General features: G+C 32.5%; 5 protein-coding genes across 6 annotated transcripts; 1 reads left to right on the top strand and 4 right to left on the bottom strand.

Moving 5' to 3' along the window:
* Positions 1-27,787: 27,787 nt before the first annotated feature.
* LOC134694029 (carnosine synthase 1-like) lies at positions 27,788-38,731 on the bottom strand. Its single transcript, XM_063555030.1, has 6 exons — positions 38,588-38,731; positions 34,748-35,557; positions 33,749-33,929; positions 32,675-32,971; positions 31,688-31,950; positions 27,788-29,698 (listed from the first exon to the last, which is right to left on the bottom strand). The coding sequence occupies exons 1-6, from the start codon at positions 38,714-38,716 to the stop codon at positions 28,448-28,450; spliced, it is 2,931 nt and encodes a 976-aa protein (XP_063411100.1). The 5' UTR covers positions 38,717-38,731; the 3' UTR covers positions 27,788-28,447.
* A 6,901-nt stretch (positions 38,732-45,632) lies between these two features.
* On the bottom strand, positions 45,633-99,013 carry LOC134695193 (carnosine synthase 1-like). Of its 2 annotated transcripts, none has more exons than XM_063556405.1 (6): positions 97,452-97,580; positions 50,854-51,663; positions 50,266-50,446; positions 49,209-49,505; positions 48,309-48,571; positions 45,633-47,804 (listed from the first exon to the last, which is right to left on the bottom strand). In XM_063556405.1, the coding sequence occupies exons 1-6, from the start codon at positions 97,482-97,484 to the stop codon at positions 46,566-46,568; spliced, it is 2,823 nt and encodes a 940-aa protein (XP_063412475.1). In that variant the 5' UTR covers positions 97,485-97,580; the 3' UTR covers positions 45,633-46,565. The 2 variants fall into 2 exon arrangements, with proteins under 2 accessions (XP_063412475.1, XP_063412473.1); XM_063556403.1 differs by lacking the exon at positions 97,452-97,580 and adding an exon at positions 98,855-99,013 and having other exon boundaries at positions 45,642-47,804.
* Positions 97,751-105,583, top strand: LOC134695194 (uncharacterized). Its single transcript, XM_063556406.1, has 5 exons — positions 97,751-97,881; positions 101,184-101,258; positions 102,645-102,719; positions 103,304-103,381; positions 104,128-105,583. The coding sequence occupies exon 5, from the start codon at positions 104,413-104,415 to the stop codon at positions 105,571-105,573; it is 1,161 nt and encodes a 386-aa protein (XP_063412476.1). The 5' UTR covers positions 97,751-97,881; positions 101,184-101,258; positions 102,645-102,719; positions 103,304-103,381; positions 104,128-104,412; the 3' UTR covers positions 105,574-105,583.
* An 8,339-nt stretch (positions 105,584-113,922) lies between these two features.
* LOC134695195 (uncharacterized) lies at positions 113,923-115,249 on the bottom strand. Its single transcript, XM_063556407.1, has 2 exons — positions 114,928-115,249; positions 113,923-114,130 (listed from the first exon to the last, which is right to left on the bottom strand). The coding sequence occupies exons 1-2, from the start codon at positions 115,082-115,084 to the stop codon at positions 113,964-113,966; spliced, it is 324 nt and encodes a 107-aa protein (XP_063412477.1). The 5' UTR covers positions 115,085-115,249; the 3' UTR covers positions 113,923-113,963.
* Positions 115,250-115,827: 578 nt separating this feature from the next.
* On the bottom strand, positions 115,828-119,941 carry LOC134694321 (carnosine synthase 1-like). Its single transcript, XM_063555326.1, has 3 exons — positions 119,750-119,941; positions 116,416-116,817; positions 115,828-116,372 (listed from the first exon to the last, which is right to left on the bottom strand). Exons 1-3 carry the CDS (start codon positions 119,939-119,941, stop codon positions 116,316-116,318), a joined length of 651 nt encoding a protein of 216 aa, XP_063411396.1. The 3' UTR covers positions 115,828-116,315.
* Between the last annotated feature and the right edge of the window lie 2,516 nt (positions 119,942-122,457).

Genomic DNA, 122,457 nt, shown 5'->3' with positions numbered 1-122,457 from the left:
GTAAACAAGTTATCATATCTTGTTGTAAACAAGTAATCATATTTTGCTGTAAACAAGTTTTCATTTTTTGTTGTAAACAAGTAATCATATTTTGCTGTAAACAAGTTATCATATTTTGTTGAAAACCAGTTATCAAATTTTGCTGTAAACAAGTACAAATGTTATGCTATCATTTGCACATCAATTCATTTAAAAGTGGCCGTTAAAGCAGAAGTGCACAACATCTTTATCTGATCATGAGTGAGAAGATACAGACGTGTAACAGTATTGTGCCAAACAAAACAACCATTATGATTTTAAAGCAAATAATGAACAAAATTACTTGAAAATGTTAATGAATTAAAAAAATGGTAAAATAATTAGATCTTATTTCGTGTTGCTACATCTTAAATTTTCTATGTTGTGTCTTGTGTACTAGTATTCGTCTGTTTGTCTTTTTTTTTTTTATCCATGGCGTTATCAGTTTATTTACGATTCAAATGTTTAAATGTCCCTCTGTTACCATTCATCTCTCTTTTGTAGAATTTGATGTTTTTTAACAGTAATTCATGTAAACAATGCACTTTAACATAACATTAAAGCTTGTTACAGATAGCAATATAAAAGTAATAGCTCCTGATTTATAAACCGCGTCACGTGGTGTCTCCTCAATCTGGTGCTGGAACTGAAATAAAATAAAAACTTTCCAAACTAATCATGAAACTTCTCCGGTAACACAATACTATAGATCCCTTACAGAAACAAACAAACAAACAAACAAACAAAAAAACAACATCTCCCCAACATTTTCTAATACTACTATTTCGTTGCTTTTTACTATATTCCTTAACTTCTATCATAGAAAATAAAAGTATGTTTATTTTTGCAATAAAACATATAAAAACAGAGGAATTACATATAGTCTGGATTATAAAATAATCTTTTTTTTAAACATATTTCGTGCTTTTGGTGGACCTTTTGATACGGTTGACATTTTTAACATTTCAACTCTTTATACCACACATCCTCACAATGTTATCACACATTGTTTTTCATATCTAATTGAATAGTCGTTTGGTAAATCTGGTTTCAAAGTAACTTGCTACATCTTATAATTATATATTTGTTTTATTTTATCTAATATTTATCATGTTACCCCTTGTATGCCCTTTAATTTGGAATCAAGTATATTCTATTTTATTCTATTACACTAAACCTTTTTCTTTTATTAAAACGAGAGATATGCTAGATAAACTAACTAGAGGTGTTATGAGATGATTAAATCACTACATTTTTCCTGCCAACAGTTATAAAAAAAAAGGATTTGTTTGCATTTTATTGAAAGGTTGTAGGTATTCCTATGTGCAAGAACTCTATGACCATTACGTAGACAGCCTGTTGTAATACACAACTAATAACTTATCCAACGAACCCTAATTTTCTGATGGCAATCAAAATGTTAACACCTTCTCCTTCTCAATGGCAATCATACCACATCTTCCTTTTTATATTTAAACAACCAACATTATATCAATTAGATCGTCTATCTAAAACTATTTCTATTTAAAAGATTCCTGACAAATTCATATATTGTTAATCAATGTTTCAGTTTTAAACCTGCCTAATTAATATTTGAAATTTTCATTTTCAGTAATTTGATTCAGTCACAAATATGATTCATTTGTATTAAAAACATTACGTTTTTTTCAAATGTTGGTTCTCTATGTATTTTAAGGAAACAATTCAATGAAGAATTGGATGTAAACAAATAAACATAAATTGCTAACACTGCTAATTAGTTGACACTTCATTAAACACAAATTACCAAATATCTAAATAAACTCATCATAGATACCAGGACTAAATTTAGTATATACGCCAGACGCACGTTTCGTCTACAAAAGACTCATCAGTGACGCTCGAGTCCAAAAAAGTCAAAAAGGCCAAATAAAGTACGAAGTTATAGAGCATACATTTATTTTTCTGTAAAAAGAAGAAACTTCTTTATGCCCGCGTCACACTGTCCCGATTTTTATATAAGATGGACATCCGAATGCGAAAATTGTAAGTTCGTACGAAGTTGCTTCCGATCTCGTTAAAATACCAAAAAGTGACCGAAGCAAATACGATGAATAACGAAGTCGATACGATGGTGCCGAAATTATATACGATAGTAAAAGATGGACATACGAAGGTTAAACGAAGACGGGTATTTAAGCTTCATATATCAGCCGAAGCCTACATAATGGATCACGAAGGCTACACGATGGATTACGAAGGCTACACGATGGATTACGATGACGGCGCGATGGCCATACGATTTCTAAAAGACGTCGTGTATATACAGCTTACGATGCTATTTCAAGCTTCTCCTTGAAATAGTATGATACACCGGAAATTGGTTGCTCATTTTTTAACCTACTGGTTCTAAAGACAATATTAAAGGTATTTCCAGTTACTGAATGTTTTGGTTGATTTCTAAAAAAATAGTTTATGTACCAAATATGCATATTCAATTTACCATTTTCTGCATGTGTCATATTATAGGATTTAACACATTTTGACTAGACGTTATTGATGTGTAAACCGGGGCAATTAACTCACAAGCTGAATAAAAGTCCGCACGTGTTTAATCCTTATAATTCTTAAGCCAAATAAAAGCGATTTTTGATTAACATTTGTTTTGTAAATGCTAATATAATAACTATCAAATGCACAATTGTCACTCGTAACTAAGGACGTGGCCGCCATATTGACTTTCTTAAATCCATAAATGTTCGAAAAATGCACGGAATCTTAAATAGAAAAGCACCTACCTCCAAAACTTCAAATTAATGAGATATAATATTCGAATTTGAAGCGTACAAGTAACAAAGTAATCTTTCCAATGAAAGTTTTCATTCGTTTGACGTCGTATTTTGCCATGACGTAAATTCGCCAAATCATTCATGAAAGTTCGCGGAATTTTATTTGAATTTTAAATTTATACATTTTCGTAGCTTTAGTGTATTTATTTTATTCCTTTTTTGTCAAATATGCACTAAAATAGACACAACTGTTATGCATTTGCTTTTTTATCTCTGTTTTCCGAAAATCCCGGGATCACTGCAAGCTTGTCTATCGCGCATGAATAGATAACGAAAGTAGTTTCGGAAACATGGTTTATCGAAGTGTAAACTTAGAGAAAAATTCTAATTGACCAATCCAATTCAAGTATTTATCGATATGCAAATGATATAAGAATTATACAAATATAGTGTCCATATTTGTCCCCAATATGTTACATGTATACGAGGGGATGCCACGCTCGGCATTGCCTTGTTTGAACTGTAAAATGTTTGGACTAGTCTGAATAATCACCCATAATTATGACCATGTTTACTGATTTATCTTAAAGGTAAGGTAATGGGTTCGTTGATCCCTTTTATTCAAAAAGAGCTCTTTCCAGGAGAATATCATAAAAATATAGACAATTTAAAAGGAAGGACGTGGGGAAAGCAACAAATGCTGCAAAATATGACATATAGAAAACAAAATGGTTATGGAGTAAACATTCGTGTGACAACAACTCAGACGATACAGAAAAAAATCAGAAAAAATCAGAATAATGAAGAAAAGGTTGGTTTCCCTATATACGTGTACCTACAGTGTTGGTGTACGAGGCGCGTTTATGATTTTCATTATGTTACTTGATATGAGAAATTGACAAAAAATAATATTTTACTTGTAAAAGTAAATCCTCAGCCTGTAATAGCTGCTCTTCTTGTTCCATTTGAATTAATAGAAGCAACGCTGTCGCCTTTCTTGTTCTCATATAATCATATGATATGTCATCACTTTAAATGTATTTTAGCGCGAAAATAAACTTACATTTAGCTGGATTTATTGCCATCGTAGTTTCATCTTGTGGCCTTCGTACTTTTATTCGATGGCAACACGACGGGATTACGAGGTCACGAAGTCGTGTTGCCATCATAAGACCTTCGGGTAGCTTCGTGATTAATTCGTGTAGACATCGTAATGTCAAAACTGCCCGATGGAAACGATGGAAACACGAATGCAATACGATGTTCAAAGATGCATTCCCGGTGACATTACGATGGTGACCCAGGATGTTGATACGATCTCTATACGAACCCTCAACATCGGACGCACCTTCTGGGATGTTTTGACATGTTAAAAAATTTAGAAGCCTTCCCAAAATTGTCCATGAAGGCTAGAAAAAGTGGCCGATGGTTCTCCGATGGTTGAAGATGGCACTACGAATAGACCTATCTGGATACGATCAGTCCCGATTAAGAAAATTTCCATAATCGTGTTGCCATCGGCGTAAAAATCGGGACAATGTGACGCGGACATTACAAGTAACAATCTCAAATATTGCTTATTGAAAATATGAATATTAAGTTTAAAGTGACTTATAATACATGTAATATTGTTTCTGTCTATTCGAAATAACATGAAAAAATGTGGTGCACACTGTTAAATAACCTGCTACGCGCGTTATTCAGTGTGCACCAAATTTTTTATGTTATTTCTTCATGAAAAAATATTACAGTTATTCTTCAAATATTATATTATGCTACACATGTCACTATAACAAATGATCAACTTACTTACTTAACTTACTTATTTACTAGTAAAACAGATTCTCCTCTGGATAATTTATGATCCTTGCAAGGTAAAATTGGAATCAATAAATATCTTGTGTTGCAAATTGCCCATGAAATTTGCCATACTGCATTTTGTACTTCAGGAATTTAAGACATTTGTGCTTCCTTAAACGCAATACGCTATAATATTTAAAACTTTATAATGCACACGATAGAATATGCACCGAAACAACTTTGACATAATAGTTCAAGTAAACTGTGTCCGGGACATTAACAAAACTATATACTAACTGGTAATCCTTGGGGGGAAACAAACAAGATACAAAAAATAATTCTGTAATTTATGCAAGAAAGAGAATAGTTTTATCTAATTATGATAAAACAGACTCGTGGAGAAGGACAACTTTTTTTTTTAAAGTAAAATAATGAAATATATTTGTATGATGTTACATAAAAATATAGATTTGACAATCAGGTAACATAGTGCACATTTATATTAACGTTGTGAGAGAAAGACAATAAATCTGTGTATTCCAACTCAAAACGCAGACAAATGTGTTTATATCTTGTTTTTATAGATCTGCTATATATTTCAAGTGTTTTTGTAGAGGATCAAAAAATAAATTATGACTATTGGTTGAAACTTAAACGACGGTATCATCCCCCCAAGAACTTTAATTCAGCATTAACACTATCGTGTTGCTTAAAGTGCATTTAATCATATCGGAATGTAACAAAATACAAAACAGATTTTAAAACTGACGATTAAACATGCACTTGAAACGTCTACGATCGATACAAGATTGTAACAATCTCTCTTTCTGTATTCTTCACGGCGAAAGTAATGCTCAAAATATCATTGATTATACGTGACACACCTTTTCAACAAAAATTCAGTAAACAAATCAGATATAAGATATTATAAGTAGAAATTTCATGCTGTCAGTTAATCATTAAATTAACCTTGGTGTTGAAAGCAGGAGAGCAAACCATCTTTATTTTGAAGAACCAGACCTGTGAAAGATGCAAACAAAACAACCATTTTATTTGAAAGACAAACGAGAATATTTTTACCTCATTTTATATAAATAGAACTACACATGAGAATATATATGCATACAAAAAGGATACGAATAGTTATCATATCTGCATGACGGTTATTTGTAAAAATATATTTATTCTTTAACCAATGCTTCTATAAACGTGTTTTATTTGATTTGTTTACTACAAAACGTTATAATACTCTTGATTGACTTTATCTGAAGCGTTTGGTAAAAGAAATAAATTGCCAAAGAAAGACTGTAGCACTTTCGACTGTTCAAGCATTTTTTAAAGGTGTTTTTGTTAAATTGACTATGGACTACAACAACTTATTTCTAGATTGCTTAGTCAGTTGTGTTTTATGTTTAAACATTATTGGATTTTTCATCCCAATTGTTTTCTATTGACATAATAAGTATGTTTAGGTTGTTCGCCTAATTTTGTCAAAATAACTGAGCCTTAAACGTGGATTCATTAAGAGGTTAGGCTAGTTAAAAAACAGTTTTAACCCGCCGTTCTTCAGATAATGCTTGCATACGAAAGTTGTTTTCCACTCTCACCTTTGGCCAATTAGGATAAGATTTGTCAGTTTGTATTGACTTACTTTATTTGAATTTACTTTTGATTGTGATACTTTTGCTATACATTTGAACCACGACGGAACTCAATCTGCAATGGACTCAGAACGTTGGTATATAAAATCGTTTCTGATGTAAAACGTTTTCTGATATAACGCAATACAATTACTTCGTTAATCAAAATATATTAAGAAAACCAAAGACGATGCTAAAATACCACGAAACCAACCGAAATATTCACTCAGCTGCTCTGAAAGAATCTGAAGGTAATGGGAGTCATAAATGATATCAAGATAATTTGCCTTTACTTTGTTATATATTGTTTATAGTGTAAATTATTTATAATCTGCTGATACAAAACTTCCGATAATCTACATAAAATGTATGATAAATTGTAATTGGAAAATCCCCTTTCGATTTTATCATTTTGCACTCTGGTTATTAAACAATTAAAATATAAATATTGATTTAAATCATCCAGGTCAATTATTTATTGAATTTATAATACTTTTTAATAATTACGTAAGTGTCATATAATATAAAAGTGCTGTAATAAATATCAACATGAACACCATTACCAGTATCAAATACGTTTATTCCATATTAAACTTGTTTCTCTTAGGTAATACTCAAGAACAAACTTTTTGGAAAACCAAGCACCTAAACCAATCTTTTAAAAGCTTGCAAAAACAGCGAGAACAAACGTAAGTAGATTCAAACCTGCAAAAAATACAGAGCCATGCATGGGTTCAGGGAGTACCGCCCCAAAATGAAAGGTGATTTCCAAACTTAATTACATCAACTGAAAATAAATAATACCAATCCGTAACGACAGTAAATACAGAACTTCTGACTTCAAATCACCATGTACGTTTTTCCTGATACATGAAAGATTAGATAAGAAAGGGACAGAACTTTTTGGAATTCAAACGGTTGTTGGAATGTTTCATAAATAAGCCGTGAGGATGGTGATCATGAAGCATGGAAGTTAACGTCCATACTCCGAGCGGACGTTGTCGGCAATGTCACTCCTAGTTCGATATCATTACTGTTTAAAATAGTTATCAAAGGTACCAGGATTATAATTTAATATCCTGAGACGCGCGTTTCGTCTACATAAGACTCATCCTTGACGTTCAATACAAAAACGTTCTTAAGCCACCCAAGTACAAAGTTGAAGAGCATTGAGGACCCAAAATTCCAAAAAGTTTTGCCAAATACGGCTACGGTAATCTATGGATGGGATAAGAAAATCCGTATTTCGAAAAAATCATAATTTTGTTAAAAGGACATTTATAAAATGACCACATAATTGATATTCATGTCAACACCAAAGTGCTGACTACTGGGCATTTTTTTTCGAAAAAATCATAATTTTGTTAATAGGACATTTATAAAATGACCACATAATTGATATTCATGTCAACACCAAAGTGCTGACTACTGGGCTGATGATTCTCTCTAAACACAGAAGATGTGTCAGATGTTACAGCTTCACGCCCTAATCTGTAAAACGAATAGTTTTTTTAAAAGTTTCAATTAAAGTTTGGGACATACAGTTAAAAAATGGGGTATGATGATAAAAACATGAGTCGAAAAAATAGACAATGTCGTTACAAAAAAAAGGCAACAATAGTGTAACAAAAAACTGCAGGAAAGACATCAATTATAAGAGGAAAACATCGAAACAACGAAACAACAGAAACATTAAAGTGTAACAAAAGACCTAACGACAATATTACACACACAGAAACGATCTATAAGATAACGACTGCCATTTTCCTGATTAAGTACAGGACATTAAAAAAAATGGTGGGTTGAACCTTGTTAAGCGGTTAGCCAAACCTCGCGCTTTTATGTAAATATTTAATACAAAATACAACGTAAAGACAAACAGTACACAAAACATTACAACTAAAGCCTGAACCCTCGGAGTAAAGTCAAGTTGTATGAAAACAATTTATCAAAGATACGCTGCGTTTAATTGCGTGAGACGGAGGCGTTTCGTCTAAAGACTAACGCTGCGTTTAATTGCTTGAGACGGAGGCGTTTCGTCTACAAAAGACTAATCAGTGATTCTCTATTTAAAGGGAGAAGGCCAAATCGAGGGCAAATATATATAGTATTGGGGACTGAAAATGTCTAAAAGGTCTGGCCAGATACAGCTAATGTAATCTGCTCCTGACTTGTGAGGGAAAATTCTTTGTAATTCGAACAATTTAAATTAATTTATAAATATGACCAAATCAATGATATTTTATGTCATCACATTAGTGTTGATAAGATTAAATAGTTATCATTGATATCATTTTTCACTATTTGGATTTGATTATGTTGTCCATAATGTAAACAGATTTATGCTAAATGTAGTTGATTTTCCTGGAATCTATGTAAGATGAAATAATACTGTGAAGTCCTTTATCACTTTCATAATTTAATATTCTGGTAATGAACCTATAAGAACAAGAATGTGTCCCTAGTACAAGGATGCCCCACTAGCACTATCATTTTCTATGTTCAGTGGACATGAAATTGGGATCAAAACACTATTTAACAATATAATTAGAAAAATCATATCATAGGGAGCATGTGTACTAAGTTTCAAGTTGATTGGACTTCAACTTCATCAAAAGCTACCTTGACCAAAAAATTTAACATGAAGCGGGACAGACGGACGGACAAACAAAGGAACAGAAATACAGACGAACGGACGCACAGACTAGAAAACATAATGCCCGTAGGTGGGGAATAAAAAGGCAGTTTAAATAAATCGCGTAGTTGAAATATTTAATGGTCCTGATTTTCATCTGTTCAAAACAACTACATGTCAAATAATCAAAATGCAATACCATTATTTTCATAATGCACACTTTGGATTTCATTAATGTGGAAGCAAAATGATTAAGAGATACACACACACGCACAGTTGGTTGTGATTTAGTAATGAAAACCCGGGGAAAATATCCGATCTAAAACAAAATATGAGTAACGCAATGGCATTATAATTCATGTTGAAGATTCTAGAAAGTTCTTTGAATTCAAGTTAGTATTTAACAAAGAGAAGCGAATACACAAAAAGTCATGTGAAATATGAAAACAAATTATCGATTGAATAACAATGCGTGATCATATTTAATAAAACAATGGAGGGTCCGTTTTTGCTATAAACAGAAACAAAACAAACAAAAAACTGTTTTCGCTAATAATTACTCAACAATTTAATCCTTGGAATCGTTCGTTATTTAAGTTGATTTCCTCATATTGAATCGCTCAACTACAGCAGGTACTTAGTAATGGATAACACTTATAATAGTATGTTAAACTTCATTCTGTATAGTTAAATAACTGAATAAATGAACTTTGCGCGTGAGGTCAAGTGTGCGTAATTCTTTTTTTTTAAGTTTCGAAAATTAATAATTATTTAAGTTGATACGTCACTACAACCCGATAATATAAGTATCTGGATTTAACCCAATTATAAAATTGATAATAGTTCATGTCAGTAGTGCAACCCCATGAGATTAGTATCCGGGATATGCAAACTAATATGATTTCAATGATTTGAATCGATATACAAATAAGGATGTGTTTGATAGTAATATCTGGTTCAATCTTGTTAAAATGATCTGTACCATGCATATTAAGCTTAAACACATAGATATTATAATTGCAAAGTTACATTGCACCTGTAGAATAATATGTTGACTTAAAGATCTAATAAACAGATGCACTGCAATGTACTTTATTTGATTTTGAATGCAGACTGTGTTCCAAATGATAAGTAGTAAATCATTTGAATTATCTGCAGAAATAATGTTTCTTAATAAAAAAAAAAATGTCATCAATGTGTTTGATTTCATTGATGATATAAAATGTTGAATCCCTTTTTTCCAGTCGACATCTACCTTGCTTGATAATCCCTCTCGCATAATCATTACACATGTATGCTGGTCCTAAATATTTGTCACTGGGCGTCAAGCAAACAACAATGAATATATCGTCATCAACAGGTATGTATATGCGCCACCAGGCTTTAAACAAACAACAATGAATCAATGTGTTCGTCGATCTAACCTCATTTGTATTTAAATGATTTAGGACAAATCTATATGATGTTAATCAATGTTGCAGGATAAAACAAGCTAGATTAAAATTTGAACTTTTTTAATTAAAATTATTTGATCCAGTCAACAATGATTCATTTGTCGTAAAAACACTACGATTTGTTCAAAATGTTTGATTTCTATAAGTCAACGCTTTGGATGGTAAGCATAAAAATATAGATTGCTAGTATGATTTTTTTTCTCTTTTGGATAATTCATGATCCTTGCAAAGTAAAATTGAAAACAATAAATATCTTCTGTTGCAAATTGTCCATGAAATTTACCATACTGCATTTTGTGCTTCTGTTGACACCGAAGACAATTGTGCTTTCTTTTCTTAAACAAACGAACTACCTGTAATTATAGCTACAAGTTTTTACAACTTTATGAAAACGAAAGATTATGAACTGAAAACATCTTTGACATAAGAGTACAAGTACATAGTAATCAAAGGTACCAGGATTATAATTTAGTACGCCAGACGCTCGTTTCGTCTACACAAGACTCATCAGTGACGCTCATATCAAAATATTTATAAAGCCAAACAAGTACAAAGTTGAATAGCATTGAGGATCCAAAATTCCAAAAAGTTGTGCCAAATACAGCTACGGTAATCTATGCCTGGGATAAGACAGAGACATTAACAGAAGCGTAAACTTAGTTCTTGGAGAAAACAAAAAATTATTCTGTTATTTCTGCTGTTGTGGGTAATTGTACTGTGGTATTAAAAGCAAGAAAGACATCCATGTTATCTTCTTATAATAAAACTCGTGGTAAAATAGGAGAACTATTTTCTATTCAAAAGTAAAATAATGGTAATATAGACATGAAAATCAGGTTTCAAACACATTTATATTTACGTTGTTAAAGAAAGACATAGTTATTCCGACTCACACCGCAGACAACTGTGTTTATATCTGGATTGTTCTGCTATATTTTAAGGTGTTTTTGTAAAGATTCAAAACGTGAGTAATGACTATTAGTTCAAACTTAAACGACTGTCTCATTCACCAAGCACTATTATTCAGCCTTCACAGAATTCTGCTGCTTAAAGTACATTTTATCATGAAGGAATGTAACAAAATACAAAACAGATTTTAAAGCTGACGATTAAACATGCACTTGAAACGTCTACAATATTAGATTGTAATAATCTCTCGTTCTATTCTCTTCACAGCGACACTTGACTCAAAATATCATTAATTATTAGTGACAGACATTTAAACAAAAAATCAGTAAACAAATTGGATATAAGATATTATAAGAAGAAATTTCATGCTATCAGTTAATCATCAAATAAACTTGGTATTGAAATCAGGAGAGCCAACCATCTTTTTCTGATAAGGATTTAGAAGAACCAGACGTGTGAAAGTAAAGATGCAAACAAAACAACCATTTTATTTGAAAAGCAAACGAGAATATTTTTACCTCATTTTATATAAATAGAATTACAATATGTATACATAAAAACTACGAATATTTATCATATCTTATGGTAATTTGTAAAATTATATTTATTCTTTAAACAAATGCTCCAATAAAATTTAATGTGCTTTATTTCAACTGTTTTTACTACAAAACATAATAATATTCTTGATGAACACTACCTCAAGTGTTTGGTAAAAGACATTTTATTGTCAAGGAAACGCTGTTGCACTTTCTACTGTTCAAGCATTTTTCAAGAGTGTTTTTGTTAAATTACTATCAAGTATAACAACTTTTTCTACCGCTTTTGTTCGATTGTTTAGTCAGTTGTGTTGTATGTCTGTAATCTATGTAAATTTTGGGATTCTGGATCCCAATTGTTGTCAAATTACCTTTAAGGTCTGTTTGGAATTATGTTGTCACTATAAAGCCCCGGTCACAACAGATCGTACGATTTTTTGTCGTTGAAGATCTATGAAATAATTGTCGTCTAGAATGTCAAAATAATATTCTGAGTGGTCAAATTAGCTACGACATGCCCACGATGGTTCCACGATTGGTGCAAGACAGAAAAAATATGTAATTGTACTATCGTGTACTTGTCGCAAGTCGGTCGGGCGACAATCGTACGACATTCGTGAGTTGTTTGGGGCTCTTTTTCAGGTTTTCATGTAGTGGGATGCGCGTGTGACTGTCGTGTTACTGTCCTGTTACTGTCGTGCCATTGTCGTACGACTGATGTGAAACTGTGATGCGATTGGCAACTCTCAGCAAAAGCTCTTGAAACATGACAGGCTCCATCCGCATGAATCCAACGAAATCACCAGCAGATGCCTGTTCCAACTCTTGCATCAGTGTACTATACTACCAACACATCAGGCGCCGTTCGATCCATGGCTTCACCCACGAACGTCGGGCGTTCCTATGCTGTTCACGGGCTCGAATCAACGCTAACAGGACTATAGTTTGCTCTTGTTAGCGTCCGGCAAGGCGCCTATTCAACCGGGTCAAACATAATCGTTCTGGTGGAAAAGCTCTCTTTAAACGGTAGACGGTATGTTTTTCCAAACATTCATTCCCGCCGAATTAGATACTTCTAATTAAAACGTAAATATGCTGCACTACGAACGTACCACTGTCGTACGACAAACAATCAATGATGTACGAGCATCGTACACAATTTTGTATTCGTGAGACAATCGTGCAACTGTCTCACGAATGTCTTGCGACAGTCGTGAGATTGTCGTACGACAGTCCTCCGACGATTGTTTTATTCAAATGGTTTATGTTGGTACCCACGAGAATGTGTTTGTCGCACAACAGTCGCACGACTGTGGTTAGACACTCTCACGACAGCCACAAGACAGTGATACGACAAAAAATCGTACAGCAAAATAGGAACATGATCAATTTTTGTCCCACGACACACGACAGCGCCACGATGCTCAAAATATCGTGCAACTGTCTTGCGATTGTCGTACGACGATCACAGATGACCCGCGATTTGACCAAATTTCATGTCGTGGAGCTGCATAGATGTGTCGTGGGTTCGTTGTGACCAGGACTTAACGGAGCTACAAACAACTGGCTTGCATTCTTGAGATGATGACTGTGGGAAGTTAGGAATACGACAGTTGTTTTCCACTCTCAACGTTGATCGATAAGGTTATCTACCATTGACTTATGACGTTCGTACATAAAATCACTTTTAATGATACCTTATTTCTGGTATTACGCAACAAAATAACGCAAAAGAAAACAAAGCTAAATGTAGAACACCACCAACAAAACAAGGTTAACTCACTCAGGTGCTCTGAAATGATTTGAATTTAATGTGTGTCATTTATGACATCACGATAAATTGCATTTACTTAGTTATACATGTATATTGTTAATTGGGTATATGATTTCTAATCTGCTCATACAAAACTTCCGATATTCTACGTAACATGATAAATTGTAATTGGAAAATCCCCTTTCGCTTTTATCATTTTGTATTCTAGTTATCATACAATCTAAATATTAAAAATGATTTAAATCATCCAGGTTAACTATTTATTGAATTGATAATACTTTTTTACAACAATGTATTACGTAAGATCTTCAAAACAACGTGTCATATAATATAAAACTGCTGTAATAAATAACAACATGAACAACATAAACAGTATTAAATGCGTATTTCCACATTAAACTTGTGTGTCTTCGGCAATAATCGAGAACAAACTATTTTTAAAACCAAGCACCTAATACAAACTTTTAGTAGTCAGCACTTTTTGTGCTGACATGAATTGTCATTGATATGGTTATATTTTATATAAATTTACTGTTTACAAATTATTGAATTTTTTGAAATATTAAGGCTTTTATAGCCTAAGGCATAGATCACCTTAGCTGTATTTGGCAAAACTTTTAGGAATTTTGATTCTCAATGCTCTTCAACTTCGGTCTTTATTTGGCCTTTTTAACTTTTTTGGATTCGAGCGTCACTGATGAGTCTTTTGTAGACGAAACGCGCGCCTGGCATATATACTAAATTTAGTCCTGGTATCTATGATGAGTTTATTTTAAGCATGGGGTGATGGAGTACCTCCCGTAATGTAAAAGGTATCAAAATTTTATAACATCAAATGAATATAAAACATTATCATTAGATACAGACGTTCTGGCTAGTTGGGTGGTGATACGCCCGGAAACTAACAATTCAACATGAACGTTTTTTGCAGATACCTTAAAGATTAGAAAAGAAAGGGACATAATATCTTATTACCTCATATGGAAACGTCGAAGAATTGTGGCAATGGTTTCAGAGAGTATGGTGTTCACGAAACACTGGTTTTTGCGCCAGGACTCCGAGTGGACGTTCCCGGCCATTTAATCCTAGTTCGAGAACATACCTGTTAATCTATTCATCATGTGCATGGAAGAGGTGTCGGATAATTCAACTGTACCCAATGATCTGTAAAACGAATTGTATGTTCAATAATCAATTAAAGTTTAAAACAAAGTTTTAAAAAAAAAAGTGAAATAAATACCGATAGGGCAACATATGAACGTAAGGAAAACAAAAACGACGTTCACAATTTACTACAATTCCAGTCTGAACCTTAAGAGAAAGTGCAAGTTCTTCAAATGAAAGCAGTTACTGTAGCTATGACAAAATAGTTTATCAGAGAAATCAGGCTTGTTATTGTGTGCGGCAGAGGTATTTCCTCTACAAATCGCTCATCAGTGATTCTCGAATAAAAAAAAAAGTCAAGATCAAATACAACGTTTACGAGCATTGGGGACTCATAATTTAAAAAGGTTTTGCCAGATACAACTAATGTAATCTATTCCCGGTGTGGAAAAATCCTTCGTACTTCGAACGATTTATAAAAATAACCATATCAATGATATACCATTTCAACATATAGTCAAATCAAATCAAATCAAATCATTTTGCAAATTTGAAAATACAATTACAAAAATTTATAATACAATTTTTAGATAGATAAGACCGATGGTTTTCCCGTTTGAATGGTTTTACACCAGTAACTTTGGGCCCTTTATAGCTTGTTGTTCGGTGTGAGCCAAGGCTCCGTGTTGAAGGCCGTACATTGACCTATAATGGTTTACTTGTATCAATTGAGCTGCGTCGGATAGAAATCGACCTTATGCAAATGAATATCATAGCATATGTTTACTTATTTCGGGTTGAAAAAAATTCTATGCACAGCTTGTTACTATTTCAAAATTGGCAAGATATAACAACCCTAAAAAATAGACCAAAGTTCATCTTTTATTTCGTATCTGAATATTCCAAAATCCATCAAACGCTCTTATACATGTACATGTTGACGTCGATTTCTATCCGTCGCAGCTCAATTGTTATTTGGATGGAGAATTGTCTCATTGGCACTCATACTATATCTTCCTATATCTAATAATTTTGTTACATCACTAGTGTTTCTTATCAGCTCGGCTATTTCTTAAAACATATAAAGCATTAACTCCCTTTACAATAATTTTAATTGCGTCATACTCATTAAATGTAAACATAAAAGCAAATTTTTCCTCATCAGACATTTTGGTGAAATCTGGAAGTATACTCTTTACTTCATGAAAAAGTTTTTGTTTACATTCTTCTTAAATTTGAGATTGTAAAGCAAAATGATATTCATTTTCTACCTCCTTTTTACAGAGAGGACATAATCTATTTTCCAACGGTTATTTACGGTGTCTTCCTTGTTCAATATATAGATAACTATTACTTATTCTTATTTTTATAAAATTTGATATCATGTATCTATCTAAATCTATTAATTTATCAGATTAGAATGTTATTATCAATATCATAATACATTATTTGCATTTGCTTATGTTGTTCTACAGTATATAGTTTTATATGATATTTAGTAAACTTTCTTGGAATCTATCGACATTAACATAATACAGGGAAGTCCACTATTATTTTCCTAATTTCATATTCTGGTAAATTACCCATTAGCAAAGTCTTCATAAATCTCGTATTAAGTTATCTAATGGTCTTGATGTGTGTCTGTTGTTAAAAATATTATTCAAAGAAAAACGAATGTACTGTTTCTGCTGGTAATCACTAGTACTTTAAACTATTCAATGTCATGCTATTGTTTGTAGTTTTTAATTATTTCCTCATATTGAATCGCAAATTTATCAGGTATCTAGCAATGAATAACACTTAACTGCATTCTGATTATTTTAATATTTTTGTTTAAATGAATTTTGAGCATGAGGTTAAGTGTGTTTTTTTATTTTTTTATTTTTTTTTTTTGGTTTTGAAAATTATTAATCTTATAGTTAATATTTCACTACTACAACACGATAAGATGAATTTCTATGAACTACTAATAGAATACTAATAAATGATCCTGTCGGTAGTGCAGATATGTATCCGGGAAATACAAAACAATATAAATTATCTAATTGATTCAAATCGATATACAAATAAGGATGTGTTTGGTTTGTAACATCTGGTTCAATCTAGTTAAAATGATCTGTACCATGCATAAACTTAAGTAAATACATTTTGTAACTGCAAAGCCAAATTGCATTTGTAGAATCATTTGGTGATTTACGGATCTAACATGCAGTTGCACTGCAATTTATTGTTTTTGATTGTGAAAGCATACTGTCTTCTAAATGATGAGAAAAAAATCAGACGATACTAATAAAAGTATATCAACGAAATTGTATAAACTGTTTAAGGAAGGGATGGAGATATAACAAGGATAAACATTGAAGAAAGACAACGGTACAGCTAATGAAAATCGACGAAAGGACAAAAAAAATAAAATAACAAAACTACCGAACACCAAGGACTATCAAACGATTTTACAAAGAAAACTAAGACTAATAACCCGAAATCCACGTAAAACAAGGCTTAACGCACTCGGGTGCTCTGGAAAAGTCAACAGGTTATGTGCTACATCATTGATATCATTTGAAATTGTCTTTATTTTGTTTTATATTTTGCAATGGGTAAATGGTTTATAATCTGCTGAAACAAAACTTCAGACTATCTCCGTATGATAAATAGATATTGGAAAAACCATTTTCGCTTTAAGCATCTTGTAATCTCGTAATGATATTATCAAAATATAACTATTGACATAAATCACCCAGATCAAGTGTTTAATCAATTGATATTATATCTATGTTATAACGTAAGATCTTTTGAACAGCATGTCATACTAAGATGTCATATAATACAAAATACTGTAATAAATAATAAAATGAACAAAAAAGACAAACATAATTAAATGCACATTTCTACATTAAATAAATGTCTATTCAGAACTAATGGACACTACATTTTTTGAAACCCTAGCACCTATTACAAACAACGATGTACTATAAAGAAAAAGAAACACAACAACAGAAAGACCAAAAGTAAAATCAAACAAGTAAAATAATCAAGTCGGAAATTGTACCTCCTTATACTTAAAATGAATACATAAATTAAATTTAATAATTTAACATCAAATGTTAATACAAAAGCCAAATTTCTATACCAGTAAAATTATAAGGACTGAATTCACATGTACAGTCACACGTTAATTTTTTTTCTAAATAGCCTAAAGATAACGGACGAAATAGGCAGAATTTTTGGTTTCAAACAGGCTTCCGTAAGGAAATATAATAGAGTGTTCGCAATAGTTCTTATATTTGCCAAATGTATAGTGTTAAAGGAGCTTCGGAGTTATCAGCCACATTTGAGCGGACGTTTAGCTCAATAGCTTAACTAGTAATAAAATTAACGGTACCAATTTTCATGCATTAGTAACCTACGCTTGCATATGGGAGATGTATCAAAAAGTACAACTTAACGTCCTAATCTGTAAACAAACTGCTTAGTTGCTCAAATGTAATTTAAGTTGGAAACCATATATTTTTAGAACGGTGGTCAAGGTACCAAGAGGAGAACTTAACAGACGAACAAATGTCCAATAGATTTCTACGCAGAAAAACTCACGTCTAAACCATAACAACTACTAGGAGTAAACTCAAGTTCTCCAAGGTTGCTCTATGTGTATAAAATGATTTATCCAAGTAACTTGGCTTACAACTGTGTGATACAGATGCACTACGTCTACCAACGACTCATCAGTGACTATCTTACAGAAAATTTAAAGGCCCAAATCAAGTACAAAGTTTACGAGCTTGAGGACTCGAGACTCCAGGTTTTGCCAGATACAGTTAATAACATCTATTTCTGGTGTGGTGAAAACTTTTGAACTTCGAACACTCGTTCGAACAATTAAAGTTAATTTATAAACATGACCATATCAATGATAACTCATGTCATCACATAAGTGTTGATAAGATAAGAATGATATTATTATAAATTATATGATATTATTTATGATATCATGAATTGTTTATGATATTCATACTGTTAATAGTGCATGCTATATGCCGTAAATATTCCTAAAATCTATGTACAATAAAAAAAAAACAATACTGGGAAATCCTTTATTATTTTCATAATCTTGTATTATGGTTATGAACCAGTTATGAAATATCAGTTTACATAAATCGCGAAGTTAAAATATTTAATGATCCTGATCTGCATCTGTTGTTACGCACGTAAGATCTATAAAACAACAACATCAAAGTATCAAACTACAATAACATATTTTTATAATGCACACTTAAGAGATATTTTTCACAGGAAGCATAATGAATATAAGGTTCTCACACATGCACAGAAGGTTATGATTTAGTAATGGAAACCCTGAAAATAGTTCCGATCTAAAACTAAATAAGAGGTACTCAGTGGCATTATAATTAAAAGATTCTGAGAATGTCCGTTTGAGTTATTGAGTGTTTTACAAGGAGAAGCTGGTACATGTGTTAAGTATGAAAACAAGTGAGGGGTTTAATTAGCTATAAAATCAGGTTTACTCCACCATTTTCTACATGAGAAAATGCCTGTACCAAGCAGGAATATATAACAGTTGTCATCCATTCGTTTGATGTGTTTAAGCTTTTGGTTTTGTCATTTGATTAGGGACTTGCCGTTTTGAATTTTCCTCGGAGTTCAATATGTTTGTGATTTTACTTTTTATCAATTGAATTACAATGCATGATATAGTTAATGTAAAAAATGGGCAGTCCATATCTGCATAACAATAAATAAAGAGAATGTACTGTTTCCGCTGATAATAACAATTCAAGACCATCCGATTGGTTGTATTTCAAATGATTTCCTCTTATTAAATCGCTCTAATAATGCTTCATACATAACATAGTTCAAATGCATTTTATAAAATTATATAGTTGCATCAATGAAATTTCTGCATGAGATCAAGATTGTTTAATTCTTTTTTTTTTTTTTCGAAAATAAATGAAATTAAAGTTAATTTGTCACAACTGCAACACGATAACACAAGTCTGGTAAGGACCAATAAATTGATAATAGTTCCTGTCAGTAGTGCAACCCCATCTTATGAGTATCCGGGAAGAAAAATGATATATCATAATATATTTTAATGATTTAAACTGACATACTAAGGATATGTTTGGTTTGTATCATCTGGTTCATTCTAGTTTTGCATAAGTTTAAATAAATAGATGTAACGAGAGATATTTTTTTAGTTAAATCACACTTGTAGAATAATCTGTTGGCTGATAGATTTTACATACAGATGCAATATACTTTATTTGATTGTGAAAGCACTGTCTTTCAAATTTAAAGTGATACATTATTTGAAATGTCTGCAGAAATGGTGTTTCATGAAAATAATGTCATCAATGTGTCTGATTTCATTAATGATACAAAGGAAACGAACGTGGAATGAACTGCAGAGACTACTATCCAACAAAAGTGTAAATATCAGCCCAAGCCTACTAATGGGTCTTCAAAACAGCAATAAATTCCGCAATCCCTTATATAAAGTCATAAATAATATTTTTATAAGAATACTTTTAATAATTGTTAACTTGGTAAGCAATATGTACCAAGGTATTTATCTCTTATAACTAATACAGGTGTTTTATGGTCACCATATCCTCATTGAAACTTTAGAAATTTTCTGAGTTCGAAGTGCTTCAAAAATGTATTTAATATTATTTCTACAAAAAGAATGCACGTTCTTGTCGCGTGTGAAGTCGTTTAAATGTTACACGTTATTTACATTGAAAAAAACAATGTTTTCTGTTTCAGTTTCAGGTGGAGGCGAAGATGGCGTACCCCTTTTTAGAATGGAAACTATATCATTTCTGTAACATAAAATCGTCAAGGTTTTTTTTACTTTGCAACACTATTTTTGCGAATATAATATCTATTTATCTCAGCTGACGAATGGTACAGAATGCGTTTTTACATGTCTGAACCAAATGTTTAAAATCAAACACATCCTTATTTATGAATACATTTGAATGTCTACAATATATAAATTTGTAATCCTGGATATTTATCTGGTGGGTTTGTATTAGTGACAGTTGTAGTTGTTTGAAAAATACAAATAATAGGACGAAATAAAGGACGATGTTTATACAGCGGTAATCTACTGTTGCCTTTATTTGACAATGATGTCTTACGTGTTATTATGGCTAATAAAAGAGTAAAAGTCCAGAGCAAGTACAAAGTTTAAGAGCATTATATTTGGGACTCATAGTTTGAAAAGGTTTTGCCAGATACAACTAATGTTATCTATTTCTGGCGTTTGAAATCCATTTTAGCTCGACCAATTTAAACCTAATTTAATGCCTCTGCTGGTGGACTATTAGTCCCCAAGGGTATCACCAGCCCAGTAGCCAGTACTTCGGTACTGGCATGAAAATACGGATTTTTTGTGTTATTAAAATTTGCTGTTACAAAATGATAGAAATTATTATAAATTAAGGAATGTATCTCCCTCGTGCAAAGCTCTGATTCCTTTCGCGGATTTGGCTATACTTTTTGGACCTTTTTGGATTATAGCTCTTCATCTTTTATATAAGCTTTGAATTTCAATATTTTGGCAACGAGCATCACTGAAGAGACATGTATTGTCGAAATGCGCATCTGGTGCAAGAAAATTGGTACCGTTAATCTTATTACTACCACTGGGTCGATGCCTCTGCTGGTGGACTATTAGTCCCCGAGGGTATCACCAGCCCAGTAGCCAGTACTTCGGTACTGGCATGAAAATACGGATTTTTTGTGTTATTAAAATTTGCTGTTACAAAATGATAGAAATTATTATAAATTAAGGAATGTATCTCCCTCGTGCAAAGCTCTGATTCCTTTCACGGATTTGGCTATACTTTTTGGACCTTTTTGGATTATAGCTCTTCATCTTTTATATAAGCTTTGGATTTCAATATTTTGGCAACGAGCATCACTGAAGAGACATGTATTGTCGAAATGCGCATCTGGTGCAAGAAAATTGGTACCGTTAATCTTATTAATGCTATTTTTGGTCAACACATAGTTGATAAGATTAGAATGGTGTTATCAGTTTTTGTTGTATAACTTAAATTTTCCTAAAATCTATGCTAATAAAATAAAACTGAGAAGATCCCTTTTATTTTGATAATTTCATATTCTGGTAATTATACAATTTAAATATAGCAGTTTACGTGAATCGCGTAGGTGAAATATGTAATGGTCTTGATCTGCGTCTGTTGTTACGTAGGATCTTTACAACAACAACATGTCAAAATTTCCATCTTTTATAAGACAATTTGAGACAAATCTGTATACAGCATAATTATATAAGATGCAAAGCTCATTAAATGATATCCATCCTTATTTCCTTACACGGTTATTCATTATTTGGTAATGGAAAACCAGAAAATTACTTCGGTTTTAAAGAAAATAAGAGGTGCATTATATGTTGAAGATTCTCATAATGTTTTTTTGAATTCTGATTAGTGTTTAATAAGGAGAGTAGGCACACGTGTGAATAATGCAAACAAATTATCAATCTAATTACAATGCATGATACTTAATGCAAACAATAGGAGGTCTCATTCTCCAAACTACAGAAAAATAAATGTATCATTTCCGCTGATGATAATTTGAAACAAGTCAATACGATGCGATTGTTTGTGTAATTTCAGTTGATTTTCCCCAAACTGGATCTCTCAAAGAAAGCAATACTTAGAAATGGATTACACTTAGAAATGGATTACACTTAAGATCACGGTTAACCTTCATTCTATACTGTGAGATATAACTTACGAATAAACGAACTTTGTGCATGAGATCGAGTGTGTATAATCTTTTCTTATCTTTTTTAAGTTTCGAAAATTAATAATATGTATTTTTAAAATGTCACGACTACAACACGATAAGATGAGTATCTGGGAAGTACCAATACAAATTGATAATAGTTCCTGTCAGTAGTGCAACGCCATCAGATAAGTATCCGGGAAATACAAAATAATATATATTTACTGGTTCAAATTGAAATTCAAATAAGGATGTATTCGTTTTGTCACATCTGGTTCAATCTAGTTAAAATGATCTGTACCATTTACAAGCTTAAATAATTAGATAATATAATTTCAGTTTTAAATTGCACTGAGTCGTGTAGAATAATCTGTTGGTTTATGGATCTAACATGCAGATGCACTCCAATATGATTTCTTTGATCGTGAAAGTAGAGTGTCTTCTAAATGATAAGAAGAGAAATCATTTGATTTATCTGCAGAAATAATGTTTAATGAGACGAATATCGACGTCATCATTGTGTTTTATTTCAAAGACATAAAAGGAATTAGGGAATGTAACAAATAGACCACAACCTAGCCAAAGAGTAGCTTATAGCACCATTGGGTTTTCAATGCAGCACGAATATCCTGCAACCTGAACCACGCTTCAGTTGGCCCATAAACAATATATATACTGCTTCCAAAATCTACCAAATCGTGTCGAAATCTAGCATACCTCTACACTGAAGATCAATTAGTAGTTTAGACGTATCTCGATCATTAAAGGTTTATAATCCGGTGTCTGGATATATAAATACCAGTTTTGAATACAAATTCGTGTTGTTCGATCTTTCGTTTTCCATGTAATTATTTTTCTTAATTTATTTGTGTTTTCGTTGTCTCTTTTTTTATGACAGCATTGTCAGTTTCTCTCGACTTGTGAGTTTTAAATGTACCCTTGTCTTCTGCCTCTTATATACTACTGTGTATTAATTATTGGGTACGAATTTTCTTGGACTTCGTGAGAACAGGTACAGCACCAAATTATGTGTTCAACGAATGACAATTTTTTATAGGCTTGTATGCAGACAACGGCAAAACCACGAAATTAAATATCCATGAGCATACAAGTTTTTCCTTATCTACGAAAATTAGTACCTACGAAAATAAATGAGTCAATGTATAATATTAGAGTGTGGTATATCTAAAATTAATGATGTTTCGTACTTTCTGAGGTGACATAATTGAGGTAAAATTTTAAAAAGAATTTGCATCTATTTGCGTACTTAATTATAATCCTGATACCTTTGATAACTATGTACACCATTGAGTCGATGCCACTGCTGGTGGACGTTTTGTCCCCGAGGGTATCACCAGCCCATTAGTCAACATTTCGGTGTTGACATGAATATCAATAATGTGGTCATTTTTATAAATTTCCTGTTTACAAAACATTGAATTTTACGAAAAACTAAGGATTTTCTTATCCCAGACATAGATTACCTTGGCCGTATTTGGCACAACTTTTTGAAATTTTGGATCCTCAATGCTCTTCAACTTTGTACTTGTTTGGCTTTGTAAATATTTGGATATGAGCGTCACTGATGAGTCTTATGTAGACGAAACGCGCGTCTGGCGTACTAAATTATAATCCTGGTACTTTTGATAACTATTTATAAATTTCAGTGTCAGATCCTTGAACGATAAAATTAGACATCAAGTCAATTATTTTAGATTGTCTAGACCCTTCAGGGTTTCTTAACACAGGCATGTTCCCATATACCGGTTTATGGGGGGATCTGATACAAGTGCCTGTGTTTCTAAATCTGAATTTTGATATTAGGTACTGTAGTACTTAGATTAACTATTATTTAATCGACGTGAAAGCTAAATAACACAGAGTTTTATAGGAACACTTACAGCTCAATACAAGTATAGCATAAATCTTATTTTTTATATAAAGGTCATAAATACTACTTTTATAAGAAAGATTAAGAATTACTGGTAAGTTGGTGAACAACGATGATCATAATTTAAAGCAATAACGAATCTTAGGCGAATATCTCCAATGACTTAAAATCATAATAATCTCAATGCCACTTTATAAATTTCGTGAGTCCGCGATTTAAAAATAGTGTTTGATATCAACTGTCAGGAAGTGTGCACGTTCTTGTCGCATGTGATATCGTTTCAAATTTAAAAATTATTTACATTATAAAGGTTAATTTTCTGTGGTAAATTCAGGGGGAGGCAAAAATGACGTACGTCACCTTTTCAGAATTGGGAAAATATCATTGCTAAGAACAAAATCGTAAAATTGCTCGACACGCTGGGATGTTTTTCCTCCGTTTTATGCCATTATACCCGTTTTCAAAAACAAAAAAATAGGACGATGTTTGAACATGCTGTCTTACGTATTATTATTGCAGTGTAGAAATGTAAAACCTGTTTATTTTTTGACATTCTTTTTTGAGGAAAGTATTAAAAATGACAAAAATGGCACGTCACTGAATAGTTTTCAAGCAAAATCGTAACGAAAAAATACCATATATTTTTCGTTGTCATACAAAAAGAGCGTGATATTTATATCGGAAAATTTCTGTATCAAGTAGGGAATATAACAGATGTTTTCCACACGTTCTGTTATAACGTTTGATTTATGTCAATGTGTATGGACTTTCGTTTGGATTTGACTCTGAGTTCGGTATTCTTGTGATACTTTATATTTTCGTACAGTTTATATCTAATAACCGATTAAAGCGCTTCGGACTCACAAAATATATAAAGTGTCATTTTCATTTAAAATATGGTAAAACAAACATCCTTTTACTTAGAAATTCACCTTAGATTCATTCGAGCACTTATTATTAGTGGTGTTTATTAACCCAAGATGTGATTCGAAAACATTATCAGCATACATAGCTTTAAAGTGATAAAATAAATGTAAAGTTAAATGTTATACTTATATTGTACGTAAAGTGTAATTTTAAGTACTAATTTAGTACCACTCCGTTTAAACTCTGTTGGAGAGTTGTTGCATTGGCAATCAAACCACATCTCCTCAATTCTCTTTTTTATTTTTAATAATTTTCAAGACTTAGCAACAGGAGTTGGTATTCAAAATTGCTATAACAATATCCAGGCTGGTGTTGTATGTTTCCTTGAATACTTGTTTGATATTACATCGATCTATCTTTTTAAAAAACAATCCTAAGATGGTTGACCCGTATATTACATACATTTAAAAATTCATGTAACAAGTCAGGAATATGACAGTTGTCCATTTGTTTGTTGTGTTTTATCATTTGATTTTCCCATTTGATAAGGGACTTTCCGTTTTGAATTTTCCTCGAAGTTTGTGATTTTACTTTTTATATGATGTATTAGCCTTATCCACAATTACTATCTATACGTTCGCTCTGTATACATAAAGTAAAATTTGAAGAATATACAAAGGTATATTTAAATATATTAGTCGAAGACAAACTGGCAGCACTATGCAAAAACAAAACCAAAAAACTACCAAAAGACAAACAACATACTTTAAAATGAAAACATACCGTATAGCGGGTTATTTTCGCGGGGTGTGAATTTTCGCTTATTTTCGCGGATAGAACAAAATCGCCAAAATAAATTCCGCCAATTTAAAAGTGTACATGCAAAGGTAATGTTAAAAATGTTAAATCCGCCAAAATAATAACCGCCAAAATTTTTCGTATACCTTATTCAATGAAAATCGCGAAATTTTACACCCGCGAAAATAACCCGCTATACGGTAGTTCACAGAACCCTACCGTTAAACCTTGTGCAGTTTCAGGTGCTTCAGAAGGGCAAGAATGTGTGTCAAAGTCGTGTTTGTCATGTAAGTACACATTTAGTGATAAAGTTTAATACGGTAATTAGATATAGGAAGATGAGGTATGAGTGCCAATGAGACAACTCTCCATCCAAATAATATTTTTTATAAGTAAACCCTTATAGGTAAAGGTATGGTCTTCAAAACAGAGCCTTGGCTCACACCGAACAGCAAGCTATAATGGGCCCCAAAATATTACTAGTGGCAAACCATTCAAACGGGAAAACCAACGGTATTATCTATATATAAAAAAGTACGTTTCAGACATTGGAGGAAATATTAATAGAAAACAGTCTTGTTTCACTGTCCTGCTGTCTTAAACATATGTGTAATTCGACTGGTGTCGTTTTAATAAGAAGTGCTTCTGAAATCACTGAAGCATCCAATTCCGTTTTCTGCGTCTTCTACAAGTAGCGGTTGTTTTTATTATGTCATATGAAGGACAACACATTTTTCATCTGCATGTAATGACTTATTGGTTTGAAAAAAATAAGATGTTTTATAAATCTTTTTTATAGTTTTTTTTTTCTGTCTTGTTAAATGAGTAGGTTCAGTAAGACCCCTTTTTGGCCCCAAAATATAGCAGTTTTACAATATTGTGAAAATGTAATCTTTTAGTTATTTACTGGAAAGTAGAATGCTTCTGCTACATAAATATGGGCTGTTTTTGACAATACAATGCACATATATCGGGTACTAGCATCAGTAAGTCATGCTAAATTACTGAAATCTTCACAATTTTAGCATTTTAGTTAAATTTGGACGGTTTCCGTCTTAAATGAAAGTCGCATTCGTGATCATTCATGATATTGAATGTAAGTTGTATTTGATGATATTACATAACATATATAAGGGTTGAGCGTTTTTAATGACTAAATCAGTTAAAATCTTTCACTTAAACTAATTGAATCAATTGAAACAGACACTTCTGCTTCTGTTTCTGCTTCTGCTTCTGCCTGATAATGGCCACAATCAACGAGCTAATTATTATGCCATGACTTAAGTGTTTAAAAAATGTCCAAAATCTTTCGTTAGATGAACCTGAAATTTGAGGCCAAAATCGGCCCTTACCGGACCTACTCCTTTCATTTTGTGTTATTGTTATTTTGTTATTTCTTGGTTATTTTTGTGAGGAGGGGAGGGGGTTACCATATACGATTCAACGTTTGCATGTATATACAAATTGAATAATAATTGGAAAAAGCGGTAGTCATACTTAGTCCTATTTTAGATGGTTTTTTTTATCTATCTATTTATAATGCTGAATTAAACAAAAGTATAAAAAAACAAGTCAGTTTCAAAGAATGATTTTTATTGTCATATTTCCCACCTCCATGCAAATACATGTAGTTTCGTTATAATTGTTCAACGATTCAATTTACTGTTGAAATATGATGTTCTAATGAAATGTTCCTGCCTAACCCGTAACAATACCTACACCGGAAGCAACATGTAATTATGTGTTGTCTGGTTATATCAATGATTTAAAAAAAAAATCAGAATCAGTTATGTATAAGTATCATATATATTAATATTTCTTTTGATTCTGTGATTATGATTGGTCGAGGCATTCCAAAAGTTACATTATACTACCGCATAATTTGCAATACCAAAAATAAAACGTTTTACTCGTATTGTCATTATAAAATTTAATGCATCTTTGTAATATCATAGGTTTTAAAATGAAGGCGTTGAACGGGCAACTTTTTGTATGCAGCGCTTTCGCGATTCTTCCAAAATGTGTTGCGATCAACGCTTTTATACCTCTATAAAATTACAAAAAGAAGTTTTAGATAATATTGCTAACAGTCGCTTACAAAATTATATGGAATGCTTGTATGTTGCCATGGAAACAATATTCTAAATCAAATTCATATATATGTATATAAATGTCAATATATACACCTTTTCATTTGTACATAATGCAAAAAGTAAATTTATTTACAAATGAGACGTCAAATCAAAGTTGATTGATAAAGGAGATTACTATTTTCAAAATTGGATTAACCTAAAGTAAAATCTCCTAATGTTGTACGGTCCTTTGATGAAAGTTCTTTGATGAAAGTTATTTGATCAATAGATGTAGTAATGACTAAGATGGTCCCCTTTTCCTATTGTCCCTTGTACCAACTAATTTTAAAATGTCAAAGTGGTAATCAGTCTTAACACAATAGTCATAAGTTGCATCAATCATGATTCCTTAAAATCACCCAGTAAGTAATTTAAGTCATATGCCTTTGTATTCAGGCCAAGTGCATTGCAAATATTGGTCAATTTTCTTTTTGCTCTTTTAATGTTCAAATTTTCGTCAACGACTGCTATGCTGCAAAATGGTTCTTCCTCATCAGCACTTCCACAATCTTCCAAGGAAGCCTCGATCTGGTTATACCGTACAGCTTTCTTTTGAATCAGTGTATTCAACAAATTCAAATTGTTTGGGTTTTTCAATTGCTGTTTGTGTGCGGATGGAACACACATTGTTCCCAGGATAGTACATCGTGGTTCATGCTTTGCAACCACTGGTCTAATGCCCAATGAAATCATGAACGCATAAAGTAAAATGTCATGCCCATAGCAAGCCTGTATCCAGTCACGAAGGTAAAATCCTCCCATTCTAGCATTAATTTCAATCAGTTTTGGCCCTGTGTTTGTCATTTTCATTTCAACGTTGAAAACACCGTCAACGAGTCCTATTTCTGTACAGCACTGATATGCAGCAGTTATCAGCTGACCTTTTCTGTCCAATGGTAGGCATGTTGGCATTAAGGCCGTTGTTTCTGTGTACGACCCATTCCTAGCTGGCCCATTATCCGAGACAAATGCGGTAATAAGCTGCCTCTGGAAGATGACCACATCCACGTCATGTTCTGTACCGTCGATATTCTCCATCAGCATGACGTCATTTCCGTATCCGAGTCCAATTCCAGGGTGATCCGTCTCCGACCGAAGATGATTCTTTATTTGTTGGTATGTATTGGTACACTGAATACGGTCGCGGACTGGTTTAACTCCAACCGCGCTAGACCCATACTCTAATTTTAATACTGCTGGTGTCCCCACGTGGTCTATTGCTTTATCTATGTCCTCTTCACTTTTAACTGGATGGCACTTGCTGGTATAAAGATGCGTTCTTGGGAAGTGTGGAATATCTCCTGTTTTCGTTCTTAATACGTTCTGTGTCCAGCTTTTCATTTTGGCAATTTGAGCTGCTTGCTTCCCTGGTCCATTTAATTTCAGTGTTTCGCAAACTGTTGCTGCTAAAGGACCACAGTCTTCCCAAAAGGTAACACAGCCATCAACCGCCAACCCTCTCTCTTTAAGAAGTTTTATAATGTATGTAGCATGGTCCTCGTCATGTTTGTGGTCGAGAAAATTGTACTGAATAAAATGCGAAGCCTTAGATGCAGCATACGTCGAATCGTCAGGATCAACTAGAACAACCTATAATATAATGAATATAAAGAAAATATCAATCTTTAAGTTTTCAAGGTAAATTCATGCCAGGTTTGGCAATGTGGTATGGTCACACCTTACCGGATAGCACGAACGGACGTCTAACGGATAAAAAAAAAATTGTCCGTTGACAAAATTGTTATCCGTTGGGAGTCCGTTGATGTACTGACCGAATAAAACGGACGCTTAACGGATGCATAACGGACACACAACGGATATGCAAGGTACGAGAAACGGAAACGTACCGGACAGAACGGATGTCGAACGTACATCCAACGGACGAGTACCGTATAAAACGGAAACCTAACGGAAGCGTACCGGATACAACGGATGAACAAGATATACGAAAAAAACAAAGGCGACAATTATAATACATGTAAATCGCATAAATATTCAAATGTTTCTGTGTAACTGGTTTTGGTTTGGTCTTCAAAATTCCACCAAAGGGCAGAGTCTGGCCTGAATAAGAGATGTTGATTGTGAAGACGTGCCTATACTCTAAGATCGATTATGAATAATAAGAATTCATGAACCTTAAGAAATCTGACATACCAATAATTGGCATTTCTGACGCGAAATTTTCAATTGGCATTTATTCGTTTCAGATCTGTTCATCATCCTTTTTATCCGTTATACGTCCGGTATGAGTCCGTTTCTCATCCGTTTTATTCGTTAAACGTCCGGTAGAAGTCCGTTGGTGAATTTATCTTCCAGACCTCCAACAGATGTATAACGGACACGTAACGGATACAAAACGGAAACGAAACGGAAGAGTACCGTACAAAACGGACGCCTAACGGACGTTCAACGGACATTTTATCCGTTGGACGTCCGTTCAAAGTTTTGAACATGCTCAAATTTTTCCACCAGACAGAACGGACGTCGACGGATAAAACGTTAACGGACATGGACGGACGTCTAACGGATAAGAACGGACGTCTAACGGACATGAACGGATTAAAAAAAAGTTATCCGTTAGGCGTCCGTTCGAGCTATCCGGTAAGGTGTGACCGAGGCTTTAGGGTTACAACTTTTGTTCTAGATATCGAAAATAAGAATCTATAATGAATATAAAACGCGGGATTTTCTCGCTGTGTTGAAGATTAGTTGGTAGCCTTCGGTTGTGTTCTGTTCTTTGATCGAGTTGTTGTCTCTTTGATATATTCCCCATCTCCATTCTCAATTGTATACGTGAGCCAAGGCTCCGTGTTGAAGGCAGTACTTTGACCTATAATTGTTTAGTTTTACACACTGTGACTTGAATTGAGATTTTGCTCATTTGCACATATATAATACCTCATCTTCTTATTTCTATATAAAATACACACACCAAGACATTATCAATGCGATAGACATCATAATAAATTATCATACATATTGCGTAAAGCCTTCAAACAGTGTGAGTGTTTTGAAAACTGTGATTTATCTTTTTCTATTTCTTTTTCACCAGTGCATTTTCGACTGATAAGTTTGAATGTCCTCTTAGTTCTTACATCTCTCCCTTAAATATCAAATGACTTGGTCCGAGAACACAATTAATTCGTAGTGCATTTCTTTTAGAACATAAATGAAAATAAAAAAAATCCCACCTGCGCTTTCTCAAAGAAACTTTTACAGTGTGTTGTACTACTTTTGGGACAAATTATATCAAATTTATAGAAAACTTCATCGTCTCTTACTCAAAATATGGACAATTTTATGTTTAGGGCGTCTTGAAATCTTTTGACAGCTTCCGAAGTGCTCATTTTCAACCTTTTTCAGCTGGACCAAATCACTACTTTCCTTTAAAATTCTGGACCCAAATTTTTTTACAGTGTAATTTCATCCCCCTTCTTGCAATTTGAGGCAGTGAACATGGAGAAATAAATTTGGAAGGGGTATGAAAATTAATGGCAAGTAACCCACTGTCAACACTAGGGACTATATTTGTGAACAACGAAAATCAAGGGACGACAATGGTGGTCTCGGACCACTTACATTGATACCAAACGATTTAAAGCTGTCCCAAATAAACATTTTGCTAAAACCTCCAGCTCCGATTACAAGAACAGTTTTGTCTTGCATGGCGAACATCTGAGAACGTCTTATCATGGTCTCCACTAGTGGTTTCACTGCTTCTCCTTGTCTATGGGGGTTCAAGAATTCAAACAACTGACAATTAATGGTACAGTCATGACTGTTCACTTCTATTCCGACTGGTTCCATTTGTCCGTTTACCATTCCAAGAACATAGTCTATACCTATCAAAAACAATTACGAAACATAAAACGTGATATAGTAATTAATAAATTACAAAGTCATAACTTCATAGATATTTTTTTGTTTCTTTATTGATATTTATGTATGAGGAGAAACATGGCGGGTGTCATATGTGATGCAGGAGAAACTGAGATTATTTCGGTTTTTCGTGAGGTTGTGTTTCTTGGGCTTATGTTTTCTATACATTGCTTCTTTTTGGTCTTTTTATACCAATGTATCAGCTACTTATATAATTAACATAGTATACAGAGTATATTTTTAAATTTTCTCAGTTTTACGTGGGTTTTTTCACATTGCAAAGGCCTAAAATAATTGATATGTTTTATTAAGAAAAACAAAGAAGATCTAAACCTTTCAAGGTGGTGAATTAAATGAGTACTCAGTTATATGACGCATCCTACAGTTAAGGTGGTACCCAACACTTTCACTAAAATTAATTTGGCTCGTTTAATTTTCATAAAATTTTGTCAAAGTTCAACAAAAATATCAAAATATCAAAAATTTTGAACCAACCGTTTTGTCAGAAAAAATACACTGGTTATATAGCAGTTTGACAAACACCAACTTTGATCATTGCTTATATTCCTTTTACAACACAACGTAATTAAAACGTTTAGCTGACATTATAGAGTTATCTCCCTGTAGTGTTAGGTACCACCTTAATATCTACGGCACATTAAAAATACAAAATAAAAGACGACATACCGATAAGATCTGTCTGAGCTCCGACACCTCCTCTTAAATCTGTTGAAAGCGTACGTTCAAATGCAATAATACTATCCATGATCTTTTCCGAACCTTGGGATACAGTATTTAGTAGTCGCTTTATTTCCGCTTTATCCATGTTCCACATTTGCATTGTTGTTTCAAATGAATGAGGAATAGTGTTGTCACCGTTGATTGGTTGATTTTTCAGACCTATCCCACAAACCATCTGTGTTGCAATTGGTGTATCGTCTATTCTCCTACATACATTGGTCCTCAATCTGAACGAGTAATCAGCTGAAAAGATTCAATGATATTTGCTTAACACTGAATGTATAGTCAAGTTCAACGTATTACATGGTAGGCAGATATTTCAAGTCTAATATGAAATAAAAAGTTTCATGTGTGTTTCGTGTTAAGTATACAGTACACTCGTAATCAAAAGTATCTGGTAAACTGGAATAAGGCTGGTGACAGATACAAACAGCCCAAAATTGTCAATGTTGATGCCCATTAACTGAGTTTCCTGTTATTATATTAACCTCGCTGAAACGTGTCCGAATTATAGCCTTGCCTAAACACGTTTAAAATGTAAGGAAACGGTAGAAATTGTTGAATTTCATATGATCAAGCTTGCTTTTTTATACTGCAACAAAACACTACTGTGTCTCTGCTATACAGACTTATGAAACTATGAAATCATACCTCGAACGTGCATTCAGTAGAACGATTTGTTGAAACATACATGTATCTGCACGTGGACTCCCACATTTCTACTGAAGGTGATACAATTGTCTATTGCAAATATATCCTATTATCAGTCAGATTAAAGGCTATGTTCTGCTGTGACTCCTGTAGAAAGGAAGTTGTAATTTGGACACATTTGGACGTTTTCAAAAATGTACACGATTGGGCGCTAGTGTAAGGACACGTCACGTAAAGCGCCAAACCCATTGAAACATGTTTCGAAGTACAGTGACGTTGACTTGGCACGTTTTGAGGATTGGACTTTTGAAGGAAAGACCCTTTTCTGAGTGTACCATGTTTTTTAAGATATGACATTGTATTTATTACCTAGTTTTGGATTTGTTGATTCTACAGGGTGATAAAATGCCTCAATCATTACAGCATTTTCTACTTCCAATATGGATAATAAGTCCGTCACAGCTTTACAAATTTCTTCCACATTTGCCACTTCGTGGAACGACACGCATCTACTGCCATGCCACATAATACCAGAGGGTTTAACCACGATCTAGTTAAATAAATTATAATAATCTTGTATCAATACTTTATTAACTGAATTTAGACTTTTCAGTCATTAAAAATGTTTTAAAGAATATAAATTACCAGCTATCAACACTCATATCTGGGTTTTTTCTTTGAGTTCGTGATTTTTCCTTTTTATTTCACGTTCTATCAAAAATGGGAGTGATGACTAGTAAAGAGAGCGCTACGCTACGCTCTCTTTGCGTAAAAGAACTTGTGTAACAACTATTGGACGTTTAGGATCATTGGAAAATCCAGAAAGATCAAGGTTATGGAAAATTCATTACCATATTTAAAGTAAAACCTCTCATTCACGAATAACTTTTTTTCCTATTTTCATTCACTAATTTAACAAAACAGTAAAACCTCACACAGCGTCGGATCTTGCTTGTATAATTTGTTTGACTTAGGTAGTTAACTTTCTTCTGTGGTCTTTATCGATAGAAAATGTTGCAATGTGTGGTAATTCAAGACAAGACCGATATCTTTAAAATTCTAAATATTCAGACAGTTTCTGTATTACAAAAAAAAGAAATATTCCAAAACGTTTATCTGAAAATGAATGATAAGACTACGAGCACCACGTGACCCTTGAAGATCTGAATCATCACGAAGTTTTTATAATGTGAGATTTTGTTATTCAACTTTATGACATAGTTTTTTGTACATCGGTTGTCTGTGTTCAGTATATGAGTAATTGCTTAATAAAAGAGATAAAACATTATTCTGATGAAGGAGAAAGCTGAAAAAAATACACCAGTAGATACCAGAAAAAAGGCATTGCCTCAAATCAAAGTAGTTTACCTTTCCTATTGACTGAATATTTTCTAACTTCAGGAAATGCTTAACTTTGTCTACAATGTTATTGTTTACGTCCTTTTTTCTTTCAACAACTATAACTTCAATATTTGCATCATTTGGGACATTGTACTCATACGCCGGTTTATACACAACTGCTAGTGTTTCTGGGTAATGCACACCCGCTTCCGCCATCCATATACGAGTCAATAGTTTATCGTCCACGTATTTACACAGCTCAACAGAACTGGACATCGGGCAGTCCAAATCCAACTCAACATCAACACCATCACTTCTTTGACCATCAGTGCATGCACGTGTGAAGAAGTTCACAAAGTAGGTACACCGTCTAGGTTTCTCGAACACATCGATAAAGGAGGTTCCGGTACGATCAAAAACAATTGCCTTTTTGACAAAAAGCGAATGTTGACCTTCACCTTTATTAGATTTATCCTTAATTAACCATGAAGGTGACATCACAAGTAACATTTCGCCCGGACATTGTCGTCCACCTTCTAGCAGTATCGCTAGACATTCCACTGGTGATGCCAAAACAACGATTGCAACTTCCGTATCCGGGTGACTTGTTCTCGGTTTCTGCGTTCTGTCAATAGTCTCGGGAAGATTGTTCTCAAACAAGCTATACTGTAAAGCATTGTAGTAATCCTGTATATGTACGTCATCTTTGGTCAGTGAGGCAGTTGAGTCGGGAGGTCCTAGATCTACGTTTGTGTTCCAGGCAGTATAACTACCTACTGTCGTCGTATATTCCTCTGCCTTCTTAGCTAGTTCCTCCTGCTTCCTAGTTATCTCGTCCTAAATGCAAAAGTAAGTGTCTTTAAATAACAATAAATGAAGATGCCAGACTGAATTTCCTTGAGTTAAAAATACACAGAGAATTAATAGAGAGAATTAATAGAACTTATATATATACAATTACTTCGTAAAAAGCTTCCATTTAAAAAAAAAAAGATGATTTTTCATGATTGCCTACGAGCGACCTTCAAACGGAAACGAAAAGATAAATGAAACGTCAAAAAAAGTAGAACAGATTCCCATTTCCGAACGCACATTACAATGCATCTTAAAAATGTTTATCTAAGAAAAGTCAATGCACTTTTTTGTTTACTTAACTTAACAGAAATATGTGAAGATTTTGTATAGTATACTTAATGTTTATTCAAGTAGGTATATTTGGCTTACTGGCATTTTATATATTTAAAATGGATCAAATAACATTGACATACACTTTCTATAAATATAAGTGTTTGCCATGAAAAATGTATAATATTACATTTTAGAAAGTACGTGACATTTAAATTTATTTTTTTCACACAAATTTCTATGAAAATGGATATAACATTTCATTATCATATTTATATGTTATACAATCGTTATCAATATTATATAATTAGTATTATTGATCACCATTGTAATTCAGGAAGTAAATAGGAATGTTTGCATTTGCATCAAGTAATGATTCTCCTCATGGTCTTTTTATTATGATATTTTTGTGATTACTTGATTACTTCACCGTTTTGTCGTGATTATTTGATTACAATAAAATTGAGATTGGAAATGGGGAATGTGTCAAAGAGAAAACAACCCGACCAAATAATAAACAACAGCAGAAGGTCAACAGCAGGTCTTCAATGTAGCGAGAAATTCCCGCAGCCGGAGGCGTCCTTCCGCTGGCCCCTAAACAAATATATACTAGTTTTATTTCATAACTACTTGATTATTTGATATTCCACGATTGTATTTTTGATTATTTGATTAAATTATTTAAAAAAAATATTACGTGATTATTTTGTCAAAAATTGTGATAATGTGATTACTTTGACACCCCATGAGGGGCCTCAGAACTGAAAGATCTGGTATTTTAAACAATAAAAAGTGTGATATCTGTAATTGTACGATTAGCATCTCTGAAATAGTTTAAATATTTATTTTATAGAGCTCAGTATAGAGGCGATAGATACCAATGTGAAATTCACACTCCTATAAACTTGATTATCTTTTAAAAAGAGTCGACCTTTAAAGTCTGGTGTATTGGGGAGAGATATGCTTTGTTTAAAAAATATTGTGATTCTAAATTTCCTGAAAAGCCATTACTTGTTACGTAAAGGAGGTAAATGGTGCAAATTAAGGGAGGGGCACGTATTAATACAGCATTGAGTTTCAAAAATAAGTTGTGTCCTTGTATGCTTTTGAAACACAACAATATACGGTATTTCATTTTGCTTAGTTTCTTTTGTATAACAAAGAAGATGTGGTATGATTGCCATTGCAATGAGACAACTCTCCACAAGAGACCAAAATGACACAGAAATTAACAACTATAGGTCACCGTACGGCCTTCAACAATGAGCAAATCCCATACCGCATAGTCAGCTATAAAAAGTTCCGAAATGACATTGTAAAACAATTCAAACGAGTAACCTATTCTGACATCGGACTCAGACTATGCGTTTTGCTGTGTGTTTCCTTATTCTACATAAGCCTAGAGGTACAAAATGTATAGGGTAGGGTTGAGAGTTCACAAAACATGTTTAACCGGCTGCATCGTTTGCGCCTGTCCCTATAGTCAGGAGCAACTACATGGCCTTTTTTAGTCTTGCATGGGTTTTTTTAATTTTTAAATTAGTTCTTTTATAATGTTTTGTACATTTTTTTTTATTAAGGGGCCAGATGAGGCCCACCTCCGGGTGCGGGGCTTTCTGTTTGCATTGATGTGTAATACCACAGAATCATGGTACGTCACAGCCAGTTGCATACGAAAATAGGTCGAAAACCCAAAATTTTCCCTAGAATTTTACAGTTTTGGATAATTAATCATACATTTCAATGCAGTAACATTTCTGGGTCACTCATAAACATATATATATATTGGTATTTCAAAGAACAATTACACACTTTTTTTATTTGGGGTTTCTATAGAATATTTTGGAAACTTGAGGTTACATGGTTTCTAAAGCTTGCACACAGTTAAAAAAAAAAGGGGGTGATAATTTGATTGGATAACCGCAGTTATTGTCATTGGCGGATCCAGGGGGGCAGGTTCCGGGGGTTGGACCCACCTTTTTTCAGGCCGCTCAATGCAATTGAATGGGGACATATAGTTGGACCCCCCCCCCCCCCCCCCCCCGTTTGTCCTGGGTTGGGATCCCCCTTTGAAAATGGTTGGATCCACCCCTGATGGTTATTTTCTTAAATGCAATGAAATGTTATGTGAAATTTTTTCTTTAGTATTGGACAGGCCATGATAAAACTTTTGCCAAGTATTTCTTTATTTGAAACAAAGATCAATTATGCACAATTTTCTGAAAAGTGCAGACTAATATATATTAGGAATAATCAATGGTGGTATTACACATTGAAGACCCATTGGTGGCCTCCGTCTGTTATCTGCTCTTAGACATATTTCACCATTTCCATACTCAATTTATAGAGGGTTTTTTCTTGGATAAATAGTTTGTTCGCTATAATTTTTCATTATGAAAATTTTACAAATCAGAGTAGTTCGTTTGATGAAAATAAAGTACAAACTGATTCAACTGAATTGAAGTCGACAAACACCCCTACCCCCTACCCCTCCCCCCTTTTCCCCCTCCCACCACCACCACCATCCAAAAATGTATGTTCCATGCCTTAAATAACAATCATATGCCTATAATTACAAATTAACAATTGTGTATAGAAAAAAGTTAGTATATCTGTATACTTTAATATATACATGTAGATGTATTATCTGAGCTTATTATCTATGATGTTTTAACATATTTAATAAATGATAATTATTATTATGCATTATGCATCATAATACTTCCGCATTCGCTTGCTTACCTGCAATTGTAAAGAATTATCCTCATCAGAAATTAATTTCTCCGTTGAAACCGACATCATCAGCTGAGATTTTTGATAAGTTTGATAGAGATTTCTTCTTAAATACGCGTCATACTTTGATGTAAACATTGACGGACGAATGGTAGCGTGTTGTAGGAGGGGAAACTCGACACTTGGCAGCAGACGGTAAAATTTCAGCAGACGAAACATATTGAAGTCGTGTTGTTCAATTATTTTCAAATATTTGTTCAATTTTGATTTATAATTAAGTTTTATCATTATCATTGTTTTAGTTTGATAAAATTATCCAATTGTTTATTTTTTTTGCATCATGATTTTTTTAAATTATATTATCTTTTTATGCACAAATTATATTGGACTCTTATGTCATATATTGTTTATTGCGTTCTGCTTTGTTTGGTTCTTTTACACCTAAACTTATGAATTGGAATAACTTGGACTTTTTTGAGAAATATAGACTAGTATTATTGCTGAAAAAAAACAACAGATCTGATTACTTTTTTAAAAAAAAGCACGGTAACTTTTTCTCGAATATTTGTTTTGTCAAATTTAAATATGCAATATATATCAAAGCTCTGATGTATACCATGTCCAGTTTGGATATAATTATACATTTTTTTATCAGCTCTTCAAAATTTTTAGTTGTTCTAAAATTTTGCATTTTCAAATATATTTGCCTCCAGCATCGCTGTAGATACATTAATTGTAGAAATTAGCACCTGGACACAGTGAAGTTATTATACATATTCACTTTAACGCTTTAAATTTTAGTTTTCAATGAAAAAAAAGTAGTCTGGATTTTATAGAAATCGACTTTGGCTAAAACGCGGACCTCGAAGAGGACCCTAAATGAACTGTGAAATTTTAAACAAGGAAGCGGGATAACCGTGAGAGTATATATATTCATGACATACCTATAGTTTATATAGACTTTGGTAATAAAGATATATACATACATTTGTACAATACAAATATTTGAAATACATATAGTCCTGTTGATAGTATGTAGTAGTTAACTGATTAGATTATAAACATGCAGGTAGATTGACTGCATATCGCCATCTTTGATTGTAAAATCGTATTACATATTCGGTCTAGTTTTTTTACTTAAATCTGCAAATTTTATGGCAGATTGGCAATAAAATTGGGAAACTGTTTATTTAAATAGAGAAAAAAGTGATTTATTGTATTAGTGTAACTGTTCATGTTTAGGTACATTGTACATGCAATTATATAAAATATTTGTTTTCAGTCGGATCAAATTTTCAACTTATAACCTTGAAAAGGAGAAAAGCAGTCCATTTTTTTTATTTTATATAAAGTTATGTTAATTTTTCCTTTGTAGCAAGAAAACAAGATCGTTGACGAACTTGTTTGTTTCTCTTTCCCTTCTAATATCTTCTGCCACATTTTATTTCAAAATTTTATCTCATAGATTTCATTTATGCACGAAAAGGTGTTTTTCATGAATAATCTTCCCCAAATTGAGCACGATTTGTAGCTTACAATAATATGTTGACCACTACTTTTATTATATATAAAGCATGGTTATTTATCAACATTTTGGTGAATTATTTATACAATCTTTCTGAGGAAAATATATACCGACAATCCAAAAGAAACCTGAAATTACCAAAGTCGGAACGCAACTTTGACGAGACGCAGGCCTCTTGTGGTCACAATTGGTCATTATTATTGTGTTTTGTTATCTCATAAGCAATCACACCACATCTCCATACTTTTTTGTACATATACACGGATTAACACTCATTGTTAGTTTGCCGTTTTGTTTCACGCCGGATGCATTCCTTGTTTTATCGTTGTTGCCCAGATTTTCAAACCGTCTCGAAGTAAAGTGATAACTGTTTAAAAAAAAAAGATCCCTAAAACGTTCAATGCACGAACTGCATATGCTTATTTTTTTTTTCTTTTATATAAGTTTGAATTTTTTACTATTAATTTATTATTTTGAATTTAGCTTAATTTTACTTTTCATTATTTTTTTTGAAATCCGTGATAAAAGAATTACGTTTTATGATTTGAAAGTGACGTATAGACCCAATGGGTCGGGTGTATTTTATTGTGTATATAATATATTGTACTTTACTGAAATGTGATTACACATGTCACTATAATAAAAAAAAAAAATACTATTTACTTACTTATTGAAAGCACTCTTCTCGGAAATTCGAAAAAAAAAATACTATTTACTTACTTATTGAAAGCACTCTTCTCGGAAATTCGAAAACATCTTCATGACGATATGTGCATGTTTTCATATTACATACAAGTTTTATCATTTGTCAGCAAAAAGTTCATCTATTGGCAATTAAACCAGAAATGAGAGGAACATTTTATACACTGTATTTATGCAGCAAACTCTCACAAAAAGAAAAAGTAAAGAAAAAGAAAAAAACAACATTACAAAACATTAAGGTCTTAAAGTTTCCTTAAGTAGAGGAAAGACCTTTAAAACAGGTCATCCAGCGATTCGATTCCTATTGTCATACAAAAGCAGTAAAAATGTATCAATTTGATGACAGAACGAGACTCAATGTTTCATTAGATAAATCCATATGCAATAACAATTTCAAAATTTTCCGAAAAACTAAGGATTTTCTTACCCCCAGGAGTAGATTACCTTAGCCGTATTTGGCACAACTTTTTGGAATTTTGGGTCCTCAATGCTCTTCAACTTCGTATTTGTTTGGCTTTTCAACTGTTTTGATCTGAGCGTCACTGATGAGTCTTATGTAGACGAAACGCGCGTCTGGCGTATTAAATTATAATCCTTGTACCTTTGATAACTATCAGCATTGTGTAGTACAAAACATCTGCTGAAATTGTTATTGCATATGAAAAAAAAAGATGATAACACTTTTCCTGTTTTAACAAAAGACATTGCTCTTTTTATAACGAGAGAAAAAGATTTTTTTCATCACTTCTTCATATGTAAATATGATGAAGTCATCTTTCGTCTTTTGGGCTGACGCCCCTCATATACGAAAAGCCTACAGGTAATAAGAACTATTATCGTCCTTCCCTACGCCTATATCACTCTGCTCTGTCGCTCAGTAATTCTCGTATCAAAACTTCAAAACGAGACCAGGCATTATCAGCGACGTCACAATGTTAGAGGAGAAGTTATCAGCGACGTCATAATGCGAGAGGAGACGTTATCAATAGATATAGGAAGATGTGGTGTGAGTGCCAATGAGAAAACTCTCCATCCAAATAACAATTTAAAAATTAAACCATTATAGGTTAAAGTACGGCCTTCAACACGGAGCCTTGGCTCACACCGAACAACAAGCTATAAAGGGCCCCAAAATTACTAGTGTAAAACCATTCAAACGGGAAAACCAACGGTCTAATCAAGCTTGCTTTCGTCAAGAGTAAAACTGTCTTAGGGAGACGAAACAAGACCATTAATAAAACGATAAATAGATAATCGGGTTTTCTACGTATAGATATCGTAAAATATCAGCCGCTCGACACAATATGAAACTTTTTAGCTCGTTCGCTACGCTCACTCGCCAAAAAGGTTCACATTGTGGCTCGCGGCTGATATTTTACGATATCAATGTGTAGAAAACCCGATAATCTATACGTACACGCGTCAAATTTCAAATTGGGTTAAACTTTTGCTGAACCCGTATTTAATTTATCAAATATATAACCCTATACATTTTCCAATCCATATCATAAAGCTAATGATGTGCTGGCTGTTTGGTGTTGCTATCCTGCTATTTCTTTTAGTGTATAATATCTGATATGAATGTAAACATGTTACTCATTTTGCCGTATGTTAACCTTACCTTGACCATTCTCATGCCAGAAGGTGGCTACAGAAATAGTCTTAAAATTAAGAATTGAAATATGAAAATATGTCAAATAGACAACAACCCGACCAAAGAGCAGAAAACAGCCGACGGTCACCAATGGGTCTTAAACGCAGCGAGAAAATCCCGCACCCGGAAAAGTTAAGTTTACTTTTTATTACAAAAAAATGACTTTATATTAATATTACAGTTATTTTCAATCTGATTGAACGCAGATCTCTCATTTTTTCCGTTAGATTTTATTGATTCTGTTTTAACAAACACATCTGACGTGGCAATATGGTAATGATAGTTCCCAGGTAATTCTTATAAGACAGGATTTTATACTTTACAGTTGTTGACGTATAACCTTTCTTTAATAGACATCCCCGCTCGCATGAAAAATTTAACCTTGACAATGAACCATAAAAATGAGGTTAAGTTCAGATGGTACCCGCCAGAATTATATGTATCCCTTATAATCATATCAAAAACCACAAATACTTGACCTTATGGTTAAAATATCTGAAAAACGTAACTGATCACGTAACTGATCACGTAACTTTAACCTTGATCCCAGATCCTTAAATGAGGTCAAGGTCAGGTATCCCCTGCCTTACAGCGAGTCTCATTGGCAATCATATTGCACCTTTTTTTCTAGACTTTACCAGTGACACATATACCAAATATAGTTATCACATTATTCATTATAATTGGGACATTCGCAAAACAAACAAAAAACAAATTATTTTTAAGCAGCGAAAATGAGATCAAGGACAACAGACATATGACAGACGGAAACTTCGTTGAACATGTATAAGATACATTTATCAAACATGTCCATATCATCTTCTCCTCTGGCATGTATTACTTTTTTTCTAATAATTTATGCCACTCGACACAAAATAAAACACACAAAGTCACCAAAATAAGACAACTACAGCTCGTGATCAAACAGAGTTGGGAAAATCTTAAATCGTGCCAAATTCTTAATCAACAGAGTGGAGTCTTATCTCCTATATGTTGTTTCAAGGAAAAGCTGTAGGGTTAACGAAAACGAACGGACAATGCCATTGAAAAAGACCAACATAACAAACTATAGAAAACTAAAGAAAGAGCAACACGAACCCCACCAAAAACCGGGATTGTTCTCAAGTGTCGCAGAAGGGAAAGCAGGTCCTGCTCCATCGTGTATAAGACAGTACAACTGTAAGGGTACAATTGAAGAGTGTAATCAATAAAACTGTAAATGCAATAACCTAAATAAACAACAAATGCAAAACAGAAATTTTAAACAAAATACCGCATAAACCTGTACTACTTTTAACAGATGACCATGAATTTTGTCCCATTGAAACAAAACACTCATCTGATTTTCGCATATTTAAGACAAACAAGTAATCGAGCTCAATCTATTGGAGGCAAACTGTTGTTACTTTTGTGGCGATCATTTGTTGTAAATGTGTTTGTATTAATTTGTTGGTGTCCCATCTCATTTTAGCTTTTTTGGCTTGTAGCTTTTATTTCACTCATCTTTTTTTCTTCCCATGTCAGCACCCAAGTTTATTCTAGATTTCATTGTATCGACCTCAGTTAGCCTGTTCTTGGAAAACAAACCATGATGATAACACCATGACAAATAAGAGAGAAAGAGAACACCATGACAAATAAGAGAGAAAGATAACACCATGACAAATAAGAGAGAAAGATAACGCCATGACAAATAAGAGAGAAAGATAACACCATGACAAATAAGAGAGAAAGATAACACCATGACAAATAAGAGAGAAAGATCAGACAAACAACAGCATACAAAACAAAACATAGAAAACAAATGACAGAGCGACATGAGCCTAACTAATCACAGGTGCCCTGAAATGGTATCCTGCTCCACACTATTCCTGTATGTACATGTTAAAATCAGGAACTTCGTTATGGTCTCTTTTATGTCATTTTAATTTGAGCCGATCATTTTCAGATGAAGCATTTTTTTAATTACTTGCGCAATATATTTGGCTGTAAATATTCTACGAGGAACGTTTTGTTAGCCTTTTAGTGGTACATTTTTCTTAAATCCGTTTTAAGCAGTTGTTGAAAACTTTTTAAAATTTGTAAGTCGGTGTGGTGTATCATGATCTAAAAATATACAGTGTATGTCTCTGGTCTTTGTATCAATTGCTGGCATCGGATATCTATGGGGAGTTTATTAATTTTCAGCAGCGGTGTTCAGTAATTAATACGCAATTTTTTTGTTGTCCATGTAAACAGTTGCCGATCAGGACTGACCAGACTAATGGATTTCAACTTCTGTTGAAAAGTATTTAGAGTTAAGTGCACAATGTTTTAAGTTTGTTTTGGGTTGTATTCTCAGATATCCTCGATCTCAAATTGTGTAGGTGAAGAGTGTATTTGTCTGTCCCAAGTCAGGAAACCGTAATTCAGTGATTGTCGTTTGCTTCTGTATATCAAGATTGTATTTTGGTCATTGTTTTATTTCAATCTAAAGCAGGCCGTTAGTTTTTTCATTTGTCAGGGGTCTTTTTTTTTATCTTACAGTGCGGTTTGTGTTTTGATCATTGTTGAAGGCCGCAAAGTGACCTATTGTTGTTAAATTCTATGTCATTTGTCTCCGATGCAGCACAGGTGCTTGAGGACAGGATCCTGTATGAGCCCCATATAGTCCCTCCCCCCCCCCTTTTTTTTTTTTTTAATCATTTATCTCAGATTTTTCGATATATATCACTTATTTGTACCATATATATACTAATATACCATATTTATACTCTAAATATGCATGTTTACTATCAACGTGAATCTCGACTATTCGCTCTATAGTCGAGATTCACGTTGATAGTAAACATGCATATTTAGAGTATAAATATGGTATATTAGTATATATATGGTACAAATAAGTGATATATATCGAAAAATCTGACATAAATGATTAAAAAAAAAAAAAAAAAAAGGGGGGAGGGACTATATAGGGCTCATACAGGATCCTGTCCTCAAGCACCTGTGCGATGCAGTAGTCTTATTGGCGATCATACTTTAACGTTCTTTACACATACAAATATAGCTAGATGATCAAGGTGAACGACCATTTGATATTCTGGGGGGGGGGGGGGGGTGTAGGAATCTTTTCGGATTGATCATTGATAATTTAATGTCAACTCGGTTGCTACAGTAACACAGGCTTCCTACCAGGACAACTTAATATCTTTTTCAAGTCCTCCTGCGCCCCTCACCTTCAAGAAATCAAATCAGATTCATTCAATCATCGAATCTTAGCTGCAAACAAATTTCTTCATAAAATTAAGATTTATGATAATCCAAATTGTACTTTTTGTAATAGAGAAATTGAAACATTAGAACATTTATTTTGGGAATGTGAACATACACAATTATTATTAGAACAGATTGAAAATTGGTTTCTGACCAATGGAATTAGTGTACTTTTTACACAAGAAGTTTTTTTGTTTGGTAACTCTGCAAAAATATCAAAAGGCAATGCAGAAAATACTATTTTTCTTACCATAAAGCAATATATTTATAATTCGAGATGTTTTAAAAAAATTCTTACATTAAACTCAGTAAAAGAAAAGATGAAATATGTGTATGCAATGGACAAAAATATTGCTATGAAAAACAAATGTGAACATCAGTTTCTCAGAGAATGGAATGTTTTTGATATATTACTTAGTTAAATACAAAAATGTATATACTTTACATTCAATATTATACATGTTATAAATGAAAATGCTGCTCTCTCTCTCTCTCTCTCTCTCTCTCTCTCTCTCTCTCTCTCTCTCTCTCTCTCTGGTGTTCAAACTGCTTTACTCTTTATCTTATTTTTATTTTTATTTTTATTTTTATTTTTATTTTATCTTTATTTTTTTATTTTTTTTTTTTTGTTTTAAACTTAACAAATTAACAAAATACAAAATTGATTTCCAATGCAATGACTAAGTTTGTTAATATATACAAAGTTCCTAGCTCTACAAGTCCGCTATTCTTGAAATGTACAATTGGTGAATGATTTATATGAATGATACAAGCGGTAATCGCTAAGCAATGATAAATGGTTTTTATGAATGATTGTAGCGATAATCGCTGAGCACACCTATCACTAACCGTCATTATTTGAAATGACTCAACAGATAGTTATAGTCATAGTTATTTGTATTCAAACCAAGAGCATTGCCGATATTGATCAGTTTAGCTTTGGCTGTTTCCAAGTTCTTGTCCATGACAGCAATGTTTGCAAATGGTTCCTCATCATTTTCACTACCACATTCGTCTAATGACGGCTCCAGCTGGTTATATCTGACAATATTTTCAGAAACCAACGCATTTAAGAATTTCAAGCTGTTTGGATTTTTTAATTGTTGTTTGTGTACGGACGACAGACACATCATTCCCATCAGAGTGCATTTAGGTTGCACATTTGAGATTACTGGTCTGATACCCAAAGAAACCATGAAAGCGTAGAGTAAAAGATCATGCCCGTAGCAAGTCTTGATCCAGTCCCGGAGATAGAAACCTCCCATTCTAGCATTGATCTCAATTAATTTTGGTCCTGTTTTTGTCATTTTCATTTCAACGTTGAACACTCCAGTTACGAGTCCGATTTCCGTACAACACTGATATGCAGATGTTATAAGCTGCCCTCTCCTATCTAATGGTAGGCATGTTGGCAGCAAGGCTGCTGTTTCTGTGTAAGACCCTTTCCTACATGGTCCATTATCCGAGATAAATGCACCAACAAGCTGCCTCTGGAATATAATGATATCTATGTCGTGTTCTGTACCATCAATTCTCTCCATCAGCATAATGTCGTTACCGTGACCGAGCCCAACACCAGGGTGATCTTCGTCTTTCTGGAGAATTGATGATAATTGTTGCCATATATTAATACACTCAACACGGTCTGCGACAGGTTTGACCCCAACGCCACTTGATCCATATTCCAATTTTAATACAGCAGGTAGTCTAATCTTTTCCAAAGCCTTGTCGACGTCTTCTTCACTTTTGATAGAACAGCAGATACTGGAATACAGATGAGATCTCGGGAAATGAGGTATATCGTCGGTTCTTGACCGTAACACGTTTTGTGTCCAACTTTTCCTTTTAGCAATTTGGGCTGGTTGTTTTCCTGGACCATTCAATTTAAGCATGTCACATATTGTTGCGGCTAAGGGACCACAATCCTCCCAAAAGGTAACGCACCCATCGACATCTATTCCTTTGTCTTTAAGAATTTTAATAATGGCTGTAGCATGTTCTTCGTCTTGTTTATGGTCGAGAAAATCGTACTGAATGAATTTTGTGCACCTCGATGCACCAAAGCATGACTGATTCGGTTCAACAAGAACAACCTAAAAGGTACAGAAAAGCATAAATTATAATATATTTTTCTACACAACAGTTCATTGGCACTAGTCGAAAAGCATCAAATTAAATAGTACAAGTTAAAATTGAAACACTTGGAATTTGAAACTTAAAATGCCAGGAATTTCTTGTACCGACTCGTTTGTTACCTAATTATAGAAAGTCTATGGTCATGTGTGGTTTTTTTTTGTTAATGCGCCAATATGAGTTACGAATCCCATAAAAATATCAACCCACTGCTTTCTGATCAGATGATCATGATGATGATAGTTGTCTCATTGGCAATCATGTGTATATTTACTAGTACATATATAGCAATTTTAAAAAGGGGGGTGGGGGGTTCCAACTTTATGCTCCCATTCAAATGCATTGATCCCCCCCCCCCTTTGGATGCGCCAATGAATATAAAAGAATATCTTTTGAGACAAAGAATTATATCTCATATATCTCAAACAAATAGAAATGTTTCATGACGTCATAAATCGACTTACATTAATACCAAATGATTTATAGCTTTCCCATATAAACTTCTTGCTGAAACCTCCAGCTCCGACTACAACGACAGTTTTGTCTTGCATGGCAAACAGCTGTGAACGTCTTATCATGGTCTCAACTAGTGGTTTCACTGCTTCTCCCTGTCTATGGGGATTTAAGAACTCAAACAACTGACAATTAAAGGTACAGTCATGACTGTTCACTTCTATTCCTACTGCTTCTAACTGTCCATCTACCATTCCCAGAACGTAGTCAATACCTATAAGGAATAATTAAGAAAAATCAATTATTAATTTTTAATGCAAGTATGATTAGTTTATTGTCGTCTCTATTATTAAACATGTCTACCATGTTAGTTGGTAGACAGGATGCTTGGAAACATTTTTGGAACTTGATGCACTAATGATATTTTTTCAAGTTTTGTTCTCATTGGCTGAAATATTTTAAAACGATGCAAACCAAGAAATGCTACATTTGTGAACAGCTCACATGCCCTTTTAGGTCAGATCAGATAGAAAAGATTCAGCATTTGAATAAACCCTGAATATAATATTCAATATATTGTGAAATGAAGCACAGTTTAATTTTATCCATGAACTTATTATTTTTTTGTTCAAAGGGAAATAACTCAAACGGAATAAATCATATTCTATTCCTTTGCTTCTGAAAAGATCCAAACTCAACAACGAAAACAACTAAAATGGTGAAAATTGAACTTGACCTTCATTTAGTCACATGAAACTACAAATTTATTTAAATTTGAAAAGATTTCATCAACGCGTTTTCATGTTTTAAATGAACAGAGACTTTTTGACATCCGTGCGCCCGCCCGCCGCCCGTCGTACACCCCAAATAATTTCATCCGGTTAAAAAATACAGAAAGAAAAAAGACATACCTATAAGGTCAGTTCGTGCTCCAACGCCTCCTTTGATATCTGTAGACAGACCACGCTCATATTCAATAATACGCTCCATGACCTTTTCTGAACCTGTGGAAACTTTATCTAATAAACGATTCATTTCATCTTCTTCCATATTCCACATTTTCATTGTTGTTTCAAAAGTTTGGGGAATAGTGTTGTTGCCATTGATTGGTTGATGTTTCAGACCTATCCCACAAGCCATCTGTGTTGTGATTGGTGTATCGTCTACTCTTCTACATACAGTGGTCCTCCATCTGAACGAGTAATCAGCTGAAAAATAAATAATTGTTTCCACAATTAATATATAATTGGATGTCCGGGGTTAATTATCGATGATTGCTTCATTTAATTTTTTTAGAAAAGGTAACTAAAAATATCTTGTTTTTTATTTAAAAGAAAAACATGTCCCCTATACCTCACCCCATCATACAAGACTGCCTTTAAACATCATTTGCTGTCTTCTCTGATGTAATCAATTCAAGATAAACAAGTTATATTATAACAAGAATGTGTCCCCAGTACATGAATGCCCCACTTGCACTATCAATTTCTTTGTCCAGTGGACCGTGACATTGGGGTAAAAACTCTAATTTGGCATTAAAATTAGAAAGATCATATCATAAGGAACATGACCAGAAAACATAATGCCCCTCTACTATCGTAGGTGGGGCATAAAAAATAAGATGTGGTATGATTGCCAAATAGACAACTGTCTTTAAAAGACCAAATGACCTAGAAACTAACAACTATCGGTCACCTTTATCAAGGAGTAAAACCCATACCGCATAGTCATCTTAATAGGGCCCAAATGTAAATCAATTCAAACGGTATAATACATATATCCAAGAGCAGGGGCGGATCCAGATATTTCTAAAGGGGGTTCCTAACCTGGACAGGAGAAAGGGGCTTCCAACGATGTGTCCCCATTCAAATGCATTGATCGTTAAAAAAAAGATGGGGTCAAACCCGCAACCCTCCCCTGGACACGCCACTGCAAGAGTTACATTGTTAAACACGAATATAATATTACCTAATTCTGGATTTGCAGCTTCTACAGGTTCATAAAACGTTTCAACCAGGACTGTGTTCTCCAATTCCAATATAGCCAGCAAGTCAAGTACAGCTTTACAAATTTCTTCCACATTTTTCACTTTATGGAACGTCACACATCTACTACCGTGCCACATGGTACCAGAGGGTTTTACCACGATCTATTTATAGATAAATATACAAAATAAATACAATAGATACAAATACGTTTTTGGACTTGTGGTGTTGTATAAAAAGATTGTGATATGCAAGTATTTATTCCTTCTTTTTAAACGTTTATCAGTCCCGTTTTTTTTATAACAGAAAAAACCTTTAAAAGAGGCAAAATTTTTCATCAAAAGAACGTACCATTTTTGGTTGGGTTTGTGTGGTAATTTTTTTGTTTTAACTTGTTACTAATAATTTTGTCTTTTTCTATCTAATCTGTCTTTTCGTCAAATTCTAATCCTTCCTTGAAAAAAATATTGTACATGTATTGCCCTTGAGTTTTAAATTTTGTTCTTACTTTAAAAAAAAATTATGTAATATACTACAACGTAACCTTTCAGAAAAAACAATTTTAACATACCTTTTCAAATGATCTGACTCTCTCCATATTCAGGAACTGACGTATGTTTTCTTCTACGTAATTATCTATGCCGTCTTTATTTTCGACGATCAAAACTTTCATGTTTGCGTCTTCTGGAATATTGTATTCATACGATGGTTTGTATGCAATAGCTAGGGTTTCTGGGTAATTTACTCCCGCTTCCGCCATCCATATACGTGACAGTAGTTTATCGTCTACATACTTGCACAGCTCAACAGAACTTGACATTGGACAGTCCAAGTCCTGCTCAAGTTCCACACCATCATTTCTTTGGCCATTGGTGACCGCCTTTGTGAAAAAATTTACAAAATAGGAACACCGTCTAGGGGTCGGAAAGACATCGACATAGGTTGTTCCGGACCGATCAAATACGATTGCTTTCTTGACCAACAGCGAATGCAGACCTTCAACTTTATTAGATTTCTCCTTCACAACCCATGTTGGCGACAACACGAGTAGCATATCGCCCGGACATTGGCGCCCACCTTCTAGCAGTATCGCCAGGCATTCCCTTGGTGATGCTAAAACAACTATTGCGACTTCCGTATCATGCTTTCGTGTCCTCGGCTGTTTCGTTCTGTCGAAAGTCTCGGGAAGGTTGTTTTGAAACAAGCTGTACTGTAAAGCATTGTAGTAATCTTGAATGTTGACGTCATCTTTGTTCAGTGAGACAGACGGGTCTGGTGGTGAAAGGTCGACATCAGTGTCCCAGGCGGTATAGCTACCACAGGTAGTGGTATATTCTACTGCTTTATGGGCTAATTCCTCCTGCTTCTGTAGTATATGGTTCTGAAATATAAAAACAATCTTTGAGCTGATTTTTTATAATATAGGAATTTATTATAAAACGATCGTCATGTATACATATTCAATATGACTCTTTCTCTCTGGAAGTGGTTTGGAAAAGGGGGGGGGTCGAGAAAATTGTTTTGTAAAACTGTAATAATTAGTAGATAATTAAATGAAATGTAATAAATACCAGCAGTAAGTGTATTTTTTTTTTTATAAACTATGGTTTTAACCATTTAAATGGGGAACTTTTCTGTTTCATAAAAATATAAATGAGGATAAAGGTATTCATTGTAGTATGCAATTGTTTTCACTTGACCAACTGCCCATAAATTTGACATATAAATTTGACAATGAACACTATGTTCAAGTTAAGTCGCAGGTGCTATATATCGTATAGTAGCTCATATAACCATAAATAAATTATTTCAATATATCTGTAATTTTTTTTGAAATTACAAAAAGCGGGTAATTCTTTCCCTTTTTGATGATTTTTTGAATTGTGTGTATTTACTTCTTTTGACGTCTACTTTATGTTTTGTATCAAAAACAAAATGATATGTGGTAATGGAGGAAGGACCGAGTTTGTTAGAGTTCATGGGGAGAGGGGGAGGGGGCAAACATTCGGAAAAAGGTCTTTTACAATTTAGGCGTGCGAGAGTCTCGTTATTCGATCATGTCTATTCAGTGCAAAAAAACACAGAGCATGCAGTGGTTTAAAATATATTTATAAGGCGTGGGTTGTTATTTTAGGTATTTCAGCAAAGGCACTAGCCAATCAAAAGCAACTGAATAAATTATGTTTATTAGCAAATATCCAAATATGTGCTCAGAATATTATGTTAGAATACATTGCTGGCAAAAATAAGTTTTACTTTATGTACATGATGTACAATAAAATCAGGGGCGGATCCAGACATTTTTAAAGGGGGGGGGGTCCCAACCCAGAGTAAAAGGGGGGGGTTCAACTATATGCTCTCATTCAAATGCATTGATCGTCCAAAAAAGGGGGGTTCCAACCCCCGGAAACCTCCCCCCCCCCAGGATCCGCCAATGAAAATATCCAATAAACGGAACAAAATATCCTTTTGAATTAAGAGACGAAAAGATAAGAACATTTTTGGGAGGTAGCTATTTATTCCAGAAGCAGTACAACTTTTATGTATAACGCACAATTAACAACCCCCCTTCCGTACATCCTGCAGAATTCATTGGTAGGTAGAAAAGTGACGTTAAGTGAAAGTATTGCTTTAGATAGGGGAAGACAGTGTTCATTGCTGAGAAAAACACGGTGACTCATGGCATAAGCATTCTATCAACGCATGTCTATCTTAAGAATGTATGCAAAAAAAGGGGGGGGGGGGGGGGGGGTAAAGGGAAAAAGCTTTATAACTTAATTTTTCTATTTATCGATACATGCGGTCTTTTAAACATTTTTACGTTTATAATTACATATTTAACCCTCTTACTGCGGGAAGGACATATGTGTCCTCCCCTGGCTTACTGCGGGAAGGACATATATGTCCTTTGTGTAAAAAAAATGATTATTTTTTCCCTTTCGTAATATTTCGGGAAAAAACATATCCTTCAATTATTGAATACATTTTATATATGTTATTCATGTGGTTATTAGTTTTGTTGTTGTTTTCTTTTTTACCTCATTACGTCATATATTATTTGACGTCATTCGACGTCGTAATTGATTTGACGGCATGATAGCGCTATCAAATTTTAGAATGAACAATTTGTATGCTTTTATTGATAAGATAAAAAAAGAATCATAGTATAAAACAGAAGGGGGAAAAAAACAACATCAACAAATGACCATTAAGCAATACAAACAAAACTATTTGCTAATTGGTTTTCAGTAGTTCTTGTGCCCAACAATAAATAAATATTTAAAACAAATGTCCTTAACTCTTTTAGATTTGGAGGGACACATACATACTAAGTCTTGAACTTGATGCTTGCCTTGGTTTTCTTACCTCTTTAAAAACAAATTAATTAAACAACGAAAAAGTCTACGTTGGTATAAAATAAGTCCACAATTAATTTACTGACCCGAAGTGTAAAATTGGCGGCATAAAATAGCATTCTGCATTTAAATGTTTTTATGCATTATTAGCTATTATAAACTTTAGTTTATGTGCAAAAATGGATAGATACTATGGAGTTAAATTAAATAAAACCCGTTAGGAGCAGGAATCAGCCAAAAACTGAGAAAAGCCTTTACCGTAAAGTCAGCTAAAGAAGGCCCCGACATGAACAAAATGTAAAATTAAAATGAAAACTAACGGCATAATTTATAACAATGTACATATGTAGTTTATGAAAAACATATGTGACAGATATGATCCAACGACAACCACTGAATTACAGACTCATGACTTGGGACGTAAACAAAAGAGTGTGCTATCTTTATTTTCCGGTCATTTTTTGTTTGACAAATGTTGTTACCTTTTGAAATATTTGCTGCTGAAAACTTATGTCTTACTTAATAAATTTTGTGTTATAGTTTTTTTATATCCTGCCTTTCAACCTTTCAGTCAAGTGTTCTTATTATATATATAATTTTATAACGCGTGGATTGTGATGACTAATGCACCACATTGAAACTGTATTTATACCAATAGAAGATCAGAGTTTCACATTTTAACGGCAAATATTGAAATTCCTTTACATTTATTCAATGAAGTAACACCATACTATGTTTAAATTTGAGACCAGTAAACATTTTTAAAACTCATATAATGATATATCATGCTGATACTGAATACGGTGCTTTAAACAAAATTCTATGTTTTTTCTAGTATACTTCACGTGCTATATAAGTTGGGGGAAGGGGTGGGGGGGTGATAAAAATCGAAAGATGTAATAAAATATCTTTTCTAAATATGTGTAAATATTAGATTGAATGAAGTACGCATATAAATTCGGAAGGGCCCTCTAATTATTTATCCTATAAATCTATACACATTGATGTTTACAAATAGTATAAATATACCATTGAACAATATTAAGCAAAGAAATTAAAATTAAGCAGTTATTAACGAAAATATTAGAACCGAACCTAAAAAATAAGAAACAGGTATGCAATGATATTACAGTTAAGAAGGGATTTTATGGTGGTAATTAGTAAGTAAAAATGTGTTTGATTTGGATTTGTCAATCTTCAAGCATCAATGTGATATATTAATGAATATGAAAAATTAAATATGATATGAATAGATATAAGAAGATGTGGTATGAGTGCCAATGAGACAACTCTCCATCCGAGTCACAATTTATAAAAGGAAACCATGATAGGTCAAAGTACATGCTTCAACACAAAGCCTCAGCTGACTCCGAACAGCAAGCTATAAAGGACCTGAAACAATTCTAGTGTAAAACAAAACAAACGGAAACACCAACGGTCTAATCTATATAAAAAACGAGAAACGAGAAACACTTATGAACAACACCAACAAACGACAACTACTGAACATCCAGTGGCGGATCCAGAGGGGGGGGTCCGGGGGTGCGCACCCCCCCTTTATTTTTGCCGATAAATGCATTTGTATCGGGACATATGTTTTGCACCCCTCCCCCCCCCCCCCCCTTTGCCCTGGGTTAGCACCCCCCTTTCGAAAATTCCTGCATCCGCCCCTGACATCAGTATAACTTAGAAAAGAATAACAGTAGTAAACACAAGAAATATTTCAAGTGATGACACTAGAGTCGGTGCAACCATCATCTACACAGAAAAGGGAACAAGACGATTACAGTGTATCACTGATGGAGAATATTTACGGAAACAGATCCATTTTACAGTATACATAGAAAAACATTTCACAGCATTGACATATTTTTGGCATCTTTAGTTTAAACATTTCTATTAAAAAAAAGATTGTGTGCATGTGTAAACACCATTAATCTTTAAGGTGTCTTTCTTCAGAAATTAAGGCTGAAAATTAATTGCGTCATAGTTAAGCCAATAACATGGTTTTGTTTTTAGGTGTGGCGATATTTATGTTTGGGCACATACATCCTTTATAACATTATATCAACTTGAGCATATTTAACCTAATAACATAGCACTATTCAACTCAGATTGGTTTGTATAACTTGCTAATCGTTCGACTAAAAAGCTTACATATGCTTTGTTATACCAAAATATGACAGCTTACTTCTTACGAATAAAAAATAAGTGCACAATCACTTGCTATTGAAATGGGGTGATAGACAGTTTACATAAAGGAGGGGGGTGGGGGTAGGACCTTTTTCAGGACTCCGGGATCGGGATTTCGGGACTTCAGGATTTTAAGCCCGGGATTTCGAGATCAGGACCCCTCCTAGCCTCCCTCATAAAGCACTAGCAACTGAAAGTTTCAGTAAATTTTGCGGAGATAACGCAGAATATTGTGCGTATTTCCTTTTATAATGTCCCCAATATAAAAACCTTCGGGAGAATTTATGTTTAAGTTTTCAAAAATTGGTTAAATATAATGTTACCAAATCAGTATCATATTTTTAAAATTACTCAAAATAAAATTGCTGGTGCCAACCAAATTTGTAAATATATGAGACAAGCATTTGAAAATAAAAAAAGGAGATGTCAGATGTGGTATGATTGGCAATATGACAACTATCCACCAAAGTTCAAATGAAGTGGATATAAGTACATCGTAATTACAGGCAACCGTACGGTCATTAAATTAATGAGAAAACCACAATTTAAAGTTTAAAACAATGCTTAGTGTCAGTTAGTCTACCATAAATAAATGAAGAACTTTACACAAAATAGACTTATAGTTATAGATACAGCATAATTTTATAATACATTTTCTCTTATTTTGCATTATGTTTTATTTATATTATTTGTCATGTTGTATATGTCATGTTTGTTGCAGTACACTTGGAATACGCAATGCCATCTTTTTTTTTAATATGTGTTTTATCCAATAAAATATTTGATTTGATGTAAGATGACCAACCGAAAATAAGTTAATCTGACTTGAAATTTTGTAAAGTATTATAGTGCTGTTTTGCAAAAACAGAAAGTTTTCTTCAAAACACTGCAAAGTGCTTGACTAATTGAATAGCGCAAAACTTCCTTAGGACGTGACGTGATCATCATTATGACGTTATGGGTTACACGCCATTTTTCCCACAGCCCATTAGTCCGACAGCCCATTGGTCCGACAACCCATTAGTCCGACAACCCAATAGTCCGACAACCCATTGCTCCGACAGCCCAATACTCCGACAACCCATAAGTCCGACACTTATCAAACCAAGTATTATTGTATCAGGGTAAAATAAAACTTGTCTGTGTGTATTATTACGTTTAGATATGTAATAATATATTTTAAGAAATAACTCTGTATATATTACATAAGGCTGAGGTAGTTCGAATACTTTCTTTACACTCAATTCGAAATCTGTATATAGAATAGAACAGAAAATATTATTTCACTTTCCAAATTAAAGGGTATAAAAACAGCATACATATCAAGAACAACCAGTGATGGTGCGTGCTACTGATGATGCTCCCGCACAAATACTTCGTTGTTGAGCTGTGAATCTGAGAAAGCCTCGAGATCACACCGTTTAGCTGACTTATATAAACCTTGAAAAATCATTGTATTGTAGTTCCTGCGAAAAATGTGACGAAAATTTTCAGCTTTGCTGTCATGTGAAAAGTGTTCGGTAAACAGGAATTTGTTGAGTAATGAATCTGAAAACGTATCACACGATATAGCCGGCTTCAATAAACCTTAAAGAAATCCTTGTAATGTCGTTCATGAAAAGGATGCAACGAAAATATACATGGGACGGAAGGACGAAATGACAGACGGTCTGACTTACGAGTGGACGGTTGAATGGACGGACAGACAGAGGTAAAACAGTTTATTCCCACTTTTGCGAAGCGGCGGTATAATGATTAGGTCAACTTTAAGACTTTACAATACTAATATCATAGTAATAATATGATATAACTATCTTTATAACACCGTAAGCCTCAGTCACAATAGAAGCCAAAACAAAATAGAAAAAAAACCAACTAGCACATTGATATCAAATAACAGGCAGTACCAAACCATGTACTACAAAATCAACAGAACTAACAATATAATCATCATTTGTTTCCCCTATAATAGTAAAGTTTTCTTGTGTGTTTACATCGAAGATTTATCATATTTATCTTCAAAGTTCTGACATGTGCAAGACTGAATATGCCGAAAGAGTTCCTCCCTCAAATTTTGAAAATGTGAGCATTCGATTGAAAAATGATGCTCATTCTCAACTTTATCAGCTTTACAATACGATTGTTTGAATGTCTGGCATTTTCAATTCTTAATGTATAATGGGTGAGCACCGATTCTTAATTAACATATGAACTACCTTTCTTAAAATCAATGATATCTAAATATTTTTCCCCTTGAAAACAATCTTTTAATGAAAAATAAGTGTCAAGTTTGCCACAAAACACATAATGTAGTAAGTTTTTACAATTAGACAATTTGCGAAAGACACAAGCAGAACAAGAATGTCACACATCGTCTTGGATTTCTTACTAGTTGTTATAGGCTTTTATACTGCTCTCGTTCTATTTGAACAGTATATTTGTATATTTCTATGTCATAAAGGTGTCAGACCACCAATTATAAATCCCTATCTGTTCAACCAAATTTTGCAATTTTCACAGCTTTCTAAAATTTTTACCTTAAGTTTAACTTCATAGAAACCAGGTATATCCTGAATTGTACATGTTTCAGCTTTCTACATGCCAATTTTCAGCATACCTTTAAAGCCTTCTAACAAAATAACTGACCTTTAAATAGAAGTACTCCAAAACAAAAACCTGGTTTTCTGGAAATCTAAAATTAGCATACTATGGAGCGCATTAATCCTCAATTTTTAATGCAAACTCATAGACAAGTAAATTTTGGCTCAAAATGATCTAGATATATTTATCTTTCACCAAAAGTTTCATTTCTGCAAATTTGTTTGTTAGTTTAAGGAAACACGGACATCAAAAACACTATTTTGTGTCAGAGTAGGTCTACTTTTACGTTCTAAATTGGACGGAGTAATTGGTGGTCTGACACCTAAACAGTCACCGACTCACTCGATATCACTTTTCCTCATGAATATTTTAAAAGAAAAAGAAGTTGCGGAAACGTTCATTATGTTTATAGTTCGTTCTTATGTTGTACTGTTATACCACTGTCCCAGGTTAGGGGAGGGTTGGGATCCCACTAACATGTTTATCCCCGCCACATTATTTATGTATGTGCCTGTCCCAAGTCAGGAGCCTGTAATTCAGTGGTTGTCGTTTGTTTATGTGTTACATATTTGTTTTTCGTTCATTCTTTTACATAAATAGGGCCGTTAGTTTTTCGTTTAAATTGTTTTACATTGTCTTATCGGGGCTTTTTATAGCTGACTATGCGGTATGGGCTTTGCTCATTGTTGAAGGCCGTACGGTCACCTATAGTTGTTAATGTTTGTGTCATTTTGGTCTTTTGTGGATAGTTGTCTCATTGAAAATCATACCACATCTTCTTTTTTATATGTCCGTCATATTTGTTTTTCGTTTTGTTGTAAATCATCAGTCCTGCACTTCCTTCAACCATTATAAAAGAGGCATATTTTTCTAGATTTTGAAATAAGCTCGTGATAAAAAATTGGTATCACTACAAATAAATTGAGTGTCGTCACTCAGACTATGTCTGATCGATCGCTATTGGAAGTGATGTGTACTGTCTCCGTATTTCGTGGATTCACATTCCCGAACATGATACCGTATTCATAATTGCTTATCTTTTCTGAGCACTATTTCGTCCTTGTTGTCATCTTATTTGTAAGGATCTGGGTATGTATTTGTCTCTTTGTTTTTCTCAATTTGACTAAAGCTACATTAGTCCTAATTTCTGCGACAAAATTAATTTTAAATAAAACTCAGATGAGTGATACAAGGGGTACAAAGTGTTGCAACCAAAGAGGGCGGGTAGTGTTATCCAACTCCGATATATTTCTTTATGTAGTTCATAGTGATGAAACCTCACTCCCTTGATACGCGAAAGGGAGTAACCGACGATCTAGTGAAAGAAGGTAGATCAAGACACACACAGAAAACACAGCGAACTAGAACAGCACAGACTGTTTGTGGACACACAAACGATGAAATGGTAAAGAAAAATAAAATACCCAGACACGTAAAACGAAAGATGGACCAGGGTAAGGACTGAGCAGTTGCAATAAGCATGTGTATCAACTCTAATGAACTGAGACTTACATCCCGCATGGAAAGAATAATTGGGAACAAAACGGAAAACCACAAATATTACAGAGAACGAAGTTGGTCTTTTTTAGAGAAGATTTACCCATACACATAAGAAAAATGCATTGTCGGAATAATGGGCTGTCGGAGTAATGGGTTGTCGGAATAGTGGGCTGTCGGAGTAATGGGCTGTCGGAATAGTGGGCTGTCGGGGTAATGGGCTGTCGGAATAATGGTTGTCGGACTAATGGCAGGGGTTAAAAAATCCACTAGCCCGACGCCCAGGACTAGATCATTTACGCCTCGGGGAATTAAAATGTGTAATCCGATATGCCCGACGGACTAGTAACAAAAAGTTCTTGACGTTTCCAAAATAGAAAGTGAAAAATCCCTTCATCACTATTCTATGTTAGCCAATTCGATTCAATTAAATCATCTGGGATTTGAACTGGGTTGTACATATTTTAAAAATAGAACAAATAACTCTGGCATGTCTGGTGGCCTGGTATCATGTGTTGATTGCAATTCTCGTACTTTAAATATCGATTTCTCATACCATGGCTTGGGGTATTGTACATTGCTTATCGTGCCAAGATTTTCAATTAACGGTATTTGGGGGTATGAGGTATTGATTGGTATTGACCTGTCTTGTTGCACAGCTCTTGAGCACGAAACCATGCAACAAAATATTTTTTTAATATTTTAGTACGGGAACCCCAGGAACTTCGTCAGTTTCAAAACGAAAAACGGTAGATGAAAGGAGTAACCGGGCTGAAAATTCATCCCCCAAAAATGCTAAATACGACAGGGAAAAGTCGTGGAAAAATTTTTATAGTGTCCAGGACAGAAGGGCTGCCAAGTCTTTAGCGTGAGACTCACACATGTTCATGCTTATTTGGCAGCATTTTCCTTTGATCTATTGTTTTTTTCTCTTTGATCTTTACAATTTGGCCAAAAAATCACACATTCACTTCCTGAAAAGTTGGCAGAACTGGGACACAATGATTCCCCTGGCAAGGTTGGCTGTTGCTAAGGAAAAAAACAGACAATGCTCTGTGAATATTGCCGTTAGTTGCCCAAAGCACGCAAATAAAAAGTCTGCTTTGAATGTGGGAACAACTAATATAAAAAAAGAAGATGTGGTATGGTTGCCAATGAGACAACTATCCACAAAAGACCAAAATGACACAAACATTAACAACTATAGGTCACCGTACGGCCTTCAACAATGAGCAAAGCCCATACCGCACAGTCAGCTATAAAAGGCCCCGATAAGACAATCATGACAATGTAAAACAATTCAAACGAGAAAACTAACGGCCTCATTTATGTAAAAAATGAATGAAAAACAAATATGTTACACATAAACAAAAGACAACCACTGAATTACAGGCTCCTGAGTAAGTTAGGTTAAGCACCAAAAGAATAAATTACAGATCAACAAAATTTTTTAAATACAGTGTATAATGTCTCCTTCAAAACAAAGGACACCCACTTTGTATTATGCAGCAAACTCTTGATTTTTAAGGCATACTATATATAGCTAGGGCTAGCAGGTCAGTTTTGATGGACTAGCAGTTCTTCCAACAGGGCTAGTAAAATCCTGCTGCCAATAAGTCCTGGGCTAGTTAGCTGTAACAAATTTTTTTAACCCCTGAATGGGATTTCACTGACGTTACGTCATGTCATATAAATAAAGTTATTTTAAAAAAAAAAATAAACATCTATACTTTATGTTTCGTAATTCTTCAATTATTTGAGTTAACATGCTGTTATACAAGACTGAATAACAATTTACTGTTTTTGGTATTTTTTTTCTGAAATTGACCCGTTTCTGGACAATGTTTTGAAATTTAGCTACGCACTAAGAGGGTTAACGTTAAATTTAGAAGCTAATAATGTCATTAACAAAGTATAATTTGACATGCATTCAAATGTATTTTAAATGCAACTGTACAGTCAATTTGCATTGACCGTAGATATAGTTTTTACACTCACTGTCACTGACCGTTAGCCGACTTGTTTATGATGTTGACAATGCGATTCCAATGCAACAAGGAATTAATAAGGCCCGGGAATTTTGACTTGTTCTCTTGATATTCAAAATGGTTGATTTTAAACCAAATACTTCATTTTATAGTTTGGACAGTAGCGGAGTATATAATATAAAAAGAATATAAAATTTTTAACTATTCTTTGTCTCATTTCTTTTGCACTTCCAAGCTCGAAACAGGATAGAAATGCACGACAACTTCTGGCATTCTACCTGCCGTTTTACACTTGTACATAAAATTTGCATATTTATAGACAATGTAATGTTATTCTACATGTATTACACATATTGTCATTGTTAATAGAGTGCAAATTATAGAGATGCCGGCCGGCAAAGTTAAAAGATAGGGGTATCGCCATCAAGACGTTAGAAAAACGGACGTATTTAAATATATGTCAAATGGGTCAACCAATTTTTCCAAAATTAAGTTAAGAGGGGGGTAGGGGGGTCAGTGAAAAAACTATGTGAATTAAGTTTTTTATCCTTCATTGAACTTTTGATGTCGTCCCTAAAAGGAAAAGAATGTTCTGAAAAAAATAAAGATATTGGGAAGGAAGAAAGCAATATTACTAGCAAAGAAAGTCCTGTAAGTCCTGCAAGGAAACTGGAAGAGGTTTCTGCTATACCAAGCATAACGATATTGGAAGAAGATCTTAACCAGATGCTCCGCAGGGCGAAGCTTTATACGACCGCACAGATTGAACCCTGAACGGTTGGGGCAAGTATGGACACAACATTCAAGCTGGATTCCGCTCTAAATTTGGATTGTGATTAAATAGTTGACACAGCATAGGTTTCTGACACAGAATGAATGTATTCAAATGAACTTAAAATTTTTGTTTTCTCTTAGAGCAATTCACTATGCTGTTGAATATTAATCCTCTCAAAAAAATGTTTGAAGAAATTTTCTTTTTATTTATGAAATTTCAAATGAGAAAAATTTAACCCAATTTTTTATTCACATCCCCCTTTCCCGTATTCCAAAACTAATTTCAATTATAATATTCTAATGGAGTTTGCAACAATTACTACTCATTTAAATACATGATGTAAACAAACTGCTTGTTATCACTGAATGGTAAAGATTATTTAAATTTATCAGTTGGTAGTAAAAAGTGAATATACATTGTATATTGTATATAACAAAGAGGTAGTAAAAAGTGAATATACATTGTATATTGTATATAACAAAGATTTAAGTTGATTCTGGACAAAGAAAGATAACTCCAATTAAAAAAAAATCTTGCAGATATTTCTTGCTTACTATACTGGACAAAGAAAGAAAACTCTTAATTAAAAAAAAAATTTGCTATTTCACAATATTGTGAAATTATATATTTCTTGCCATTGCACAATACTGTGCAATTGAAAAGACTAACTATTGCACAATACTGTGCAATTGAAAAGACTAACTATTGCACAATACTTAATATAATAATTTTAGATCCTGATTTGGACCAACTTGAAAACTGGGCCCATAATCAAAAATCTAAGTACATGTTTAGATTCAGCATATCAAAGAGGCCCAAGAATTTAATTTTTGTTAAAATCAAACTTAGTTTAATTTTGGACCCTTTGCACTTTAATTGAGACCAATTTTAAAACTGGACCAAAAATTAAGAATCTACATACACAGTTAGATTTGGCATATCAAAGAACCCCAATTATTCATTTTTTTATGAAATCAAACAATGTTTAATTTTGGACCCCGATTTGGGCCAACTTGAAAACTGGGCCAATAATAAAAAATCTAAGTACATTTTCAGATTCAGCATATCAAAGAACCCCAAGGTTTCAATTTTTGTTAAAATCAAACTAAGTTTAATTTTGGACCCTTTGGACCTTAATGTAGACCAATTTGAAAACGGGACCAAAAATTAAGAATCTACATACACAGTTAGATTCGGCATATTAAAGAACCCCAATTATTCAATTTTGATGAAATCAAACAAAGTTTAATTTTGGACCCTTTGGGCCCCTTTTTCCTTAACTGTTGGGACCAAAACTTCCAAAATCAATACCAACCTTCCTTTTATAGTCATAAACCTTGTGTTTAAATTTCATAGATTTCTATTTACTTATACTAACGCTATTGTGCGAAAACCAAGAAAAAATGCTTATTTGGGTCCCTTTTTGGCCCCTAATTCCTAAACTGTTGGGACCGAAACTCCCAAAATCAATACCAACCTTCCTTTTGTGGTCATAAACATTGTGTTTAAATTTCATTGATTTCTATTTACTTTAACTAAAGTTATTGTGCGAAAACCAAGAATAATGCTTATTTGGGCCCTTTTTTGGCCCCTAATTCCTAAACTGTTGAAAATAAAACTCCCAAAATCAATCCCAACCTTTATTTTGTGGTTATAAACCTTGTGTCAAAATTTCATAGATTTCTATTAACTTAAACTAAAGTTATAGTGCGAAAACCAAGAAAATGCTTATTTGGGCCCTTTTTGGCCCCTAATTCCTAAAATGTTGGGACCAAAACCCCCAAAATCAATACCAGCCTTCCTTTTATGGTCATAAACCTTGTGTTAAAATTTCATAGATTTCTATTTACTTTTACTAAAGTTAGAGTGCGAAAACTAAAAGTATTCGGACGACGACGACGACGACGACGACGACGACGACGCCAACGTGATAGCAATATACGACGAAATTTTTTTCAAAATTTGCGGTCGTATAAAAAGAGACAAGGTATATACCATTCATATATTAGTATTACATGTGATCATTTTGATGCAATCATAAGTTTTTATCATACATTAAATTGCAATCAGGGTGATGTGACGTTTAAGAAAAAACTTTGTTATACTTCTGGACAGAAAACATTTTTGTTTGAGAATATGAATTCAGATGTGTGTTCATATTTTTGTAACGTTAGCAGATAGAACATAACAGAATATCAAGTCACAAATTGGATAGGACAAAAAGACACAAACAATTTACTTATAATCATTTAATTGTTTAAATGTATTTAAGAAATTTTTTGAAAACTTTCTTTTTATAAAAGTATACGATTTAAGGTTCATTAGCCTAGAAAAATTTAATTTTAAAATTTAATCCTGTCAAGGATATTTTTCATAGGCCATGAATCCATTTAAATTAAGTACCAGGCAAATTGTTTTCTTAGCAATTATTTGAATCAATGTTGATATTTTGAGAATGACTTATGTTCAACAAGTTGTTTTATAACGAAGAATTGTTCAAAAATAAAAAAAAAAATAATTAAAGAATAGGTATTGTCATGTTCTAAGAAAAAAAATATAAAAACTGAATTGTGACATTTTGTCTGATATTCTTGTTGCAAAATGGTAGATACATAGGCGGATCCAAGAAGGGCTCTGAGGGCCCCCCCTTTTTTTGTGGGAAAAAATAGGTGGATTATATAAGGGAATCACTAAAGCATGACTAGAGTGCCACCTCCCCCCTTTTTGAAAGTTCTGGATCCACCACTGATATATTAATTGTGGCAATCATAAAAATCAAACCTTTAATGATAAGAACTCACAATGAAATTATGATCATACAGGAAGGTTTTCTTTTCATTAACATAACAAAGTTCAACAAAAACAAGGCAATCCAGACCTACATTTCACACTTGAATGACTTTCACATACACTTTGTAATATGTACATGTTAAATTTACTTAATTTTAACAAATAAAAAATTTCTGTGCATGATAGTGACATTTACCTTTATGCAAAATATTACTGAAACATTGAAAACAGCACCTTTACAATGCTTTAATAATACATGTGTCCGAAGGGCTTTTCTGGATTTAACTTCATCAGGAACACTCAAACCAAAATTATATATAGATTCAGCTTTTAAAATTGAATAAAAACCTAATGTTCACAATTATTATAAGTAGTTCAAATGTTCAATTTGAATGAAAATAGGTTATATAAAAATAATTTGTTAGTCATATAAATTTTTGTTTCTGCCCAAGATGACAATTTGTAATGAATTCTTCATCAACATTTCAGATTGACCCACTTGGAGTTAACAGAGATATAGAGGATAAAGCAAGTGAAAATGATATTTCTACAAATGATATAGGCAATGACTTCGTGGACATAACATACGCATACTGTTTTCCAGAGGAGCAAGATAATTTCAATTTGACAGAGGATATGTACCATGGATTGAGCAAAGAGTTTTACAAGCACATTGGTCTTATGGCCGCGAAAAATCATACAAGAGACAATATTAGACAAATAACAACAGTCGAAAAGGATTCTTTAAATACCCCACTATATTTAGAAAGATGTCAGCTAGAGGAGAAAATACAGAAGAGTGTGAAACAAGAGACAATGAAACTAAAAAACAGACTGAAATTGGAAGTTAGAAAGGAGAAACGTGCTCACATGCATGCTGTAGTGGCTTGTGGTGAATTTCTACTGACCAATGGGCCGCTTGTTAAAACTCAAACCCTAAGTAAGCTTTTGGCAGCATCTAAACTTCAATATCTCAATAAACCGACTGAATCGATCAAAAGAAAAATGTCTGCTGAAGTCGTAGAAACACTTTCTAGAGTTTTACCAATTATGCAAATTTATATCAACAAAGTGGGTTATATAATGGAATACAGGAAAGGGAATATTCAGTCATTTGTGGATTCTATAGATAATTCAAATAACTTTCAAGAAACTGCAAACCGAAATTTGCACACAGCTCTAGAAGACTTTAAAAATTATATTTATTTAGCAAACACTCAGTTAGATAAGGCAATTGTTAAGGCAATTCTAATTGAACTGTACAGTGTGAATGCTGTCAGCAAACTTAATGGAGCAAAATGCAAACAGACTTTAGAAAGGGCAAGAGATGAAATTCCAAATAAGATAGCTAAGTACAAAGATATGGGAAAAGCATTACTGACTGTCAGGAATGATATGACCAGTATCCAACAACATATGCTGTACAAAAGAACTTTAGCAAAAGCAAAGAGTTTTAAAGCTAGAGCCATTGGTGCTGGAAGGGAAAAGATGTCGGACAAATTTCCTCAACTAGCTGAAGTTCTTGAACTAGCATTTGGAGAAGGTTCCAAAATTCATCCCAGATTGACAAAAGAAACAAGATTTAGGTCACCAGATTTGGCTCTAACAATGCCGCAGGCAAGAGAAATCCTGCTTTCAGTTTGCAGTGACAAACTTCCAAATATAGCTCTATCGACATGCTATACATAGACAGAAAATTTCAAAGCTAACACCTACCAAGCTAAGAGACATCATGCAGGACACAATGTTAATGCCAATATTTCATTAAAGAAGCTACCACGTATTGGGATGGTTGAGGAAAGAATTAATGCCCATTATTGCAGGTCAAATGTTAGTTATCAACTGGAATGAAGCACTGAATTCAAAAACGATTATGTTGTTGATGCCAATGATGCTAAGGGTATAGTGTGTGCTGACATAGATCCAGTACAGAATATGGGTAAAAGTTGGAAAAAAACTTCTAGAATGGACCACCAGTTTGGCCAATCAAGAACAAATGCATGCACACCAATGACACATTTATTTTTAGAAACATTATGTACAAATTCTGTCTTAGAGACTGAAAATTTAACAGTGATGAATGTTGTAAGATCTGGACAATCTGTTACACTCATTAACATTTCTCTTTATGAGCCAGAGACTGTATTTAGATGTTTCAATGAATTGTTCCACGGGTTAACCATTCCTGCTCTAGACAACTTATTTAGGAATGAAGAAACTGGTAATTTGAAGAAAAACTGGACATTTGTCGTAGATAATGGTCCTTCTGAAGCTCCCGCAAGTTCTTTAGTCAGAATGTTATTGGTCCGATTAGTCAACTTCTTGAATTTGGACAAAGTTTTACAAGTTTCATTTGAAAAACTGAACTCAAAAGACAACCCAGCAGAGCGTCCTCATGCATCCGAAAACTTAGCACTCAGCCGACATGGTCCTTTCAAAACTAAGGAAATCTTCAGATACCCCAAAGCTAAGCCTGGTAGCAGCGAACACATATTAAATATGGAAGAAATGGCAGAAGAAGTGATTTCATGTTTGAAAACTGCTAAGTTTGGTGGAAAGTCTTTCTTTTGCTTTCGTGGAGTCAAAGACAATTACATTTTTGATGATGAAAAGGCTATGCGCACTTTCCTCAAACTTTCTGAACAAGGCAAAAATGAATGTGTAGAAGAATATACTGCAAGCAAATGCCATCTACTGACAGAATTATGTAATGAATGGAAAATAGAAGAATCATTTAAAGGAAATTATATTGAGGACTACAACCACCTTTCAAATTCTTTGTATGACAAGAGAAGAACATCATGGTTAACAACTTACATGGCAGCGATATATTCTAAATTAGAAAACAGCAGCATCCAACGATTTGAAAGAGAACCCTTGCCAGACTATATACGATGGCTTTCAACAACAGAGCTTCACTATATGTCCTATGAAGACCGGCGGGATCTTGCAAATGGTGAATGGGATGATGAAGCAATATTTCTGCCATCAAGAATTATAAGTCATGCCAGTTCTATTTGCTTTGAACCTCCTGAAGACATTCTTAAACTACTTGGTCTTTTGACATTTGTTACCCCTTCACAACTTAAAGAACAGTTTGACAGAACAAAACAGTCAATGGAAAAACATTTGAAGGATGATCAAGGTCGAGACCTATGGAGAGATCATGACTTATTCAAAAAGACTAATTCTGAGCTAGAATCCATGTGCAGAGAAGAAAAACTACCTTCATCAGAGGTCTCAAATAAACTTGAGATGGTTGAGCTTATTGCAAAGAATAAACAAATTCCATTTCCAGAACCTAAAAATTCATATTCAGGGGAGCTGGATAACATTCCAACAGATATGAACGCAATCACAAATTCTAGTATTGGATTTCTAAGAACTGTTCTAAATTTTCATAATTTGAATTTTTCTGGTACCAAAGATGAACTAATTTTGAAAGTTTTTCTTTTAAGACACAAGAGATCCTATTTGATAGCGAACTATGCACAGCAAGAAATAAGGAAATCTAAAGAAGTTGCAACTGCCTTAATTGTCAATCAGCGCCGTTATTATAACGAAAGATGCCATATACGTAGAAAAAGAAAATTTTCATCTGTGCCCAGTGTGACAAAAAATGTTATAGAAGTTCTAGATGGATGTAATGAGGAAAATTTGCACAAAATATTTGACCCAATCAGTGTATGGTTAGACAACTTCTCTGCAGTTCAGCAGGAAATTGATTCCAAAAGAGATGTTTCCTTTTCAAATGACCATAAGAGTGAAATAAACTGTTTTGAACAATGTAAAGAAAGCGGATCTAGGGTGAAGGTTTTCTGGGAGAGACATGAACTTGGAACAACAGTTGGTAAAGATGGATGGAATGTTGGTTGGTATTCAGGAAATGTCGTTTCATTCAATGCAGAAAGAGATACACTAGACATTGAATATACAAAGAAACAAGGTTCAGTTTATACCATTGAATTTTCATCTAGCATAGCTTCTGGAAAGCTGAAGTTTGTTTACTCACCATATACTAAAAGATCTAAAAATTAGTATGCTGTTCTACAGTATTTGGGGTTTTAAAATCAAAAGCATCTATTGATGTTTGACTTTGGTTTTGTTTTATACCTGTATTATAATGGACACAACTTCTATTTTTTTTTTATATAATTTAATATTTAAGTAACCTTTTTGTAGTAGTCTAATAAGTTGTAATAAACAGTTACGCTAAGGAAATGTATCTAATTGAAAATAAGGTTTGTAGGGATTATTTTTTTTGGAAGGGGAGGAGGGTTCAAGAATTTTGACAGAGGTCGATCTGAAGTTCTGATGAACTTGAAATCAATTTGGTGTGTTCCAGCTGGCATATTGTAAATTTTTGGATAATTAGCAATTTTACTTTTCATTTACTTATATATATACTAATAAATGTTAAAATTTCAATTACTATCTTTCTTGAATTGATCATTGCTCTACCCATTGTGTAACTCTCTGATATAAAAATTATCATCAATTATCAACACAAAATAAACTTGTTGAATTTATCAAATTTTAGATATTAACCTTCCCAAAAGTATATGTAGATATAGATTATGCAAAAAAAGAGGGGGTCAGATTTGACGTTGATTTAAATTTTCTCGCAATTCAGGCAATGAATATCTGAAAGAAGTTCTATAAATGATGTGTATGAATTTTTTAATATAGTTTAGTTCAATGAATATGTTTCAAAACAAATTTAAAGCTTTTACTTGCACGCCATTACAATGCTATATCTCTTTGATATCTATCAATTTTTTTCAAACATACATGTATATTAATTTAAAGCTTGTAATACTTTTAGGAAACAATTATATTACTGTTTAAGATTAGTAATGATTTGAATAATTAATTATTATTATTTATATTTCTTTAATACTGTTTGAAGGTTAAAATGTGTTTTCTTAGCTCATAGTTTTTAGAAGGATTCCAACTACATAATTCATATATTTGGTTTCTAAATTAATTTGAACGATTAAACTTATTTAGTTTATTGTTCCTGGCTAGTAGGATTTTTGATGATACATGTACATTTTGTCTGTAATATGATATTAAGCATTTCATTAATTAATTGTAAATAGTAATAATTTCTTTATGTTAATATTCTTTCGCTTATGTTGTATATTCATAATATTTTTTAGTAAATACTTGTATATAAACATAATGTCCATCAATTGTTATGACTATAAACATTATAAACAAAAAGATATGATCACTTTTGCTTTGTATAACCTGTTTTAAAGACAAGAAGTTCAGTTTGTACTGAATATTGGTCCTATCTTTAGAAATTTAATCCCTACAACAAGGAAAAAACCCATATGCTTTAGTCAATAATATTTTGTTTGTGAGAAAACCATACCAGTTGAATTTCTTCTATTATCTCAATAATAAATCTTTTATCAATTATGTGATAATTGTCTCCATTAGGAAGTACACCACTAATTCATGGTCCCATTACTTTCTATGTTAAATTCCTCCATTTCAACCAGGCACACCTCTTTCATTTTAAGTTCAAATAAAGTGGCAATCATTGCATGTCAAAGCAACACTTTATGGTGTCTTCTACTGAAAAAATAAACATACCTTACATGGCATATAAGAAAGAACTGGTTCCCAGAACTTCGGATGTACCAAAACAGGTACTTCAGATCTGACAAACAGACTAAATGTACCCTCTTTTTAAAATTTGGTGCAGTTTTTTTAATATTCAAAATTAAAAGTCCAAAAGTGTTCTGCAATGATCACCAGTCCTTCAGCTTTCATTTGATACCAGAAATACCTAAATATTCTTCATATTTTGAAAGTTACACTCATGCGTAGGAACTATTTTGTGTTAAATATGTACTACTTTCTGGTATGTGCTTTCTGGCCGGGCCTGAATTAGTGGTGTTACACCTATAACAGAACAAAACTTGCTAGATTGACTTGAGCTTAACTTTATTTCATTCTCTGATCTATTTAGAGCAATAAAAAACATATAAAGCTTTAGTCCAAATACTATTTTATTAATTTTAAGCTCAAATTGGACTGGTAGTGACATATGGGTTATTCAAAGAAAACTGCATATGTATATTACCATTGGCCAATATAATTTTTTTATTCTCAATATCATTGTTTTATTTATTAATTTCTATTAGGAAAGCTATGTGCTTACTAATAGTCATATTTTTATCAGAAGTTATTCATCAAATAAAAATATCTTTGTCTAAGCCTAAGACATAAATGAGAAATTATCCCCCCTTTTTTCTTGAAATTGGACAAAGGCATTATTTTGTATGAATTATAATTCTGTGGTAAAACAGAGATTAATAAGAGCAATTTATATATCCCTCAGCTAGATAACTTGCTAAACTGGTCCAAAATTGCATGTACAGTGAGATTTTAGAATTCTTATATGAGTATATACCATTTGCCTAGATTGTAAAAGGCTACCATAAGAAAAACAAAAAAACTTGAAAAATTATGAGATTATTTTTGACCAAGAGCTATTTTGTTCCATAAACAAGACATAAAATACATGTTTTATTGATTTCAATCGGAAAAAATGCAAAAATGAGAACTTGGAGTCAAGTCTTAACTGCATGCATGTTGTATGACCATAAAAGGCTAACATACTTGAGTATGCCATTTTAAGACCTTAAATTTCCCATAAGCAGGACGGTTGACCCCAAAAAGATGATTAGACATGATTACTTACATCATATTTGACTTATTTTCATTGGAATAGGTACAACTTCTAAAAATTGGATTTCTGGTGATTCTCTGTATAACAGAACAAAACTTGCTAGATTGACTTGAGCTTAACTTTATTTCATTCTCTGATCTATTTAGAGCAATAAAAAACATATAAAGCTTTAGTCCAAATACTATTTTATTAATTTTAAGCTCAAATTGGACTGGTAGTGACATATGGGTTATTCAAAGAAAACTGCATATGTATATTACCATTGGCCAATATAATTTTTTTATTCTCAATATCATTGTTTTATTTATTAATTTCTATTAGGAAAGCTATGTGCTTACTAATAGTCATATTTTTATCAGAAGTTATTCATCAAATAAAAATATCTTTGTCTAAGCCTAAGACATAAATGAGAAATTATCCCCCCTTTTTTCTTGAAATTGGACAAAGGCATTATTTTGTATGAATTATAATTCTGTGGTAAAACAGAGATTAATAAGAGCAATTTATATATCCCTCAGCTAGATAACTTGCTAAACTGGTCCAAAATTGCATGTACAGTGAGATTTTAGAATTCTTATATGAGTATATACCATTTGCCTAGATTGTAAAAGGCTACCATAAGAAAAACAAAAAAACTTGAAAAATTATGAGATTATTTTTGACCAAGAGCTATTTTGTTCCATAAACAAGACATAAAATACATGTTTTATTGATTTCAATCGGAAAAAATGCAAAAATGAGAACTTGGAGTCAAGTCTTAACTGCATGCATGTTGTATGACCATAAAAGGCTAACATACTTGAGTATGCCATTTTAAGACCTTAAATTTCCCATAAGCAGGACGGTTGACCCCAAAAAGATGATTAGACATGATTACTTACATCATATTTGACTTATTTTCATTGGAATAGGTACAACTTCTAAAAATTGGATTTCTGGTGATTCTCTGTATAACAGAACAAAACTTGCTAGATTGACTTGAGCTTAACTTTATTTCATTCTCTGATCTATTTAGAGCAATAAAAAACATATAAAGCTTTAGTCCAAATACTATTTTATTAATTTTAAGCTCAAATTGGACTGGTAGTGACATATGGGTTATTCAAAGAAAACTGCATATGTATATTACCATTGGCCAATATAATTTTTTTATTCTCAATATCATTGTTTTATTTATTAATTTCTATTAGGAAAGCTATGAGCTTACTAATAGTCATATTTTTATCAGAAGTTATTCATCAAATAAAAATATCTTTGTCTAAGCCTAAGACATAAATGAGAAATTATCCCCCCTTTTTTCTTGAAATTGGACAAAGGCATTATTTTGTATGAATTATAATTCTGTGGTAAAACAGAGATTAATAAGAGCAATTTATATATCCCTCAGCTAGATAACTTGCTAAACTGGTCCAAAATTGCATGTACAGTGAGATTTTAGAATTCTTATATGAGTATATACCATTTGCCTAGATTGTAAAAGGCTACCATAAGAAAAACAAAAAAACTTGAAAAATTATGAGATTATTTTTGACCAAGAGCTATTTTGTTCCATAAACAAGACATAAAATACATGTTTTATTGATTTCAATCGGAAAAAATGCAAAAATGAGAACTTGGAGTCAAGTCTTAACTGCATGCATGTTGTATGACCATAAAAGGCTAACATACTTGAGTATGCCATTTTAAGACCTTAAATTTCCCATAAGCAGGACGGTTGACCCCAAAAAGATGATTAGACATGATTAGTTACATCATATTTGACTTATTTTCATTGGAATAGGTACAACTTCTAAAAATTGGATTTCTGGTGATTCTCTGTAATAACAGAACAAAACTTGCTAGATTGACTTGAGCTTAACTTTATTTCATTCTCTGATCTATTTAGAGCAATAAAAAACATATAAAGCTTTAGTCCAAATACTATTTTATTAATTTTAAGCTCAAATTGGACTGGTAGTGACATATGGGTTATTCAAAGAAAACTGCATATGTATATTACCATTGGCCAATATAATTTTTTTATTCTCAATATCATTGTTTTATTTATTAATTTCTATTAGGAAAGCTATGTGCTTACTAATAGTCATATTTTTATCAGAAGTTATTCATCAAATAAAAATATCTTTGTCTAAGCCTAAGACATAAATGAGAAATTATCCCCCCTTTTTTCTTGAAATTGGAAAAAGGCATTATTTTGTATGAATTATAATTCTGTGGTAAAACAGAGATTAATAAGAGCAATTTATATATCCCTCAGCTAGATAACTTGCTAAACTGGTCCAAAATTGCATGTACAGTGAGATTTTAGAATTCTTATATGAGTATATACCATTTGCCTAGATTGTAAAAGGCTACCATAAGAAAAACAAAAAAACTTGAAAAATTATGAGATTATTTTTGACCAAGAGCTATTTTGTTCCATAAACAAGACATAAAATACATGTTTTATTGATTTCAATCGGAAAAAATGCAAAAATGAGAACTTGGAGTCAAGTCTTAACTGCATGCATGTTGTATGACCATAAAAGGCTAACATACTTGAGTATGCCATTTTAAGACCTTAAATTTCCCATAAGCAGGACGGTTGACCCCAAAAAGATGATTAGACATGATTAGTTACATCATATTTGACTTATTTTCATTGGAATAGGTACAACTTCTAAAAATTGGATTTCTGGTGATTCTCTGTAATAGGAAGTACACCACTAATTCATGGTCCCATTACTTTCTATGTTAAATTCCTCCATTTCAACCAGGCACACCTCTTTCATTTTAAGTTCAAATAAAGTGGCAATCATTGCATGTCAAAGCAACACTTTATGGTGTCTTCTACTGAAAAAATAAACATACCTTACATGGCATATAAGAAAGAACTGGTTCCCAGAACTTCGGATGTACCAAAACAGGTACTTCAGATCTGACAAACAGACTAAATGTACCCTCTTTTTAAAATTTGGTGCAGTTTTTTTAATATTCAAAATTAAAAGTCCAAAAGTGTTCTGCAATGATCACCAGTCCTTCAGCTTTCATTTGATACCAGAAATACCTAAATATTCTTCATATTTTGAAAGTTACACTCATGCGTAGGAACTATTTTGTGTTAAATATGTACTACTTTCTGGTATGTGCTTTCTGGCCGGGCCTGAATTAGTGGTGTTACACCTATAACAGAACAAAACTTGCTAGATTGACTTGAGCTTAACTTTATTTCATTCTCTGATCTATTTAGAGCAATAAAAAACATATAAAGCTTTAGTCCAAATACTATTTTATTAATTTTAAGCTCAATTGGACTGGTAGTGACATATGGGTTATTCAAAGAAAACTGCATATGTATATTACCATTGGCCAATATAATTTTTTTATTCTCAATATCATTGTTTTATTTATTAATTTCTATTAGGAAAGCTATGTGCTTACTAATAGTCATATTTTTATCAGAAGTTATTCATCAAATAAAAATATCTTTGTCTAAGCCTAAGACATAAATGAGAAATTATCCCCCCTTTTTTCTTGAAATTGGAAAAAGGCATTATTTTGTATGAATTATAATTCTGTGGTAAAACAGAGATTAATAAGAGCAATTTATATATCCCTCAGCTAGATAACTTGCTAAACTGGTCCAAAATTGCATGTACAGTGAGATTTTAGAATTCTTATATGAGTATATACCATTTGCCTAGATTGTAAAAGGCTACCATAAGAAAAACAAAAAAACTTGAAAAATTATGAGATTATTTTTGACCAAGAGCTATTTTGTTCCATAAACAAGACATAAAATACATGTTTTATTGATTTCAATCGGAAAAAATGCAAAAATGAGAACTTGGAGTCAAGTCTTAACTGCATGCATGTTGTATGACCATAAAAGGCTAACATACTTGAGTATGCCATTTTAAGACCTTAAATTTCCCATAAGCAGGACGGTTGACCCCAAAAAGATGATTAGACATGATTACTTACATCATATTTGACTTATTTTCATTGGAATAGGTACAACTTCTAAAAATTGGATTTCTGGTGATTCTCTGTAATAGGAAGTACACCACTAATTCATGGTCCCATTACTTTCTATGTTAAATTCCTCCATTTCAACCAGGCACACCTCTTTCATTTTAAGTTCAAATAAAGTGGCAATCATTGCATGTCAAAGCAACACTTTATGGTGTCTTCTACTGAAAAAATCAACATACCTTACATGGCATATAAGAAAGAACTGGTTCCCAGAACTTCGGATGTACCAAAACAGGTACTTCAGATCTGACAAACAGACTAAATGTACCCTCTTTTTAAAATTTGGTGCAGTTTTTTTAAAATTCAAAATTAAAAGTCCAAAAGTGTTCTGCAATGATCACCAGTCCTTCAGCTTTCATTTGATACCAGAAATACCTAAATATTCTTCATATTTTGAAAGTTACACTCATGCGTAGGAACTATTTTGTGTTAAATATGTACTACTTTCTGGTATGTGCTTTCTGGCCGGGCCTGAATTAGTGGTGTTACACCTATAACAGAACAAAACTTGCTAGATTGACTTGAGCTTAACTTTATTTCATTCTCTGATCTATTTAGAGCAATAAAAAACATATAAAGCTTTAGTCCAAATACTATTTTATTAATTTTAAGCTCAATTGGACTGGTAGTGACATATGGGTTATTCAAAGAAAACTGCATATGTATATTACCATTGGCCAATATAATTTTTTTATTCTCAATATCATTGTTTTATTTATTAATTTCTATTAGGAAAGCTATGTGCTTACTAATAGTCATATTTTTATCAGAAGTTATTCATCAAATAAAAATATCTTTGTCTAAGCCTAAGACATAAATGAGAAATTATCCCCCCTTTTTTCTTGAAATTGGAAAAAGGCATTATTTTGTATGAATTATAATTCTGTGGTAAAACAGAGATTAATAAGAGCAATTTATATATCCCTCAGCTAGATAACTTGCTAAACTGGTCCAAAATTGCATGTACAGTGAGATTTTAGAATTCTTATATGAGTATATACCATTTGCCTAGATTGTAAAAGGCTACCATAAGAAAAACAAAAAAACTTGAAAAATTATGAGATTATTTTTGACCAAGAGCTATTTTGTTCCATAAACAAGACATAAAATACATGTTTTATTGATTTCAATCGGAAAAAATGCAAAAATGAGAACTTGGAGTCAAGTCTTAACTGCATGCATGTTGTATGACCATAAAAGGCTAACATACTTGAGTATGCCATTTTAAGACCTTAAATTTCCCATAAGCAGGACGGTTGACCCCAAAAAGATGATTAGACATGATTACTTACATCATATTTGACTTATTTTCATTGGAATAGGTACAACTTCTAAAAATTGGATTTCTGGTGATTCTCTGTATAACAGAACAAAACTTGCTAGATTGACTTGAGCTTAACTTTATTTCATTCTCTGATCTATTTAGAGCAATAAAAAACATATAAAGCTTTAGTCCAAATACTATTTTATTAATTTTAAGCTCAAATTGGACTGGTAGTGACATATGGGTTATTCAAAGAAAACTGCATATGTATATTACCATTGGCCAATATAATTTTTTTATTCTCAATATCATTGTTTTATTTATTAATTTCTATTAGGAAAGCTATGTGCTTACTAATAGTCATATTTTTATCAGAAGTTATTCATCAAATAAAAATATCTTTGTCTAAGCCTAAGACATAAATGAGAAATTATCCCCCCTTTTTTCTTGAAATTGGAAAAAGGCATTATTTTGTATGAATTTTAATTCTGTGGTAAAACAGAGATTAATAAGAGCAATTTATATATCCCTCAGCTAGATAACTTGCTAAACTGGTCCAAAATTGCATGTACAGTGAGATTTTAGAATTCTTATATGAGTATATACCATTTGCCTAGATTGTAAAAGGCTACCATAAGAAAAACAAAAAAACTTGAAAAATTATGAGATTATTTTTGACCAAGAGCTATTTTGTTCCATAAACAAGACATAAAATACATGTTTTATTGATTTCAATCGGAAAAAATGCAAAAATGAGAACTTGGAGTCAAGTCTTAACTGCATGCATGTTGTATGACCATAAAAGGCTAACATACTTGAGTATGCCATTTTAAGACCTTAAATTTCCCATAAGCAGGACGGTTGACCCCAAAAAGATGATTAGACATGATTACTTACATCATATTTGACTTATTTTTATTGGAATAGGTACAACTTCTAAAAATTGGATTTCTGGTGATTCTCTGTATAACAGAACAAAACTTGCTAGATTGACTTGAGCTTAACTTTATTTCATTCTCTGATCTATTTAGAGCAATAAAAAACATATAAAGCTTTAGTCCAAATACTATTTTATTAATTTTAAGCTCAAATTGGACTGGTAGTGACATATGGGTTATTCAAAGAAAACTGCATATGTATATTACCATTGGCCAATATAATTTTTTTATTCTCAATATCATTGTTTTATTTATTAATTTCTATTAGGAAAGCTATGTGCTTACTAATAGTCATATTTTTATCAGAAGTTATTCATCAAATAAAAATATCTTTGTCTAAGCCTAAGACATAAATGAGAAATTATCCCCCCTTTTTTCTTGAAATTGGAAAAAGGCATTATTTTGTATGAATTATAATTCTGTGGTAAAACAGAGATTAATAAGAGCAATTTATATATCCCTCAGCTAGATAACTTGCTAAACTGGTCCAAAATTGCATGTACAGTGAGATTTTAGAATTCTTATATGAGTATATACCATTTGCCTAGATTGTAAAAGGCTACCATAAGAAAAACAAAAAAACTTGAAAAATTATGAGATTATTTTTGACCAAGAGCTATTTTGTTCCATAAACAAGACATAAAATACATGTTTTATTGATTTCAATCGGAAAAAATGCAAAAATGAGAACTTGGAGTCAAGTCTTAACTGCATGCATGTTGTATGACCATAAAAGGCTAACATACTTGAGTATGCCATTTTAAGACCTTAAATTTCCCATAAGCAGGACGGTTGACCCCAAAAAGATGATTAGACATGGTTAGTTACATCATATTTGACTTATTTTCATTGGAATAGGTACAACTTCTAAAAATTGGATTTCTGGTGATTCTCTGTAATAACAGAACAAAACTTGCTAGATTGACTTGAGCTTAACTTTATTTCATTCTCTGATCTATTTAGAGCAATAAAAAACATATAAAGCTTTAGTCCAAATACTATTTTATTAATTTTAAGCTCAAATTGGACTGGTAGTGACATATGGGTTATTCAAAGAAAACTGCATATGTATATTACCATTGGCCAATATAATTTTTTTATTCTCAATATCATTGTTTTATTTATTAATTTCTATTAGGAAAGCTATGTGCTTACTAATAGTCATATTTTTATCAGAAGTTATTCATCAAATAAAAATATCTTTGTCTAAGCCTAAGACATAAATGAGAAATTATCCCCCCTTTTTTCTTGAAATTGGAAAAAGGCATTATTTTGTATGAATTATAATTCTGTGGTAAAACAGAGATTAATAAGAGCAATTTATATATCCCTCAGCTAGATAACTTGCTAAACTGGTCCAAAATTGCATGTACAGTGAGATTTTAGAATTCTTATATGAGTATATACCATTTGCCTAGATTGTAAAAGGCTACCATAAGAAAAACAAAAAAACTTGAAAAATTATGAGATTATTTTTGACCAAGAGCTATTTTGTTCCATAAACAAGACATAAAATACATGTTTTATTGATTTCAATCGGAAAAAATGCAAAAATGAGAACTTGGAGTCAAGTCTTAACTGCATGCATGTTGTATGACCATAAAAGGCTAACATACTTGAGTATGCCATTTTAAGACCTTAAATTTCCCATAAGCAGGACGGTTGACCCCAAAAAGATGATTAGACATGATTAGTTACATCATATTTGACTTATTTTCATTGGAATAGGTACAACTTCTAAAAATTGGATTTCTGGTGATTCTCTGTAATACAGAACAAAACTTGCTAGATTGACTTGAGCTTAACTTTATTTCATTCTCTGATCTATTTAGAGCAATAAAAAACATATAAAGCTTTAGTCCAAATACTATTTTATTAATTTTAAGCTCAATTGGACTGGTAGTGACATATGGGTTATTCAAAGAAAACTGCATATGTATATTACCATTGGCCAATATAATTTTTTTATTCTCAATATCATTGTTTTATTTATTAATTTCTATTAGGAAAGCTATGTGCTTACTAATAGTCATATTTTTATCAGAAGTTATTCATCAAATAAAAATATCTTTGTCTAAGCCTAAGACATAAATGAGAAATTATCCCCCCTTTTTTCTTGAAATTGGAAAAAGGCATTATTTTGTATGAATTATAATTCTGTGGTAAAACAGAGATTAATAAGAGCAATTTATATATCCCTCAGCTAGATAACTTGCTAAACTGGTCCAAAATTGCATGTACAGTGAGATTTTAGAATTCTTATATGAGTATATACCATTTGCCTAGATTGTAAAAGGCTACCATAAGAAAAACAAAAAAACTTGAAAAATTATGAGATTATTTTTGACCAAGAGCTATTTTGTTCCATAAACAAGACATAAAATACATGTTTTATTGATTTCAATCGGAAAAAATGCAAAAATGAGAACTTGGAGTCAAGTCTTAACTGCATGCATGTTGTATGACCATAAAAGGCTAACATACTTGAGTATGCCATTTTAAGACCTTAAATTTCCCATAAGCAGGACGGTTGACCCCAAAAAGATGATTAGACATGATTACTTACATCATATTTGACTTATTTTCATTGGAATAGGTACAACTTCTAAAAATTGGATTTCTGGTGATTCTCTGTAATAGGAAGTACACCACTAATTCATGGTCCCATTACTTTCTATGTTAAATTCCTCCATTTCAACCAGGCACACCTCTTTCATTTTAAGTTCAAATAAAGTGGCAATCATTGCATGTCAAAGCAACACTTTATGGTGTCTTCTACTGAAAAAATCAACATACCTTACATGGCATATAAGAAAGAACTGGTTCCCAGAACTTCGGATGTACCAAAACAGGTACTTCAGATCTGACAAACAGACTAAATGTACCCTCTTTTTAAAATTTGGTGCAGTTTTTTTAATATTCAAAATTAAAAGTCCAAAAGTGTTCTGCAATGATCACCAGTCCTTCAGCTTTCATTTGATACCAGAAATACCTAAATATTCTTCATATTTTGAAAGTTACACTCATGCGTAGGAACTATTTTGTGTTAAATATGTACTACTTTCTGGTATGTGCTTTCTGGCCGGGCCTGAATTAGTGGTGTTACACCTATAACAGAACAAAACTTGCTAGATTGACTTGAGCTTAACTTTATTTCATTCTCTGATCTATTTAGAGCAATAAAAAACATATAAAGCTTTAGTCCAAATACTATTTTATTAATTTTAAGCTCAATTGGACTGGTAGTGACATATGGGTTATTCAAAGAAAACTGCATATGTATATTACCATTGGCCAATATAATTTTTTTATTCTCAATATCATTGTTTTATTTATTAATTTCTATTAGGAAAGCTATGTGCTTACTAATAGTCATATTTTTATCAGAAGTTATTCATCAAATAAAAATATCTTTGTCTAAGCCTAAGACATAAATGAGAAATTATCCCCCCTTTTTTCTTGAAATTGGAAAAAGGCATTATTTTGTATGAATTATAATTCTGTGGTAAAACAGAGATTAATAAGAGCAATTTATATATCCCTCAGCTAGATAACTTGCTAAACTGGTCCAAAATTGCATGTACAGTGAGATTTTAGAATTCTTATATGAGTATATACCATTTGCCTAGATTGTAAAAGGCTACCATAAGAAAAACAAAAAAACTTGAAAAATTATGAGATTATTTTTGACCAAGAGCTATTTTGTTCCATAAACAAGACATAAAATACATGTTTTATTGATTTCAATCGGAAAAAATGCAAAAATGAGAACTTGGAGTCAAGTCTTAACTGCATGCATGTTGTATGACCATAAAAGGCTAACATACTTGAGTATGCCATTTTAAGACCTTAAATTTCCCATAAGCAGGACGGTTGACCCCAAAAAGATGATTAGACATGATTACTTACATCATATTTGACTTATTTTCATTGGAATAGGTACAACTTCTAAAAATTGGATTTCTGGTGATTCTCTGTAATAGGAAGTACACCACTAATTCATGGTCCCATTACTTTCTATGTTAAATTCCTCCATTTCAACCAGGCACACCTCTTTCATTTTAAGTTCAAATAAAGTGGCAATCATTGCATGTCAAAGCAACACTTTATGGTGTCTTCTACTGAAAAAATCAACATACCTTACATGGCATATAAGAAAGAACTGGTTCCCAGAACTTCGGATGTACCAAAACAGGTACTTCAGATCTGACAAACAGACTAAATGTACCCTCTTTTTAAAATTTGGTGCAGTTTTTTTAATATTCAAAATTAAAAGTCCAAAAGTGTTCTGCAATGATCACCAGTCCTTCAGCTTTCATTTGATACCAGAAATACCTAAATATTCTTCATATTTTGAAAGTTACACTCATGCGTAGGAACTATTTTGTGTTAAATATGTACTACTTTCTGGTATGTGCTTTCTGGCCGGGCCTGAATTAGTGGTGTTACACCTATAACAGAACAAAACTTGCTAGATTGACTTGAGCTTAACTTTATTTCATTCTCTGATCTATTTAGAGCAATAAAAAACATATAAAGCTTTAGTCCAAATACTATTTTATTAATTTTAAGCTCAATTGGACTGGTAGTGACATATGGGTTATTCAAAGAAAACTGCATATGTATATTACCATTGGCCAATATAATTTTTTTATTCTCAATATCATTGTTTTATTTATTAATTTCTATTAGGAAAGCTATGTGCTTACTAATAGTCATATTTTTATCAGAAGTTATTCATCAAATAAAAATATCTTTGTCTAAGCCTAAGACATAAATGAGAAATTATCCCCCCTTTTTTCTTGAAATTGGAAAAAGGCATTATTTTGTATGAATTATAATTCTGTGGTAAAACAGAGATTAATAAGAGCAATTTATATATCCCTCAGCTAGATAACTTGCTAAACTGGTCCAAAATTGCATGTACAGTGAGATTTTAGAATTCTTATATGAGTATATACCATTTGCCTAGATTGTAAAAGGCTACCATAAGAAAAACAAAAAAACTTGAAAAATTATGAGATTATTTTTGACCAAGAGCTATTTTGTTCCATAAACAAGACATAAAATACATGTTTTATTGATTTCAATCGGAAAAAATGCAAAAATGAGAACTTGGAGTCAAGTCTTAACTGCATGCATGTTGTATGACCATAAAAGGCTAACATACTTGAGTATGCCATTTTAAGACCTTAAATTTCCCATAAGCAGGACGGTTGACCCCAAAAAGATGATTAGACATGATTACTTACATCATATTTGACTTATTTTCATTGGAATAGGTACAACTTCTAAAAATTGGATTTCTGGTGATTCTCTGTATAACAGAACAAAACTTGCTAGATTGACTTGAGCTTAACTTTATTTCATTCTCTGATCTATTTAGAGCAATAAAAAACATATAAAGCTTTAGTCCAAATACTATTTTATTAATTTTAAGCTCAAATTGGACTGGTAGTGACATATGGGTTATTCAAAGAAAACTGCATATGTATATTACCATTGGCCAATATAATTTTTTTATTCTCAATATCATTGTTTTATTTATTAATTTCTATTAGGAAAGCTATGAGCTTACTAATAGTCATATTTTTATCAGAAGTTATTCATCAAATAAAAATATCTTTGTCTAAGCCTAAGACATAAATGAGAAATTATCCCCCCTTTTTTCTTGAAATTGGACAAAGGCATTATTTTGTATGAATTATAATTCTGTGGTAAAACAGAGATTAATAAGAGCAATTTATATATCCCTCAGCTAGATAACTTGCTAAACTGGTCCAAAATTGCATGTACAGTGAGATTTTAGAATTCTTATATGAGTATATACCATTTGCCTAGATTGTAAAAGGCTACCATAAGAAAAACAAAAAAACTTGAAAAATTATGAGATTATTTTTGACCAAGAGCTATTTTGTTCCATAAACAAGACATAAAATACATGTTTTATTGATTTCAATCGGAAAAAATGCAAAAATGAGAACTTGGAGTCAAGTCTTAACTGCATGCATGTTGTATGACCATAAAAGGCTAACATACTTGAGTATGCCATTTTAAGACCTTAAATTTCCCATAAGCAGGACGGTTGACCCCAAAAAGATGATTAGACATGATTAGTTACATCATATTTGACTTATTTTCATTGGAATAGGTACAACTTCTAAAAATTGGATTTCTGGTGATTCTCTGTAATAACAGAACAAAACTTGCTAGATTGACTTGAGCTTAACTTTATTTCATTCTCTGATCTATTTAGAGCAATAAAAAACATATAAAGCTTTAGTCCAAATACTATTTTATTAATTTTAAGCTCAAATTGGACTGGTAGTGACATATGGGTTATTCAAAGAAAACTGCATATGTATATTACCATTGGCCAATATAATTTTTTTATTCTCAATATCATTGTTTTATTTATTAATTTCTATTAGGAAAGCTATGTGCTTACTAATAGTCATATTTTTATCAGAAGTTATTCATCAAATAAAAATATCTTTGTCTAAGCCTAAGACATAAATGAGAAATTATCCCCCCTTTTTTCTTGAAATTGGAAAAAGGCATTATTTTGTATGAATTATAATTCTGTGGTAAAACAGAGATTAATAAGAGCAATTTATATATCCCTCAGCTAGATAACTTGCTAAACTGGTCCAAAATTGCATGTACAGTGAGATTTTAGAATTCTTATATGAGTATATACCATTTGCCTAGATTGTAAAAGGCTACCATAAGAAAAACAAAAAAACTTGAAAAATTATGAGATTATTTTTGACCAAGAGCTATTTTGTTCCATAAACAAGACATAAAATACATGTTTTATTGATTTCAATCGGAAAAAATGCAAAAATGAGAACTTGGAGTCAAGTCTTAACTGCATGCATGTTGTATGACCATAAAAGGCTAACATACTTGAGTATGCCATTTTAAGACCTTAAATTTCCCATAAGCAGGACGGTTGACCCCAAAAAGATGATTAGACATGATTAGTTACATCATATTTGACTTATTTTCATTGGAATAGGTACAACTTCTAAAAATTGGATTTCTGGTGATTCTCTGTAATAGGAAGTACACCACTAATTCATGGTCCCATTACTTTCTATGTTAAATTCCTCCATTTCAACCAGGCACACCTCTTTCATTTTAAGTTCAAATAAAGTGGCAATCATTGCATGTCAAAGCAACACTTTATGGTGTCTTCTACTGAAAAAATAAACATACCTTACATGGCATATAAGAAAGAACTGGATCCCAGAACTTCGGATGTACCAAAACAGGTACTTCAGATCTGACAAACAGACTAAATGTACCCTCTTTTTAAAATTTGGTGCAGTTTTTTTAATATTCAAAATTAAAAGTCCAAAAGTGTTCTGCAATGATCACCAGTCCTTCAGCTTTCATTTGATACCAGAAATACCTAAATATTCTTCATATTTTGAAAGTTACACTCATGCGTAGGAACTATTTTGTGTTAAATATGTACTACTTTCTGGTATGTGCTTTCTGGCCGGGCCTGAATTAGTGGTGTTACACCTATAACAGAACAAATCTTGCTAGATTGACTTGAGCTTAACTTTATTTCATTCTCTGATCTATTTAGAGCAATAAAAAACATATAAAGCTTTAGTCCAAATACTATTTTATTAATTTTAAGCTCAATTGGACTGGTAGTGACATATGGGTTATTCAAAGAAAACTGCATATGTATATTACCATTGGCCAATATAATTTTTTTATTCTCAATATCATTGTTTTATTTATTAATTTCTATTAGGAAAGCTATGTGCTTACTAATAGTCATATTTTTATCAGAAGTTATTCATCAAATAAAAATATCTTTGTCTAAGCCTAAGACATAAATGAGAAATTATCCCCCCTTTTTTCTTGAAATTGGAAAAAGGCATTATTTTGTATGAATTATAATTCTGTGGTAAAACAGAGATTAATAAGAGCAATTTATATATCCCTCAGCTAGATAACTTGCTAAACTGGTCCAAAATTGCATGTACAGTGAGATTTTAGAATTCTTATATGAGTATATACCATTTGCCTAGATTGTAAAAGGCTACCATAAGAAAAACAAAAAAACTTGAAAAATTATGAGATTATTTTTGACCAAGAGCTATTTTGTTCCATAAACAAGACATAAAATACATGTTTTATTGATTTCAATCGGAAAAAATGCAAAAATGAGAACTTGGAGTCAAGTCTTAACTGCATGCATGTTGTATGACCATAAAAGGCTAACATACTTGAGTATGCCATTTTAAGACCTTAAATTTCCCATAAGCAGGACGGTTGACCCCAAAAAGATGATTAGACATGATTACTTACATCATATTTGACTTATTTTCATTGGAATAGGTACAACTTCTAAAAATTGGATTTCTGGTGATTCTCTGTAATAGGAAGTACACCACTAATTCATGGTCCCATTACTTTCTATGTTAAATTCCTCCATTTCAACCAGGCACACCTCTTTCATTTTAAGTTCAAATAAAGTGGCAATCATTGCATGTCAAAGCAACACTTTATGGTGTCTTCTACTGAAAAAATCAACATACCTTACATGGCATATAAGAAAGAACTGGTTCCCAGAACTTCGGATGTACCAAAACAGGTACTTCAGATCTGACAAACAGACTAAATGTACCCTCTTTTTAAAATTTGGTGCAGTTTTTTTAAAATTCAAAATTAAAAGTCCAAAAGTGTTCTGCAATGATCACCAGTCCTTCAGCTTTCATTTGATACCAGAAATACCTAAATATTCTTCATATTTTGAAAGTTACACTCATGCGTAGGAACTATTTTGTGTTAAATATGTACTACTTTCTGGTATGTGCTTTCTGGCCGGGCCTGAATTAGTGGTGTTACACCTATAACAGAACAAAACTTGCTAGATTGACTTGAGCTTAACTTTATTTCATTCTCTGATCTATTTAGAGCAATAAAAAACATATAAAGCTTTAGTCCAAATACTATTTTATTAATTTTAAGCTCAATTGGACTGGTAGTGACATATGGGTTATTCAAAGAAAACTGCATATGTATATTACCATTGGCCAATATAATTTTTTTATTCTCAATATCATTGTTTTATTTATTAATTTCTATTAGGAAAGCTATGTGCTTACTAATAGTCATATTTTTATCAGAAGTTATTCATCAAATAAAAATATCTTTGTCTAAGCCTAAGACATAAATGAGAAATTATCCCCCCTTTTTTCTTGAAATTGGAAAAAGGCATTATTTTGTATGAATTATAATTCTGTGGTAAAACAGAGATTAATAAGAGCAATTTATATATCCCTCAGCTAGATAACTTGCTAAACTGGTCCAAAATTGCATGTACAGTGAGATTTTAGAATTCTTATATGAGTATATACCATTTGCCTAGATTGTAAAAGGCTACCATAAGAAAAACAAAAAAACTTGAAAAATTATGAGATTATTTTTGACCAAGAGCTATTTTGTTCCATAAACAAGACATAAAATACATGTTTTATTGATTTCAATCGGAAAAAATGCAAAAATGAGAACTTGGAGTCAAGTCTTAACTGCATGCATGTTGTATGACCATAAAAGGCTAACATACTTGAGTATGCCATTTTAAGACCTTAAATTTCCCATAAGCAGGACGGTTGACCCCAAAAAGATGATTAGACATGATTACTTACATCATATTTGACTTATTTTCATTGGAATAGGTACAACTTCTAAAAATTGGATTTCTGGTGATTCTCTGTATAACAGAACAAAACTTGCTAGATTGACTTGAGCTTAACTTTATTTCATTCTCTGATCTATTTAGAGCAATAAAAAACATATAAAGCTTTAGTCCAAATACTATTTTATTAATTTTAAGCTCAAATTGGACTGGTAGTGACATATGGGTTATTCAAAGAAAACTGCATATGTATATTACCATTGGCCAATATAATTTTTTTATTCTCAATATCATTGTTTTATTTATTAATTTCTATTAGGAAAGCTATGTGCTTACTAATAGTCATATTTTTATCAGAAGTTATTCATCAAATAAAAATATCTTTGTCTAAGCCTAAGACATAAATGAGAAATTATCCCCCCTTTTTTCTTGAAATTGGAAAAAGGCATTATTTTGTATGAATTTTAATTCTGTGGTAAAACAGAGATTAATAAGAGCAATTTATATATCCCTCAGCTAGATAACTTGCTAAACTGGTCCAAAATTGCATGTACAGTGAGATTTTAGAATTCTTATATGAGTATATACCATTTGCCTAGATTGTAAAAGGCTACCATAAGAAAAACAAAAAAACTTGAAAAATTATGAGATTATTTTTGACCAAGAGCTATTTTGTTCCATAAACAAGACATAAAATACATGTTTTATTGATTTGAATCGGAAAAAATGCAAAAATGAGAACTTGGAGTCAAGTCTTAACTGCATGCATGTTGTATGACCATAAAAGGCTAACATACTTGAGTATGCCATTTTAAGACCTTAAATTTCCCATAAGCAGGACGGTTGACCCCAAAAAGATGATTAGACATGATTACTTACATCATATTTGACTTATTTTTATTGGAATAGGTACAACTTCTAAAAATTGGATTTCTGGTGATTCTCTGTATAACAGAACAAAACTTGCTAGATTGACTTGAGCTTAACTTTATTTCATTCTCTGATCTATTTAGAGCAATAAAAAACATATAAAGCTTTAGTCCAAATACTATTTTATTAATTTTAAGCTCAAATTGGACTGGTAGTGACATATGGGTTATTCAAAGAAAACTGCATATGTATATTACCATTGGCCAATATAATTTTTTTATTCTCAATATCATTGTTTTATTTATTAATTTCTATTAGGAAAGCTATGTGCTTACTAATAGTCATATTTTTATCAGAAGTTATTCATCAAATAAAAATATCTTTGTCTAAGCCTAAGACATAAATGAGAAATTATCCCCCCTTTTTTCTTGAAATTGGAAAAAGGCATTATTTTGTATGAATTATAATTCTGTGGTAAAACAGAGATTAATAAGAGCAATTTATATATCCCTCAGCTAGATAACTTGCTAAACTGGTCCAAAATTGCATGTACAGTGAGATTTTAGAATTCTTATATGAGTATATACCATTTGCCTAGATTGTAAAAGGCTACCATAAGAAAAACAAAAAAACTTGAAAAATTATGAGATTATTTTTGACCAAGAGCTATTTTGTTCCATAAACAAGACATAAAATACATGTTTTATTGATTTCAATCGGAAAAAATGCAAAAATGAGAACTTGGAGTCAAGTCTTAACTGCATGCATGTTGTATGACCATAAAAGGCTAACATACTTGAGTATGCCATTTTAAGACCTTAAATTTCCCATAAGCAGGACGGTTGACCCCAAAAAGATGATTAGACATGGTTAGTTACATCATATTTGACTTATTTTCATTGGAATAGGTACAACTTCTAAAAATTGGATTTCTGGTGATTCTCTGTAATAACAGAACAAAACTTGCTAGATTGACTTGAGCTTAACTTTATTTCATTCTCTGATCTATTTAGAGCAATAAAAAACATATAAAGCTTTAGTCCAAATACTATTTTATTAATTTTAAGCTCAAATTGGACTGGTAGTGACATATGGGTTATTCAAAGAAAACTGCATATGTATATTACCATTGGCCAATATAATTTTTTTATTCTCAATATCATTGTTTTATTTATTAATTTCTATTAGGAAAGCTATGTGCTTACTAATAGTCATATTTTTATCAGAAGTTATTCATCAAATAAAAATATCTTTGTCTAAGCCTAAGACATAAATGAGAAATTATCCCCCCTTTTTTCTTGAAATTGGAAAAAGGCATTATTTTGTATGAATTATAATTCTGTGGTAAAACAGAGATTAATAAGAGCAATTTATATATCCCTCAGCTAGATAACTTGCTAAACTGGTCCAAAATTGCATGTACAGTGAGATTTTAGAATTCTTATATGAGTATATACCATTTGCCTAGATTGTAAAAGGCTACCATAAGAAAAACAAAAAAACTTGAAAAATTATGAGATTATTTTTGACCAAGAGCTATTTTGTTCCATAAACAAGACATAAAATACATGTTTTATTGATTTCAATCGGAAAAAATGCAAAAATGAGAACTTGGAGTCAAGTCTTAACTGCATGCATGTTGTATGACCATAAAAGGCTAACATACTTGAGTATGCCATTTTAAGACCTTAAATTTCCCATAAGCAGGACGGTTGACCCCAAAAAGATGATTAGACATGATTAGTTACATCATATTTGACTTATTTTCATTGGAATAGGTACAACTTCTAAAAATTGGATTTCTGGTGATTCTCTGTAATAGGAAGTACACCACTAATTCATGGTCCCATTACTTTCTATGTTAAATTCCTCCATTTCAACCAGGCACACCTCTTTCATTTTAAGTTCAAATAAAGTGGCAATCATTGCATGTCAAAGCAACACTTTATGGTGTCTTTTACTGAAAAAATAAACATACCTTACATGGCATATAAGAAAGAACTGGTTCCCAGAACTTCGGATGTACCAAAACAGGTACTTCAGATCTGACAAACAGACTAAATGTACCCTCTTTTTAAAATTTGGTGCAGTTTTTTTAATATTCAAAATTAAAAGTCCAAAAGTGTTCTGCAATGATCACCAGTCCTTCAGCTTTCATTTGATACCAGAAATACCTAAATATTCTTCATATTTTGAAAGTTACACTCATGCGTAGGAACTATTTTGTGTTAAATATGTACTACTTTCTGGTATGTGCTTTCTGGCCGGGCCTGAATTAGTGGTGTTACACCTATAACAGAACAAAACTTGCTAGATTGACTTGAGCTTAACTTTATTTCATTCTCTGATCTATTTAGAGCAATAAAAAACATATAAAGCTTTAGTCCAAATACTATTTTATTAATTTTAAGCTCAAATTGGACTGGTAGTGACATATGGGTTATTCAAAGAAAACTGCATATGTATATTACCATTGGCCAATATAATTTTTTTATTCTCAATATCATTGTTTTATTTATTAATTTCTATTAGGAAAGCTATGTGCTTACTAATAGTCATATTTTTATCAGAAGTTATTCATCAAATAAAAATATCTTTGTCTAAGCCTAAGACATAAATGAGAAATTATCCCCCCTTTTTTCTTGAAATTGGAAAAAGGCATTATTTTGTATGAATTATAATTCTGTGGTAAAACAGAGATTAATAAGAGCAATTTATATATCCCTCAGCTAGATAACTTGCTAAACTGGTCCAAAATTGCATGTACAGTGAGATTTTAGAATTCTTATATGAGTATATACCATTTGCCTAGATTGTAAAAGGCTACCATAAGAAAAACAAAAAAACTTGAAAAATTATGAGATTATTTTTGACCAAGAGCTATTTTGTTCCATAAACAAGACATAAAATACATGTTTTATTGATTTCAATCGGAAAAAATGCAAAAATGAGAACTTGGAGTCAAGTCTTAACTGCATGCATGTTGTATGACCATAAAAGGCTAACATACTTGAGTATGCCATTTTAAGACCTTAAATTTCCCATAAGCAGGACGGTTGACCCCAAAAAGATGATTAGACATGATTAGTTACATCATATTTGACTTTATTTTCATTGGAATAGGTACAACTTCTAAAAATTGGATTTCTGGTGATTCTCTGTAATAGGAAGTACACCACTAATTCATGGTCCCATTACTTTCTATGTTAAATTCCTCCATTTCAACCAGGCACACCTCTTTCATTTTAAGTTCAAATAAAGTGGCAATCATTGCATGTCAAAGCAACACTTTATGGTGTCTTCTACTGAAAAAATAAACATACCTTACATGGCATATAAGAAAGAACTGGTTCCCAGAACTTCGGATGTACCAAAACAGGTACTTCAGATCTGACAAACAGACTAAATGTACCCTCTTTTTAAAATTTGGTGCAGTTTTTTTAATATTCAAAATTAAAAGTCCAAAAGTGTTCTGCAATGATCACCAGTCCTTCAGCTTTCATTTGATACCAGAAATACCTAAATATTCTTCATATTTTGAAAGTTACACTCATGCGTAGGAACTATTTTGTGTTAAATATGTACTACTTTCTGGTATGTGCTTTCTGGCCGGGCCTGAATTAGTGGTGTTACACCTATAACAGAACAAAACTTGCTAGATTGACTTGAGCTTAACTTTATTTCATTCTCTGATCTATTTAGAGCAATAAAAAACATATAAAGCTTTAGTCCAAATACTATTTTATTAATTTTAAGCTCAATTGGACTGGTAGTGACATATGGGTTATTCAAAGAAAACTGCATATGTATATTACCATTGGCCAATATAATTTTTTTATTCTCAATATCATTGTTTTATTTATTAATTTCTATTAGGAAAGCTATGTGCTTACTAATAGTCATATTTTTATCAGAAGTTATTCATCAAATAAAAATATCTTTGTCTAAGCCTAAGACATAAATGAGAAATTATCCCCCCTTTTTTCTTGAAATTGGAAAAAGGCATTATTTTGTATGAATTATAATTCTGTGGTAAAACAGAGATTAATAAGAGCAATTTATATATCCCTCAGCTAGATAACTTGCTAAACTGGTCCAAAATTGCATGTACAGTGAGATTTTAGAATTCTTATATGAGTATATACCATTTGCCTAGATTGTAAAAGGCTACCATAAGAAAAACAAAAAAACTTGAAAAATTATGAGATTATTTTTGACCAAGAGCTATTTTGTTCCATAAACAAGACATAAAATACATGTTTTATTGATTTGAATCGGAAAAAATGCAAAAATGAGAACTTGGAGTCAAGTCTTAACTGCATGCATGTTGTATGACCATAAAAGGCTAACATACTTGAGTATGCCATTTTAAGACCTTAAATTTCCCATAAGCAGGACGGTTGACCCCAAAAAGATGATTAGACATGATTACTTACATCATATTTGACTTATTTTCATTGGAATAGGTACAACTTCTAAAAATTGGATTTCTGGTGATTCTCTGTAATAGGAAGTACACCACTAATTCATGGTCCCATTACTTTCTATGTTAAATTCCTCCATTTCAACCAGGCACACCTCTTTCATTTTAAGTTCAAATAAAGTGGCAATCATTGCATGTCAAAGCAACACTTTATGGTGTCTTCTACTGAAAAAATCAACATACCTTACATGGCATATAAGAAAGAACTGGTTCCCAGAACTTCGGATGTACCAAAACAGGTACTTCAGATCTGACAAACAGACTAAATGTACCCTCTTTTTAAAATTTGGTGCAGTTTTTTTAATATTCAAAATTAAAAGTCCAAAAGTGTTCTGCAATGATCACCAGTCCTTCAGCTTTCATTTGATACCAGAAATACCTAAATATTCTTCATATTTTGAAAGTTACACTCATGCGTAGGAACTATTTTGTGTTAAATATGTACTACTTTCTGGTATGTGCTTTCTGGCCGGGCCTGAATTAGTGGTGTTACACCTATAACAGAACAAAACTTGCTAGATTGACTTGAGCTTAACTTTATTTCATTCTCTGATCTATTTAGAGCAATAAAAAACATATAAAGCTTTAGTCCAAATACTATTTTATTAATTTTAAGCTCAATTGGACTGGTAGTGACATATGGGTTATTCAAAGAAAACTGCATATGTATATTACCATTGGCCAATATAATTTTTTTATTCTCAATATCATTGTTTTATTTATTAATTTCTATTAGGAAAGCTATGTGCTTACTAATAGTCATATTTTTATCAGAAGTTATTCATCAAATAAAAATATCTTTGTCTAAGCCTAAGACATAAATGAGAAATTATCCCCCCTTTTTTCTTGAAATTGGAAAAAGGCATTATTTTGTATGAATTATAATTCTGTGGTAAAACAGAGATTAATAAGAGCAATTTATATATCCCTCAGCTAGATAACTTGCTAAACTGGTCCAAAATTGCATGTACAGTGAGATTTTAGAATTCTTATATGAGTATATACCATTTGCCTAGATTGTAAAAGGCTACCATAAGAAAAACAAAAAAACTTGAAAAATTATGAGATTATTTTTGACCAAGAGCTATTTTGTTCCATAAACAAGACATAAAATACATGTTTTATTGATTTCAATCGGAAAAAATGCAAAAATGAGAACTTGGAGTCAAGTCTTAACTGCATGCATGTTGTATGACCATAAAAGGCTAACATACTTGAGTATGCCATTTTAAGACCTTAAATTTCCCATAAGCAGGACGGTTGACCCCAAAAAGATGATTAGACATGATTACTTACATCATATTTGACTTATTTTCATTGGAATAGGTACAACTTCTAAAAATTGGATTTCTGGTGATTCTCTGTAATAGGAAGTACACCACTAATTCATGGTCCCATTACTTTCTATGTTAAATTCCTCCATTTCAACCAGGCACACCTCTTTCATTTTAAGTTCAAATAAAGTGGCAATCATTGCATGTCAAAGCAACACTTTATGGTGTCTTCTACTGAAAAAATCAACATACCTTACATGGCATATAAGAAAGAACTGGTTCCCAGAACTTCGGATGTACCAAAACAGGTACTTCAGATCTGACAAACAGACTAAATGTACCCTCTTTTTAAAATTTGGTGCAGTTTTTTTAATATTCAAAATTAAAAGTCCAAAAGTGTTCTGCAATGATCACCAGTCCTTCAGCTTTCATTTGATACCAGAAATACCTAAATATTCTTCATATTTTGAAAGTTACACTCATGCGTAGGAACTATTTTGTGTTAAATATGTACTACTTTCTGGTATGTGCTTTCTGGCCGGGCCTGAATTAGTGGTGTTACACCTATAACAGAACAAAACTTGCTAGATTGACTTGAGCTTAACTTTATTTCATTCTCTGATCTATTTAGAGCAATAAAAAACATATAAAGCTTTAGTCCAAATACTATTTTATTAATTTTAAGCTCAATTGGACTGGTAGTGACATATGGGTTATTCAAAGAAAACTGCATATGTATATTACCATTGGCCAATATAATTTTTTTATTCTCAATATCATTGTTTTATTTATTAATTTCTATTAGGAAAGCTATGTGCTTACTAATAGTCATATTTTTATCAGAAGTTATTCATCAAATAAAAATATCTTTGTCTAAGCCTAAGACATAAATGAGAAATTATCCCCCCTTTTTTCTTGAAATTGGAAAAAGGCATTATTTTGTATGAATTATAATTCTGTGGTAAAACAGAGATTAATAAGAGCAATTTATATATCCCTCAGCTAGATAACTTGCTAAACTGGTCCAAAATTGCATGTACAGTGAGATTTTAGAATTCTTATATGAGTATATACCATTTGCCTAGATTGTAAAAGGCTACCATAAGAAAAACAAAAAAACTTGAAAAATTATGAGATTATTTTTGACCAAGAGCTATTTTGTTCCATAAACAAGACATAAAATACATGTTTTATTGATTTCAATCGGAAAAAATGCAAAAATGAGAACTTGGAGTCAAGTCTTAACTGCATGCATGTTGTATGACCATAAAAGGCTAACATACTTGAGTATGCCATTTTAAGACCTTAAATTTCCCATAAGCAGGACGGTTGACCCCAAAAAGATGATTAGACATGATTACTTACATCATATTTGACTTATTTTCATTGGAATAGGTACAACTTCTAAAAATTGGATTTCTGGTGATTCTCTGTAATAGGAAGTACACCACTAATTCATGGTCCCATTACTTTCTATGTTAAATTCCTCCATTTCAACCAGGCACACCTCTTTCATTTTAAGTTCAAATAAAGTGGCAATCATTGCATGTCAAAGCAACACTTTCTGGTGTCTTCTACTGAAAAAATCAACATACCTTACATGGCATATAAGAAAGAACTGGTTCCCAGAACTTCGGATGTACCAAAACAGGTACTTCAGATCTGACAAACAGACTAAATGTACCCTCTTTTTAAAATTTGGTGCAGTTTTTTTAATATTCAAAATTAAAAGTCCAAAAGTGTTCTGCAATGATCACCAGTCCTTCAGCTTTCATTTGATACCAGAAATACCTAAATATTCTTCATATTTTGAAAGTTACACTCATGCGTAGGAACTATTTTGTGTTAAATATGTACTACTTTCTGGTATGTGCTTTCTGGCCGGGCCTGAATTAGTGGTGTTACACCATTAGCTTTATCAAACAAGTCATGTGGAGTTTCCAGTAAGTTGTCTTTCTTGAAATTATTAATTATTATCACAATCAATTAACACACACTTAATAGTGGTTGCCTGGGTTATGCTAGTTGAACATGGCTATACTATACTAAATTAATTGTTATTTCCACTGCCACTTGGGGGGGAGGGGTGCTCACTTGAGCTAATATAGATTAAATTATAATTATATAATTGAAATATTGTCAGATCGATAGTCGCTCTTTATGACTTTGAATGACAGATTATGTAAAAACACCTTATTGCTACATACATCCAAAACATTTAAATATGGTCTTATAGAATATGAATGTTGTTTAAATTAAAATATCATATGTTTGTAATGATTGCCATGTTTGTCTTGGTAACAATCCAATATTTGGATTTTACACCAATAAAATGATTTGAGTTGTGATTTGGTTTGATTTGTATATGGAAATCTGTTCTCATTGAACTTTTCACTTCATACAACAATGATTCACTTTCCCATGGTGGCAACCAATATTTTAAGATGTCAAAATTTTAAGGAAACTAGCTTCTGTGTATCAAGTATTGGTAGGAAAAAGCGATAAGATATATTTAAGGATACCCTTAAATATAGTCCGAGATTACTCTGACGTCCGACGGCTGTTTTGCCAGACTAGCTGGGGCCGTGGGACGTCAGAGCTTGTCCCATATCAAAAAGTGGATATTTGCCCACCCAAAATAGATGCGCTGCTCTGTCGCTTCTGGAGCCGACTGAGAGCCTTGTAATTATATAAATCGGGCTTCAATCTCTTCATTTTTCATTTATCTCTTCATTTATGTATGTTTCACCTACCTGCCAAACCTTTATTTTTCTATATTTTAACATTTTTCACAGAGACCCATGATTTCTCCATTTTTGACTTTCACTTTCAAATGGACGTCAAGTTACGAGAGAGTTCGTGGCCTCGAGACTCAAATATGCAAATATCTTTATATTGTTACCTCCTTTATAGGAGATCAATGGTTAACATTAAGAAGCAACCACGTTTTTTCTCCTCCTTTACAAGAGATCGGTAACAAGCATTTAGTTCCGACCACGATAACAATCGGAAGCTCTCGGTCATTTAGGAAACCTGCATAGTAAATGAACGAGGTGTTACATTATGGTCATTTGAACTGTTTTCTCGTGGTCACGTGATAATCTTTGAAAATGAAAGGCTAGATGGAGAAATCATGAGTCTCTATGAAAAATGTTAAAATATAGAAAAATAAAGGTTTGGCAGGTATGTGAAACATACATAAATGAAGAGATAAATGAAAAATGAAGAGATTGAAGCCCGATTTATATAATGCCAAGGCTCTCAGTCGGCTCCAGAAGCGACAGAGCAGCGCATCTATTTTGGGTGGGCAAATATCCACTTTTTGATAAGGGACAAGCTCTGACGTCCCACGGCCCCAGCTAGTCTGGCAAAACAGCCGTCGGACGTCAGAGTAATCTCGGATTACCTTAAATATAGATATATTTAGGGATACCATTAAATATACCAATGATTTGTATAGTTAGATGGTTCTTACTATACAAATCCTGGAATATACTCTATTTCCAAAACACTTTATCGCTATTAGACTACTTCGACGGCCGACCCGGCCGCTTGACCTTTTGACGCATACAACAATCACTTTTCCATTGTGGCGTCAGATTTTTGTTTTATGACGTCAAAATTTTATGGGAACTTGTGTGATATCCAGTAATGGCAGACAAATAGCGATAAGGTGTAAGACATGCATGACTGAATCAAATATGCCAGGGATTTCTTTTTATTCTACAGATATGCCTTCTAAATTGTTTGGAAATGGAATTCCAAAATATTATTTAAGGTTAACTTTTGTTCCCATTTTTTTCCATGGAAATTAAAAATAAATATATATGCCTTCTATAGGATGGCCTTGGAATTCCAGAATATTTAACTTATCCATATCAATTTTTCCATGGATTTTTCTGTATGCCTTCTATAGGTCTAATATGGAATTCCAGAATTATTTTCTTATTCATATCTAAAAATTTCCATGGAATTTTTTCCGAACCAGCTGTACCTTCTATAGGGGGGGTATGGATATTTCTGGAATAGCCCAATAGAGATGCCGGCCGGCAAAGTTAAAAGATAGGGGTATCGCCATCAAGACGTTAGAAAAACGGACGTATTTAAATATCAACAAATTGTCATTACTAAATAAATGCACTAAATAAATGCTTACCTCTATCGGTAAGCTATTATCCTTTAAGATATTAAGATTACTCATTAAAGAAATACTCTCTTCTGTAGACAACGACATTGTTAAATAAATTCAAGGCGAATGGATTTTTGTTTTACATTGATCGCGTGAAACTACTACGAACCGGTTAAATCTGCTTTCGTTGTGTTGATACCAATCGTAAATACTCGGCCATTCTCGCTACGCAGTACAATAGCTACTTCGTGCAACCAGAAAGGCCGAGTTGTTCTGATTGGTGTTGATACAACATCGGCAATCAGCTGTTTTCTTCGTGGTTATTAACCGAAACTAGAAGTTATTAAACATCTTGAACTTTTATTTTTAGAATGTTGCATATGTTTAAAAAAAAGAAAAATATTTAGGATTGAACGGATGTTTGATAAATGATTGGAATTAAATGTTTTCGCATTGATATTATTCAGTTAGTAATTATTTACAATTTACAAAAATAGTTGATTTTCAATATGGCAAATTAATATGTGATTTATTTACAAGTTGAAGTGGTTTATTTATTATTTTTTTTGTGTATCGTAGCTTGTTTACATTCTGTTCTGTTTGTTTGTCATAACTTTCTCATTTCTCTGGAGGGGAACAACCATTTAATTTAAAAAGGAAAAGGTGTGTTTAATATAAAAGGAACATTTTAACTGCAATCGAACTGAATTATTATTATTCTTTCAAAATCGTAAAAAAGAAGACTTTTTAGGATTTTTTACACGATCATTTACATGTACAAAGTATTGACGGATAATGAAAAAAGGGGGGTGATAGTTCTTTTTGACGATCAATGCATTTCAAATATAAGACTAGTTGGACTCCCTTTTAAAATCCATATCCATAAACGCTTGACCCCGACATGAAAATATGAAACAATTAAAATGAGAAATTAAAACTAACTGCTAATTATAATGTATAGTTAACAATTTACGAAAAACTTTGTGTATTAAATTTTGTTTTGTTGGTCTTTTCATTCTAAGGAAACAGCCATTTAATTTTCGTGAATTTGTTTTGGTTTGGATTTTTTTAACATATTTTTCAACTGCAATCAAATAATTTCTCCAAATGGTAACTTCATGGGGTTTAGATTTCAAATTGACCAAAAATTTTGAAGAACTATAGCCGATTACAATAAGTTTACCATAGAATTATTTTTAGACAAGACTAGTTTATTTATCTCGGACATTTGTCGAAAATGTTGTTTGATTATGATATATAATGTTAGTTATAAATTGATAATACAAAGGCCCGTAGCCAGGAATTTCCAAAAGGGGGGGGGGGGGATTTTGACTCACGAACTCGACTTTTACAGTCACATTTCGAACAGAACACTGACTTTAACAGTGCTTATTTGTTTTCAAGGGGGATCCGGAAGAACCGCGACCCCCTGGCTACGGGTATGATACAGCTGAAACTTTCCGAGATGGATATGAATGCAGCATTTTCCTAAAAATGTAAAAGACATTTATTTGAATTTTGTCTCATACTTTTCATTTTTTTTATTACCAGGATCCATGGAGGGGTCTATATTTAGAAGCACCGCTTTTTCGAATATGAATTATGAGAATGTTTCATGGTAGTTAGAATATCCCCTTTTAAACTGAGAGAATTCGCGCCTGTGAACAATGACATTTCAAATTGTTAGGACTGCAAAATATGGGGCGGTCATAAGTGAGCTGCTAAAGGACCACAGTCTTCCCAAAAGGTAACACAGCCATTTTAGATGTCAGAATTATTAATGGAAGTCATACTTAAAACTCCAAATTGTACACAAGAAACTAAAATTAAAAAATAATACTTGTATAATCCATTTTTTTATTTTCAATATACATGTAAATGTTACTATGTATGATAACAATAAGGAATAGACCACTGACTTAAGTATCTTGTTCCTCCTCCATAGATTAGGGTTTGGGATGGATTGGCATTGAGTGAAGGGGTATATATTGAAAATCAATATTCCTTTTCAACCATGTTTAACGTGTTTGAATAGTCCAGCTTATATACATGTATTTCAAGTGGCAATGGCAACAACAAATTATTTCCATTCTTGTTACACACTTGCTTCCCTAATTTCTTTTTTGCACAATCCCCTCCCCCCCCCCCCCCCCCCCCCCCTTCCCCTTTCCTTGTTATTTTTACGCAAATGTATAATTAGAAAATTTATGAAATGATGGTGTTTAGATTAATTTTAATTAATGTAGAAATTGAAAAATTACAATAACCTGTTTAAACAAATATTGTACTTTTTTATATTTATCATATTCATACATTGTCATATAAAACAACAAAAATGTTTTGAAATTTTTTTCAGGAATTTGTAATGCATGCAGGCGGAAGCATTTGCCAAGATCTGAAGAAGGCAAAAAAATCATACAGAGGGATATAGGTAATATATTTTATTATTTTTTTTAACAAAATGTTAAATTTATATTCCAACCTATATTGAAGGTCGGAATATGTCTACAGCTAATGTTATATTTAAACATGGGAGGATGTGGAATGATTGCCAATCAGACCACTCCCCCCAAATACCAAATGATGTTATGGTTACAATTAACAATTTTAGGTCAATGTATGGCCTTCAACAATGGGAAAAACCTTTACCACATAGTATCTATTTTAAAGAAGTAAAAGGTCCAGGAAAGAACAAATGTAATGTAATTCAACAGAGATTTAAGTCATGTAGATAAAATAAAACCATAAAAACTGCATGTCTTCTGTTTGTTTCATAAGGCATGTAAGGTTGCTGTCTTATTGTAATTATAATACTAATATCCCTTTTGGTGGTTTGTGAATAAAAAGGCAACATTTTGTAAAGTTCCTAGTTTCATTGATAAACAAAATAATAAAATAAATGTAATTGATAATAGTGAGAAATAATTTAAATTTATCGCTATTTTGTGCATTTTTCCTTTGATCTTTTTTTGTGATAATTTTCATATCATGCTTCTCGCTTGAGATGGAAAAATTATCGCTAGAAACTAAGGAGACCACGTGGACCACGTGGCGTTGCTAACGAAATTGACATTGAAATTGACAACGTCGTCATAGGTAAAATCGCGATAAACGGATTATCATTGGTCATCTCAACTCGATTGCTTTTCTCACTTTCGCTGTTCCAGCTCAAGCGAGAAAATTAATCTCGTTGAGATGATCAACGATAATCTGTAAGTACATGCATCTTGAAGAATGAATCACCATCTATATCATCTTTTAAATTATTTTTTGTTCAGTATCAATAATCATTAAATTATTTTTTGTTCAGTTCCAATAATCATTAAATTATTTCTTCTAATTATATAAAGTGGCACAAACAAGAGTTTTTCCCAAATATCTTGGAAGATAAGTTTGCTAATTTTTCTTTCATGATTTGAAAAAAAAATCTTTTACACACTGGTCCTTCAACACTTTAATGTTTAGAAAATTCTCATTTTTAAACTTTCTAATCAGGCTAATCCAGTCATCACTTTGTCCTATACAAATTTTGTTTCCTTATCAACCTTTTTATTATGTCTCAAAATGCCTATCCTGATTTTGTTAAACAGACAGATTTGATAGTAAATTTATGACAAAACTCTCAAAATTGCACTTTCTGAATGAAATCAAGATTAAAAAGAACCTTAATACAGAACAGTTTGAATTATAATATATGTATAACGTTCACCAATTATACTATAATTGTTAAAAAGCTTCTGAGATATACATGATATAGACCTAACTGAATAAATACAGTAAATGAAAATCCTTAATGTTTTGTTCTTTATCTTTTTAGATCAGTTCATGAGATTTTCAGCATGCAGCAAGACCTATTCATTGCCGGAAGATTCATTTTCGCAGACTTCAAATGGTAATTAACATATAACAATAAATAACACTTAGGACAGTTTATTCATTCAAATTCAAACCAGATGCTCTGCAGGGTGCAGCTTTATACGACTGCAGAGGTCAAACTCTGCAAAGTTTGGCAAGTAAGGACACAATATTCAAGCTTGATACAGCAATACATGTATATGTATTGAGATTAAATAGTTGACAAAGAATATGTTTCTGAACTTTAATGAATGTGGTCTAAGAACCTAAAAAATATAATTGGATTTTTACATTATATGGTCCAATACCAAAAATCTAAATTACACGATAACCATGATAAATGGTATATTTCTTTAAAAATGAGTGATTGTCATTAAGGCTATGCCATAATTGTCTTTTGGCTTTTGCAATAACATTGATATTTTAATGCTCACAGATGTTAATTAATATCAATGAGAAATTATTATGAACAACAATTTATATAAAAATTTATTTTCAAAAAGGTTTCTAGACAATTTGAAATATTTTTCTTTCTAATGGCAAAAATTGCCTGACAGTTGGGAAAATTTGTTGTCATTTGATCAAGTATTGTTGGTGATATGATATTCTTTTTTATTTCAGGCCAAGAAATAAATTCCCAAAACTTATACAGTATGGATACAGAGGAAAGTCAAAGTGACAAGTTTTCTAGTATTGCAGGTACAGTACTCAACAATTACACATATATATAAGATTAAAATTGGTATATAAAATAAGAAGATGTGGTATGAAATAGCTAATTACACATCTATCCACCATTAATTAAATCAACTCTTTCACTAAGCACACAACATCTAGAAGTAAAAGTGAAGACTGGTCGGCTTGGAGTTAGAATATTATGTGTAGGTAATGTGACATGTCTTCTTGTGGACTGTTACCTTTTGCATTAGAACGTTAAAAATCATACTCAGATTGGAAGTCTAGTACATAACAGAGTAATATGCGTATCAATCGCCACTAAACATTTGAGTTATGAGTTATGCAACTTTATAAACAAAACAATTGCTGAAATTTTAGTTTCCATTCCTTAACTTTAGTTTACATCGACCAAATGTTATGAAACTTATACACAATGCTTATTATAACATGATACAGATCAAGTTTGAAATTGGTTGGCATCACTTTTACTGTTCTTGAGTTATACCCCTTTATAAACATAAAAATTTCTGAATCAATAAATCAATCATATATAAAGAAAAATTAGTGTAAAGTCACAGAAGTTGTGGCATGATTACCAATGAGACAACTCTCCACAAGAGACCAAAATGACACAGAAATTAATAACTATCGGTCACTGTACGACCTTCAACAATGAGCAATGCCCATTTGGCATAGTCAGCTATAAAATGAATTTAATGACAATGTAAAAAAAAAATCATGCATATATTTTAAAATTTTAATTACAGGTAATACTCAAAACAGTAGCCAGGATTGGTACGAGTTGCAGAAAACACCAATAGAAAAGTTAAATGCAGCAATGAAAATACTTTCTGAATCGTTTGAGCCAATCACTAGCCAATTAACAAAAAAGTGGGAAGAAACAAGTAAGAGTGCAAGATCTTATTATACAAAAAAAGCCCGGGAATGTATCGAACTTGTTCTGAGTATCATGGCAGGAAGACATTTTATTGGAGAACATACAAATAAATTCTACTCAAGAAATCAAATTAGATAACATCACAGCTAGCGTGATGGAAGCATTTCAAAACACTTCTGATAGTAGAACCCAAACCCAAATACTTTCCATAATTGTAAACAATCACACAAAGACAGAGCTGCAAACCTTGATTCCAGGACTTACCATCAACAAGATAGATAATGCTAGAAAACATGCACTTGTTAGTGGACCTGGAACTATTCTAAATCAACCTAAAATTTACCGGATGAAATTATCAAAGCCAAAAGTGAGTCACTTTGTTGAATTTATTCTCAATCCCATTTACTCTAACATTGTTGGATTTGGAGAAACAATACTAAAAATGTCATCTAAAGAACTGATAAAGGTTCCTAAAGTCATAAGAAATGTTATAGATGCAAGACTCATTGATACTTACCTGAGTTATTGCAAAGACAGTGGATTTGATACTTTTAGCAGGGCTTCTTTGTATAGAATTTTAAATGTATGTCATGCTTCCAAACAGAAATCATTACAAGGCCTGGATAATATTACTGCCTTAGGAATGGGGGCAATTGATACCTTACTGAAACTGCTTACCAAATTAGAGACTTTTGGAGTCACATATCCTGAATCAAAGAAACTGACTAACATTTTACATATGGTAAACACATTTATGAAATTTGAATACAAAACTCACTTACACAAACTGGATGGCTGTGAAGATCATTGTACAGTGTTTGCTCTCAGTGACCCTGGTGATGCAAAATTTGCTACTGCTTGTGAACATTCACATGAAACTTCATGCCAGAAGTGCTCATTGGTTGAGAGCTGTGTGCCTCAGATAAGAATAAAACTTAATGATATAAGTACAAACATTTCAGACCAAATTGTCGAAGAATTGACATATGAATTAGACAATTCAGAGAAGAGCCTTGTTGATTGGAAAAAGCACATTCTTAGAACAATACATCAAGATCAAGCTAGAACAAGTGTCTTGAAAAATCTTCATGATGACCAAGGTCTTGTTATTTTAGACTGGGCTATGAAATTCCTGCCTTATCAATTCCGTGAAACACAATCTGATTTTGTTGGTAAGAAAGGTATCAGCTGGCATATATCTTGTCTAGTCACTAAGTCTGAAAATGAAGAATTTGATCTTCAGTGTTATGTTCATATCCTTGAGAATGGGTCACAGGGTTGGTTTTCTGTGGCAAATATCATACTGCACCTGTGAACAAACATAAAATCTACCAGACCAACACTTAAAGAGGTGTTCTTGAAAAGTGATAACGCAGCTTGTTACCATTGTACTAATCTTCTTGCCTTCATTCAACAGAACAATGGTCAGTTTCCCATCAAAGTGGCAGAATATAACTTCAGTGAGGCCCAATCAGGCAAGGATTTGTGTGACAGTAAAACTGGATCTTGTCGCATGCACATGTTTAAATATGCAAATGAAGGTCATGATGTTTTAAACCCAAGGAGTATGAAATTAGCACTTGACAGTTATGGTGGAGTAAAAGGGACACAATCGTGTATTGTTACAGTAAATGCAGATGATGAACCTAAAACAAAGATCAGAATGCCAGGGATAAGCACTTACAACAACTTTAATTTTGAAAATGATGGTATTATAGCAAGAAAAGCTTATAAAGTTGGTGAGGGACATGTTATAAAGACAAGTACCCAGTGTAGTGAAACTATTTCAATAGAAAGAGTATATAAACTGGAGGTAAGAAACATGTAGGATTTAAACACACAAATTAAAATTATTAAAAAATTATATATAGGACTAAAAATGATTAGATGTGTGGTATATATGCCAATGAGACAGTAATAGTAATTAAAAACTAGAGGCTCTAAAGAGCCTGTGTCGCTCACCTTGGTCTATGTGAATATTAAACAACGGACACAGGTGGATTCATGACAAAATTGTGTTTTGGTGATAGTGATGTGTTTGTAGATCTTACTTTACTAAACATTCTTGCTGCTTACAATTATCTGTATCTATAATAAACTTGGTCAGGTTAGTTTCAGTGGAAAATGATGGTGAAAATTTTACTATAAAGGGCAATAACTCCTTAGTAGGTCAATTGACCATTTTGGTCATATTGACTTATTTGTAAATCTTACTCAGCTGAACAATATTGCTGTTTAAAGTTTATCTCTATCTATAAAAATATTCAAGATATTAACCAAAAACAGCAAAATTTCCTTAAAATTACCAATTCAAGGGCAGCAACCTAACAACGGGTTGTCTGATTCATCTGAAAAATTTAAAGCAAATAGATCTTGACCTGAATAACAATTTACCTCTTGTCAGATTTGCTCTAAATGCTTTGGTTTTTGAGTTATAAGCCAAAAACTGCATTTTACACCTATGTTCTATTTTTAGCCATGGTGGCCATCTTGGATGGTTGGCCGGGTCGTCGGACACATTTTTTAAACTAGATACCCCAATGATGATTGTGGCCAAGTTTGTTTAAATTTGGCCCAGTAGTTTCAGAGGAGAAGATTTTGTAAAAGTTAACGACGACGACGACGGACGACGACGGACGCCAAGTGATGAGAAAAGCTCACCTGGCCCTTCGGGCCAGGTGAGCTAAAAATGAAAATAAAACAGTTGATCTATCATCATTTTCTTTCAAGTGGCATTTTCAAACAGGACATGTTTTTATACCAAAACTTTAATTTGTCTACAAAGTTTTAATAGTGTTTTGAAAATCAGAGCTGATGAACTATTTTTGTTGAGCCTGCAACTTTTGTTGCAGAAAGCTTGACATAGGGATAGTGATCTGGCGGCGGCTGCGGCGGTGTTAGCTAACTTCTTAAAAGCTTTATATTTTAGAAGGTGGAAGACCTGGATGCTTCATACTTTGTATAAAGATGCCTCATGGTACAAATTTTCCGTCAGTGACATGTCCAATGTCCTTGTCCTCATTTTCATGGTTCAGTGACTACTCGTAAAAAAGTTAAGATTTTTTGTAATGTAAAATTCTGTCTTATTATAAGTAATAGGATTACTATATTTAGTATGTGCGTACCTTGCAAGGTCCTCGTGCCCGTCAGACAGTTTTCACTTGACCTCGACCTCATTTCATGGATCAGTGAACATGGTTAAGTTTTGGTGATCAAGTCCATATTTCAGATACTATAAGCAATAGGTCTAGTATATTTGGTGTATGAAAGGACTGTAAGTTGTACATGCATATATGTCCAACCGGCAGGTGTCATCTGACCTTGACCTCATTTTCATGGTCCAGTGGTTATAGTTAAGTTTTTGTGTTTTGGTCTGTTTTACTCATACTTTACATGCTATATGCAATAGGTCTACTTTATTTGGTGTATGAAATGATTGTAAGGTGTACATGTCTAGCTGGAAGGTGTCATGTGTCATCTGACCTTGAACTAATTTACATTGTTCAGTGGTCAAATGTAAGTTTTTGAGTTATGGTCTATTTTTCTAATACTATATGCAATAGGTCAACTATATTTGGTGTATGGAAATATTTTATGATCTTTATGTTAGTTGCCCAGGTTTTATTTGACCTTGACCTCAATTTCACAGTTCATTGCTTTGTGTTAAGTATTTGTGTTTTGGTCTTTTTTTCTTAATTTACAAGCAAAAGGTCAACTATATTTGTTGTATGGAAGAATTGTTAGCTGTACATGACTGCCTGGCATGGTTCATCTGACCTTGGCCTAATTTTTATGAGTTATTGATCAATGTTTAGTTTTCTTGGTTAATGTTGAGTTTATGTGACAGCTGAATAGAGCTTTATACATGTTATATTTAGGACTATCAACATAATATCAATGATTTATAAAGAAGGCGAGACATTTCAGTGTGTGCACTCTTGTTGAAATTATTTTCTGGTTTTTAGACAATAAATTGAATCTGTAACTGTAATCTGCAATGAAATTGTACCAAATGAGGAGGAGGCAGATTTATTTTATTATCCTTACTGTTAATGAAATTCCAAATAAGTGAACACAATTGGACAAAAACAATACTTTTCTGATAGATTTCAGAATTTTCTGTTTATTATTATTTTTTAATTCTGTACAATATTAAAATTTATCATACTAAAATTATTCACATGATAATATTTTTCTATCATTTCAGGTTTTGGAACCTTTCGCACAAGATAAACCTATCTGTGGCAAACTTAACAAATTTCCCGACAGCAGAATTGAAGATACCCATGATCAGCAGCCTTCCTTAGAGGAGGATCAACCTATGTCAGAAAACAGCATGAATAGTTCTGCATCCAGTGCATATTTCTCTTGCCCTGACTTTTCATGTGATAAAGTGTTTGCTTCATCAAATAACCTTGACCGTCATTTACTCTTAGGAAATCATTGTTACCGGAAAAATACCATATCTTCTATGGATACAGCAGTTCAGATATACTCTTCCTCATGTATTGATTTGCAAAAGTACCATGAAAATGTCATTCAGGAAGCAAGTCATGAAGTTGAAATTTCAGTAAATTTGAGAGAAAAGTCAAGAAGAGGTTGGGGCTTGAAATCAAAGAGAGCAAATGTACGGTCTTCAGATAAAGTGAAAACTTACTTGCAAGAAATTTGTGCATCATGTGACAAAACTGGCTCACGTCCTGATTTTATTGCTTTGTCAGAACAGCTAAGGAAGGCAACAGATGAAAATGGCAACACGCTTTTTACAAAACAAGAATGGCTTAACCCACCACAAATTAAAGGATTTATTGCAAACATAATTTCAAAATCTAAGTCGTCTTTGGCTGTAAAGAAACCACGAACAGAACTTCAGGAGGTTAATGTAGATGATGATGAAAAACTCTCAGAAGTTATATGGGCGTTTTTCAATAAAAACGTATTTTCTTGTCCCAGCTACTTTAAAAAAAATGTGTTTGATCTTTGAAAGTAATTTTTTGTGCAGTCAGTACATTGAATTAGATTTAACATTTTAAGCAAAGAAACAGTTTGTTTTTAGAGGGATTGATAATATATTGACTCCTGAATGGTCCAAAACAACCAAAATGGCATGTCCCTAGACCGCTTGTTCAACATTCATACTCTAACATATCGTACAAAAATGAAGAAATAATTTTTTTTTTTACTTTACATAAGTTCTTCAATAATTCAAAAGTATGTTCAGAGCCAAGATATTTTAATAAACAACTTTCAATATAGTTTTTTTTAATTTCAGAAGGTGTGTCCCTAAAAAAATGTCCACTACGAAACGAAGTAATTATTATTTGCCTATAAACAGTTTTATAAAATCAATATAATTTTTGTTTGCAGAAGATATAAACATTAGGGTCTTACAAAGGAAGTGATGCTTTTATAACGGCAATTAAATTGTTGGTAAGAAAAATTGAGCACATCAAATGGACCAGAGTGATACCGTATTTTTGATTATGTCCACTACGAAACGGGTCAAATCTCCTTCAGTATCTGGTTTTAAAATTATGAAAAAAATATCAGTGTACAGCTTGATAAATGCTTTGATGAGTACAATCAGTCTTGTTACTATTGCAATATAGGGATTGTGGGGGGAAAATAAAACATGCGAATACGTCCCTTACGAAACGGTCCCCTACGAAACAAGAATGGGAGAAAAACGTTTCGTAGTGGACACTACCACTAACATGCAGTCTTTTTAAAATCTTTTTTAAATTATATTCGTGCAAAACAAATAACAAGGGTTAGTTTCATGTAATTTTTAATATGTTTTTATTAACATATAATAGGGTTGATGTCAACTACGAAACTTTTTGTCCACTACGAAACGGTTTTGTCCACTACGAAACGCATCAAAATGTCCACTACGTAACATGAGTTGAACCTTCATGTGTGAAGTACTGTCTAATCTTTATCGATAAAAATGGTTTTCCAATTCAGAAAAAAATGATATTTGTCTAGTATTTAAAGTAAACAAACTAGAATGTCTATCGGAAACATTTAAAATTGCAAAAATTATGTGTGTTTAGAAGAAGTTTCGTAGGGGACAAAAGTCCCCTACGAAACAGTTCACAAATTATGAAAATAATATCATTTTAAAGAATATTTAAGATTGCACATTTTGTTTACAAACAGGTCTATTACAGAGGTATTCCAAATAACTCTTGAAATTAAATTTAAGACAAGTTGATTTTCCATTTTTTTAGGTCTGAAAAGTACGCTTTTATTGAAAAACGCCCATATCTATGTTAGAAATGAATGATTATAATGAAAATGCTGTTGGTATTGTAAACGAGGTTTTTTCTGCTATAAATATCTAGAAAGTTCTGCTTTTATTACTGTAGATGAAGTTTTGATGATCCCATAAAAATTGAAGTTTTAAAAAAAATGCTTATTTTGTGTTGTTGGAATGCTGTCTTGTGGAAATGTATCCCACATCTCCTTCTGTCATTTTGTCTATAAGTTGTTTGAAATTGTGACAGGAAGAGATATTTTTTATGATCTATAAAAATTATTATCTCCTGAATATGACTGTTATACAATGTACATGATGTATGCCAAAAGTCTTGGATAGGAGACTTATTTATACTAAGATGTTGACGACAAAACAGGACTTTGTCTTTATATGCATTTTTACAAATCAATTGTCACTAAAAGTTAGAAAATATTTTCTTTTTTTTAGATCATTTGTTGATTATAATATGTTAATTACAGAATTATGAAGGATACATTTTTTTTTATTAAACACATTTATTCATGAAAAAGAAATACAACCAGATTTTTTTCTCCTTTGATCTCAAAAACCAAGTGTATATTGTCAATATGAATGTACATGGATGCAAGAATTAATCATGTTGATTTTTCAAGTTATTATTTTATACTTTGTATTTGCATTTTATTTAAATAATTTTGATGAAAATATTATCATGATTAAGGTGGTTTTTAGTTTAACATTTCATTAGGAGTTCAGTTTGAACAAGTACATAGAAACTTTAACACACTATATAAATCGGATAAAAATATTTTTCTGACTGGGACAATAATGGTACAATGTATAACTGAAATTATAACTTTATTCAAAGTCAGTGCCAGATTTTTTTTAAGAGACTGTTTATTTTGATTATTTTTTGAAAAGTTTCAACAAAATCATAGTTTTCACTCAAGTGTCACTATGGTCTTTTCGTTATCAATTTTTGGAACATATTTATAACTATTTATTACAATGGCAAAGGAATAGTTTATGATAAATCTGATATTAAACTGAACAAAATGATTAATATTCATTTCTAACAACAAGAAAAATTTAAATATTCTTAAAAAGAAAAAGATGTTGCATACAGAAAATTCATGCGTATTCGACCCCCCCCCCTTTTTTTTTGGGGTGGGTGCTTATTTCCGAATAAATCATTTTAAAAGGAAAATGAACTAAATAACATACATAAATGTTTCTTTATCATAGAACCATTTAAGATAAGTCATATTCAGTGGATCAGTTAAGGTATAGATATTGAGCCCACCATTTTTTTGAAAACATAATTTTTTTCCCAAATCAGCAAATTTTGAAGTGGCAAAAATTTTTTCATTCTCAAATCCCAAGCACAATATTTTATGAAAGCAGTATGGAGTAGTAGTTTTATCCATTCATAAAAGTGATTTGAAAAATAAAGTGTTATTTTAGGCGCTACATACCTTTAAACATTGGAAATTTGGGTTGTTTTCATTTTTTTGGCAAATTGCCATTTTTAAAAAGTTGCCTCCCTTTGATGACAATTTAATTAAGGTTTGAAATAAGGTAAAAACAAATTGTACTATGTTTGTGTATCAAATAATGTATAGTGTTTGTATGAGTTAATTCAGTGTAAAAAAAAAATTGTTTTTATTTGCCTACATTTTGCTGTTATTTTGAGGCCATTTTAAGAAAACCTGGATTTCCCAGATGGACGCCATGAGACAGCCATTTTAAATTTTTGAGAAAAAATAATTTGTCATTTGAAAGCTTATCCATGCAACAACTTACTGTCCAAATTATATAAAATTTGGATAACCTTGCTTCTGGACCATTTTGCATGGTATTCTCTGAGATCAGCTCTTAACATCCAACCCTCTCTCTTTAAGAAGCTTTATAATGTATGTAGCATGGTCATCGTCATGTTTGTGGTCGAGGAAGTTGTATTGTATAAAATGCGTTGCCTTAGATGCAGCATACGACGAATCGTCAGGATCAACTAGAACAACCTATAATATAATGAATATATAGGAAATATTTATCTTTAAGTTTTCAAGGTAAATTCATGCCAGGTTCGGCAATGTGTTTGGGTTAGTTGTTCTAGATATCGAAAATGAGAATCTATAATGAATATAAAATGCGGGATTTTCTCGCTGCGTTGAAGACTAGTTGGTAGCCTTCGGTTGTGTTCTGCTATTTGATCGAGTTGTTGTCTCTTTGACATATTCCCAATCTCCATTCTCAATGGTATACGTGAGCCAAGGCTTCGTGTTGAAAGCCATACGTTGACCTATAATTGTTTTAAGTTTTACACACTGTGATTTGAATTGAGATTATGCTCATTTGCACATATTTAATATCTCATCTTCTTATTTCTATATAAAATACACACACCAAGACATTATTAATACGATAGACATCATAATAAATTATCATACATATTGCGTAAAGCCTTCAAACAGTGCGAGTGTTTTGAAAACTGTGATTTATCTTTTTCTATTTCGTTTTTCACCAGTGTGTTTAGACTTATAAGTTTAAATGTCCTCTCAGTTCTTACATCTCTCCCTTAAATATCAAATGACTTACATTGATACCAAACGATTTATAGCTGTCCCAAATAAACATTTTGCTAAAACCTCCAGCTCCGATTACAAGAACAGTTTTGTCTTGCATGGCAAACAGCTGTGAACGTCTTATCATGGTCTCCACTAGTGGTTTCACTGCTTCTCCCTGTCTGTGGGGATTTAAGAACTCAAACAACTGACAATTAATGGTACAGTCATGACTGTTCACTTCTATTCCGACTGGTTCCATTTGTCCGTTTACCATTCCCAGAACGTAGTCTATACCTATCAAAACAATTGCGAAACATAAAACGTGAAATAGTAATAACTAAATTATAAAGTCATAACTTCATAGATATTTTCTTGTTTCTTTGTTGATATTTATCACGGTATGAGGAGAAACATGGCGGGTGTCACATGTGACGCAGGAGAAACTGAGATTATTGGTTGTTCGTGAAGTTGTGATTCTTGGGCTTAAGTTTTCTATACATTGCTTCTGTTTTGGTCTTTTTATAACAATGTATCAACTACTTTATATATAATTAACTATACAGAGTATATTTTTTATATTTTCTCAGTTTTACGTGGTTTTTTTCACATTGCAAAGGACTAAAAAATATGATATGTTTTACTTTAAGAAAAAAAAAGGAGATCTAAACCTTTCAAGGTGGTGAATTAAATGAGTACTCTGTAATATGACGAATCCTTTAGAAAACAACAAAGGAACATTAAAAATACAAAACAAAAGACGACATACCGATAAGATCCGTTTGAGCTCCGACACCTCCTCTTAAATCTGTTGAAAGCGTTCGTTCAAATGCAATAATACTATCCATGATCTTTTCCGAACCTTGGGATACAGTATGTAATAGTCGTTTTATTTCTGCTTTATCCATGTTCCACATTTGCATTGTTGTTTCGAATGAATGTGGAATAGGGTTGTCGCCATTGATTGGTTGATTTTTTCAGACCTATCCCACAAACCATCTGGGTTGCAGTTGGTGTATCGTCTATTCTTCTGCATACATTGGTCCTCAATCTGAACGAATAATCAGCTGAAAAGATTGAATGATACTTGCTTAACACTGAATGTAAAGTCAAGTTCAACTTATGTAATGATAGGCAGACATTTCAAGTCTAATATGAAATAAAAAGTTTCATGTGTGTTTCGTGTTTAGTATACAGTACACTCGTAATCAAAATAATCTGGTAAACTGGAATAAGGCTGGTGACAGATACAAACAGCCCGAAATTGTCAATGTTGATGCCCATTAACTGAGTTTCCTGTTATAATAACATCGCTCAAACGTGTCCGAATTATAACCTTGCCAAAACACGTAAAAAATGTAAGCAAACAATAGAAATTGTTGAATTTCATCTGATCAAGCTTGCTATTATATACTGCAACAAAACACTACTGTGCCTCTGCTATACAGAATTATTAAATTATGAAATCATACCTCGCACGCGTACGTGCATTCAGTAGAACGATTTCTTGAAACATATCTGCACGTGGACTCTTACATTTCTACTGAAGGTGATACACTTGTCTATTGCAAATATATCCTATTATCAGTCAGAATAAAGGCTATGTTCTGCTGTGACTCCTGTAGAAAGGAAGTTGTTATTTGGACATGTTTTTAAACCATTGACTTGGTTTCATAAATGTGGACACATTTCGACGTTTTCAAAAATGTACACGATCGGGCGCTAGTGTAAGGACATGTCACGTAAAGCGCAAAAAAACCATTGAAACATGTTTCGACACACAGTGGCGTTGACTTGGCACGTTTTGAGGACAGACCCTTTTCTGAGTGAATCATGTTTTTAGATATGACATTGTATTTATTACCTAGTTTTGGGTTTGTTGATTCTACAGGGTGATAAAATCCCTCAATCATTACAGCATTTTCTACTTCCAATATGGATAAAAAGTCCGTCACAGCTTTACAAATGTCTTCCACATTTGCCACTTCGTGGAACGACACGCATCTACTGCCATGCCACATAATACCAGAGGGTTTAACCACGATCTAGTAAAATAAATTATGATAATCTTGTATAAATACTTTATTAACTGATTGTTGTTTGTTTTATGTCCAGTGGCAAATGTGTCATGCATGCTAAGTTCGGTGAATACTGTGAATTTTGGAAAGCATTGCTTAATTGATATGTTCATTTAAATCTGAATTAAGAATTTTCAGTCATTAGAAATTCTCTAAAAATATATAAATTACCAGCTAACAACACTCATATGATGATTTTTTTCTTTCAATTCGGGATTTTTCTTTTTATTATACGTTCTATCAAAAATGGGAGTGATTACTAGTAAAGAGAGCGCTACGCTCCCTTTGGTAAAAGAACTTTTGCAACAAATATTGGACTTTGAGGATCATTGGAAAATCCAGAAAGATCAAGGTTATGGAAAATGCATTATGATATCTAAAGAAAAACCTATCATTCACGAATACATTTTTTTTTTCCATTTGCATTCACTAATTAAACAAAACAGTAAAACCTCACACAGCGTCGGATCTTGCTAGTTAATTTTCTTCTGTGGTCTTTATCGTAGAAAATGTTGCAATTTGTGGTAATTCAAGACAAGACTGATATCTTTAAATTTCTAAATATTCAGACAGTTTCTGTATTTAAACTTGAAAAAAAAGAAATATTTCAAAACATTTATCTGAAAATGAATGATAAGACTATGAGCATCACGTGACCCTTGAAGATCTGAATCATCACGAAGTTTTAAGTACATCGGTTGTCTGTGTTCAGTATATGAGTAATTGCTTAATAAATGAGATAAAACATTATTCTGATGAAGGAGAAAAAATACACCAGAAGATACAAGAAAAAAAACATTGCCTCAAATCAAAGTAGTTTACCTTTCCTATTGACTCAATATTTTCTAACTTCAGGAAATGCTTAACTTTGTCTTCAATGTAATTGTTTACGTCCTTTTTTCTTTCAACAACTATAACTTCAATATGTGCATCATTTTGGGACATTGTACTCATACGCCGGTTTGTACACAACTGCTAGTGTTTCTGGGTAATGCACACCCGCTTCCGCCATCCATATACGAGTCAATAGTTTATCGTCCACGTATTTATACAGCTCAACAGAACTGGACATCGGGCAGTCCAAATCCAACTCAACATCAACACCATCGTTTCTTTGTCCATCAGTACATGCACGTGAGAAGAAGTTCACAAAGTAGGTACACCGTCTAGGTTTCTAAAACACATCGATAAAGGAAGTTCCGGTACGATCAAAAACAATTGCCTTTTTAACCTGAGACTACTATAACACATGTTATAGTAGTCTCAGTTTTAACAAAAAGCGAGTGTTGACCTTCACCTTTATTAGATTTATCCTTAATGAGCCAGGTAGGTGACATCACCAGTAACATTTCGCCCGGACATTGTCGTCCACCTTCTAGCAATATCGCTAGACATTCCACTGGTGATGCCAAAACAACGATTGCAACTTCCGTATCCGGGTGGCATGTTCTCGGTTTCTGCGTTCTGTCGATAGTCTCGGGAAGATTGTTCTCAAACAAACTATATTGTAAAGCATTGTAGTAATCCTGGATATGTACATCATCTTTGGTCAGTGAGACAGTTGAGTCGGGAGGTCCTAGATCTACGTTTGTGTTCCAGGCAGTATAACTACCTACTGTCGTCGTATATTCCTCTGCCTTCTTAGCTAGTTCCTCCTGCTTCCTAGTAATCTCGTCCTAAATGCAAAAGTAAGTGTCTTTGAATAACAATAAATGAAGATGCCAGACTGAATTTCCTTGTGTTAAAAATACATAGAGAATTAATAGAACTTATATAGATATATAATTATTTCGTAAAAAGCTTCCATTTAAAAAAAAAAGATGATATTTCATGATTGCCTACGAGCCGACCTTCAAACGGAAACGAAAAGATAAATGAAACGTCAAAAAAAGTAGAACAGATTCCCATTTCCGAACGCACATTATCTTAAAAATGTTTATCTAAGAAAAGTCAATGCACTTTTTTTGTTTACTTAACTTAACAAAAAATGTGAAGATTTTTGAGAGTATACTTAATGTTTATTCAAGTAGGTATACTTGGCTTACTGGCATTTTTTATATTTACAATGGATCAAATATCATTGACATGCACTTTCTATAAATATAAGTGTTTGCCATGAAAAATGTATAATATTACATTTTAGAAAGTACGTGACATTTAAATTTAATTTTTTCACACAATTTTCTGTTAAAATGGATATAACATTTCATTATCATATTTATATGTAATATCATCGTTATCAATATTATATCATTATCATTATTGATCACAATTATAATTCTGGAAGTAAATCATGTAAATAGGAATGTGTGCATTTGCATCAAATAATGATTCTCCTCATGGTTTTTTTATACCCCCGCTTTAAAAAAGGGAGGGTATACTGTTTTACCTCTGTCTGTCCTTCCGTCAGTCCGTCAGTCAGTCCTTGATTATGTGATTATTTGATTACAAGAGTAGACTTTTTATTTCATAATTACTTGATTATTTGATATTTCACGATCGTATTTTTGATTATTTTATTATATTGTTTAAAAATGTTACAAATGATTATCTGATTATTTTGTTTAAAAACTTGTAATTGTGTGATTACTTGGATATCCCCATGAGGGGCCTCAGAACTGTAGTATCTGGTATTTTGAACAATAAAAAGTGTGCTGTATTTGTACGATTAGCATCTCTCAAATAGTTAAAATATTTATCTTATAGAGGCGATAGATACCAATGTGAAATTTACACTCCTAACTTGTTTATCTTTTAAAAACAGTCGAACTTTAAAGTAGCATTTATTGTGTTGGGGAGAGGTATGCTTTGTTTAAAAAATATTGTGATTCTAAATTTCCTGAAAAGACATTTCTTGTTACGTAAAGGAGATAAATAGTGCAAATTAGGGGAGGGACGGGTATTAATTCAGCATTGAAGCCATTACTTGTTACGTAAAGGAGGTAAATAGTGCAAATTAAGGGAGGAGCGGGTATTAATTCAACATTGAGTTTCAAAAATAAGTTGTGTCCTTGTATGCTTTTGAAACAGAACTATATACGGTATTTCATTTTGCTTAGTTTGCATGTGGTATGATTGTCATTGCAATGAGACAACTCTCCACGAGAGACCAAAATGACACAGAAATTAACAATTATATGTCACCATACGGCCTTCAACAATGAGCAAAGCCCATACCGCATAGTCAGCTATAAAAAGTTCCGAAAAACAATTTAAACGAGTAACCTATTCTGACATCGGACTCAGACTTCATTTAAACGGAGTTTACTTTGCGTTTTGCTGTGTGTTTCCTTATTCTACATAAGCCTAGAGATATAGGGGAGGGTTGAGATTTCACAAATCATGTTTAACCCCGCTGCATTGTTTGCGCCTGTCCCTAAAGTCAGGAGCAACTACATGGCCTTTTTTAGTCTTGCATGTTTTTTTAATTTTAGTTCTTTTATAATGTTTTGAAGTTTCAATTAGTTTGACGTCTATTTTCAATGAATTTGTACATTTTTTTTATTTAGGGGTATGATGAGGCCCACCTCCGGGTGCGGGACTTTCTTTTTGCGTTGATGTGTAATACCACAGAATCATGGTACGTCACAGCCAGTTGCATACGAAAATAGGTCGAAAACCAAAATATTCCCTTGAATTTGACAGTTTTGGATAATTAATCATACATTTCAATGCAGTAAACATTTCTGGGTCATAAACATATATATCTTGGTATTTCAAAGCGCAATTACTTTTTTATTTGGGTTTCTACAGAATATTTTGGAAACTTGAGGTTACATGGTTTCTTAAACTTGCACACAGTTAAAAAAAAAAAGGGGGTGATAATTTGATTGGATAACTGCAGTTATGGTCATTGGCGGATCCAGGGGGGGGGGTTCCGGGGTTGGAACCCCACCCACCTTTTTCGGCCGATAAATGCATTTGAATGGGGACAAATAGTTGGAACCCCCCCTTTTAAAATGGCTGGATCCGTCCCTGATGGTTATTTTCTTATATGCAATGAAATGCTGTGTGGATTTTTTTTCTTTAGTATTGGACAGGCCATGATAAAACTGATGCCAAGTATTTCTTTATTTGAAACAAAGATCAATTCTGCAAAATTTTCTGAAAAGTGCAGACTAATATTAGGGATAATCAATGGTGGTATTACACCTTGAAGACCCATTGGTGGCCTTCGGTTGTTATCTGCTCTTTGACATAATTCACCATTTCCATTCTCAATTTATATAGGTTTTTTTCTTAGATATAAATAGTTTGCTCGTTATAATTTTTCATTATTAAAATTTTACAAATCAGAGTAGTTCGTTTGATGGAAATAAGTACAAACTGACTCAACTGAATTGAAGTCGACAAACACCCCTACCCCCCCCCCCCTTTTTTTTCCCTCCCACCACCACCACCATCCAAAAAATGTATGTTCCATGCCTTGAATAACAATCATATGCCTATAATTACAAATTGACAATTGTGTATGGAAAAAAGTTAGTATATCTGTATAATTTAGGGTTATATAGGTGTTTTATCTAAGTTTATTATCTATGATATTTTAAACATATTTAATAAATGATAATTCTTATTATGCATTATAATACTTCCGCATTCGCTTACCTGTAATTGTAAAGAATTATCCTCAGCAGAAATTAATTTCTCCGTTGAAACCGACATCATCAGCTGAGATTTTTGATAAGTTTGATAGAGATTTCTTCTTAAATACGCGTCATACGTAGATGTAAACATTGACGGACGAATGGTAGCGTGTTGTAGGTGGGGAAATCCTACACTTGGCAGCAGACGAAACATATTGAAGTCGTGATGTTCAATTATTTTCAAATATTTGTTTAATTTTGATTTATAATTAAGTTTTATCATTATCATTGTTTTAGTTTGATAAAATTATCCAATTGTTTCTTTTTTTTGCATCATGATTTTTTTAAATTGTATTGTTATCTTTTTTTATTAATCATGCACAAATTAAATTGAACTCTTATGTCATGCATATGTTTTTTTTGGCGATCTATTTTTTTATGCTGAACTTATAAATTAGAGTAAAGACGTGGAATAATGTTTCTACATTTTACATTCATTGTGAATTTCACATAATATTTTACACTTTACTAGTTGAGATTAATACAAATATACTGTGTCTTTATTTATTGTGTAAAAAAGTAGGGAGAACTTTTGTGAGTATAATATATATTCTATAATAAAATGCGGTTCCTTCAACCAACTAACATCGTGACATAATAAATCTCAAGACTTTACACCGGGTTTTTTTTTAATTCATATATTTGAAAGTCTGTTGCTTATAATTAAGATTATTACTAATAATGTTTCGGGATTTTTTTGTTTATAATGTTAAAGCATGGGTCCCTTTTCAAAAGTCTCCCAACTATTGTCTTTAAGTCTTGAGATTTATTACGTATGTTGGTCGAAGGTACCACATTTAATTATAATTATATTCTTGTAACTGCATCGAATCTCATTACGTAATACTGTTTGTATTCCTCAAATATTTGCTAGAACCAACTCATAATATCAATGCTCTGATTTCATGTCCAGAGATTTGGCTATACTTTTTTATCAGTTCTTCGAAGTTTGTAATAGGTTTTCGATTTTCAAGTAATTTGGCCTTGGTCATCACTGAAGATACATTAATTGTAGAAAAGTACATCTGGTACAAAAAGAATCGTACTGTTTATATTATAATACATAATGATACCTTGACCATATGGTTGTCGATTTACTTTAGTAACGTTTATTTTTCAATTACAAAAAATTGTTTGGATTTTTAAGAAATCGACATTTAAATATAGTCCTATAGATATATATTGTGAACCTTTATACTGATTCTGAAAAGAAGTGCTCCTTTGAAGAAGGAAATTTCTTATAAAGATACAGATACAAATACATGGCTTTAACGCCGACATCAATCAACTGTGACGTTAGGACTAGTCTATTTTCAACAAGGATAACCGTTAGATTATATACAATACAAATATTTGTAATATATTATATATAGTCCTGTTGTTAGTACAGTAGTTAACTGATTATATTAATTATAAAAATGCATGTTTCGTACTTAGGGAAGATAAACTGCATATTGCCATCTTTCGTAGTACATATTCGGTCTAGTTTTTTTTACTTAAATCTGCAAATTTTATGGCAGGTTGGCAATAAAATTGTGAAACTGTTTTATTTAAACAAAGAAAAAAGTAATTTATTGCATTAAAATAACTGTACATGTTTTAAGTATTATCAAATATTTGTATTTATTCGGATAGATTTTCCAAATTAACTTTTCAGAAGGAGACAAGTCTAACAGTAAAAATTTAAGAAGTCTGCATTTAAAAAATACTTTAATACCAGTGCAAACGTTCAAAAACTAAAACAGCTAAACTATTGCTGACCCGCATTTAATCTACTAGTATCTATCATATATTAACCGTATACACTTCCCAATTGATATCGTATAGCTAATGAGCTATTTTCGTTTAATGTATTCCAGTCTAGCTAAGTGTAAGGGAGCAACATTTTAATTTCAAGGGGGAACCCCATACCGTGTTCACATTCTTAGCTTATCGTGTGTGCTTGTTAGAATTAGAAAAAGACTGAGCAACACGAATTGGTATTAAAATTTGGTATTAAAATATCCAATTTGATGTTCGTTATTTTACTCTAAATGCTTAATTAAATCTATACATCCACCTGTATTTGTCATTTTCATTTAACGTTAAAAAACACCATCAACGAGTCCAATTTCATAACAGCACTGATATGCAGAAGCTATAAGCTGCCGTTTTCTGTCCAATGGTCAGCATGTTGGCACTAAGGCGGTTGTATAATTCTGTGCATGACTCATTTCTAGTTGGTCCATTATCTGAATACCAGGGTTATCCGACTGCGATCGCAGATGATGTTAATTTTTCTATATGTATTGGTGCCATGTATACGGTCGCGGACTGGTTTAACTCCCACCGCGCTAGACCCATACTTTAATTTTAATACTACGTGGTATTTGGCCTTTTTTATGCCCAACTCACGTTAAACTTGGTGACACTTGCTGGTATATAATAGATGAATTTCAGGAAAATGAGGAATATCATCTGTTTTTTGTGCGTAATACGTTGTGTCAAGCTTTTTATTTTGGCAATTTGAGCTGCCTGTTTTCCTGGACCGTTTAATTTCAGTGTTTCGCAAACTGTTGCTGCGAAAGGACCACAGTCATTCCAAAAGGTAACACAGCCATTAACCTTCAATCCTCTCTTGTTTAGAATGTTTATATTTTTTTTTTTATTTTTCTAACATATTTGCGTTCA

Source organism: Mytilus trossulus, chromosome 13 (genome assembly GCF_036588685.1).
Source record: "Mytilus trossulus isolate FHL-02 chromosome 13, PNRI_Mtr1.1.1.hap1, whole genome shotgun sequence".
Lineage (NCBI taxonomy): Eukaryota > Metazoa > Mollusca > Bivalvia > Mytilida > Mytilidae > Mytilus > Mytilus trossulus.
Note: the sequence above shows the minus strand (reverse complement) of the source record. Positions and strands in the feature narration are given on the sequence as shown.

Excerpts from the sequence above, each read along its gene's own strand:
- LOC134695195 (XM_063556407.1), bottom strand. The coding sequence starts at position 115,084 with ATGTGGCATGGCAGTAGATGCGTGTCGTTCCACGAAGTGGCAAATGTG. Across the intron at positions 114,131-114,927 it reads ATCAACAAACCCAAAACTAG|CTGATTATTCGTTCAGATTG; the intron begins GTAATAAATACA and ends CAATCTTTTCAG.
- LOC134694321 (XM_063555326.1), bottom strand. The coding sequence starts at position 119,941 with ATGTTTCGTCTGCTGCCAAGTGTAGGATTTCCCCACCTACAACACGCT. Across the intron at positions 116,818-119,749 it reads ATAATTCTTTACAATTACAG|GACGAGATTACTAGGAAGCA; the intron begins GTAAGCGAATGC and ends TTTTGCATTTAG. Across the intron at positions 116,373-116,415 it reads AAGGTCAACACTCGCTTTTT|GTTAAAAAGGCAATTGTTTT; the intron begins GTTAAAACTGAG and ends TAGTAGTCTCAG.
- LOC134695193 (XM_063556403.1), bottom strand. The coding sequence starts at position 98,932 with ATGTCGTTGTCTACAGAAGAGAGTATTTCTTTAATGAGTAATCTTAAT. Across the intron at positions 50,447-50,853 it reads GAGTCAGATCATTTGAAAAG|ATCGTGGTAAAACCCTCTGG; the intron begins GTATGTTAAAAT and ends ATCTATAAATAG. Across the intron at positions 47,805-48,308 it reads ATAAATCATTTGGTATTAAT|GTTGTTCTTGTTGAACCGAA; the intron begins GTAAGTCGATTT and ends TGTACCTTTTAG.
- LOC134695194 (XM_063556406.1), top strand. The coding sequence starts at position 104,413 with ATGGAAGCATTTCAAAACACTTCTGATAGTAGAACCCAAACCCAAATA.
- LOC134694029 (XM_063555030.1), bottom strand. The coding sequence starts at position 38,716 with ATGTTTACATCAAAGTATGACGCGTATTTAAGAAGAAATCTCTATCAA. Across the intron at positions 32,972-33,748 it reads ATCAACAAATCCAAAACTAG|CTGATTACTCGTTCAGATTG; the intron begins GTAATAAATACA and ends GAATCTTTTCAG. Across the intron at positions 29,699-31,687 it reads TTAAATCGTTTGGTATCAAT|GTTGTTCTAGTTGATCCTGA; the intron begins GTAAGTGGTCCG and ends ATTATATTATAG.